We start from the raw sequence: 144,179 nt of genomic DNA, 5'->3' as shown, positions 1-144,179 counted from the left end.
ACAAAATAAAATAATTCAACTAAGTTGCTCAATTCTAGTAGCCCTGTATTGGATCATTCAACGTATTCTCACTCTGATTTTAAATACTTCTAATTATAATACAGCTCTCTTGAAGATTTTTGCTATAGGGAAAAAAGGCAGTTAATGCACCAGAAAACTACATATTCCAATGTGCTAACTATAAATAAATAAACAAACAGTAGTAAGTGAAGCTACACAGACTTCAATTCCTATCTTGGACCCTGCTATAGATGAGCTATATGAACATGGATGGTTTATTCAATATATTTTAACTTTGATTTCTTCATCAATAAAATGGGGATATTCATACACAGAAGAGATTATATAAATAGGAGAAATTTACTATATGGTTTAGAAAGGAAAAACTAAATATATTTTTCCATTATTTAGTTGATATTCTGACTTACATATGAGTGTATGAGATTGGTGAGGGTAAGTCTGTCAAAAATTACTTCTGAGGGGATTAAGGAGTGTGCTTCTGATGAGCAGCGGGTGTGGTATGGAAGTTTTAGATCACTCTATTGTACACCTGAAACTAATATTACACTGTATTAACTAACTGTAATTTAAATAAAAACTTTTAAAAATTACCTCCAAAATCAGGCAAATGATTGTTTGGGACTTAGGGGCTACACTTAAGCCCTTGTGCCCCAATGAATAAACTACCCCAAGATTCTCTGCTCAAGCAGCCATGAGCATCTCAAATGAGGGCTCCAGACTGAAAATTCTAGACATCACATCCACCACCTTTAACAAGTGCTTCATTGTTCTTGGGTCTGCACAAAGAGTGACATCAACAAGGTCCCTGCCTTCTAGCAGTTATCCTCTGAGATAGTCAACAAAGACATGCCCGTAAGAGGCATGGAGACAGCAACATACAACCAAGATGCAGGAGGTTCCAACGTGATTTACATTTCAATAGAATATTCTCCCTCCCCCATTGGAATCTAAAATAGCCTTTGTGACAAAATGCAGATTGAGAGTCCATTTTGTTACTGACTATGATCACAGAAAAACAAATTCTTTTAAAAAGCCCTGAATATGATCAACATGACTCAAGCATATGGGAGCTATTTTTAAGTGTGACAGAGCACAAAATATTTTTCCTTAAGCTAAAGAATTTACCAAACATTATTTCCAGGTTAAAACAACATACATTTTGATTGAGGCTGCAAAGAGCGTATTTTGTTTGCAACCTGGCTGGCGGGAGGTAGGTGCAAACTGCCCATCATTGGGAAGAAAAGGAGGATGAACTCTTCATTCAGACAGGACCGCTTCTCCAAACAGCTATCAAGTGGGAAATAGAACTATGAGTGCACTCTTTATTAGGGAAATAGAATTACTGGGTCCTAACTAAATCCCTAAGTAAAGTCCACTTAAAAAAAAAAAGGAAACAATAATTAAGAGGGATCAAAACTATTCATGCAAAGGAGAGCTTCATTCCAAAATGAAAGTGACGTTTTTAGCATGAATTCAATGTTTTACTAGTTAAAACACTTATGAGAGTAACATTTTTCTTCAAATGCTTTCTCTCCATAAGTGGAACAGTAACAGATGGCTTTACAAAGAGAGTAGAAAGATCCTTGTGCGATCTAAACCTTAAGAAATGGCATGCATTGTTGCACACAATAGTAGTTTATTATGCCTATAAAAGTACCCTTTGTAAATTATGACCAGGACTAAAGCATCATAATTTCACCACTGACTCTTCAATTTAAGCTATCAGGTCCATGAAACTACACCTGGGTCTGTGTCTATACATTTCCTCTTAAGAGTTAACATTCAGCAAATACCAATAGATCTATCAGCCTGTGTGGGAGTCACCTTCTTAATCTATGTATCTAAATATCTGAATCTAAATATCAACACAGGTCCATTCCCAGAATTAAAATGTCTTATAATTAAAAGGAAGCTGAACAAACTCTCAAATAAAATTGGGAGGTTTCAGGTAATTCTTCAACAACGGTTTTTTCTTTGTTTGTCTTTGCGTAAGACAAACAATCAGAAACCATTGCTGTCTATTTCTAAAAACAGCACTTCCTGTCTTTAGGCACAATTAACCAGAATGTGGAGGAGTTTGAATATAGCCCGAGCAAGACGCTCCTCTGATTTAGAAAATTGCCACTTGATTATGCATATTCATTTGTCCATCCTCACCTGATTCATTTAAATATTTGATCTATCTCCACCTACCTCCCTGAAGCAATGCAGGCTGACAAGGCGATTTTTAAATTCACATAAAAAAAGAGTGAGCTAGCCACACATTTCCTCTTGTTTTCATTTATGAGATGTGCTTGCTTCATAAAGTAGAAATGCTGGGAGGGATGACAAGTTCAAACTGCATGGCAATTCGGCCAAATCTGAACTTCGAGGGGAAGGTGTGAAAAGGTGGTGAATGAATAAACTGGATGGGCAATTTGGGGTGAGTGCTTTGGGGACACCACCTGCTAAACACAGAAGCCTATAGAAACATTGCTCGTGAGGAGAATGAAGAAGGGTAACTGTGGAGAAGAATTAAGAATTGTAGATGAGTCTACCGGATGGAGACAGTTAACAGAGGGAATACACTGAAGTTACCAAAGTGAGGACAACTGTCTTGTTAGCACTTAATTAGGATGATAGGTATATCCCTGGTACCCTATCAGGCCTCTTTCTTACTTTTAAATTGTAAGAGTTGGGTTATTAGGCATGGTCTCTTTAATTACCTTTATATTCACTTGTCCAATAAAACTGATAACAGTCATAGTGTCCTTCAGACTCAAAACATTAACTCTACCAGCAGTGCAAATGAGTAACAGGGAGAGGACCCTGTTCACCTCTAATGGGGCTTTTCAACCAGCCCTCTCATCAACTCTACAGCCTGCTTTTTGCTGTGAGCCCTGAATATCGGTAACAGTCACATGAATACTGGAAAGAAGACTTTACTTTTTACCTCTTGTGCCCATGTGAAAGACCAGTCTCACCCGACACAACATTTGTAACCTATTCAAGAGACTTCTAGAAAAATAATGCCTTCTAGAACTGGATTCAGTATCCAGCATCAGTCTGCTCCACTTAACATCCCTTAAATCAAAGTCATCCGTTCCTTTCGCAATCAGCGTGATGGGGCTATCTATACTAATTGCCACATAGTTCTGGAACCCTAGAACAAGAAGGGATCTTAAATAATCGAACTAAAACCTCATCCCACAAGTACTGTCCTCCTCAATTACATAAAATGGAAGATGATTTATGCTCAAAAAGAGAAAAATGAATTCCGTTTATTCATGTCAGCATTAATGTCTATAGTGTAACCTTGGCTTCATTATAAGTCAGTTATGAAAAATATAAGCATGGAGCTCCTTATGAGGTGCTGGGGGAATTAAAATGAAAACATAATTCCTGACCTCAAGAAATTTACTGTGGAACGATAGGGGCAGAGTAAACACAGAAAGTTGCACACACCAGTCGTAATGAGAATTTGCTATCCTCAGTACTGAACTCTTGATTCAGTAAGGTACCCCAGCGTTATCCTGCGGCCAGGTGTCTAGATGTCTTACCCCTGCCCAACCCCTATTGACTGATGTTTCAGTTGGATTATCTGTCCCGTCTGTCCCTCAGGATGAGCCCCATCAGCCCTACTTCACCCAGAAGATGTACTGGGACAGAGAAACAAGGTGCCTCAGATATGAGAAATTCCAGCCAAGGGATCAGAGAGGAGCTGAAACAACAGAGGTTTTTACCTCATGTTATTCCCGCAGTGGAAATGAATACACAGTTTCACACCACCAAGTATTTACTCATGACCCCTCAATCTGCTATTTTCATTCTACACTATCCCGATTCTTTTAAGGGCACCAGCAAGTTTTCCTACTTCCAGTCACTTTTATATATTACCATTAAACTCTTGTAAAGGAATTGATTCTTAATCATTTTCAGATGTTTACTGAATATTCGTTGAACTGAGCTAATCAGTACCTATAGCCTGTATGGTAATTAGGTACAAACCTTTTCACCCTCATTAAAAAACAACTTTTTAAAGTCTTCTATACAGCTCGAAATATATAACAACATATTTTTAATAGCAGAAAAGTGAAGGCTTAGCTCTCATATGCCATACTTATAATTCTTGACTGATTAATGCATTGAGTTATGTCTTGTTTGGGTAAAGTCCCAACCTAGGCATTCATTCAATTAGGCTCCTGTCTTTAATTCTATGGAGGAAACTTGTTATTAGATTAAATAAGATGAAAACTTGTTTACAATAACCATTATGGAAAAATATTGGGTAAGTCTATGCCTGGTTGCAAATCCAAGACTTCAGTTCAAACAAAGTGTTAGCACATCATTAAAAGTAAATCTGTAAATAATTTTTTCAAGTCCGGGTCATTATAAAATATGTCACTGAAAAGATCTTTCAGATTTGTAACCATCCTATCTGATGTTTGTAGAGTGATTATATTGTCAAATAATGTAATTAACTTTTATCTTGGACACAATGTCGTTCTTTTTTTTAATTTCAATTTTATTTTATTTTTTATTTTTTAAAATTTACATCCAAATTAGCATATAGTGCAATAATGATTTCAGGGGTAGATTCCTTGATTCCCCTTACCCATTTAGCCCATCCCACCTCCCATAACCCCTCCAGTAACCCTCAGTTTGTTCTCCATATTTATGAGACTCTTCTGTTTTGTCCCCCTCCCTGTTTTTATATTATTTTGGACACAATGTAATTCTTAAGGGTACTCTCACCTTGCTACAAGTAAGAAATAAAATAGTAAATCTGGGTACTATGCTATATGACCTATACCAAAATATCAAATTTTAGAACCCCTTGTGGCAGGAAGTGGTCTTTTGTTCAAATCCTGGACTCCTATGGGCTGTGAGATCTCATTTGGAGATAAAGGTGTACTGGGAGCGGTATCCATCTGTCCTTGGGACAACTGTACTGGCCAGGGTCCCAGCAAGAAACAGAAGTCACTGCTTTGATTTTTCAAATGAAGAGATTTAATAAGGGAAGTCATTACAGAGGTGAGGGCAGGGTTAAGGGAAGCAACAGGGGATACTGAGGCACTGAGGTTTTAGCAACAAAAGGAAGTCATTATTATCACTTTGGTTAAAGAAGCAAAGAGAGGAAATACTGTTATCAAACACAATAAAGGAAATACTGTTATCAAACACAAACGCAACAGAGGAGGATATGCCAGGCAAGAGCTGCATTTGAGCTCCTGCCAGAGACAGGCTACCAGAGAGTGGAGGGAGTGGAGATGAACTACCCCGATTATACCCCTTCAATCCTTTCATCTCCTGCCAGTGTTTTCCATTGGCGGCACCCGATCAGAATCCAGAAGGGAGCAGTCCTCAGGCCTTAGTCTTCTGGGGCACAAAGCAGGGCAGAGAAGAGAACAGGTTGTGGGAAGGGCATACAGATAAGATGGGCAAGAATCAACAAAACCCAAGAAAAGGAAACAAACAAACAAACAAACAAACCCTCTATAGAGTCTCCCAGGTCGTTTTCTCCAAATTCTTAGAAACTTCACAGTAAGTTCCTAAGAAAATTATAAATCCCTCCAGTTTTCAAATAGAAAATTCATCAAGCCATTCCCAATGGCCTTGGCCTGTACTGGCTGGGAAAAAAACAGCTGCAAGTTTTGGGCAGAGTACTTGGAGGTGTTAATCAGGACTCACAGAAACAGAAACAATCAACAAATCTAGTCTGTTCATGGCTGAACATGGAGTTCAGACTCTTATGGAATGATTACCAACCGAGGACCTGGAGAAAGATACACGTCAATGTACTCCAGGGACCAAGGGAAACACAGAACAACAATTTTATATCTTTCTCTGCTTCCAAACACCTCCATGGGGTGAACCATCAGCATTTCAAACTCAACACATACAAAAAACAAACTTAACAATTTTTTCCTCTATCTAAATGCTCCCATATCATGTGTCACCTAAGCCCACCACCAAATGTGCACACACATACTACAAACCAAACACCTGTTCTTCTTTCTAATAAAGAAGAACATTTCTCCTCCTTTCTAATAATGGACTTTATAATACTGTAGTCTGAGGAATGTATGGTCACATCGCCATGCTGGATTCCTCCCTATCCACCAAATCTAGAGCCCAACACTTCTGAGAGCCAACCTGACCCTACATGAGCACCCAGTAAGAGTCAGCACCATGCACTGTGCTTTGCTCACTCCCTTGTCCTGAAGAAGTTTGGTTCTTCCCACCTAAAAGTTTCCTTCATAATCCCTTCTAGATCCCATGACCAGGGCTGCATCCATTAATGTCTTACATTAACTAGTTAATTAATTAATTAAGGCCCCACTTCTCTGGCACTGACCTTGGCTCAGCTGAGGGCATCATGTATACATGCCATCTGACTATTCTTTGTTTCCAGTATCTTCATGGAAATACAACCCCTACCTGATTTTGCCTAATCCAGCAACTGACTCACTTGATTGGTTCTTCCACCAAATTTGCTCCAGGCTCAGATAAGCCCAACTAAACAAATGCCCTGAACACCCACTAACTTCTAAATTTCAGATTCTACAAGTTCTCCATCCAGTTTTTTCTATAGTCTCACTAATTACTCTCCTTCAAGTCTATGTTGCTATATTTCTAGAGAAAAGCGATAATCTATTCTCTACAACATTCTCTGCTTGCATACAATCATCTAACTTTATAATGCTGGTATATTAATCTCAGTGAGGCTCGGCTGTGAACACTGAATTCATCTCCTCAAATATCTCTAAAGTTTTCTCACCTCCTATAAACTACAGACGAAATTCCTTAACATGGTAGTCAAAGCCTGGCCTCTGCTTTCCTTTCCAACTTTATTCTTTATTGCTTTTCTTTCATCCACATAATATTCCAGCCTAACTCACTTACCATTTATTTCTGAAATACACTTGGACTTTCTGCTTTTAAGAGTTTCTTTACACTACCTTCTTCCCTATAATGAATATCCCACTATCTTTATATGTCCAAATAACTCTTTTTGCTTATTTGAAGCCGTCGTTAATGGCTTTGCTTGAAAGCCACTAAATTTTCAAAACATCCTCTATTATCCTAAGATTTTATGAAGTTGTAAGGTACCCGGCATACGGTAGACTATAAATGCTAAGTGTCCCCTATCCTCTACCACTTTCTTCTATCTGAACAAAGGACATTATATGTTCCTCTTGTGAAATTCATTACCTTCTAGCTTAACATTATAGTAACTATATATTTCATATTTCCCACGAGGCTATATTCATAAGAGCTAAAAAGTATATGCTGTTCGATTTTATACATTCCATGCCATCTAGAGGAGAAAAATGTTTAATAAGTGCACTTTATACTTTGCAAACATTATCTCATTTAGGCCCCACAGCAATAACAACTGATATTCATACCCACATTGTATATATCAGAAAACTGAATTTCAGAATGATTAATTAGCTTGCATAATTTGAAACCAGGACTACAATCAATATCAGACTGTGTGAAAGCTATTGTTCTTTTTTAAAAACTCTGCAGCGTTATGTGGATGGCTTCTTCATGGTACTGTGATGAGTTCTAATGAAATTTAAGACCCTCTGGTCTGAAGGGCATTTCAACTCACCAATTATCTTCAGATACAGTTCATCATCAAAGAATATAACACTTTTATCAATTCTAATAGAAGCAACATCAAGAGATATACTCAGAACTAACATTATAGACTTCAAAGGTTATTCTTTTTTTTTTTTTTTTACAAAACACGTTTATTCAAATATAACGTACGTTAAAAAGGGCACACATCGGGGCGCCTAGGTGGCTCAGTCGGTTAAGCGTCCGACTTCAGCTCAGGTCACGATCTCACGGTCCGTGAGTTCGAGCCCCGTGTCAGGCTCTGGGCTGATGGCTCAGAGCCTGGAGCCTGCTTCCGATTCTGTGTCTCCCTCTCTCTCTGCTCCTCCCCCGTTCATGCTCTGTCTCTCTCTGTCTCAAAAATAAAAAAAAAAAAAACGTTAAAAAAATTTTTAAAACAAAGGGCACACATTGTAAGCATCCGGTTTGATGATTTTTTACAAAGTGAACTCACCCATTTATCAGCCCCCAGATCAAGAAACAGAACATAATGAACACCCTTAAGTCGCCCTTGTGTCCACTCCCGGTTTCTACTGGCATCCTCAAGGATAACCATTACCATGACTTTTAGTACCATACATTAGCTTTAACGAATTCAAACTTTACACAAGTGGAAAAAGAGTATTCACTCCTTTGTGTCTGTTTTCTTTCCATGAATGCTATGTTTCTGAAATTCATGTATGTGTTACATATAGATGTACTATATTTATTCTCATTGCTGCATGCTATTATATTACATTAACATACTTTAACTTATTATTGATGAGCAACTGGGGAAATTTCCAGTTCAGAGCCAAGGCAAATAATTCCGCTAGGAACAATTTGTACATGTCATTTTGTGAACATATATTTGCATTTCTTTGGGAGAATATATGTAGGAGTAGGATTCCTGGGTCGTAGGATATGCATATTGATATGCCAAAATTTTTCCCAAAACATTCCTATTGACAGTGTAGTCAGCAGTGGACAAACAAACGTTCTGGTTGCTTTACATCCTCACTAGTGCCTTGTTTTTGGATTTTTGGGGTTTTGTTTTCCTTTTAGCCATTCCAATAAATGTATAGTTGTATCACATTATGGTTTTTATTTGCATTTTTCTAATGAATAATAAAACTAAGCACTGTTTGTTTCACAGGCAAACAGTTGGATATTTTCTTTTGTGACATATCCGTTCTAGTATTTTGTCCATTTTTTTATTGGCTTTTATACTTATTATTAATTTGTAAGGGTTCTTAATGTATGATTGCAAGTATTTTCTCCCATTCTGTGGGTTGCCTTTTCACTTCCTTAGTTGCATCTTATGATGAACAGAAGTTAATTTTAATATAATCTAGTCAGTTTCCCCTTTATGCTTGAGAGTTTTGTTTTTGTTCTTTTGGTTTCTGTCTCTGTTTAAGATATTTGCACCTGCTCCAAGGTCATAAAGATGTAGTCCTATGTTTTCTTCTAAAAGCTTTGTTATTTTTTCATATCATATTTAGACCTTGATGAAGACATTGATTTTTGTGTAGGTGTGAGGTAGGGTCAAGCTTCACTTTTTCCATGTGGATATCAGGTTCATCCTGAAACGTTTACTGAAAAGATCATTCTTTACCCATATATGGCAGGGTCACCTTTGTGACCAGGTGGCCATATGTAAGTATGTCTATTTCTGAACCCTATATCCAGTTCCATTAGTCCTTTGCTTTTCATCCTAATGCCATTAACACGTTCTGTTAATTACTTTGGGGAAGCACGAGTGTTTAAATCTGAAAAAAATGAAAATACTTTTTCTCTTAAACAGAACAAATAAGGCAAACATCTGTGTCTTTTTCCTCCATGACTGTGAAATCTACATTCACCCAGGAGTTGGTGAAATCTATGGTATTATTAACTTAAGGACTACTATTAGAAGTAGTTGTAGCTCAAAAGCTGGTCTTGTTTCTCCTTGTCAGAGTGATATTGATAGGCTAAGTCCGTTTTTTTCTCTCTCTTGCAATGACTATTGATATAGATCAAAGCACACAGACTGATAAATTGAGGAGGGGGTTTTACATAAACATTAGATTCATTTCCAAGATAAAACAATATCGTGATGATTCAAATTTTGATTATCTAAAATATCACCACAGTAAAATTTTCCAAGAGAAGACATAGAATTTCAAAATATTTTTTTAAATGGAAGAGAGAAAAATAAAATCATTAGTTCTGCAGAGAGGCAAAAACAGGGTAATATCCATTTGCTGGTCATAATTGTAGCTTCGATGTCTTAAAAAATGTCTGGTATGTAAGAGGTGCTGTATTAGTTTCCTAGGGCTGCTGTAACAAATTATCACAAACTGAGTGGCTCAACAAAACCAGGCATTTATTCTCTCACACTTTCATAGGTCAGAAACCCAAAAGCAAGTTGTCAGCAGTGCTGGCTTCTTCTAGATGCTCTGAGGGAGAATCCATTGCACACTCCTTTCTCCTAGCTTTCTGGCTACTGCCAGCAACCCCAGGTACTCCTTGACTTGTAGAGGCATCACTTCAGTCTCTGACTCTGCCTTCACATCACCTTGCCCTCTAAGGCTTCTCCCTCTCTCTTCTCTTATGAGAAACTTGCTATTGTAGTTGGGGCTCATTCAAATCCAAGATGACCTCATCTGGAGATCCTTAATTACCTCTGAAAATACATTCCCCCCACCCCCAAATGGCATCAAATCCACAGGTTCTGAGGGGACATTTTTTTTTTTTTGTAATCAGGGTGGGGGTGAGGCATCTTTCAACCTACTACAGGTGTCTACAAATATCTGTGAATCATCTGATAGACATCCTTTTATGTTTCATGATAATTTTAAAAGATAGAATCTAGCATTTTAAAAAGTTTGAATAAAAGCTGATTTTCCTGTTTTTATTCTGAATATAGGGGTATAAAAACTATATGGAGATGAGCCACACTAACACTAGGTGACAAGTTTTTGTTTTGTTTTTCCATGAGATTTTTTTTTTAAGAGTGAAGATGGGCATTTAAAAGTGGCATTTAAAAGTTTCAGAGAAAATTAATTTGATAAGGTTCAACATCCACTAATGGTAAAAAAACAAAAAAACAAACCTTTCATCAAACTAGGAGTAAAAAAATTCTTCAGGGTGCCTGGGTGGCTCAGTTGGTTAAGTATCTGACTTCAACTCAGGTCATGATCTCATGGCTTGTGAGTTCTAGCCCTTCATTGGGCTCTGTGCTGCAGCTCGGAGCCTGGAGTCTGCTTCAGATTCTGTGTCTTCCTCTCTTTCTGCCCATCTCCCATTCTCTCTCTCTCTCTCTCTCAAAAATATATAAACATTAAAAAAATGAAAAAATTCTTCAACATGATAAAGGTCATTTATAAAAACCTTATACTTAATGTCATTTTAAATAACCCTGAATTTTTTCCCCTGAAGATGAGGAACAAGGCAAAGATTCTGCTCTCTTTTTCTCCCATTCCACAAGTTGTAGCCAAAGAAATGAGACAAGAAAACAAATTCAATGAAAAGGAAGAAATAAAATTGTTTACTTTCCATAAACATGACTATTTTATGTAGTAAAAACTACAGATAGAATATACAACAACAACAAAAAGCTACAAGAACTAATAAGTTAGGAAAGATGCAGAATGAAGGTCAACATACAAAAATCGATGATGTGTCTACATATATAGACTATGACATTGGACGGCCACTTTAGAAAACAATAAACATTTGGAAGATAACTTTTTAAGAAATACCACTTATAATAGCTTTACAAAGCACAAACTGCTTAGGATAAATTTTTAAAATATGCATAAAATTTTCTCAGTGAATATTACAAAGCATAATTTGCTGAAACAAGTTAAGGAGGACCTAAATAAATGGAAAGGCTACCATGTACATGGATCGGTACATTCAATATTGTTAAATGTCAATCCTCCCCAAAATGAGCTATAGATTTGGTGCAATAAAAATCCCACTAGTTTATTTTTTAGGCACTGACAAGGTGATTCTAAAGTCCATTCTCACTAGTCAAACAATTATTAAAAAAAAGAACCAACTTAGATTGCGTACAGTGCCTGACTTCAAAATGCACTCTCAAGGTCCAGTAGTCATGACAACTATGGCATTAGCATAAGGATAGAAATTTGTATCAATCGAACAGAAAAGGAAGTTCACAAAGAGACCTATCCATATAAAGTCAACAACTTTTAAAAGAGATAGCAAAGTAACTCAATAGGGAAAGACAGACTCTTCTAACAAATGGTATTGAAATGACTGGATAGTCACATGAAAAAAGAAAACACTTTGGTCTTAAACTCAAAGCAATCAATAAACCTGTGTGTAAAGCCAAAATTATATAACTTCTAGAAGAAAACATAGGTGAAAATAATATTTTTAAATTTGAGGTAGGCAAGATTTCTAAGAAATGGCAAAAAATAAACCATGAACCATTAAAAATGATAAATTAGGCCTCATCAAAATTCAAAATATCTCTCTGAGAGAGTCCAAGAAAACAATGAAAAGACAAAACACCAACTGGGAGAAAATATTATGCATTACATATATGTGAAAATGAGTTTTAACATGATTTTTCATCTGAAACACAGAGGACAGAAATGTATTTGTGTGACTAGTTGCTCTATTCTCCCAAGATATTCTCCCCAGGATTGAGTATCACTTGCTCCACTGTAGAATCTTTGGAGAGTAGTTAATGTGTTACATACAATAGATGCCTTTGGGCATCAGTGTTTCATTCTTTCACAGAAATCCCACTGAGAAGGAATGCCAACTCAATAAGAAGAAGACAATTAACCTAATTTAAAAATAGTTAAGAGACTTTTCACCAAAGAAGATATGTGAGTTGTCAATATTAATATGAGAAGACGCTCAACATCATTAGTCATCAGAGAAAAGCAAGTTGAAATCACAATGAGATAGCACTGCATAGCCATTAGAATGGGTAAAATTAAAAACCTTGATTATACCAACTACTTGAAAGAATGTGAAGCCACTGGAACTCTCATACATTGCCGATGGGAATGCAACATTGCACGGCCACTTTGGCAACCAATTTCTTATACGGCTAAAGATATTTCCACTATATTAAATGCTATTCTATTCTTAGGTATTTACCCAAGAGAAATGAAACCGCATGTCTACAGGAAGACTTGTACACAAATGTTCTCTGCAGCTTTATTCATAAGAGCCAAAAAAACTGGAAACAGTCCAAATGTCCAATAACAGGTTCATCCTCAGCACATATATATCTATTTTGACAGGAACCTAGCAATTCATCTGCACAGAACTTTGGAATGCAACCCTTCTTTTTATTTTATTTTATTTTATTTTATTTTATTTTATTTTATTATTTTATTATTTTATTTTTATTTTTATTTTATTTTAATTTGTTTTACTTTTTAAATTATTACTATTTTTTAATATTTATTTTTGAGAGAGAGTAAGCAGGGGAGGGGTAGAGAGAGGGAGACAAGATCTGAAGCAGGCTCTTCTCTGACAGGCTAACAGCAGCAGGCCTGATGTGGAGCTTGAACTCACAAACTGAGATCATGACCTGAGCCAAAGTCAGTCGGATGCTCAACTGACTGAGCCATCCAGGTGCCTCGAAATGCAACCCTTCTAAAATTTCTAAGTTAAGGTAATTTTATGAATTCCTTTTCTCTCACATTAAAATGTGAAGGTTAGAGTTTATAAAAAAAATACCATTTAAATCAACCTGATGAGTTTGCTCTCACTCCTCTGTGAAGCAGGTATAGCAGGGGTACGAGATCTTCCTTGAGGTCAGTGACAACCTGGGCTGCACATCGGTATCACCTGCGGGGCATTAAAAAAAAATTACAGTACCCGTCTCCCAACCAGATTGTGATTCCATTGTGCCAAGAGTGGCGTGGGCAGAGATTTTTAAAGTTCCTTCCACCCCAGGCGATCCTAATGTGCAGCCAAGGTTGAGAACCATTGCTATAGCATCAGCAAGCACCTCTCTTCCACAGTGGGAAGGATAAACTAGCAGAATGAATGGAGTTACTGCAACAATCAAATAAGTTCACACACACACAAAACTGATTTGCACAAGGCCTAGCACGTGGTAGGTGCTCAACAAATGGGTTTTTTCCTAAGTTTCTACTTCCCTTCCTGTTTCCCCTCTAAAATTGCCAGTCTGGAGGCTCCTGGGTGGCTTAGCTGGTTAAGTGTCCGACTTCAGCTCAGGTCATGGTCTCACGGTCCGTGAGTTCAAGTCATGTCAGGCTCTGTGCTGACAGCTCAGAGCCTGCAGCCTGCTTCAGATTCTGTGTCTCTCTCTCTGTCTGCCCCTTCCCCATTCGCACTCTGTCTCTCTCTCTCTCTCTCAAAAATAAACATTAAAAACAATAAAAAATAAAATTGCCAGTCTGTCCTGGGCGGAGGCAGGGTGGGGCGGGAGAGGTCATGTTCTTTTTAGGTGACAGCTTAATTATCAAATAATACTCAGGCAAGAACCAACCACTAGAAGCAAATATCATTTAGGAATCAAAGGAAGAACAACAGCAACAATGAGAAGAGGGTCATTCAGAGGGACGATGGATAGATACCAAGAAAGGTTTGCCTAATTCAGACTCCTAACTCACTATCAGTCTCCTCAAGGAAGCCAACATTGTCGTGCATAGAGATCCTTCCTTGGGAGTCTTTTTGTTCCTCAAAGATTCTACCATCATGGACTGAACATTGGTCATTAATGGAAGCATTATTAAACTCTCATGAAGAAGCACCGGAAAACCCTTCTTTCTATAGCTTTCCCACCTGCCTGCTAAAGCCACCCTTCACCCAGAAGGGCCCAGTCAAATCTCATGTCTTCCAAGGAAATTTTATAGATTCTCTAGAGTGCAATTTACTTTTTCCCTCCACCTTCATTGATGGTGAAGGTGGTGAAGGTTCATTAACTCTTCATTGATGAGCACAATGCAACTTACCATGAAAGATATGTACGTGTGTAACAGTCTCTGACAGACCACATCATCCTAGAAGGCAGGGACCAGAATGACCGTCTTTGTATCCTTCACCACGTATGGCTCAGTGTCAGACATAGCAAGTGCTAGCTAACTACGGGGTTTGGAGTGCAATGACCTGCGTGTCACATAGGGTTCTTCTGTAATGTGATACATGCATTTCTAAAAGTCCCTGTGCTGTGTGGTATCTTGCAATCTAAACCACGGAGTGTATGGGAGAATAGGGGTTAGGTGTACAACATTCATCAGCGACACTGAAAAACAAGATAGGAACTTGGTAGAAACAATAGCACGTGTTAAACAGTTGTAAGTTTACACACACTGAATGAGTTTAGAATATGCAAATACTATAATGAATATGGCACTTTACTTCAAAAAGACCTGAAGTTTGCCTGCAGGAGTTCTGTCTGGCAGGATTGCAGCTTGTGAGTCATTGTGGAGTGGTAGAAGAGGGGTTTTCTAAAACCGGAGGGGAAGTTACAATGGCAGATGTAGATGGGAGCCTCACAGTGCACCCAGTGACCAGAGAACTGGTGGATGTCCGAGGTGTGTGGGGTGAGTTTTGTGTTCCTAGGCTGCCAGAGCCAGCTGAGCATAGTTTTCTGTGTTCACCTAACGCTCCTGAGGGCAGAGTTGCACCTACGCAAATGTGAAATCCATTCATGCATAGGGGCACTTGTACCCAATGTTTATAGCAACACTTTCAACACTAGCCAAATTATAGAAAGAGCCTAAATGCCCATCAACTGATGAATGGATGAAGAAATTGTGGTTTATATACAGAATGGAATGCTACGTGGCAATGAGAAAGAATGAAATCTGGCCTTTTGTAGCAACGTGGATGGAACTGGAGAGTGTTATGCTAAGTGAAAAAAGTCATACAGAGAAAGACAGATACCATATGTTTTCACTCTTATGTGGATCCTGAGAAACTTAACAGAAGACCATGGGGAAGGGGAAGGAAAAAAAAAAAAAGAGGTTAGAGACGGAGGGAGCCAAACCATAAGAGACTCTTAAACACTGAGAATAAACTGAGGGTTGATGGGGGGTGGGAGGGAAGGGAAAGTGGGTGATGGGCATTGAGGAGGGCACCTGTTGGGATGAGCACTGGGTGTTGTATGGAAAAAATTTGACAATAAATTTCACATTAAAAAAAAAAGAAAAGAAATCCATTCCTATTCTAATTGTTTTCTGACATATTAATCACGTTGGAAGCAAATTCACATTTGCAAAATAAGTGCTACAGCAGAATTGACCATATTATAGATACAGTGTGAAATATAATTAATTCATATTTGCAAATAGGCAGAAAGCTACACAAAGACACATGCCCTACTGTTTCCAAACAAAGCTAAAGTGAAATGAAAGTATGAGATTGTGAGCCAGAAATACAGTTTATCATCTCCTTGTGGGATGTAATGTAGGCAAGTCACTTAGGTTTACACTGCCCTTCTTTTCCATTCTCTAAGATGGGGATAATATTTTGTCTACTTACCAGACATGTACAGTGAGACGACTGCATAATATTCCACAGACCAGTCAAGATGAAAGTCATTCTGGCAAATTCTGAGTCATGAGCTTTTATAAACTTCAAAATAAAGTTATATTCTTTGCATATCAAAGACTGAGGTTTGTCCACAGATATGTTTTGTAATCTCTAGAATAAGCTTAGTAGTTGAGTGAAAGTCAACATTTCCATGTAAAGTGTACCAGTCCTGTGGTGCATTGTTGACAGACAAACAGCTGGTCATACGGGAGTCAGCCTTGCATCTGTCCATACTGACATTGAAGTGACCTGAAGCACATTGCTCCTCTGGCAGTAAAAACCTTACAGATTTGGACTATCATTCAATATTAAATTTGCCTTTTAAGACAAATGTCAAAAAGGCAGCTTCATTTTCTCTTACCATACTGAGGAAATGAACGGATACTCCTCAAAAATGACTCAAGGCAAAAGACATTAATGGTTTTTCTATTCTGAGATTAGAAGAAAGTAGAGAACCACATGAATCCCACATGAAATCAGCTGGTCATTTCCTGAGATGCTGGCTTGGATTCATAAATGATAAAATGGGAAATAACTGTATTTTTCATTTATTGGCTATGATAGGGATATTTGTATAATAAACTGTTTTGTCTAATTTGCCATCTATCCACCAGGAGGTTATTTCCTACTGAAAGATGTGAAGTTTATAATTATCCTGCAGTCTACTTTTAGAAAACTGAGTTTCCTTTTCTGTATATTCATTCCATATTTCTGAGACATTCTGTACTCCCTAAACAAAGTTGGAAATTTTATATTGGTTCTTAACATCTTAAACTGACATACCTTTCAGAAGTTATGAATTTTGACACTTTGAATTGCTGCTAGAGTCAGTATATTTATATTCTAATTTTCATATGACTCCTTACAGATTTTGCCAAAAGCTATAGCAATAATAATAAATGGTCTAGTGCTTACTAAGTATTATATTCTTCTTGTCATGTTATTATTTATCTATTTATGTATGTATTTATTTATAAAATGTTTTATTTGAGTATCGTTACATTAGTTTTAGGTGTGCAGTGTAGTGATGCAGATTTCCTACTTAATTTCTCAATAGCTCCATATGTTAGGTAATTAATCCTAGTATATAGACAAAGAAACTGAGGCACAAGGAAGTTAAGTAACTTGTTCAAAGTCCAAAAGTTGGAAGTTATGGAATGGTATTTGAAACTAGGCAATCTATCTCCAGAGTTCATGCATTTAACTTTTGTGCTATGCTGCCCTCATATACATCATAATATGGTATACCTTATTAACCTTATGAAAAGAAAGCAATTTATAAATTTCTCCGTTGTCATTTCAGGATCTCAATCATGTTCCAAATCAGCTTAACCTGCTCTTGCATCAAACTTACCTACCGTCACCCTTTCTTGCACACACTCATTTTATAGCTCTTGTTTCCTCCGCACTTTAGTTGATTTTGATGATTAAAGAGAACTGTTCATCTGCAACAAAAGCAGACATTTCTGCCGATAGCAATAAATGACAGCTGAAACAGCATTTAAAGTACATCTTGAATAAATGTTCAAAAGCATGGCCTTAGGGCAATTTCCTGTTTTACTGGAAAATCTACTTTGCTAGTGTCTGATAAAATTGTATGAACAGTGGAAGCTTAATTCTCCAAGGCATGTTCTATGAAGCATTTGACAGCTTATCTGATGAAATCCACTCTACCACCAGTTCAGAGAGACCATGTTCCCCTCACGGAGGAAGCCCAGTCTGAATGGCTCTTGTAGCCTTGGGGCTGATGTTATTAGTTCCTAAATGAACTGATTAGTGTTTCCTTGACTTATTTCCCAGCAACTGTACGAATGCCTGACACACCAAAGCTTTTCCATCTTGTACAATCAATCCACCGTTGAAAATGACTTGCTGGGGTGTGGAAATCTCATTAGAACTATTTAATATTTTGAGCCATCCAGGTGATTCAATCAATTTAGCCAAAATTAAATCACTACTTATATGAGATTAGATGAAGTGTCCATTCAGGCCCACAATTAAATGTTCCACTTCCCCTAAACTATGGCAGGAATAAACAACCATTCTTATGTGGAATGCCAAGCTGTTGGCCCCGATGCCCCAGATCTGCCAGGAGGTGGTAGAAAAGAGTATAACACAGAAATTTGCCGTAGCATATTCCCCATTGCACAAGTTAATAATGTATTAACATTAATAACTCTTCAAATTCAAATGCAATTCCCAAGATTTCCTAACCTAGATGCAATGATCTACACCAGGGCTATGCCTCTTCTGATTTCTTTAACTGTCAAAGTTTATGATTACTCACATAACCAGTATCAGAGTCAGAGTCTTTGCATTCCAGGTAGTTGCCAGTGTGTGTGTGTGCGTGTGTGTGTGTGTGTGTGTGTGTGTGTGTGTGTTTCTCACCCTCCTTCCATCAAATGCTGATCAGTACAAAACGGCCTGGTTAGAGAGAACAGTATTTATGACCTGATGTAAACCTGATATTTCCAAAATGGCCCCTACAATGTATCCTTTGTGTTAAGCCATCCAGGACAGAGCTGGACAACCAAATAGCATTATTTTGGGGTCCCTCTAGAATTTCTTTTAGGGTCCTCAAAGGATTATTTTTTTTTCTCATTTAGGCTTTGATGTGCTGTCACATTATAAGGGTAAAAGTGAAAATTTTGGCTATATTTACCATATAGATACTATTGAGAATATTGTTCCTTATATCACACAATGTCTTCATTATGAGAAAAGCCAAGGATATCTCTCTAGGGTCTCAAAATTCTTCTGCCTTTGAATCACTGGTTACTTTTTGTTTTATGAACACTGTGAAGACTGTAATCGTTCTTTCTCTTCCGGACAATGTAAAGCCAAAGGTGTGGCTTACTCTTACAACACGCACCAGTTTCTGATGAGCATTTTATGTACTGATCTCATTCGTGGCTTCATCCTACATTTTTAATCTCATCTACTCTTAGGATGCTTTTCCTCTTTCACTTATTTGACCATGGATAGTATCTAGCTTCAGGGCATATGTTCCTGACCCACCTGAAATTTTACTAGAGCATGCCAGGGCATAAATAAATGGATGAATAAACGACCTGGGGCTAAGCATATCGGTAATTCCCTCTCCAAGGTGATTCTTGCGATAATATGACAAGGGCAAAGAGGAGAAGGAAGATACAGTTATTGATGACCATGAAAATCTGACCAATTCAGTGATATAGAAAATTCTATTTGCTGACTCTGCATCATCAAGGAAATTACTTAGCTTCTCTGAGTCCCAGTTTCTTTATTTTTTAGTAAGATGATATCTCATACAACGGTTATGAATATTTGATGCGACCATTCATTTATTCCAGCAGCAGAGCCATGACGAGGCTATAGTCAGTGTATATACACAGTACCACGTGTACTGCACATGGCTCTGGATGTTGGAACAGAAGGGCAAACAAGAGACGCAAAGTTCCTTCTCTTTGGAAGTGTGTAGTCTCATGAGGGGAGACAGAAAAGAAACACGTAAGCTGATAAACGAACAAGATCATTTCGGGTAGGAGTGAACGCTGGGAATGCTGTGACAGGGAAGTTCATCATCCAAGTCTTCTTGAGAAAGTAACCTTGAGCTGAGGCCTGTGTGTGGTAGGTAGCATCAGTTGTACCAAAGAGAGGGAGGTGCATTTCAAAGTGATTCAGGTAAAGTCATCAATAAATTCAAAGGCTATGAGACGGAACCCCACTTGTTGCTATCAAAGAGCAAAAAGAAGGTCACAAGTCCGGGCATGGTGCCTAAAGACAGAAGGGTCAATAAGGAAAGAGGATATATACAGCACTTTTTCTGTGCTTGGCCTACAGTCAGACTTCTTAAGTGGCAGATGGTAATTACCATACTGTAATTTTTTTTGTATTTTTTTAATGTTTATTTATTTTGGGGACAGAAAGAGATAGAGTGTGAGTGGGGAAGGGGAAGAGAGAGACACACACACACACACACAGAATCTGAAGCAGTGTTCAGGCCCTGAGCCTGACGTGGGGCTCGAACCCACGGAGAGTGAGATCGTGACCTGAGCCAAAGTCGAATGCCCCACCGACTGAGCCACCCGGGCGCCCCTATACTGTAACATTTTTAAGCAAATGCTGGAAAACAGTGACTGCTTATGGTTATTTTTACCACGCTAGAAAGGAAAAAAAATACTGTTTATTCCCCTCATAAGCCAAGACCTAGAGCACAGAGCAAGAACGGTGACAGATACAGTGGAGCAAAGTTAGCTTCCTAAAGAGTCAGCCAGAATTTGTTCCCTGGGCACAAATGTAAAATCATGAGCTCCGGAGAAGGTGCCTAAAGGCCTCACCAATACACACCCAGGGTCCACACAAAGTCCTGGCTCTTGATGAGGAGACAAAACTAGCAGCAAGATCTGAGAAAGGTTTGTCCTTAGCCCTGTGCCTTCACTAGTAGCCAAATGCCCAGTATGGAGACAATCAAGCTCTGTCTCCCCTTCTGGAAAGGGTGATAAAAGAGAACCATAATATAGCCTCTGCTTTTCCAGGTAACTACTAAGATATTTTTTATGCACACACACACAAAAAAATGAGAAATTACTATAGCACAACAGGCACAGACAATACTCTGCAAAAGCTGAAGAATAATATGCAGGATATGCCATGTTTTACTAACACTAATTTGGGGGGATAGTCAAGAAAAATGTCTGGAAAATTCTATATAAAATAATCCTTTAGGAAAGCAATAGCTATTTATTACATCAATTAACACAATTGTAAGGGAGCTTTGGGAGAACATGAAGCCTTTTGATCATTTTAAACCATTTAAACTATAGCCAGCATTCTGAATAGCCTCAAACTCTCTGGAGGCTTTTCATTGTTAAATGAGAAAAGTCTAGTAGTAGCCAAACCTGTGTAGCTGAACTATCAGAGGCATCTAGAATTATGTTGGATTCTTTCTTTCTGCCATCAACAGGGTGGGCTTTCCCAATAATGAATATGCTCTGTGTTAGAACACTTCTGATCTCAACCCAGAAAATGAAGCAACAATTAAAATGTCACTCCACACATATGGTTCTACTTCGGGCTACAGAAGCTTGTATCTCCCGGAGAGCCCGAAGACGTTCATTCTAGAGAACACACTCCCAACACCACTCCCTCGACAGTGTCTCAGGGGCCAAAATAAGCATTTGTTGCTGATATTTAGTAGAATCTGATGCCCTGAAATGGAGTGCTTTTCATCAGCCTTCACATTTCAGTCTCAGGGGGGAAAAAAGGGCAAGACTCCCCTCAATTCCAAAGTAGATACAAATGTGGAAGGAAGGATCTTATTTATTTCCCACTCCAGAGAAAATTTCTAGTTAAGATAACAAGTGGTGGAGGCGGGACAAAGAACAAAAACCAACAGGCCTGTCTACTGATGTGACTTCTTGATATCTATGTGAGTTTTTATGAGATAAGAGCCATCTGGCAGTTGTTGGACAGTTGGGTTTGGGGTTTTGGTCTTACTCCTCTGTTGTTGCTATTGGAGTTTATTTTATGTAGAAAAATAGCAGCCAGAGCGGCTCTTAAAATCTTGCCCTTAACATTCTCCTTTAAATCTCTGGGACTTTCACGGGGAGGACATGAAGTTGATTTATCACGGGGTTCTGAAAACAGTCAAGTCTTGGTTGATTAGCATTCTGTAAAGAGTTGAGTGAAGCTGCTTTGGACCTTTAAAGCAATTGATATTGCCTTTAAAAGACCCAAACTAGGCTTAACATACTTCATTGGCCCAGTGTTCCACCTAGAACAGTAAATACACCTGTTTGTCTCTGTTAAAAAACGTTGAGAAGCTAACACCTTCAGGGACATGCTTGTCAAAGGACGGAACTTTCTGAAAATTTCAAATATTTCCTTTAGTTGTAATTTGTTGTGTGAATGAAAAACACAGTTATTATTTCCTCCAAAGATATAGCTCATTTTGTAACGATGAGGCTTTCTAACAGAAAACTTGACTGAAATCATCAAGTCCAATATTCGCCACTTGGATTTCCCCCACCATTCAATCTAATGTGAGCTCCGGGATCTGGTAGCACTGATGGGCTTCCGAGGTTAATGTTGCCCATACTTCTTTCTGAGGCACAGACGGAAAATGACATGAAGGTAGATGAGATTTTTCAGAGTTCTCCCAGCCCAGTCTGCTCTGTGGCCAAGAACTTCAACAGCAACTCAGTACATGTTTCTACAACTTCACATTTCCTTCATATAAAAACAACTCAGGGTATTTGCACATCAACTTACATCATGTGATTTTCAAGCAGCATTCTCATCATCAACTCACAGTCTCTCCCACAGACCGTACCAAAAGCTTGCTGCACAAACTTGGCCAAGATTCAAAATATAAATCACAGGTGCTTGTCAAGTTGATGTAAGCATTGGAAGGCCATCCTAGACACATGCCCGGAAAACCTGCTTGGCTCCGAGAGGCAGCCCAGAGCCAGTCGGAATATGGGTCCCATTTCCTCCTGCACCTCTGAATCAGTTCTAACCAAAGCCAGCCTCCTTCCTCTTCACAGAGCGGCAGCTGAGTGTGACAAAGACAACTTAGCCAAAAACAGGGGCTTACAAACTTGTTCAAGGGACATCTTGGAACATACTTGATCTCTCAGATTCGTTTACCTCCATGAAACAATAAACAAAAGAGGCGGGCCAAACCGCAACTCTTAGGAGAGTAATTGCTTCCCCAAGTGCTCCAGGACTCAGCTTCCTGAAATGTCCTCATTTGTCACCAGGCACAGAAGTCTTTCCGCTTCCTGAGCCACAACCGCGGAGTAGCAGGGCTGGGCAGCACGGTCAGCTGCTGGAAGTTTCAGGGAGCTGACTATGGAGAACTAACGCGGCTGACTGACACCCTGGTAAAACAGGCAAAGGGTGGAGGCTCCACAGCTCCGTAAGTAGCTGACGACCCCGATTGCCCAGCTAGACAGATACTGTGCAGAAAGGAAAAGGTGGCAGGGAAAAGGGAGGTGTTGAAAGTCATCAAGAAGATCCATAGAGGGGCGCCTGGGTGGCGCAGTCGGTTAAGCGTCCGACTTCAGCCAGGTCACGATCTCGCAGTCCGTGAGTTCGAGCCCCGTGTCAGGCTCTGGGCTGATGGCTCAGAGCCTGGAGCCTGTTTCCGATTCTGTGTCTCCCTCTCTCTCTGCCCCTCCCCCGTTCATGCTCTGTCTCTCTCTGTCCCAAAAATAATAAATAAACGTTGAAAAAAAAAAAAAAGATCCATAGAACTTTCCACAGCAGTCTTATATCATGCCTAGTCACTGTCTGCTAAACGAGAGCAGAAATGAGTTCCCCTTGCCCTCAACATCATGAAAGCAGGAGCAGCCAGAGGGGAGTCAAGAAGGCACCTGCTGGGGAATTCCTAGGGAAAAATTACCTGGCACTGCCCCACCAGTTAAAGGCATCTTTTAAAGAATTAAAGATATCTCCTTTCCCCCCAAATAAGTAAGTATTATTTGTAAAATCAGAAAATGAAAGGAAATAGAGTGCAGGACAAAGACAGAAGAAAATAGAAATATACAGAAGGATTAAGAGGACGATGAGAGAGAGCGTGTGCACAGAGAGAGGGGAAAACCAACACAATAGCTCCTTCCAGGAAAGAGTTCTGAGCCTGGCAATGATAAACTATAACCACACTGGGATTAAGCTGAAGCTGACATTTGTTATGATTGAACTATTTTCATTTCTCTAGGATACAGGAAACCCAAGAAAATAGAAGCCCTTTGGTGTGAGCTTCAGCATTCAATGACAGAATGTTCATGAGCCTTGTCAGTAAGTCCTTAGAGAAGGAAACTAGGTGACTGTGCTACTAATCCCTTAGCATATGTTGTTCCAGTTAATTCTAGCAGCAATTTCTTGATGTGGTTAATATTCCTACTTTGTAGAAAGAAACCAAAACTCAAGAGGTTGATTGAGGGAAGGTTGCACAGGAGAAGAGCTAGGATTTAAGTTCAGATCATGAGATTCTAAAAACCGTGCCCTATGTCTTTATCACACCCTGCCTGTGCACCTGAGCACCTGCATTTCAAGAACCCTCCTCCTGTGTTCATTTACTTAATGAACTCAAGCTTCACACAACCTAACAAAGACCCTGAACTATGGCAACCTCAGCTATTCTAATCTTTACATTAGAATATTGCTAACCATAAGAAAACTATTGGATTTTGGGGGGGATTTTGCATTCAGTGTATATCTTAGCCAGTTGCTGAATTGCTAAATGGTATCGACTGGCCCAGTTTAACCCTAACACTATCAGTCATTCTTGTCAAGGTGACCAGGGGTTCCATCTTGCTGACTCTGGTTGTCAGGACAGTCTTCACCTCACTTGGTATGGTTGACAGCATTTGACATTGTTGATTATTTCCTCCATTTTGCATGTCTTTATTCACTTGGTTTCCAGAGCATTACACGGTCCAGCTTTCCTTTTGCCTCAGCTGACGATCCTTTACAGTCTCTGGTGCAGGCAATTTTTCTTCTTCTGCCCCCTTCTCTACCCACATCAACTCCCTAATTTTATCCACTGCCTCAGCTTAAAGACCATCTAGATACCCCACTCAAAAACTCTCCTATAAGATCCAGATTTATGTTTTGAATTGCCAAGACATCTTCCAATGGACATCTAAATGACTCTGCCACCTCTTAAAATCATTCCCCTTCCAAGGGGCGCCTGGGTGGCGCAGTCGGTTAAGCGTCCGACTTCAGCCAGGTCACGATCTCGCGGTCCGCGAGTTCGAGCCCTGCGTCGGGCTCTGGGCTGATGGCTCAGAGCCCGGAGCCTGTTTCTGATTCTGTGTCTCCCTCTCTCTCTGCCCCTCCCCCGTTCATGCTCTGTCTCTCTCTGTCCCAAAAATAAATAAACGTTGAAAATCATTCCCCTTCCTCAGTCTTCCCAATTTTAGTAAGTGGAGCATTCCTTACATAGTGACTCTGGCTAAAGAAAAATTCAGGAGTCATCTTTAAGTTCTTTTTCCTATTACACACTGTATCAAATCCAACGGTAATATTTTTGGATCAACCTTTAAAACTATTTCCAGAATCCAAACAATTCTCCAGAATCTACTGTCATTTTTTGAATCCCAGATCCCAACAACCCTCACTATATAACTGCAACAATCCTCATGTGTCTCACTTCCCATCAGCTTCCTCTCTTACACTTTTAGAGTCTACTCCAACTCAAGCCTCCAAGTGCCTGATCTTGCCTTGCCTGTCTCTATGATCTCATCTCCCGTGTTCCCCTCCTTCATTGCCCTCCACTAATGTTCCTCTTCCTATTGTCCAGCAAACTCACACACTCATTTCTACCTCAGGACCTTTTCATTTGCTATTCCCTCTGCCCAGAATGCTCTTCCACCAAATCTCATGATTGTTTCATTGATGCCTTTTCTCCTTAAAGAGACCTCCCCTAACCACCCACACCAAAAATATCTTCTTCCATCTTTGCCCTGCAGTACATGTTGTATTTGGTTTCACTAGATGTATCCCTAATACATTACATATTGTTTTGTTTGTAATCTGTCCTCCACTGAGATACCAATTCCATATGGAAAGTCAGCTGCCCCCTTTTCTCAATTGTATTTACAATGTATATAACAGTGCCTGATACATATTAGGTCCTCCAAAACTAAATCAACAAGTTAGTGTAAAAGAATGTAGGAAAGGAAATCGGTTAGAGATAACATTGCAGAGGTAAGCTATTGGTCAAATGACTTTGGGTTTTGAAGGCCACAGGAAGTAGTTTACATCCTCTTCTAAATATAGTAGAAAACCTACACAAGATCTTAGAGACAAGAATCACCTAACTAATGTTTTAGGAGATGACTGCTCTGTGGAGAATGATATGCATGATTTCATGCAATCTCTTAAAAATCCATGTGCGAATCAGATGTTGGTAAATCAAATAATATTCTTAAGGCATTATAGTAATCCTCAATTGCATACAATAAAGAATCTGTGGGCAGCAGAACTGCTGCCTGTTTTACGGACACAGATTTTCCCCTTGAGGTGGGATAAGAGCAGAAACAATTCCAGCTATGAACTAAGTAGATTTAAAAGAAAAAGTGTTAATACAGAAGAGGTACCCCTCAATTTTATCCCCTGAAACTTAGAGATCTGGATTTTTTTTTTATCATTTGTTTGAATAAGGAGAAAAGCTTCACTTCGTTGTCAACTTTTGAAAGTTACTTTCACCTTCAGCACATAGAAAGAATATATGGATAGAGAAGCAAAGTCCTAATGTGAAGGGAGCAGGAGGGGAAATTATAAGGCAAAGGAGGCTATCTTCACAATGTGGATTCATTTAAGCTTATTTTATTTCATCAGAACAATATAACTTCCCCCAGAATAAGAATAAAGTCATGCCCCTGATTAATAAATTCAAAGCAAACATTGAACTACACAGAGTATGAAGCATTGCATATTCCTGCTATGTAACACGGCAATGGGGAACCATATTTTGTGGTATTGCACAATCTCAAAAACAGATTAAACACAGATGGAAACATTCCATGCCTAATTATGTAGTCTTTTCTTATCTCCAACGTCCATGAAATAAACAGAGCCATTACTCTAAAGGGAATTCCTAATTTGGGGAAATTGAGGCAAAGGCATGCCTAAGTAGCATGGGATACACAGCCAAATAAAAAGAGGCCTCACACTCAAAGTCCTTGCCTTCCCATGCACAATTCACATTTCCTTTCAAAATATTTACATGCAGAAGATATTTAATGAAGATAATGGAAGAAACCAACTAACCCCAAGAGACGTGCACACGGAAATCTGAAACAGATGAGAAGCTCATTTGTAGCCAGTTGTATTTCGGGAGAAAGGAAAAGAAACACTCTCCCCCGCCACCCCCCCCCACCCCATAAAAAGGATGGGTTTGAGGCAGACTTCCTAATTAAAGACAAAGAAACTCAAACCAAAGATGACACATCTCTCTGTGAACAATTAAAGGGGGATTGAACAAATGTGGGTGGCATGTGAGTTGTGAAAAATAAGTTTGGAAAGCTCATGTAGGAGGATGACAATGTTTTTGCACAGGGACAAAGTGGGACAGAGCATGGAGAGTGCAATTATAAATGAAAAGGAAAATGGAAAATGAAAATCTGGCCCTTTGCGAAATATTTTCTCCTCTTCTTAACTGAATAACAACCTCCAAGGGAAATGCTATTGTATTGACTAAGCTCCTTGAAGACAGGAACGATGCCTTCCCACTTGTTTTTAAATCTCAAATATCAGGGACTCAATGAATGTTAACTAATAATAACTGAAGAGAAGCAGAGAAGGAGGAAGAAACAAAAGAAATTGAAGGAAAAGAGTTAAGTGTATTATCAGAGGCCTTTCCCTATCTTGCAACAGGAAGTAAATACGCAAAAATGGGGATTCACAGAATTCGGGGGCTTTCTTCATTTAAGTGTTTTGCGTTAATTGCTAAGTCAAAACCACTGTCTTTACAGTGAAGGCAACTGTCTAAACCAAACCAGAGATTTTTTTTATTTTTTGTTTTGTTTTTGTTTTTTAATTGGAAATACCTTTATTTTACATCCATCTATAAAACATAATTTCAGTATATATTGAACCTTATTTGGTAGTTTTTTTTTCCCCTTAGCATTTTAAATATGTTTTTTCAATGTCTTTCTGCTTCCATTGTTCCTAATGAGAAGTCAGCCATTAACTATATCATTTTATTTATTTTTTATTATTTTATTTTTTTGACAAATCCTATTTTATTATTTTTTAATTTTTTAATTTTATTTTTTATTTTTTAAAATTTACATCCAAATTAGTTAGCATATAGTGTAACAATGATTTCAGGAATAGATTCCTTAGTGCCCTTTACCCATTTAGCCTATCCCCTCTACCACAACCCCTCCAGTAACCCTCTGTTAGTTCTCCATATTTATGTTTTGTCCTCCTCCCTGTTTTTATATTATTTTTGTTTCCCTTCCCTTACGTTCATCTGTTTTGTCTCTTAAAGTCATCCTATAAGTGAAGTCATATGATTTTTGTCTTTCTCTGACTGACTCATTTCACTTAGCATAATACCCTCCAGTTCCATCCACATAGTTGCAAATGGCAAGATTTCATTCTTTTTGATTGCCAAGTAATACTCCATTATATATATATACCCCATCTTCTTTATCCATTCATCCATCGATGGACATTTGGGCTCTTTCCATACTTTGGCCACTGTTGGTAGTGCTGCTATAAACATGGGGGTGCATGTGTCCTTTTGAAATAGCACACCTGTATCCCGTGGATAAATGCCTAGTAGTGCAATTCCAAAGCAGAGATTTTAAAGTACACATTCCAAGAACAGCTTTACATATCAGTACAGTATCTCAGGTCCTTTCAGATCTCAAAAGACTCAAGATTGGGTTTGGAGCCTTCAGACCAAAGTAAAGGTAGGGGATGCAAAGAGGCGCTTCATCCTGCTGGGCCCTGCAAGACTTCCCAGGTCCTTGCCAGAGGTCTGTCTGCATCTGCTCCTGGCCTTCCCTCTCCACCAAACCCCTGCAAGGTGATAGAAGGGAGCTATTGGCATCACTCCTGGATGCTTGTCACTCACTCCAAAGATGCTTTACGTACTAAAAAAACAATGACCAGAAGGAACTTTTGGTCCCTGTAAGACAAAGACAGACCTCTTTCACCGAACATGCAGATGCACAAGATTGCAAGCACTGTAGCTGTCCGTTTTGATGAAGCTGACCTTCCAGAAGGCAGAATTAGCCTGTCACCTGCTTTTTTTTTTTTTAATTTTTTTTTTCAATGTTTATTTATTTTTGGGACAGAGAGAGACAGAGCATGAACGGGGGAGGGGCAGAGAGAGAGGGAGACACAGAATCGGAAACAGGCTCCAGGCTCTGAGCCATCAGCCCAGAGCCTGACGCGGGGCTCGAACTCACGGACCGCGAGATCGTGACCTGGCTGAAGTCGGACGCTTAACCGACTGCGCCACCCAGGCGCCCCAACCTGTCACCTGCTTTTAAACACAGGTAAGCGTCATCTTCCATAGCACATCTGGATGCCTTATGCTGATGATCACGCTGAGGATTTGGTTGGGTGAGAATAATAATGCGATCCAAGGAAGCATTACTTGTGTCAGGAGACCTAGGACTGATGGAAAGATTCTGAAAGGAGGAATCTGGCTCAGCAGGTGAGCAGACACTGCAAGTCCAGGTGGGCATGGTTCAAGATCCACAGCCATTGGCATCTGAGGAAGAAAGGAAGGAGGGTAGAGCCACCTAAGACACCTGAAGTGAGTTCTGCGAAAACAAGGAATACCGTGATCTGGGCTGACATGCTCAAGCAGAGATTTCCAGCTGAAGGGACAGGATTAAACAAATACATTTATCTCTAGCACCCACTAAGCCCTAAAATTTAGAATGAAGGATAAAAAAAAAAAGATACCAGTTAATAAGAACAAAAAGACTTGCAGGTGAAACGGTAGGAAATAATATACATCAATAACATGTCAGAAGGTGGAAACCCCAAGGACGAGTTACAGCTGCCTCCACAGAGCCCAGATAACAGACTCCTCTCTGACCAAAGCCAAGCCCTACCTGACTGGCTGGGATGCGGGCTGATCAAACAGGGTCCATTCAAATCCTTGTAAGAAATGGTCAGACTTCCATTCCACTCCCTGACTCTTAGAGCTGGCTGACACAGTATAAACAGAATATAAAACAATCTAAAACAGAAGGTTTATTCTCTGGTAATGTTGTGCCAGAAAGGCTCTGTCAGGGGCAAAGGTGAAGCACCTCATGAAAACAAGGGAATTGTATTAATTTTGTATATTGAATGTTTTAATGTTCTTCTCTGTGACTGAACAAAAGTTCCCAGGTCTGAGCTTGCAATCCGGGGGGGGGGGGGGGGGGTGGGGGGAGAATAATTTATTGATACCAGTAGATATAAATTATCATATGGGCAGAGGGCTCTGTCTGCCTGAAGATCTTATGATGAAGCAATTATACCTCATTTTTTATAGACAATAATAAAACAAAATGAGGAAAAATGAAGTGTAACAACCAAAACTCTTTAGCATCCAATTGTTTAATAAACACTTTATTATGGAGAATTTCAAACACATATAAAAGTGGAGAAAATAATATAATAAACCCATTACCCACATTCAATAATTATGAATTTCAGCAATTATTAATTTTTATGGCCTATTGTTACGTGTTTACTCTCTTCCTTCCCTGGAGCTTCCTTCTTTCCCTTATTATTTTGAAGCAAATCCCACATATCATGTCATTTCATCTACAAAGAGTTCAGTGCATGTCTTTAAAAAATAAGATGTATTTTAAAATTTCCTAGATTTAGAACCAGCATGTTCTAAATAGGCACACTGATCAAAAATCATGTTTATTGGTTGCATTTTCTGTAGTCACATCTTTTAAATTAAAAACTAAGAAGAAGGTAAATCTTAGAGTCAGGACATCAAGGTATTGGAAAACCATTTAGAGATATGATCTCAGTGCCCTTATTTAGCCAATGCAATAGCTTAAGGTCAAGGTGTTTAAGTGACCTTCAAAAGGTAAGGTGCTGCTTGGAGGTGAAGTCTCAGCTAGAACCCAGCTTTATCTGGAATCAATGAGCTTCAAAGACATACATATTTTCAGTTGTATGGATTGTACAGGTAAGTAAAATCTACTGCCTACCGTGGTGACTTAGTATTTGCGTAACATTGACTAAGCCAGAACTGTTTCCCTGAATGGTTTGAGTTAGGACTGTCCAAAAGAGAAATTTATTCATGATTTAGAAGGTGGAAGAGAGGCAGTTGCCATGTTTACAGAAAAGACTGGTTGACAGTGAGGCGAGTTGCAGCTCTCCGCATGCACCTTGTCACAGATGTGCTGGGTCCCCTCATTGGCATGGAGCAACACCCAGGCCTTGCTTCTTCCAGCTCCTTCCATATTTTCAGCAGCTTCTTCATGGCAAAGCGTACCAGCTCTTTTGCAGTCACCCATGGCATCAAAGTAGGATGCTTGGAAGCAGTCAGAGATCACCACGAATTCCAGTTCATCCTCCTGGGTTTCACTCTGTCTGTGGCCATCCACATGCCATGCTCTTCTTCCCGTTTGAACTTCTCCCAGCTGACTTGGGCCCAGCACTCAGCCGCAAGGGCGGCATACTCAAGTAACTGCTTAACCAGCTCCCATAACTGCGTAAGGTCAAATCCCTACGATAAGCCTTCTTTATCACCCAGTAGCGTTCTCCTTCTCTGATCAAACCCTTATTGGCACACCTGCATGACTAATTACACTGAAATCAATCAGTAATGTATGGTTTTGACACATTTGAAAAATTGTCATTGACTACCATTTTGTACCTCCGTAGGCTTTTTTAAGGTAGCACAATTCTCGAAGTCAATAAAAGTTGTCTCTGAAACCCACAGGTAATCTTTTTTTTTAATTTACATCCAAATTAGTTAGCATATAGTGTAACAATAATTTCAGGAGTAGATTCCTTAATGCCCCTTACTCATTTAGTCCATCCCCCCTCCCACAACTCCTCCAGTAACCCTCTGTTAGTTCTCCATATTTATGAGTCTCTTATGTTTTGTCTCCCTCCCTGTTTTTATATTTTTGCTTCCCTTCCCTTATGTTCATCTGTTCTGTGTCTTAAAGTCCTCATATGAGTGAAGTCATGATATTTCTCTGACTGACGAATTTTGCTTAGCATAATACCCTCTAGTTCCATCCACATAGTTGCAAATGGCAAGATTTCATTCTTTATGATTGCCAAGTAATTCTCCATTGTATATATATACCACTTCTTCTTTATCCATTCATCCATCGATGGACATTTGGGCTCTTTCCATACTTTGGCTATTGTTGATAGTGCTACTATAAACATTGGGGTGCATGTGCCCCTTGGAAACAGCACACCTGTATCCCTTGGATAAATACCTACTAGTGCAATTGCTGGGTCATAGGGTAGTTCTATTTTTAATTTTTTGAGAAACCTCCATACTGTTTTCCAGAGTGGCTACACCAGTTTGCATTCCCACCAGCAGTGAAAAAGAGATCCTCTCTCTTTCTCCGCATCCTTACCAACATCTGTTGTTGCCTGAATTGTTAATGTTAGCCATTCTGACAGGTGTGAGGTGGTATCTCATTGTGGTTTTGATTTGTATTTCCCTGGTGATGAGTGATGTTGAGCATTTTTTCATGTGTCACTTGGCCATCTGGATATCTTCTTTGGATAAGCGTCTATTCATGTATTTTGCCCATTTCCTTACTGGATTATTTGTTTTTGGGGTGTTGAGTTTGATAAGTTCTTCATAGATTTTGGATACTAACCCTTTATCTGATATGTTGTTTGCAAATATCTTCTCCCATTCCATTGGCTGCCTTTTAGTTTTGTTGATTGTTTCCTTCGCTGTGCAGGAGCTTTTTATTTTGATGAGGTCCCAGTAGTTCATTTTTGCTTTTGTTTCCCTTGCCTCCAGAGATGTGTTGAGTAAGAAGTTGCTGCGGCCAAGATCAAAGAGGTTTTTGCCTGCTTTCTCCTCGAGGATTTGGATGGCTTCCTGTCTTACATTGAGGTCTTTCATCCTTTTTGAGTTTATTTTTGTGTATGGTATAAGAAAGTGGTCCAGGTTCATTCTTCTGCATGTCGCTGTCCAGTTTTCCCAGCACCACTTGTTGAAGAGACTGTCTTTATTCCACTGGATATTCTTTCCCGCTTTGTCAAAGATTAGTTGGCCATGTGTTTGTGGGTCCATTTCTGGGTTCTCTATTCTGCCCCATTGATCTGAGTGTCTGTTCTTGTGCCAGTACCATACTGTCTTAATGATTACAGCTTTGTAGTATAGCTTGAAGTCTGGGATTGTGATGCCTCCTGCTTTGGTTTTCTTTTTCAAGATTGCTTTGGCTATTCGGGGTCTTTTCTGGTTCCATACAAATTTTGGGATTATTTGTTCTAGCTCTGTGAAGAATGCTAGTGTTATTTTGATAGGGATTGCATTGAATATGTAGATTGCTTTGGGTAGTATCAACATTTTAGCAATATTTGTTCTTCCTATCCAGGAGCATGGAATCATTTTCCATTTTTTGGTGTCTTCTTCAAATTCTTTCATAAGCTTTCTATAGTTTGCAGTGTATACATTTTTCACCTCTTTGGTTAGATTTATTCCAAGGTGTTTTATGGGTTTTGGTGCAATTGTGAATGGGATCAATTCCTTGATTTCTCTTTCTGTTGCTTCATTGTTGCTGTATAGGAACGCAACCAATTTCTGTGCACTGATTTTATATCCTGCCACTTTGCTGAATTCATGAATCAGTTCTACCAGGTTTTTGCTGGCATCTTTTGGGTTTTCCATATAGAGTATCATGTCATCTGTGAAGAGTGACAGTTTGACCTCCTCCTTGCTGATGACTTTTATTTCTTTGTGTTATCTGATTGCAGAGGCTAAGACTTCCAATACTATGTTGAATAACAGTGGTGAGAGTGGACATCCCTGTCTTATTCCTGACCTTAGAGGGAAAGCTCTCAGTTTTTCCCCATTGAGGATGATATTAACGTTGGGTCTTTCGTATATGGCTTTTATGATCTTGAGGTATGATCCTTCTATCCCTACTTTCTTGAGGGTTTTCATCAAGAAAGGATGCTGTATTTTGTCAAATGCTTTCTCTGCATCTATTGAGAGGATCATATGGTTCTTGTCCTTTCTTTCATTGATGTGATGAATCACGTTAATTGTTTTGCAGATACTGAATCAGCCCTGCATCCCAGGTATAAATCCCAGTTAGTCGTGGTGAATAATTTTTTTAATGTCTTGTTGGACATTATCTTGGTTGGCTAATATCTTGTTGAGGATTTTTGCATCCATGTTCATCAGGGAAATTGGTCTATAGTTCTCCTTTTTAGTGGGGTCTCTGTCGGGTTTTGGAATCAAGGTAATGCTGGATTCATAGAGTGAGTTTGGAAGTTTCCCTTCCATTTCTATTTTTTGGAACAGCTTCAAGAGAATAGGTGTTAACTCTTCCTTAAACGTTTGGTAGAATTCCCCTGGGAAGCCATCTGGCCCTGGACTCTTGTTTTTTGGGAGATTTTTGATTACTGATTTGAGTTCCTTACTGGTTATGGGTCTGTTCATATTTTCTATTTCTTCCTGTTTCAGTTTTGGTAGTGTATATGTTTCTAGGAATCTGTCCATTTCTTCCAGATTGCCCATTTTGTTATTTTTTTATTTTTATTTTTTTACATTTATTCATTTTTGAGAGACAGAGCACAAGTGGGGGAGGGACAGAGAGCAAGGGAGACACAGAATGAGAAGCAGGCTCCAGGCTCTGAGCTGTCAGCACAGAGCCCGATGCGGGACTCGAACTCACGAGCCATGAGATCATGACCTGAGCCGAAGTCAGACGCCCAACCGACTGAGCCACCCAGGTGCCCCCAGATTGCCCATTTTATTGGCATATAATTGCTCATAATATTCTCTTATTATTGTTTTTACTTCTGTTGTGTTGGTTGTGATCTCTCCTTTCATTCTTGATTTTATGTATTTGGGTCCTTTCGTTTTTCTTTTTGATTAAACTGGCTAGTGGTTTATCAACTTTGTTAATTCTTTCAAAGAACCAGCTTCTGGTTTCATTGATCTGTTCTACTGGGTTTTGTTGTTGTTGTTGTTTGTTTATTTGTTTGTTCGTTTTTGTTTTGATAGCATTAATTTCTGCTCGAATCTTTATTATTTCCTGACTTATGCTGGTTTTGGGTTTTATTTGCTGTTCTTTTTCCCACTCTTTAAGGCATAAAGTTAGGTTGTGTATCTGAGATCTTTCTTCCTTCTTTAGGAAGGCCTGGAGTGCTACATACTTTCCTCTTATGACCGCCTTTGCCGCATCCCAGAGGTTTTGGGTTGTGGTGTTATCATTTTCATTGGCATCCATGAACTTTTTAATTGCCTCTTTAACTTCTTGGTTAGCTCATTCATTCTTTAGTAAGATGTTCTTTAGTCTCCCAGTATTTGTTACCTTTCCAAATTTTGTGGTTGATTTCGAGTTTCATAGCATTCTGGTCCCCACAGGTAATCTTAGTTTGCACAATATTTTAAACTTTTTGTGGGCTGCTCAGTTCCATTTAATTTGATAAATTTGTAAAAATATGTAAAGATTTAGCAGAGAAAGTTTTGGAGGCTTCTCATTAATAATTGTGGGCAAGTTTAATGGTATGGAAGTTTTTATTAGCACTTTAGAACAGTAGGGCTTGTGAGTTGAGTTTCCTATTTCTCTGCAGAGATGTGGCAGACATTCAAAGTCAATTTGGGGTTTTCTGGAAAGTATATGTGAAATCTGAGTCTTGGCTGCAAAGAGGTGCCTAAGAAGCTCATGAAGATGAATAAGTGATGGAAGTAACAGAGAAAACTAGTCATTGCCTCATTTATTCATTCAATATTTTACCCAGAAATACTTATTGAAAACATATCTCTGTTGTCTGAATATGAAGTAGTGAGCAAGACAAACAGGGAAATGGGGGAAGAGCCTGGGCAGCCCTCGGGGCTGTTTCAGCTAGGGTGGTCAGGGAAGACTTCTCTGAGGAGGTGTCATTTGTGCTAAGACATGGGTGATGAGATTCAGCCAGCCACACAAAGGTCTTGGAAAGAACATTCCAGGATCAGCAACTGCAAAGGTCCTGCCTGAGGTAGAAATGAACATGGAAGTCCAATGTGGCTAAAACATGGGGAGGGCTAAGAGTGTGGAGAAGCAGGCACCGGCCAGATGGTGCAGGGCCTTATGAGCCCTAATCATTGCCATGGGGAACCATGAGAGATTTTAAACAGGGAAGAAATATAATCTGATTTATATGTTGAAGAATCTGTCTGGCTAGAGGGACAAGAGTGGAAGAAGTGAGACCAAGTAGAAAATCAGGCATCTTCTGGAAGGCATTCTTCATGATGTGGTGAATCTTTACAAGAATTATGGAGAACTACATCCCAGAGAACAGTTTTCTCTCAAGGCTGTCCAAACCAAAAGCAAGCTAACAATCTGTGGGCATCCTTAACATCCCAGTAGTGGCTGCTGGGTCAGCCCCATCTCTGTATGACATCATATAACAAATGGGCATCAGTGCTGTTTCACCAAGCTGATTGGGCAGTGCAAGTGGGCATTCCCCCATGTGAGGATCTCCAAGAGCCTGCGAGGTCTGGAGTTGCAGTGCAAGCAGGAGTCACTGCTGTGAAGAATTATTAACCTCTGATCACTGCATAAGAGCATCCAGACCTCTTAGCAACTCCTCTGTCCTGTTAGGAAGTCACATGAGGAACTAGGATAACAGCAAGATGCTTAATTATTTGAGAATTATCTTAGCTGTGACTGATTTATCTCATAAGTGGTTTATTCTGTTACCCTGTTTATTTCAAAGCTATTTGAGGGGCGCCTGGGTGGCGCAGTCGGTTAAGCGTCCGACTTCAGCCAGGTCATGATCTCGCGGTCCGTGAGTTTGAGCCCCGCGTCGGGCTCTGGGCTGATGGCTCGGAGCCTGGAGCCTGTTTCCGATTCTGTGTCTCCCTCTCTCTCTGCCCCTCGCCCGTTCATGCTCTGTCTCTCTCTGTCCCAAAAATAAATAAACGTTGAAAAAAAAAATTAAAAAAAAAAAGCTATTTGAAGCTATTCAAAGTTATTTGAAGCTCCTATTTTACTGTTTAGGAAGACCACAGACAAAACCCTTATGTTCTTATCTGCCAGGCAAGCTAGGGACTCAAAATTGGGCTGTCAGAAAAAGGGAAGATAGCATGGATCTGAAAAGAATGTGCTAGAGGCTAACCTAGCCATGAGGCTAAGTCCTGCTGGAATGGTTCTAAGAGAGGAAGGGGTGTCACCACATAATTGGAACAGGATATTTGCACATATAAGGACAGTACCAGTTACAAAGTAGCCACACCCCCAGCTTAGTAGATGGTGGCTGAAGCTTTATCCCAAAGAAACAATAGAGAGCAAATCTGGACCCTAGACAGACCAAATCCTAGAATTACTCCAGAAACTACCTGCTGGTGGGGTTGAGGCCAAGTTGGTTATGACTGACTGAGGGCAATTCACAAAACCGAGCTTACAGCTGAATTTCTGAATTCCTGTAGCTCAGTAGATTGGAGAGGGTATGCAAGAGAGCCACATCTCAGACAGCTAGATTAAGACTGGCTTTGATAGAAAGTATCCTTTTTTGTTCACTATTGGTCAGTTCCCTTTAGTTTTTCTGTGCTAATTCTTGAGCCTCTTCATCACCACCTATTTTATAAAAATAGATTGATGAAATACAGGATTTTAGGTAATGACATATCAATCCCTAACTAAAAAGTTGATTCATGATCATTGAGATGAGACGGTGGGTTCTAACCACTTCTAGGCAGGACAGTAATCAAATACCAATTTATACTTAAGGTCAAAGCTTTTGCTTCAAAACGTCTATCATCTACTTCATGGTCTAAATCTGGGGTTGGCAAACATTTCTGAAAAGGCCACATGGGAAATATTTTAGGCTTTGTGAGCCAAATGGTCTGTGATGCAACAACTCGGCTCAGCTATAAACAATATGGAAGTAAATAAGCATGGCTATATTTCATTAAAAGTTCATCAATAAAATCATATGATAGGCTGGATTTGATCCACAGGCTATAATTCCCAACCCCCGATCAGTCTCAGCACTCTTCAAACTTTTTTGAGCACACATCTCATATATGCACACTCACACATTATATACCTACACATGCATTATATATGATATAAATAATGTATGTAATATACACATAGTATATATACTGCAATACATATACAAAGTAGTCATTTTAAAAAGCTGAGATAAAATACAAATGGAAGTTCTAATATTTTCTTCCCATACTCTCAACTGATCAGCCTATGTACCTCTCAGGGAACGTGCACCCCATTTTGGAAATCCCTTGTGTAAACACAATGAAAGCATGTAAGTGAATGTGTGTGTTGTTTGTGCACATGGATGCCCTCATTTGCCTTAGAATCCACTTTAAGGTCCAGATGTTGAATAGTAGAATAAACATAGCTTTGGGGTCAAGTACAAAACTAGATTTAAATTCTACCCACCTCCCATTCAGCAGACATGTGACCTTAGAAAACCAAGCTTGGTTTTCTCCTCTAAAAGTTAACATAGTCATATACAATCACATGTTTGACAAGTGGATTTAATTTTTTTTTTTTTCAACGTTTATTTATTTTTGGGACAGAGAGAGACAGAGCATGAACGGGGGAGGGGCAGAGAGAGAGGGAGACACAGAATCAGAAACAGGCTCCAGGCTCTGAGCCATCAGCCCAGAGCCCGACGCGGGGCTCGAACTCACGGACCGCGAGATCGTGACCTGGCTGAAGTCGGACGCTTAACCGACTGCGCCACCCAGGCGCCCCGACAAGTGGATTTAAAACTTATTTTTAAGTACTCAGAAAAGTGCCTAGAAATAATGAGAGCTCAAAAACTAAGTCACTTTCTCTTTCTTTTTGACGAATTATCAAAAGTCGAGTCTGACTGAATGTCACATCTGTAGGCATGGGCAGCAACAGTAGAGCTTTTCCACCTCCTTCTTTCCAATCACTGCCCACCAGGCCACCTGGCCCCATCCCTTAGATTAGAAACCTCATGCGATGCTTCCACAGTAAGGGCTCGGGAGTTCCACCCTTCATTTCTTCCTCCTTGGCCACCACTCTGTCCCCACAGAGGAAATTCCCTACATCAAAATTTGTTACCTGCCATCAAAAGGAGAGTGAGGAGTTTAATTTCTCTGCATTCTTTAGAATCATTTTTTATTAGGGAGCTGGGTCTAGAGTGGAACGCATGTTCACCTGACCACATCACCAGCCTAAAGAAGCTGTAAAATTTGCATTACGATATCCATGGTGTTTTCTTTATCCTTTGGCAAAACTCAAACCATTCATTAGGAATCAAAAGATAGTTATCAGAAAGGTGCCCGGCTGGCTCAGTCAGTAGAGCATCCAGGCTATGAATTCAAGTCCCATGGAGCTTACTTTAAAAAACAAAAATGGGGCACCATCGTGGCCCAGTCGGTTAAGAGTCTGACTTCGGCCCAGGTCATGATCTCGTGGTTGCTGAGCTTGAGCCCCACATCAGGCTCTGTGTTTTCAGTGCAGAGCCTGCTTTGGATCCTCTGTCCCCCGCTCTCTGCCCCCCTCCCATTTGCACATGTACACACGCACACAGGCGTGCTCTCTAAAATCAATCAATCCATCAATCAATCAATAAGTAAAAGTCATCAGAAATTAGGATGATGGAGCACCTGGGTGGCTCAGTCGGTTAGGCATCCAACTTCAGCTCAGGTCATGATCTCGCGGTCTGAGTTCTAGCCCCATGGCGGGCTCTGTGCTGACAGCTCCGAGCCTGGAGCCTGCTTCAGAGTCTGTGTCTCCCTCTCTCTCTTCCCCTCCCCCACTCACATTCTGTCTCTCTGTCTCTCAAAAATGAATAAATGTTAAAAAAATTGAAAAAAAAAGAAATTAGGATGATAATAGCAGAAATATCTCAGCAGAGATGGCAAATCAAAATCGCATGCTAGTGCTCTCTGGCTCTCCAATTTAGTAGCTAATCTGTGATATAAATAATTAACTCTAAGGAGACAGGGCTAAACTCTATCATGTCTTGTCTTGCCCAGAAAGAATGACTAATATAGTCCTGATAAGCACAGATTTCTAGTTTTCCTGAATCAGCTGGAGGCAGCTCTTACTACATCTTTCACACAGAGAGCCCTCAAAACCCCGGCTTACAGACAGCAACCATGAAAACCCTCAGCAATTTTATGGCAGGCACTGAGAGAAAATATGCTAAGGCTTCGTCACAGTCAGAAGTATCCAATGCAAGTTTCTTTCAATAAAATCCAACAGAGAAACACACTGTCATTGTTCTCGACGTTCATCAATCCAGTAATGAGATGAGCCAAACACAATCCAGACTAACCGATCTCGGCAGGACTTCCCATGTCATCTTTCTTAGAACAAAGCCCTTCTGGTCCCATATTGAACAGGACAAGACTGTTGTGATTAGGCAGAGTGGCACTGGTGGTATGATCTGAATCAGATTCCCAGGACCCCAGTGAAGCGCCAGGAGGGAATCCGTGTGAACCTGCTTTGAGCTGCTCAGAGGAACAACCTAAAGTTTTGTTATTGATATTTTTAGCAGCCTTTGTGTTCCTTGCACTTGGCTGGATATGCTGGATTGGTACAGGAAGATCAAAGGCTATCCTTCCCTTCAAAGAGTGCCTATTTGGGAAGAAATAAAAAACTTGTTGGTGGCCAAAGACTTGTACGTGTTTGCATTTCTGCTCTCTCTTGCAGTCTCTCCTTTCTCCCCATGATTCTTCCCCAAGAAGAAGAGGGACAGGATCAGTTAGGCACAGTTTAAAAAAATTTCTATCTGAAAGGGCTGAGTAATTATGTCCTGAGTCTCTTGGCGACAATTATTTATCTGAGACTGTTTTTAGATACTTACTTTCATATGTCACCTTCATTTGATTTTTATATTTCAAAACCACCCCCCCCAAAAAAAACTCTGTGTATCTATCAGAAAACTTTAATACATTTTAACATTTTTCCATGTTAGCTTCAGAATTTTATTTTTTCTTTTTTTAAAAAAAATTTTTTTTAAAAAACGTTTATTTATTTTTGAGACAGAGAGAGACAGAGCATGAACGGGGGAGGGTCAGAGAGAGAGGGAGACACAGAATCTGAAACAGGCTCCAGGCTCTGAGCTGTCAGCACATAGCCCGACGCAGGGCTCGAACTCACGGACTGCGAGATCATGACCTGAGCCGAAGTCAGAGGCTTAACCGACTGAGCCACCCAGGTGCCCCAAGAATTTTATTTTTTTCAAAATGACATTATAGTTTTGGCTACAATCCCAATCCCCTACCTCCTTCCCCTTCCACCCCCAGAAAATTAATATCCTGATTTGGGGATTTATCCTTCCTTGCAAGTATTTTCAAGTTGTGTGATAAATACATACAACTTATAATTTTTTAATATTACCATTTACATAAATATTCTCATTTTGCACATGTCCTTTGCCACTTGCTTTCTTCATTCAAAATCATGTTTTCCTTGTACCTCAATTGTATCTAAATAAACCTGAAATGAGATTATGCTTTCAAGACTTTTCCATGTTATCTCATATAATTTAGCTTATTCAGTTTAACCACGATATAGTCTTCCACTGTGTCCTATGGGTTTTTTTACCCAGAGTCCAACTGGGGCTTATCTAGATTATTTCCTATTCCTTACTATCACAAAAAATACTTCAGTGAGTGTTCTTGGATCTTTTCAAATATCATACATATTCCTTGCTTTTTAGATATTTATTTTATCATTCTCCTCCTTTTAGGTATAGTTATGGAAAACAAAATTTAAAAGAAATTTAAAGGAGAAATGTTCAACTCATCCTTTGTCCTAATGACATAGACATCCATAACAAACAATCCTCTGTACCCTCCCACTTACTCTGAACTAAGAAAAACTCAGTTGGGTTACATCAACTGATCACCTGTGACAGCAGGAAAACAACTCCATTTTTACTCAGTAACTTTGTGATGGTTGTTATTTTCTAAGGGTTTGCTATCCCATGACCAATGGGAGAACATCTGTATTCACAGAGGAGAAACTATCCAATTTTCAGAATATTATTAGTAATAAGAGGGTTTTTTCCAAGACATCTTAAACTGTGGTTCAAAATGGTTGATTCTGGGATTCTGTGTTTCCAAGGATTGTAATACAGTGGTTGATTCTAACTATGGAAATACATGCCATTCTATGTTCCCCACATAGCAGGTCCTGAACGGCTCTGCTCCAAACGTAGGCTATTCCCACTTCAAACACTGATGGGACAGTGTCCATGCAGGGGTTTCTCAGTTGCTCAGACGCTTAGGCTCAACAACCGTGCTTGTCAGGTCACTTCTGAGAAAGAAGGAAATATGGGCTCAGTCTGGCTGGGCTGCTCCTGGAAACCAACCCCTGTGTGGCTGGGTGGAATGAGAGTTTGGGGTTGCATTTTTAGGTTCTGGGACCTGGGAGAGTGTGTATGAAGGGACAGATGTAATGCTGAAGAGTTACAATAACTTTTTTTTGAAGGATTTGGAGTTTTATAATGATAGTTTAAAAGGAAGAGAAAGAAAAAAAAGGAGCATGCGTTTTGGAGCACAGCTGACACGAGGAGCACATAGCCCTAGCAAACTTGGAGTTTGGGGTTTTTTCCACCAGGCATCTCTTTCAGAATATGAGGCTCCTCCCCTCCAGATTCTACTCAGGGTTCAGGTCAAGAGCCCGTGGTGCAGAGCGTGAGTCCAGGGCTTATGTCACTACACTATAAATAATTCACTTAGAATTCCTGCTCAACTAGAAAACAACACATTTAAGTTAAGCCGAAAATATACCTAGAACACATGCTGCCCTCGTGTGGACTGTAGTGGTATTGCTAATCATCTCATAATTAGAAAACTTCTGAAGATTATATATTTGTTTACCCATCCACATCTATAATTAGTACACATTATTTTATTCATAAGTAATTATGTTTGCATAAATACATTTGAGTGTTTCTATAAATATATCTTTCAAGATTAAAATTAAAACTAATTAAAATTAAATGTGTCTATTAAGACTATGTTTTTCAAATCATGAATCATACAATTTTTGAAATTGAAAATTGTGAAATCCATTTTTTGAGTTATTATCAGATTTTTTTAAAGTTATAAAATAAAACAAAAATAAGTAAAAAATATTATAAAGGATTGCACAGATCCTCAGCAAGACCCACGCCCACTGAGAAATGGTCATTGTGAAGTGCAAGAGGTGTAAGGTTCAACTGACACAATAATGTGATAAATCTGTGTCTCCGCTAGGGAAGATCATTTGATCTTTTCCTCACTAGTTACTCACTTGATTTTCCAGCCTGTAATAGTCAATTTGAGCATCAGCATAAGGAACCCAGGTGGTAGGCAGAATTCTAAGGTGGCCCTCCAGAGCTCTACCGCCCCCTAAGGCACACACTTTATATGAACACGGAGTATCACTCCCACCGTTAGGTTACTAACCTGTTGACTTTTGGGCTAATCAATGAGAGATTACTCAGGTGGGCCAAATCTAAGCAAGTTAGCTTAGCCCTTAAAAGAACCGGGGCCTCTCCAGAAGGATCTGAGGCATAAAGAGGGAGCCACATGACCAGGGAGGGTCTTTAAGCTGACCCTAGGCTGACAGCCAGCAGAACAGGGGCTTAAGTCCTACCAATGTCAGGAAGTGAATTCAGCCAACAACATGAATGAAGGTACAAGAAGACGCTGAGCTTCAGAAAGGAAAGCAAACCATTAAAACACTTTGACTTCAGCCTTGAGAAACTCTGAGCAGAAAACCCACTCCCCGCCAGCCTGGACTTCTGACCTCCACAAACTGTAAGGTAATAAACTTGTGTTGTTCTAAGGCCTTTAAGTGTATGGCAATTTTTATGCAGCAGCGGAAAACTAACGCAGTTAATATCCCACAACTTAATTTTATATTTTATGAATAATTGTGAAGCAAAATGTAACACAACTTTATCCTGTCAGTGGACTTTTCACTGAGTTATTTCAGTATTACTATGGGGTGCTTATCACCTGTTCTAAGTTCTTGAGGTAACTTTGTCATTAAATAATCCAATTGCCCTTTAGATAATTTGTTGTTAGAAGGTAAAAAGAACAATGGCATGTAAAATACAGAGGTATGACCAAGTTCAAGCGTTAAGTGGTGGATCTGAAAATATAGTGTATTATGAGAAAATACCGACTAATCAGTAAATTTTGATTTCATGTGAGTCTCCTAAAAGGAAAACAAGTGGAATATTTTGTAATACTATCACATGTTTGTTTTTTTATTGAAATATGATTAACATACAATATTGGTTTCAGGTGTACAACATTGCAGTTCAGTAATTCTATACATTACTCTATGCTCTCCATAAGTTCAGTCACCGTCTGTCACCATTCAATGTTATTACAATATTATTGGGGCGCCTGGGTGGCTCAGTCGGTTAAGCATCCGACTTCAGCTCAGGTCACGATCTCGCCGTCCATGAGTTCGAGCCCCGCGTGGGGCTCTGTGCTGACGGCTCAGAGCCTGGAGCCTGCTTCCGATTCTGTGTCTCCCTCTCTCTCTCTGACCCTCCCCCATTCATGCTCTGTCTCTCTCTGTCTCAAAAATAAACGTTAAAAAAAAATTATTGACTGTATTCCTTATGCTGTGCTTTTCACCTCTGTGATTTATTTTCTAAGTGCAAGTTTGTGCCTCTTAATCCTCTCTATACCCCCGCCCCCATTCTCCTACCCATCTCCCCTCTGGCGATCGCCAGCTTGTTCTCTGTATTTAGGGGTCTGTTTCTTTCTTTGTTCATATCTCCTATTGCTTCATTGTGCATGAAAATAACAAATCAGGATTATAATCTTTAAAACAGTCTTACAGGTGCCTGGGTGGCTCAGTCAATTGAGTGTCTCACTCAATTTTGGCTCAGGTCATGATCTCACGGTTCGTGGGTTCAAGCCTCAGTTCAGGTTCTCTTCAGATGTCGGGTTCTGTGTGCTGACTGCATGGAACCTGCCGTGAGATTTTCTCTCTCTCTCTCTCTCTCTGCCCCTCCTGCACTCGAACTCTCTCTCAAAATAAAGAAACTTTAAAAATATAAAATAAAATAGTCTTAAAACTGAAAGCTTACCCACTTCAAAATTAATGAGACACCTGGAAACACAAAATGTGAATTTATTAAGTCTCTTGAATATTATTTAAGAAAACAAAAAATAACGAAGCTCCTGGGACTATTTCCTAGCCATTCTACAACTATTAGAAAGCCTCATATTTACCATGTAACAAAGGAAGAAATATCATCTGGCAAAATAAAATTATTTTGACACGTATGAATGTGTTTTCTCTGACTTTCCATGCTAAATAAGCTACTATGTGAAAATCCATCTCTCTTAAGTAGTAACAAAATACAATGGATTTGTCCTATTGCATAATAAACATTAAAACTTAATGTTTTAATTAACGTTACAGTCTGGTCTAGAATTTTGTGACCAACTTGATGCTTTCACTACTGTGCAAAACTCTGAGTTGATGTCAGATAAGTGTGGCAGGATTATTTTGTGAGAATTTGTTTTGTGGTTTAAACTATACACTTAGCTGAATTTTAATATATTTATTAAATATATTAAGAGTTTTATTTATATATTTTATTTTTTTATTTAATTTATTTTTTATTTAATAAATTAAATATATATTATATATTAAATAAATATATAATAATTTTTATTTAATTTATTAAATATATTAAGAGTTTTATTTATATATATTATTTATATGTTTAAATATATTTATTAATATATATATATATATTAAGAGTCTTACAAAAAATATAAGAGTTGGAAGAGAGTAGAGTTGGTCAGTTTAATTAAACAGAAATTTTAAAGGAATTACAACCGACAGTAGTAGATCCTTCTGTACTAATTTCTGATTGTGTTAAAAATTGCTCTAAGCCATTAATAAGAGTGCCATTGGGAATCACTGTCTTAGACACAGCATTCCTTCAGCATCTAAAGAAATTCTGCTTGTCATAGTATATTGAAAGCCAGTGAAATATACTAATTTTATTAAAAGAGTTCCACTGAATAGCCCTCCTCCCCTTTTTATTCAGAGATTGGAACTGACCATAATAACTTACTGGATCATGTCAGGTTTTGGTTGTCATAAGGGACAGTAGAATAAATGAACTTGATTTGTGATGCATATTTTTTATTGAAAAACAAAATATTTGGGTAACCAAATGGACATCTTTAACGTTTTCAACATTCTTAATGAATAAAATTTGAAATTACAAGAGAAAAATTTCTAATGTTTAGTGGTTCCAAAAGACTTCGTTGTTACGTCAACCAAGACTTAAAAAGTAATTGCCCGAGTTACTCAATTCCTCAACGTTGTTTGCAACATACTCATGAGAACATTATTAATGAAGAGAAGTTAAACAAAATGAGAAAGTGTCCTGCCTCACTGCTCAGCCTCAAACTTTTAATCATTACTTTTCAGAACAGAAATCTAAGAGTAATACTAATCCGTTTTACTTTTCAAAATCTAAAATCAATTCGTGATTTAAACTTAATTTCCCCAAGGAAGAAAATAAACCATTGCAGCTTATTTATTCATTTACATGGAATAACTAGGCTTTTCATTTATACTCAATAAATGTATTTTACTATAACAGTAAGTTTATCATAATTTTAGGTTAAAAGGAGAACATGGAGCATGATGCCTCCAGCTTTGTTCTTTCTCAAAACTGCATTGGCTATTTGGCGTCTTTTGTGGTTCCATAGTAACTTCAGAATTTTTGTTCTAGTTTCATGGAAAATACTGTTGGTATTTTAATAGGGATTGCAATGAATCTGTTGATTGCTTTGGGTAATATGGACATTTTAACAATACTAATTCTTCTAATTCATGAGCATGTAATATCTTCCATTTATTTGTGTCTTTTTCATTTTCTTTCTTTATTCTACTTTTTCAGCATACAGTTCTTTTACTTCCTTGGTTAAATTTATTCCTAGAAATTTTCATTTTCTTTTATGCTATTGTAAAGGAGATTGTTTTCTTAATCTCTCTTTCTGGTAGTTTGTTATTAGCATAGAGAAATGCAACAAGATTTTTATGTATTAACTTTGTATTCGGCAACTTAATTCATTTCTTCTGACAGTTTATTTTTTTTTTTTGTGGAATCTTTAGGGTTTTCTGTATATAATGTCATCTGCAAATAGTTTTATTTCTTTCCTTCCATTTGTCCCTATTTCTTTGTCTTGCCTAATTCTTCTGGTTAGAATATGCAATACTAGGTTGAAATAAAAGTTGTGAGAGTGGGCATCCTTCCTGGTTTCTAATCTTAGAGGAAAAGCTCTCAGCTTTTCACATTGAATAAGATCTTACCTATGGGCTTATCATATATGGCCTTTATTACATTGAGGTATGTTCCCACTATACCCACTTTGTTGAGAGTTCTTATTAAAAGGTGATGAATTTTATCCCCTGCTTTTTCTGCATCTATTGAAATGATCATATGATTTAACCATTTTATGAAGGTGGTGGATCACATTGATTTGTGAAGGGTGATCATTTTTGCATCCCTAGAATAAATCCCACTTGACAATATTGCATGATCCTTTTAAAGTATTGTTGAATTCAGTTTGCCAACATCTTATCGAGAATTTTTGCATCTATGTTCATCAGGGATATTGATCTGTAATATTCTTTTTTTCTGGTATCTTTTGTCTGTTTGGGGCATCAGTGTAATGCTGATATCAAAACATGAGTTTAGAAGTCTTTCCTCCACTCTATTTTTTTTTTTTTTTGAAAATTCCAGAAGGACTGATATTAATTCTTTAAATTTTTGGTAGAAAAGTTGATAGACCAGTGAAGCTATCTGGTGTTGGACTTTTTTTGTTGGGAGGTTTTCAATTGCTGATTCAATCTCCTTACTAGTATTTGATCTATTCCAATTTTCTTTTATATTTTAGTCTTGGTAGGTTTATATACCTAGGAATTTATCCATTTCTTCTAAGTGTAATTTGTTGATGATAATTATTCATGATAGTCTCTTCTGATCCTTCTCATTTTTGAGTAGCAATTGTAATGTGCCCTCTTTTATTTCTGATTTTATTTCAATCCTCTTTTTTTTCTTGGTGAACATAGCTAAGAGTTTCTTAATATTTTTTTTATTTTTTTCAGTGACCCACCTCTTAGTTGCAGTGATCTTTTTTTTTTGTCTTTTAAATCTCTATTTCATTTATTTCTGCTTTGACGTTTGTTATTTCCTTCCTTCTACTAACTTTGGGTTTCCTTTGTTCTTTTATTTTTTAATTCCTTGAGTTGTAAAGTTAGGTTGTTTGAATAACTTTCTTACTAGCTATATAGGTTGTTGATCCACTGCCTTTACCATACATTTACCATTACCACTGTGATTTTTTTCATAATTTTCTAATTTTTTGAAATGGCCTTTTCTTTTGCACACAAAGAAGTCCCTTTAACATTTCTCATAAGCTGGTTTTGTTGATTTCCTCTAGCTTTTGCTTGTCTCAGAAACTCCTTATCTCTCCTTCAATTCTGAGTGATACTTTAGCTCATAGAATATTCTTGTTTGGAAGTTGTTTCTTTCAACACAGTGAGTATACTGTGGCATTCTCTTCTGGCCTATAAAGTGTCTGCTGAAGATCAGCTAATGGTCTTATGGTTGTTCCCTTGTGCAAAGTCTTATTTTTCTCTGGCTGCTATGAGGATTCTTTCTTTAGCTGTTAACACTTCGGTGATAGTGAGTGTTGGTCTCTTTGCATTCCTCTTCTTTGGGATTCTCTGTACTTCCCGGATTTGGATATCTGTTTTCTTCACCAGGTTGGGGAAATTTTCAGCCATTATTTTTTCATATAAATGTTCTTGTTCTCTCCCTCTTCTCCTTCTGGGACACCTACAATGTGAATTATAGGAACACTTGATATTGTCCTTTAAACCATTTTCTTTTTTGTTTGTTTGTTTTTGCTTTGTTTTTTGTTTTTGTTTTGGGGTGGGTTTTTTTTTTTTTGTATTTTTGTTTTTTTGTTTGTTTGTTTCTGCTCTTCCGATTGGGTGATTTCCACTATGCTGTCTTCCTAACCACTGACTCATTATTCTGTATCCTCTAGTCTGCTGTTGATCCCTTTTTCTGTATTTTTCATTTCAGTTATTGTATTCTTCAGCTCCCATTGGTTCTCTTTTATATTTTTTGTCTGTTGGTTGCTGTTCTTGCTGTGTTCATCCATTCTTCTCCTGAGTGTGGTGAGCATAATTATGACTATTACTTTCAACTCTTTATCAAATAGATTGCTTATCTATATTTCACTTAGTTCTATTTCTGAGATTTTGTCTTATTCTTTTGTTTGGAACATATCTGTCTCCTCATTTTGCTTAACTCTTTGTTTCTATGTGTTAGGTAGGTCATTTACATCTCCCAGTCTCGAAGGAGTGACTTTATGCCCAAGATATTTTGTGAGGCCCAGTAGTGTAGACATCTTTCCTCGTCTGAGCTGAATAACCCCTGAGGGTGGGCTACATGCACCCTCCTGTTGTGGCTGTGTCATGATTAGTGTAGAGTGACTAGTGGGCCTTCATTCTGGCCATGATTGCTATGAGTGTTCTGGTGAACATGTGTGGCCCCGACCTGTCTGGCTGAGAGGTCCAGTCATGACTTTTGTAGCCATGCTAGTGTGTAGGATTGGTTCTTGGTTCAATTGCTGTGAGGCCCAGCTGTGACACCTGCATGCATGCTGGTAGGCGGGGAAGAACTGTGGTGTGGCTTCCCATGAGGGCCTCTTGTTACTACTGTAGGTATTCTAGGGTATATGGCTGGTGGCCCAGGGCACGAGAGCTTGGGAGGGGCTCCAGTGCCATCTGAGGCTCCCTGCCAGGTGCGGCGGAGAGGAGGACTGCTTGAGGTAGGCTCCAGTGCTGTTCAAGGGGACCCAGAAGCAGTGGCAGGGCAGAGGCCCACTTAGGTTGGTCTTTGGGCTGGGTGGACAATTCAGCAGGGTGAGTTTGCAGGGGAATGCCAAGTGGGGTGAGTGGTGCTCGCACGCTAGATGGAGAGTGTCAGACATGGCTTCCACCAACCTCAGCGCAGCTAGGTAGAAGGTAAGTGGGGAGGAAGAAGACAAAACAGGTGTTTACCAGTGCTTCCATCCCCAAAGAATATTCTAACAGATCGCTGCCCCTAAAATAAATAAAATAAATAAAATAAAATAAAATAAAATAAAATAAAATAAAATAAATAAATAAAATAGCACATGCCCTCAAATTAGTCAGTGGATCTTCATGTGTAACCCGGGGTCTTTTCAAGCCGTTGCCTCTGGTAGGAATCACAGTGAGTGAGATCACGTATGTACCCTCTAAGTGCGGGGTCTTGGTTTCCCACTGTCCTTCAACCTTCCTAACTATGAGCCCTGTTAGTTTCAGAGCCATATGTTATGGGAGCTCCTCTTCCTCGTGCAGGTCCCCTGGTCTGTGGAGCCCAATGTGGGGCGTGGACCCTTGTTCCTCGTGGAAGGTTCTGCTATCCCTTCCACTTGTGTTTTGTTGTGCTAGCAAAGGGATCTTCGCTAACCCACATCTCTATCCCTCACACCCATCTTGATGTGACTTTTTCTTTATATCCTTAGTTGTGTCTGATCTGTTAGGATAATTTCTGATTTGTTATCAGAGATAGTTGTGTTATATGTAGGGGTGTCCATGGCAGGAGAGGAGCTCAGGATCTTCCTGTCTTGATCCCGCCTCCTAAAGTAGTTCTTTAAAAGTATATACCTATTGTCATTTTTGTTCATTGTTTTCTGGCTATTTTATAGTTTCTCTGTTCCTTTATTCTCGCTCTTTTACCCTGTGATTTAGTTATTCTCTCTGGTGGCATGCTTAGATGCCATTGTTTTTAATTTTCTGTGTATCTACTATAGGTTTTTGCTTTCTGGTTACTATGAGGATTACATATAACAACTTATAACAGTGTATTTTAAATTGGTAACAATTTAGGATTAAATGCATTCTAGAGCTCTACATTTTTACTCTCCAATGTTTATAATTATTATAAATTTTAAAGTTATACTTTTTAATTTTTTTAATGTTTTTATTTATTTTTGAGGGACAGAGAGAGAACATGAGCTGGGGTGGGGCAGAGAGAGAGGGAGACACAGAATCTGAAGCAGGCTCCAGGCTCTGAGCTGTCAGCACACAGCTCCACGCAGGGCTCAAACTCATTACCTGTGAGATCGTGACCTGAGTCAAAGTCGGACACTTAACCAACTGAGCCACCCAGGTGCCCCCAAAGTTATAATTTTAAAAAAATTAGTTCTTTTATAATTATTACAGTTATTTTTTGTGTGTTTTAACCTTCTTATCAGCTTTATAAGTGATGAACCTACCTCCTTTACAACATTATATTATGCTAAATTTTACTACATATTTACCTTTACCAGTGAGATTTATATTTTCATATACTTTTCTGTTACTAAATGACACCCTTTATTTTCTGCCTAAAGAAGTGTCTTTAACATTTAATACATGTTTGTTGGTGATGAATTCTTTTACCTTATGTTTGTCAGAAAACGTTTTATCTCTCCTTCAATTTCTGAATGATAGTCTTGCTGGATAGAATATTCTCAGTTGTAAGGTGTTTTGTTTTGTTTAGTTTTTCCTTTGGTACTTTGAATATGTTGTGCAACTCTCTTTTTGCCTGAAAATTTTCTTCTGAAAAATCTGATGGAGATTCTCTTGTATGTAACAAGTTTTTTGTTTTTTGTTTTTTGTTTTTTCCCTTGTTGGTTTTAAGAGTCTCTCCTTGTCTTTCATTTTAGATTTTATTTATAAAGTGTTTTGGTATAGATATCTCTGGTTTTATCGTATTTGAAACGCTCATTCAACTCACACTGAAATGGCTTCCAGGACATGGATATCTATTTCCTTCCCACGTTTAGGGAATTTTTCACCAATTACTGTTTCAAATAAGACTTCTGCCCCTTTCTCTCTTCCATCTTTTTGTGACCCCATTATGTGAATGTTATCCTGTTTTATGTTGTTCTGGAAGTCTCTTAAGCTAACTTCACTTTTCTTTACTCCTTTTTTTTTCTTTTTGCTGCTTTGATTGGGTGAGTCCAACTGCACTGTTTTCAAGTTCACTGATATTTTCTTCTGCTTCATCTAGTCTGATGTTGAGCCACTATAGCATTTTTTTTCTGATTAGCTATTAAATTCTTCAACTCTGTGCCTTTTATTTGGTACCTTCTCGTGTTTTCCATCTTTTTGTTGAAGTTCTCACCGTATTTGTCCATTATTCTGAGTTTGACCATCTTTATGACCATTTTTTTGAAGTCTTTATCAGGTAAATAGCTAATCTCCATTTCACTAAGGACTTTTTATGTTGTTAATTTAAAACATATTCTTTTTCTTCATTTTTCTTGATTGCCTATGTTGGATTTTATACATTAAATAAAACAGCCACCTCTCCCAGTCTTGAAAAAGTGGCCTTCTGTAGGAGATGAAACTTCTTGTTCACCTCTGCCCTAGCTCTTGTCTTTCAATCTTTGTGACTGTCCTTTGTGACTTTTTTTTAAGTGGCTCCCAATATCTGAAGGTATGCCAAGACCTGTAAGTGTCCCAAAAGAGAGGATCTGTCAGCACCTAGATTCAGGCTGATTGAAAGCCAAACCCTCAAGAAGTAGTTTTTAAAGTATGCCAATATATACAGTCTGTGGGATGACAAGCATAAATCCCATTGGCCACCAGAACCAGGTATATGCCAGTGTCCCCTAGATGAGAGCCAGCAAATCAGGATGACAGAAAAGTGTAAATATTCCTTTGGGGAGATACCAGTGACCTGTAATAAAGCAGAGGGAGAGCACAAAGTGGCACCCATCAGCCACTGTCCCCAGAGAACACCTCGGTAGGTTTCTAGATGTGTGCCAAAAGAGATGCCTATCTCTCCTGCCAAACTTCCAGGACAGGCAAATAGGCCTCTCTTCTAGAAAGACTGGAGTGAGTTTCGGTCAGGTCTGTGCATTGCCTTGGGGGTAGTAGCCTGCCAAGAACTGTCTTTCCATTTGTTACCGTTCCATTGGATCTAGGAATGCATGGCCCCTGGCAGCAGTCAGGGTGTCTCCTGGGCAGCAGCCATAAAATCTGTGGTGCCAGACATAAAAACCAGAGCACCAGATGTGTTAAAGCTCCCCCCCTGGGAAATACTGACACTCTGGAGCATGGCAAAGAGAGAATGCAAAGATGACACTTGCCAGACTCCATCCCCAGAGAGAACCCCAGCATGTTCCTACATGTGTGTTAACTGAGATGTCTTGCCCTCCACTCAGTGTTTTAAGATAAGAAAATAAGGCTGGGTGTCTTTTAATCAGCTGCTTCTATACTGATCCCTGGGGTGAGTGAGGTCAAGAGTACAAGTCCTGTAACAGCCATTTCTCAGTGTAGGTCCCGTGGATACAAGCACTGTTGGTTTTCAAAAATAAGATGTTTTGGCAGCATGGGGCACCTGGGTGGCTCAGTCGGTTAGCCTTTGGACTTCAGCTCAGGTCATGATCTCACAGTTCATGAGTTCAAGCCCTGCGTCAGGCTCTGTGCTGACAGCTCACAGCCTGGAGCCTGCTTTGGATTTTGTGTCTCCGTCTCTCTCTCTGTCCTTCCCCAGCTGACTCTCTGTCTCTTTCTCTCTCTCAAAAATTAAAAAATTTAAAAAAAATTCTTAAAAAGATGTTTTGGTGGTTTGTCTCCTCAGTGCAGTCTTATAAGTTGGGGTACCCAATGTGCTTAATCCCTTTTCTCCTCAGTGAGAAGCTCCCTAGCCACTAGCAACTGCTGTTGATTTGACTAATCTAGCTAGGCACTTCCTATAAGTAGAATCCTACAGTATTTGTCATTTTGTGACTGGCTTATTTCACTTAGTATAATGTCCTCAAGTTATATCCATGTTGTAGCATGTGTCAGAATTTTCTTTCTTTCTAAGGCTTAATAGTGTTCCATTACATGTATATTCCACATTGAATTTACCCTTTCGTCTGCAGATGAACACTTGGGTTACTTCCACTTTTGTCTACTATGAATAAAGATGCCATAAACATAGGTGTACAAATATCTGGTTGAGTCCCTGCTTTCAGGTCTTTGGGGTATGTACCCAGAGATGGAATTGCTGGATCATGTGGTAATTCTGTGGTTTTGGGAGAAACCATCATAATATTGTCCATACTGGCTGCTTATTACTACCAGCAGTTCACAAGGTTTCCAGGTTTTCTACATTCCTGCCCAAACTTGTTTTGTTTTGTGTTATCCTGTACTATTTATGAAAACTATTCTAATGGGTGTCAATTTCTATCACATTGTGGCTTTGATTTGCATTTCTCTAATGATTAGTGACATTGAACATCTTTTCATGTGCTTAGTGGCCATTTGTTCTTTAGAAAAATTGTCTATTCAAGTCCTTTGACCACTTTTTAATCTGGTTGCCTTTTAGTTGTTGTAGTTATTGCTATACCTGTTTTTACATATCAAAATTATATTTGCTATAAACTGTTTTTCCTTTATACCAATTGTTTCCGTATGTTAACTCTGTTTCATTTAAGTATATACGTGAAGAGGTTTACTGAGTGCTGATAAGAACTATATTCCAGGTCAAAAAAATTTTAGAATTCAGAGCTCGAAGGAATCTTTGATATAAATATAAGCTGTTATTAGAAGAATTATAACATTTTATGAGAAGAAATTATTAAACATTAACCAAGTAAGGCTTTATTTTTCAGACAAATAAAGACATTTCGTAGCACTTCTCTTTTTAAGAATTGCCCCAAATCAGCAGAAAGAACAGAAAAATCTACTCCTGAAATTATCGTTGCCTTATATGCTAACTTGGATGTAAATTTAGAAAAATAAATTAAATTAAAATTTTAAAAAAAGAACAGAAACAAACAAAAAACTAACTCCATTTTTAATGAAATTAGGAGACATAATACAAATCAGAAGATTTGAAACAGAAAACTGGCAGACAAATGTCAAAAGATTTAGCTGGTTAAAAAAAAGTTTAGATATCCTGCATGATGAGGTTTTGGGGGTGATAGTGGAGGTCGTGGGGTCGGGAGCCGATGGCCAAGAAAGAATTCTTGAAGACATCTTTGGTGCAAAAAGGTGATTTTTATTAAAGCATGGGGACAGGACCTGTGGGCAGGATGAGCTCCCCTGGGACCAGAAGGAGAGACTGGTTATATTCTATGGAGTTGGGGGAGCTAAATTCCAGGAGAAGTTTCCAGTGAGATTTTCATAAGCTAAAGAAGACTCACAAGATACTAGAGGCCTAGCTATTGTCAAGCTAAGGTTGTCTTTCTCTCTAGAAAATCATTAGCATTAAGACAATAGGGAGTTCCTGGAGAAAGTTACTCTGCTGGCCTCAAGAATTTGTCAGTGTGCTGCAGGTTATAAGGAAATTTAATTTTATCTGCCATTTCCTTCTGCCTTTGTTCCTCACATCACGGCAGACACTAACTGTACTAAAATTTAAAAAGTATTGATGTCGGCAGGCCAGGTCTGAGGAGGGGGTCCCACAGTACCAGCCAAAGGAGTCCTTGGCTTTGCGCAGTACGGAAATCAAATGCAAGCCTGCAGGAAATGAGAATAGAGTTTATTGAAGATATAAAGAGAGCAAATACGAACAGAGTGTCTGGGAGACTCTGAAAGGAAAGGAGCATGAGCTTTGTCTTTGCTCGGAGTCTGGGTTTTTTTCATTGACGACTGTGGTCTGTTGTACATGTCCTCTCAAGCACCCAGGAACAGATTACAACAAAGACGAGGACCCAGGTGTTACTCTTGGAGCCAGGTCATCTTGGCGTTGAGATGTCTAGGCTGGTGGCCTGGAATATGCACGTCAAAGCTTTGTCTGGCCATTCTCACCTGGTCCTTCCTTAGATGTGATTTATCTACTCTAAAGAAAACATCAACTCCTTGTCCCTTACAAGGACATACACTATTTGCATTATGAGGCATGTGTAACATGGGGGTGGGGTGGGGGGGGTGGGTAGGGGTCCTAGAAAGATAGAAGCAGGAAAAGGAGCAAAAAGCAGATTTTTATGGAGTCCTTCAGTTTCCCTGATTTAGGATTCAATTGGCTTAGCAGTTAAGCAGTGAGAGATTAGGAAAATGGCATCTGAGCTAGAAAAATAGAGACCCTTATTTTGCTGTGGAAAAAAAAAATGGTACAGCTGTAGCCTTCAATGATTTTTCTTGCTGGGAGGCTGGGGGAGATCACACCACAGCCCTCACCTCCAGTTAGTCACTGGATGTGATGTTCACTAAATGAATCTTTTGAGCATAAGCTGATAAATTGCCTTAGCTCTGTTTAATCCAAAGTCTATCTATCTATCTATCTATCTATCTATCTATCTATCTATCTATGTTTCTCTAATTTTTTCCTTCCAGTCTATCTACTGTCCACCAGGTGAATACAATCCTCTCCATGGTGAATGTGGGGCTCCTTTGAGTATGTCTTCCTACAGTGCAGAGAAAGCTAAAAACTTCACTCCTTGCTGCAAGGATTCCAAAAGCAGTGGTAGGTCCACCTCTTAGATATACTTGTAGTGAAAGGTGACCATTCAGGGAAACCTAGTGTTTTTAATAAGCACAGCCAGAGAGGCATTGGCTTTATTCCGTGGCAGCATTACAGAGATCCCCCTATGTGGTCACTGTTTTCACGGGTGGGACACATGAGACCTGTGGCCAATCTATTTTTTGTTAGTGCAGATCTGGAAGGCACCATGACAGCCTGGATACAGCCTGATCCGTGGACCGGAGCTAAAGAGTGTATTAGTGAAACGGGTGGTTCCAGTTCCCCACATCCCAGTCTCTTACAACCTCCCAGTCTCTTGGTCTGCAGTGCTATAAAAGCCATTCTCAGAGGTCCAGCCTGACCCAGCCAAACTGTCCTTCCAATAATTTCGTAGGTACTGATTTCTACCATCCAATACTTTCTGCTTGAAAACAGAATAGTCTGTGCTACCTGGACTAAACCCTGGCTAACAGAGAATTAGAAGGTATTCTTGCTTTCAAGCCTTTCCTTGGAAAGATCTGGCTCTCCATTTATACATTGGTTAGGATAAAAGGACATCCAAAAGCTATATCCTGCCCATTTCTAAGCTTATTTTTTTTATTTTTTATTTTTGAGAGTGTGTGAGCAGGGGAGGGGCAGAGAGAGAACGGGACAGAGTATCTGAAGTGGGCTCTGTGGTGACAGCAGTGAGCCCAATATGGGACTCAAACTCACAAACTGCGAGCTTATGACCTGAGCCAAAGTCAGATGCTCAACTGACTGAGCCACCCAGGTGCCCCATAAGCTTCTTTCTTATAAACACTCCCTTGCACTGCAGTGTAGCTAAATGAGACAATCTTGGATTCACCAAGCATTGCAACTTCTATACTTTGCACATCTGTTTCTATGTACAGCTCCCTTTACGAGATATGCACATATCACCTGGGCTTGCTTCCAGTCCTGCACTCTTTAATCCGTTGCCAATATAAAGTGAGTCTTTACATTGATTTATTAACATAAAGTATTATATTGGTTTCAAGTGTACACGTAAAGATATAAAAATTCTAAACGCTACTAACTGCTGATCATGATAAGTATAGTCACCAGCTGTTACCAAACGGTGTTATTACAAGATTATGGACTCTATTCCCTATGCAATAATTTTCACATACCTGATATTTATCTTATCACTGAAAGTTTGTAACCCTTAATACCATTTATCCATTTAACCTCAAAACTGTGCCCATCATCCCACTAGTGACCAGCACTTTGTTTTCTGTATTTAGTAGTCTGCTTTTGTTTGTTTGTTTCTCAGATTCTACTTGCTACGTTGGTTGGGTTTGTTTTTGAAATTTCAAATGTAAGGAAGATTCTGTCGTACTTGTCATATCCTATTTCACAAATTTCACTTAGTATAAGGCTTTCTAGGGCTGTTAATGTGGCATCAAATGAAAGATCTTTTTTTCAAGGCCAAGTAATATTCCATTCTATGTGTATACCACTTGTTCTTGATCCATTCACCTGTCGATATATACTTGGGTCTCCTCAATATCTAGACTATAATGAGTAATGCTGCAACCAAAATCAAAGTGATTATATATTTTCAAATTAGTGTTTTTATTTATGTATGTATGTGCATATGTACATATTTTTGAGTGAGTACACAGCTTTGGAAGTAATGGATCCCATGTTATTTCTCTTTGTAATTTTGGAGGAATATTCAGACTGTTTTCCCCATAGGGTATACCAAATTACACCCCCTGCCCCAATAGTGCATGAGGGTTCGTTTTCTTCATACCGTTGGCAACTCTTGGTATTTCTAACCTTTGGGTTCTACCCATCAGTTGTCAGCTGATATCACATGGTGGATTTGATTTTCCTTTACTAGATGACTAGTGATGTTGAGCATCTTCCCATGTGTCTGTTGGCCATCTGTATGTCTTCTCTGGAGAAATGTGTATTCAAGGCCCCTGTCTACGATTTCATCTAATGATTTGATGGTTTTGTGTTGACTTGTATAAATTCTTTCAATACTTTGAATATTCACCCCTTATCAGATACAGCATTTACAAATGTCTCTTGCATTCTGTAGGTTACCTTTTCATTTGATTGATGGTCTCCTTTGCCGTTTAAGAGCATCATCACATTTTGATGCGGTCCCAATCAGTTGATTTCTGTTCTTGGTTCCCTTGCCTGAGGAGACCTACCTAGAAAAGTGTTGCAAAGACTAATGTCTGAGTAGTTACTGCCAGTGTCATCATCTTGCAGTTTTATGGTCTCAGGTCTCACATGTGGATCTGTAATGCATTTCAAGTGTGTTTGTAAGGGGTCAAAAAGTGGTCCAGTTTTATTATTTTGCATGGACTGTCCAGTTTTCCCAGCGCTGTGTATTGAAGAGACTCTATTTTCTCCTTAGCCTATCCTTGCCACCTTTGTTGTAGATTCATTGACCATGTAAGTGTTCTGTTCCATAGCTATTTCCTTCCATTGATCTATGTGTTTATTTTTGGTGCCAGTTGTGGTGCCAATTGTGTGTGTGTGTGTGTATGTTTGTGTAATTGATAATAGGATTTTTTCAAATATTCTGTTTCTGTTATTAGTGTATAAAATTACATGTTTCTCAGGGCACCTGTGTGGCTCAGTGGGTTGAACATCCGACTCTTGATATCAGCTCAGGTCATGATCTCACGGTCCGTGGGATTGAGCCCTGCATCAGGCTCCCCACTGACAGCACAGAGCCTGCTTGGGACTCTCTCTCTCTCTGCCCCTACCCCACTTGCACTCTCTCTCTCTGTCTCAAAATAAATAAATAAACATTTAAAAAAAATTTAATTACATGCTTCTCTGTATTAATTCCATAACTTCTGGCTTTACTGAATTTATTAATCTGTTCTAATGGTTTTTGGAGCAGTTTAAATTTTGTTTATACTGTACTATGTCATCCGCTTACTGACAGTTTTACTTTTTTTTTTTTTTTTTTTGCCAATTTGGATGACTTTGATTTCTTTTTCTCATCTGACTGGTGCATTTAGGACTTCCAGTACTACACTGAATTAAAGTGGTGACAGTGGATCTTGTCTTGTTCTTGACTTTGAGGAAAAGCTCTCAGTTTTTCACCATTAAATATGATTTAGCTTTCTGTTCATCAAATATGATGTTTATTATGTTGAGGTACGTTTCCTCTAAACCTACTTCATGGGAGTTTTTATCATGAATGCATGTATTATTGTGTCAAGTGCTTTTTCTGCATCCATTCAGGTGTTTTTTATCCTTTGTCTTATTAGTGTGATGTATATGTATCACATTGATTGATTTGCAAATAGGGAACCACACTTGCGTCCTGTAATAAATCCTACTTGATTTTGGTAAATGAATTTTTAATGTTTTTTAATTGTTTTTGGTAACATGTTGTTGATAGTTTTTGCATCTATGTTCATCCAATTTGCTATTACTGAACCATTCATGCATTGCTGGAATAGATCCTACTTGATCATGGTAAGTGATTTTTTTTTTAATGTATTTTTGAATTGTTTGCTAAGATTTTGTTAAGAATTTTTTTCATGTAGGGGCACCTGGGTGGCTCAATCATTTCAGCATCCAACTTTGGCTCAAGTCATGATCTCGTGATTTGTGAGTTCAAGTCCTTCATCAGGTGTGCTGACAGCTTGGAGCCTGGAGCCTGCTTCAGATTCTGTGTCTCCCTCTCTCTTTAGCTCTCCCCTGCTCATGCTCTGTCTCTCTCTGTCTCTCTCTTTTCTCTCTCCCTCACAAATAAACTTAAAAAATTTTTTAAATATTTTTCATCTATGTTCATCAGAGATAATAGCCTGTAGTTTTCTTTTTTCTTTTTCTTTCTTTCTTTTTTGTTTTTTGTAATATCTCTATCTCTAATATCTTGATATCAGGGTAATGCTGGCCTTAATAATATATAGGAAATTTTCCTTATTATTGTACTTTTTTGGAATAGTTTTAGAAATATAGGTATTAACTCTTCTTTACATGTTTGGTAGAATTCACCTGTGACACTGTCTGTCCTATACTTTTATTTGTTAAGAGATTTTGTTGTTGGTGTTTATTATTTAATTTTATTATTTGTAATCAGTCTTCAAATTTTGTATTTTTTTATTCTGTTTTAGAAGATTGTGTGTTTCTGAGAATTTCTCTCTCCTAGGTTATCCGATTTGTTGGCATATAATTTTTCATAATATTCTGTTATAATCCATTTTATTTACATTGTGGTTATTTCTCCTCCTTTATTTGTGATTTTTAAGACTTTTTTGGATGAATCTAAAACTTTATTTTATCTTTTCAAAGAACTAGTTCCTTGTTTCATTGGTCTGTTCTTTGCTTTTATAGTCTATTTCATTTTTAATCCCTGCTCCCATCTTTATTATTTTTTCCTTCTGCTAGCTTTGGGCTTTGTTCTTTTTCTAGCCCTTTTAGGTGTAAGGTTATGTTGTTTATTTGAGAATTTATTTTTTTGGTTTCTTGAGGTAGGCCTATATTGCTATTAACTTACCTCTTAGGTCTGCTTTTGCTGTGTTTCAAAGATTTTTCACCATTGTGTTTTCATTTTCATTTGTCGCCATATACATTTTTTATTTCCTCTTTAACTTCTGGGTTGACACATTGATTGTTTAGTAACATGTTGTTTAAACTCCATGTGTTTGTGTTGTGTTCTTTCTAGATTTCTCCTTATAATTGATTTCTACTTTCACATGTTGTAGCCTGAAAAGATGCATGATACGATTTCAGTCTTCTTAAGTTTGTTGAGACTTATTTTCTGGCCTAACATGTGATCTATCCTAGAGAATGTTCAATGTGCACTTGGAAAGAATTTGTATTTTGTTGGTTTGGATGGAATGTTCTATATATATCTGTTAGGGTTTTCTTGTCTAATGTGTCCTTCAAAGCCACTGTTTTCTTGATTATTTTCTTTCTGGATGATCTTTCCATTGTTGTAAGTCGGGTGTTAAAGTGCCCTACTATTATTGTATTACTGCCAATTTCTTTCTTTAGGTCTGTTAATATCTGCCTTATACATTGGGTGCATCAATATTTACAATTGTTATCTCTTCTTCTTGTTTTATTTCCTTTATCATTATGTACTGTCCTTCTTTGTTGTTGTAGTATTTGTTTTAAGGTAAATTTTTTTCTGATATAAGTATTGCTGCCCCAGTTTGTTGTTGCTGCTGCTTTCATTTGTATGGTATATGTTTTTCCAGTCCTTCATTTTCAGTCTGTATGTGTCTTTAGATCTAAAATGGGTCTCTTGTGGGCAGTGTATAGATGGGTCTTGTGTTCTTTGTTTCTGTTTTTGCTTTTTTTTTTTTTTTTTAGTCCATTCAGTCATGCTATGTCTTTTGATTTGAGCATTTAGTCCATTTATACTTAAGGTAATTATTAATAGGTACGTATTTATTGAAATTTTGTTAATTGTTTTCTGGTTGTTTATGTAGTTCTTCTCTGTTCCTTTCTTTTGCTTTCTTTTCTTGTGGTTTGATTGCTTTCTTTAGTGTTCTGCCTGGATCTATTACAGGTTTTTGGTTTGTGGTTAGTGTTAAGTTCATGTATAGCATCTTATATGCATAGCAGTCTATACTAAGTTGATGGTTATTTAAGTTTGAACACATTCTAAAAGCACTGAATTTTTACTCCCTTCTCCATATTTTATGTATATGATGTCATATTTTGTATCTTTCTGTGTATCCCTTTACTGATTTTTGTAGATGTAATTGATTTTACCACTTCTGTGTTTTAACCTCCATAGTGGCTTTATGAGTGATTAGCCTACTACCTTTATTAATGTTTGCTTTTACCTGTGAAATTTTTTCCTTTCATAATTTTCTTACTCCAGTATGTTCTTTCCTTTCCACTCAACTTTCTTTAATATTTCTTGTAAGGCTGATTCAGTGGTGATGAACTCCATATTACTTTTGTTTGCCTGGGAAACTCTTTTTCTCTCCATCTATTCTGAATGATATCCTTGCTGGTTAGAGTATTCTTGGCTGCAGGTTTTTTTTTTTCATCATATTAAATATATCTTGCCACTCCCTTCTGGTCTGCAGAGTTTCTGCTGAAAAATCAGGTGATAGCCTTATGGAGTGAGTTTCCCTTATATGTAACTCTTTTTCTTTTCTCTTGCTGCTTTTAAATCCTCTTTTTTTATCACTATTTTTTGCCATTTTGATTATTATGTGTCTTGGTGTAGACCATCTTGGGTTAATCTTTTAGAGGCTCTCTGTGTGCTTCTGAGACTGTATGTGTATTTTCTTCTCTCCAAACTAGGGAAGTTTTCAGTCATTATTCCTTCAAAAAAGTCTTCTGCCCCCTCCTGTCTCTTCTCCTTTTAATAACCCTAAATTGCAAATGTCATTATGTTTGATAATGTCACTGAGTCCCCTTACCCTATTCTCATTTCTTATTCTTTTTGCTGTTCATCTTGGTTGCTTTCTATTACTTTTTCAGATTACTGATTCTTTCTTCTGCATCCTCTGATCTGAAGGTGATGCCCTGTAATGTATTTTTAATTTAGTTATTGAATTCTTCATCTGTTTTTTTTTTAATGTTTTCTGTCTCTTGGTGAAGTTCTCATTGAGCTTATCCACTCTCTTTTTTTCAAGTTCAATGACTCTCTTTAAGTCCATTACTTTGAATTCTTTATCAGACACATTGCTTATCTCTGTTTCATGTAGTTCTTCTGCTATGATTTTATCTTGTTCTTTCATTTAGAACATTTTCCTTTGTCTCTTTATTTTATCTAACTCCAAGTTTCTTTTTTTTTTTAATGTTTGTTTATTTTTGAGAGAGACAGAGACAGAGTGTGAGCAGGGAAGGAACAGAGAGAGAGAGAGAAAGACAGACAGACAGACAGAATCTGAAGCAGGCTCCAAGCTCTGAGCTGTCATCACAGAGCCCAACATGGGGCTTGAACCCACGAACAGAGAGATCATGACCTGAGCTGAAGTCAGATGCTTAACTGACTGAGACACCCAGGCACCCATCTGAGTTTGTTTCTACATATGAGGGATCGCAGTTGCATCTCCAGGTCTTGATTGTAGTGGTCTTGTGTAGAAGAGGTCCTGTGACCTGTAGTACAATTTCCCCTCATACAAGAACCAGGAGCCTTAGGAGTGTCACCTATTTGGGTTGCATGTGTCCTACTCTTGTGGCTGTAGCACATTCACTTTTAGCCCACTTGGCTGCAATGACCTGCTTTGCCTGCTATTGGCACACTAGTGAGGGTTTGGTCCCTTTCTATTGAAGGGCCTGTATGAGGTTGCTGTGGGCTTGTAAGTGGGCAGTGTCAGCAGTTAAGCTAGCCGTCTGCAGTTAGCCTCTCTGCCACAACTATGAGCACATTAAATGCCTAGGCTTTCTCCCTGTGCAGCCAGCTAATAAAGCCTTGGCTGCTTGAACCATGGGCATGCTGGTGTGTGGGGCTATCTCCCCCTCTCTCCAGGGCAGGAGTTATTTTGGAGAGGAGCCAGTTCCTGACAGGCCTGCTTGCAGGGTATGGCAGGGCAAAAGTGGCTTCGTCGGGATGCCTGCCAAGATGGGTGGGTTGGATGGGGTGGGTCTGCAGGGGAACAGTGGGTTGGGCACATGGCACTAGCAAGATGGAGACTGCTAGTGCTGGTTCCTGCAAATGTCTAGCTATCTAGGTCGGGGAGGGGAAGAAAATGGTATCCACTAGCATGTTTGTTCTTGGAGAAGTCTCCTGAAGATCCCTGCTCCTTTAGCACAGGTTCTGAGATTAGCAAATAAGTCTTCATGCATCCCCCAAGTGCTTTTCAAACTACTAGTTCTGTGCTGTGTCTTGGGCAGAGTTATTATGCCAGCTTTTTAAGAGTGAGGCCTCTGTTTCCTATTGCTCTCCAGGCTCTCTTGAAGTTAAGGTCTGTTAATTTTTCAAGAAGTGCACTTATGATGAGCACAGGGTGATGTATGAAAGTGTTGAATTAGTATATTGTATGCATGAAACTAATATAACACTATATGCTAACTAACTGGAATTAAACGTTTAAAAAACAAAGAATAAAACTAAAAACATAAAGTACCCAGAGTTAAGCCCCACTAGTTTTATTTTTTCCTTTTCTTTATTTTTTTTTAGATGCAAGTTAGTTAACATATAGTGTAGTATTGTTTCAGGAGTAGAATTTAGTGATTCATCACTTACATATAATATGCAGTACTCATCCCAACACGTGCCCTCTTTTTTTTAAATTTATTTTTTTAATTTACATCCAAGTTAGTTAGCATATAGTGTAACAATGATTTCAGGAGTAGATTTCTAATGCCCCTTACCCCCTTTAGCCCATTCCCCCTCCCACAACCCCTCCAGTGACCCTCTGTTTGTTCTTCATATTTAAGTCTCTTATGTTTTGTTCCCCTCCCCGTTTTTATGATTTTTGCTTCCCTTCCCTTATGTTCATCTGTTCTGTGTCTTAAAGTCCTCATATGAGTGAAGTCATATGATATTTGTCTTTTTCTAATTTCGCTTAGCATAATACCCTCCAGTTCCATCCATGTAGTTGCAAATGGCAAGATTTCATTCTTTTTGATTGCCAAGTAATACTCCATTGTATATATATACCACTTCTTCTTTATCCATTCATCCATCGATGGACATTTGGGCTCTTTCCATACTTTGGCTATTGTTGATAGTGCTGCTATAAACATTGGGGTGCATGTGCCCCTTTGAAACAGCACACCTTTATCCCTTGGATAAATACCTACTAGTGCAATTGCTGGGTCATAGGGTAGTTCTATTTTTAGGTTTTTGAGGAACCTCAATACTGTTTTCCAGAGTGGCTGCACCAGTTTGCATTCCCACCAGCAGTGAAAAAGAGATCCTTTCTCTTTCTCCGCATACATCTGTTGTTGCCTGAGTTGTTAATGTTAGCCATTCTGACAGGTGTGAGGTGGTATCTCATTGTGGTTTTGATTTGTATTTCCCTGATGATGACTGATGTTGAACATTTTTTCATGTGTCACTTGGCCATCTGGATGTCTTCTTTGGAGAAGCGTCTATTCGTGTCTTTTGCCCATTTCTTCACTGGATTATTTGTTTTTGGGGTGTTGAGTTTGATAAGTTCTTCATAGATTTTGGATACTAACCCTTTATCTGATATGCTGTTTGCAAATATCTTCTCCCATTCTGTTGGATGCCTTTTAGTTTTGCTGATTGTCTCCTTCGCTGTGCAGAAGCTTTTTATTTTGATGAGGTCCCAGTAGTTCATTTTGCTTTTGTTTCCCTTGCCTCCAGAGATGTGTTGAGTAAGAAGTTGCTGCAGCCAAGATCAAAGAGGTTTTTGCCTGCTTTCTCCTTGAGGATTTGGATGGCTTCCTGTCTTACATTGAAGTCTTTCATCCATTTTGACTTTATTTTTGTGTATGGTGTAAGAAAGTGGTCCAGGTTCATTCTTCTGCATGTCGCTGTCCAGTTTTCCCAGCACCACTTGCTGAATAGACTGTCTTTATTCCATTGGATATTCTTTCCCGCTTTGTCAAAGATTAGTTGGCCATACGTTTGTGGGTCCATTTCTGGGTTCTCTATTCTGTTCCATTGATGTGAGTGTCTGTTCTTGTGCCATACCATACTGTCTTGATGATTACAGCTTTGTAATACAGCTTGAAGTCTGTCAACACATGTCCTCTTTAATGCCCATCATCCATTTAGCCTATTGTACAACCCAGCACTCTGCCAGCAACCCAAACAAACCCTGTTTGTTCTCTACAGTTAAGAGCCTTTTATGGTTTGCCTTCCTCTCTGTTTTTGTCTTATTTTTCCTTTCCTTTACCTATGTTCATCATTTTGTTTCTTAAATTCCACATATAAGTGAAATCATATGATATTTGTTTTCCCGTGACTGACTTATTTCACTTAGTATAATACATCTACGTTGTTCCATCTACGTTGTTGCAAATCATAAGATTTCCTTCGTTTTGATCACTGAGTTATAGTCCTTTGTGATTATATATACACCATTTTCTTTATACATTTATCAGTCAATGGACATTTGGGCTCTTTCCATAATTTGGCTATTGTTGATAGTGCTGCTATAAACATTGAGGTGCATGTGCCCCTTCGAATCAGCATTTTTGTATCCTTTGGGTAAATATATAGCAGTACAATTGCTGGGTCATAGGGTAGTTCTATTTTTAATTCTTTGAGGAGCCATCATAATGTTTTCCAGAGTGGCTGCACCAGTTTGCAGTCCCACCAACAATGCAAAAGGGTTCCCCTTTCTCTGCATCCTTGCCAACATCTGTTGTTTCCTAAGTTGTTAATTTTAGACATTCTGTCAGGTGTGAGGTGGTATCTTGTGGTTTTGATTTGTATTTCTCTGATGAGTGATATTGAGCATTTTTTCATGTGTCTGTTAGCCATCTGGATGTCTTCTTTGGAAAAGTGTCCATTCATGTCCTCTGCCCATTTCTTCACTGGATTATTTGTTTTCTGAGTGTTGAGTTTGATAAGTTCTTTATAGATTTTGGATGCTAACCTTTTATCCGATACGTCATCTGCAAATATTTTCTCCCATTCTGTCGGTTGCCTTTTAGTTTTGTTGATTGTTTCCTTCACGTGCAGAAGCTTTTTATCTTAATGAGGTCCCGATAGTTCATGTTTGCTTTTGTTTCTGTTGCCTCTGGAGACATGTCTAGTAAGCAGTTGCTGTCACTGACGTCAAAGAGGTTGCTGCCTGTGTTTTACCGCAGGATTTTGATGGTTTCCTATCTCACATTTTGGTCTTTCATCCATTTTGAACTTATTTTTTGTGTATGGTGCAAGAAAGTGGCCCAGTTTCATTCTTCTGCATGTCGTTGTCCAGTTTTCCCAACACCATTTTCCATTGGATATTTTTTCCTGCTTTGTTGAAGATTAGTTAGCCATACATTTGTGGGCTCATTTCTGGGTTCTCTATTCTATTCCATTGATCTATGTGTCTGTTTTTGTGCCAGTACCATCTGCCTTGATGATTACAGCTTTGTAATACAGCTTCAAGCCTGGAATTGTGATTCCTCCAGCTTTGGTTTTCCTTTGGCTATTCAGAGTCTTCTCTGGTTCTACACACATTTTAGAATTGTTTGCTCTGGCTCTGTGAAGAATGTTGGTGTTATTTTGATAGGGATGGCATTGAACATGTAGATTGCTTTGGGTAGTATAGACATTTTAACAATATTTGTTCTTCCAATCCATGAGCATGGAATGTTCTTCCATTTCTTTGTGTCTTCCTCAATTTCTTTCATAAGAATTCTATAATTTTCAGCATACCTAGGTTTTACCTCTTTAATTGGGTCTATTCCTAGGTATCTTATGAGTTTTGGTTCAGTTGTAAATGGGGTCAATTCCTTGATTTCTCTTTCTGCTGTTTCATTATTAGTATACACAAATGCAACTGATTTCTGTACATTGATTTTATGTCCTGTGACTGCTGAATTCATGTATCAGTTCTAGCAAATTTTTGATGGAGTCTTTTGGGTTTTCCATGTAGGGTATCATGTCATCTGCAAAGAGTGAAAGTTTGACTTCTTCCTTGACAATTTGTATACCTTTTATTTATTTTTGTTATCTGATTGCTGAGGCTAGGGTTTCCAGTATTATGTTGAATGACATTGCTGAGAGTAGACATCCCTGCTGTGTTCTTGACCTTAGGGGAAAAGCTCTTAGCTTTTCCCCATTGAGGATGATATTAGCCGTGAGTCTTTTGTATATGGCCTTTATGATGTTGAAGTATATTTCTTCTATCCCTACTTTTTTGAGGGTATTCATCAAGAAAGGATGCTATATTTTGTCAAATGCTTTTTCTGCATCTTTTGAGAGGATCATGTGGTTCTTATCCTTTCTTTTATTAATGTGGTATATCACATTGATTTTGTGGATATTGAACCACCCCTGAAGCCCAGGAATAATTCCCACTTGACTGTGGTGAATAAGGCTTTTGATGTATTGTTATATTTGGTTTGCTAGTATCTTGTTGAGAATTTTTGCATCAAGTTTCATCAGGGACATTAACCTGTAATTCTTTTTAGTAGGTTTGTCTGGTTTTGGAATCAAGGTAATGCTGGCCTCGTAGAATGAGTTTGGAAGCTTTCCTTCCATTTCTATTTTTTGGAACAGTTTCAAAAGAATATGTATTCTTTTGAATTCTTCTAAAGAAATCTTCTTTAAATGTTTGGTAGAATTCCCCTGGGAGCCATCCAGCTGTGGACTCTTATTTGGGGGATTTTTGATTACTGATTCAATTTCTTTACTAGTTAGAATTCTGTCCAAAATTTCTATTTCTTCCTGTTTCTATTTTTGGTAGTTTATATGGTTCTAGGAATTCATCCATTTCTTCCAGATTGTCCAATTTGTTGGCATATAATTTCTCATAATACTCTTATATTGTTTGTATTTCTGCAGTGTTGGTTGTGATTTCTCTTTCATTCATGATTTTATTTATGTGAGTCCTTTCCTTGTTCTTTTTGATACATCTAGTGAGGGGTTTATCAATTTTTTAATTCTTTCAAAGAACCAGACCCTTGTTTTCATTGATCTGTTCTGTTTTTTATTTTGATGTCATTGATTTTTTTAAATTTTTTAATATTTATTTACTTTTGAGAGACAGAGAAAGAGAGAGAGATAGAGAGAGAAGGAGACACAGAATTGGAAGCAGGTTCCAGGCTCTGAACTGTCAGTGCAGAGCCTGATGTGGGGCTTGAACTCACAAACTGTGAGGTCATGACCTGAGCCAAAGTCGGATGCTTAACCGACTGAGCTACCCAGGTGCCCCTGATGTCATTGATTTCTGTTCTAATCTTTATTATTTCCCTTCTTCTGTTGGGTTTGGGCTTTATTTGCCATTCTTTTTCCAGCTTCTTTAGTGTAAGTTTAGGTTGTATATTTGACACATTTCTTCCTTCTTTAGGAAGACCTAGATTGCTATATACTTCCATTTTATGACTGCCTTTGCTGTATCCCAAAGGTTTTGGACTGCTATGTTTTCATTTTCATTGGTTTCCATGTACTTTTTTTTATTTCCTCTTTAAATTCTTGGTTAGCCAACTCATTCTTTAGGATGTTCTTTAACTTCCAAGTATTTGTGGTTTTTCCAAATTTTTTCTTGTGGTTCAAGTTTCATAGCTTTGTTGTCTGAAAATATGCATGGTATGATTTCAATCTTTTTGTACTTGTTGAGGGATGATTTGTGACCCAGTATCTGATCTATTCTGAAGAATGTTCCATGTGCACTTGAGAAGAATGTGTATTCTGCTGATTTAGGATGAAATGTTTTGAGTATATCTGTTAAGCCTAGCCAGTCCAGTGTGTCATTCAAAGCCATTGCTTCCTTGTTGATTTTCTGGTTAGATGATGTATCCATTGTTGTAAGTGGGGTATTAAATAATACAATAATAGTATGGGACTTTAACAGTGAGTTTTTTTATATTTGTTAGTAATTGACTTATATATTAGGATTCTTTCAAGTTGGGGCCATAAATATTCACAACTCCTAGATCTTCTTGGTGGATAGACCCCTTAATTATGATACAATTTTCTTCTTCATGTCTTGTTATAGTCTTTATTTTAAAATCTAGTTTGGCTGAGAGAAGTATGGCTACACTGGCTTTCTTTTGACGTCCATTAGCATGACAAATGGTTCTCCATCCCCTCACTTTCAAACTGCAGGTTTCTTTAGGTCCATAATGAGTCTCTTGTAGGCAGGGTATAGATAGATGGGTTTTTTTTTTTTAACATTTATTTATTTTTGAGAGACAGAGACAGAGTGTGAGTGGGAGAGGGGCAGAGAGAGAAGCAGACACAGAATCCAAAGCAGGCTGCAGGTTCCAGACTCTGAGCTGTCAGCACAGAGCCGGATGCGGGGCTCGAACTCATGAACCGTGAGATCATGAACTGAGCTCCAATCGGACGCTTAACTGACTGAGCCACCCAGGCGCCTCAGTCTTGTTTTTTGTTTTTGTTTTTGTTTTTGTTTTTTAATCCATTCTGATACCCCCATGTCTTTTGATTGGAGAATTTAGTCCATTTAGATTCAGAGTGATTATTGAAAGATATGAATTTAGTGCCATTTGTTGCCTGTAGAGTTGGTGTTTCTAGTGATTTTCTCTGGTCATTTCTAGTCTCTGTTGCTTTTGGTCTTTTTTTGTTTGTTTATTTTTCTTCTACTCTAAGAGTCTCCCTTAAAATTTCTTGCAAGGCTGAGTTAGTGGTCACAAACTCTTTTAGTTTTTGTTTAACTGGGAGACTTTTTATCTCTCCTTCTATTCTGAATGACAGGCTTGCTGGATAAAGAATTCTTGGCTGCATATTTTTCCCATTCAGCACGTTAAACATATCCTGCCACTCCTTTCTGGCTTGCCATGTTTCTGTGGACAGATCTGCTGCAAGCCTGATCTGTCTTCCTTTTAATTAAAAAAAAAAATTTTCCCCTTGCTGCTTTCATGATTCTTTTCATGTCTGTGTATTTTGTGAATTTGACTATGATATGCCTTGGTGATGGTTGGATATTGTTAAATTTAATGGGAGTTCTCTGTGCATCTTGGACTTTAATGTCTATGTCCTTCCCCAAATTAGTGAAGTTTTCAGCGATAATTTGCTCACATAAACATTCTGTCCCTTTTTTCTCTTTTCATCCTCTAAGACTCCAATGATATGAATGTTATTCCTCTTTAATAAGTTTCTGAGTTCTCTAAGTTTCATATCATGATCATCTGCCTTTGTTTCCTCTTCTTTTCAGCTTCATTATTTTCCATAATTTTATCTTCTATATCACTAATTTTCTGCTCTGCTTTATCCATCCTCGCCTCCATGGCATCTATTCAAGATTGCATCTCAGTGATGGCTTTTTTAATTTTGGCCTGGCTAGATTTTAGCTCTTTTATCTCTGCAGAAAGGGATTCTCTGATGTCTTCTATGCTTTTCTCAATGCCAGCTAGTATTCTCATAATCATAGTTTTAAATTCTAGTTTTAGATATCTTAGTTATATCTGTGTTGATTAAATTCCTGGCTGTTTCTTCCTGTTCTTTCTTTTGGGGTGAATTCTTCCATCTTGTCATTTTGGAGGAAGAAAAAAATTAATAAAATAAAAAATTGAAAATAAAACAAAATCAAATAAAGGAAGCTAGTCCTAGGTGTGTTTTGGTTGCTTATTAAGAGAAGCTTGATAGAAAAGAGAAAGAAAAGAAAAGAAAGAGAGAAAAGAGAGAAGAAGAGAAATTAAATTTTTACTTTAAACGATGAAAGAAATAGAAATAAAATTTCCTTCTGTATCCAAGAAAGAAAAATGGAAAGAAAGAAAATTAAAAAAGAAACAAAAACAGAAGCAAAGAAAATGAACAATTTAACAAACAAAACAAAACCCAAAACCTAAGCTAGATCCAGTTTCCCCTAGAGCTGAAACATTGCAGCATACTATAATCTGTAGAGCAAGTGGGTAGAAAGGATTTGTGCTGGTCTTCTGAAGGAGGGGCCTGCTGTGCTGATTCTCAGGTAGACATGTTTTAGTGGCAATGAGCCTCCAGGGTGCAGGTGGGTGGGACTTGGTGTAAGTGGTTCCAGCCTCCAACAGATAGCGCTGTGTTTCTCTCTAAAGTCTGACCATGCTGTTGAGGGGGGGGAGGGGGGCGGACAATGGCATCACCCCACTAAGGGCAACTTGTGGCTGCCTCTGTTCAAGAGGCCCTCAAAGAAAAGTGTCCCAGGCTTTTGTCAGGTTCCTATTCTTAACCTGTCTGTGCCCAGAAGTTGGCACACCCAGCACTACAGTTCTGCTCTCTCTCTAGCCCGTGGCTGGGATTCAAAGCTCCAAATCTTAAAGGGCATGGTAAATCACAGACCCACTCCCCTCCTCCAACATGCCCAGTGGCTGGAGTCTGCTGTCGCACACAGTAAAAAGCTGCAACAAGGATATCTGCCATCTACATGTGTTTCTGTTTCTTGATGTTGAAAGGCCACTCAATAGCTCCCAGCAGGCCCTTAGTCCTCGGAGAGGCAAAAAAAACCTTCTTCCAAATATACACCTGGAATGTCTCCCAGTGCCACCCAGGGGATCCCCACACCACAGAGTGTTGCCCAAACCTTACACGTAGCTCACACCCTACCACTCTCCCTTTTCCTGACCACTCTCTGGGGAAAGGGTTCCCTTCCCTCTACAGCACCACAGCTTTCCTCTCCCCAGTTCACAGCTCTGAACCTCACACCTGCCATGTTCTCTTCCTCCAGTTGTGTAGATTGTTTTCTTAATCCTCAGCTCAGGGGATGTGTTTGAGGGATGAGGTCGACTCAGGGTCCCCCTACTACTCTGCCATCTTAATTAACTTCCCTCCCAAGCCCCACTGGTTTTCAAAGCCAGATATTATGGGGACTCATTTTCCCAGTGTGGGCCCACAGTGCCTGGAGTTTCTGGCATAGGGTCTGATCCTCTCTCTTCTCTGTGTTTGTGGTGTCCCCCACGTTGTGGTTAGTCTTGCCAGGGTTTTGGTTCCCAACCATACATCCTCCTCTCTGGCATTAACTGTGGAAGATCTGTTCTGCCAGCATTCACATCATTTTCAGAGTTAGTTTCCAAGTACAGCTGTTACCTTGGGGTGTCTAGCGGGGGGGTGGTGGTGGGAGGGGAGACAAGGTGAGCTCAGGATCCTCCCACTCCACCATCTTCCTTTTGCCTCCATATAAAATGAGTTTGAAATTCACATTCGTCCTAATTACTGCTTTCTGCCAGGCTCTGGCACTTAATAGTTCTATGATCACAGGCAAGTTTTCTAACCAATCTGTACCTGAGTTTCCCCATCTTTAAAATGGGAATAGTAGACAAATCTGCATGTGTCACCACTTATATGTAGAATCTTTAAGAAAAAAAAAAACAACTCAGAGATAAAAAGAACAGAAAGGTAGTGGCAGAGGGTGGGAAGTGGCCAAAATTGGTGAAAGGGGTGAAAAAGGCCAAATTTCCAGTTACAAAATAAGTCATAGGATGTAACAAAAAGATAAAATGGAGATCATCAGTAGGCGTTCGAAGATTTGTTGCATCTATTTGACATCCATTCATCACAGGGCCAAACTATCAAGGTGCTGACCTCTCTCCTGTAAGCTTACCTGTGCAGACCTGCTGATCTGATGCTGCCCACCCACTTTCTTCGGCAATTCTCATACACCAAACCAAACTTCTCCTGCCCTGAATCATCCCAGGGCCAACTACTGGGCAACCAGAAACCACCTCTCCAGCCCTGAACCCACTGGCATTAGTCAAACGAGCCCATCCTAAAATGTTTACTCTGCTTTCCCCACAGGAGCCCCAATAAAGTCTCCAGCCTATACTTTCCCCTCGCTCTTGCTTCTGCCCCCTGAACAAAGCCTGATACTTCTCACACGGCCCTGCGTGGCATGACCGTCCCTTCCTCTCGGGAAGTGTCACTAATGAAATCTTGCAAACGTGGTGATTTCTTCATGTCCTCCATCACCTCCATAAATCCCACAGATTTTAGAACAGTAAGGTTGTGTGAGGATTAAATTAGGAAAAACTAAAGAATGTAGCAGCAGAGGGTCTAGCCAGGAAGAGCATGATGTCAGTGTTACACAGTTTCCCATTGAACTTCAAATACAATTCACAGCCCATCCGTACTTGTTCTACAGGATCATGCCCATCTCTTCTCCCAACTCAGCTCTCCCCACTCTCCCTCCAGCCAGGGCTGGCTCCAGGTCCTGCGGCCTGCATAGGGGCATGTAGCCCTGTGCTCCAAGGGGCCCTTTGATTGGCTTAGTGTTCTGCTGTTGCCATCCTAAAATTCTGAATGTCTTCGATATTCATTTTACATTTTAATTTTAATTTTTTAACGTTTATTTTTACTTTTGAGAGAGAGACAGAGCATGAGCGGAGGAGTGGCAGAGAGAGAGGGGGAGACACAGGATCTGAAGCAGGCTCCAGGCTCCAAGCTGTCAGCACAGAACCTGACAGGGGGATCGAACCCATGAACCGCCAGATCATGACCCGAGCTGAAGTCAGATGCTCAACCAACTGAGCCACCCAAGCACCCCTACATTTTCATTTTGTATTGGACCCCAAATTCATGTGGCCAGTCCTGTTGCTAGCACCCTAAGGTCCAGCCCCACCAGCCTCCTTTTGCTTTTTTTTACACTCCAAATTCTCCCCCATCTCTAAAATAATCTTTCTCCTTCTCCTCATTTGATTAATCCTATAAATTCTCAGCTTAAATACCCTCTTCTCAGGCTTTTCTGAAGCACCCCCTTTAGGTAAATCATCCTTGTCCTCCTCTTCTAACCCCTTATTCTATATAGGTAGGACATAGTATTTTGATTTTACCCTCAAATGAATCAACAGTGTAACTTCCACGAAGGCAGGGACCAGACCTGGTTTATTGACTGTGATACCCTCGGCATGTGGCACAAAGCTGACAAATACTAGTCAATAACTATCTGTTGGGCAAGTAAACTCGGGGCCTGGTTTAAGATGAAATACAAACACTGCCGGGGAAACTTGCAACTTCACCTGCTGATCATTCCCTTGGTCCCATCACTTTCTCTAAATATTTTTTAATCATACAGTGTTGCACTGTTTACATGGCTGACTCTTTTCTCTGAATTTCGGAGAGCCCCTAAATCTATATATGATCTCCCTTCCCCAATCCCTGGCTGAGACTTAAATTGTGTGTACAGAGATTAGGTGTCGGGAGGCTAATGTCTAGTATGACACTAGATTAGATGTAAGGATGTCCTTGTTTTGCCTAGGAGGATGGGAAATGTTAAGATGAATATTCTTTGATAGGTTACAATGAAAATTGTAATTCCTTGGGGAACCACTACAGACGGCAAAAGAGCATTAGGGTATACTTTTCAAACTAATAGGAGAGAAAAGCAACACGTAACAAATGGCTCATGAGAAGGTGGTACGTTTATATTCAAATATGTCAGGAATTTTCTATACTAATGGCTTAAATACTCAGGCAGAAGGGCAAAGATTTTCATACTAGGTTAAAAACTGAACTATATGCTGTTCTCACATAAAAAGAAGTTTGACGGTAAAGGTTTAAAAATCTGTATCCTACAAACACTAAAAGAAAGCTGATATAGCTACTTAATATCAGAAAAATAGATTTTGAGACCTTAAAAAAATAAGAATAGTTCCAATAACAGAGTGAACCTGTTTAATGTTCTAATAATACCTAAATATATATTCACCAAATCCTATGCCCTCAAAAGACATGAAGCAAAATTAGAACTATGAGGGGTATATAGATGTCCACCACTGAGGTGGGTTTTCTCATAATGCTTGGGGAAGTACAATAAGTAGACACAATGCCAGGTTTCTAAAACAGACCTGGGTTCCAGGCCACAATGGCTTCACCACTGAGACATATCACCTGTTTTAAAAGTAAGAGAAATAAGGGGTGCCTGGATGGCTCAGTTAAGCATCTGATGTTGACTCAGGCCATGATCTCATGACTCGTGCTGCTTTGGATTCTGTGTCTCCCTCTCTCTCAAAAATAAAAATTAAAAATGTTTAAAAAAATAAAAGAGAAATAATGCCAGTATTACACAAGCTCATCCAGACAGAATATAAAGTACTTCCCAATTCATTTTATGAGTCTAACACTATCGTAATTCCAAAACCTAATACAGATCAATTGTATTCAAAATACTGAGCAAAACCCCTAACCGTTAGTAAATCAAATCCACCTTTTAAAAGAATAAAATGTCCCAAATTGGATTCATGTCAATAATTCAAAGTTGATTCAATATTAAAAAATCCGTCATAAAGTTGGCATATTAAGACTAAGATATTTTAATAGACATAAAGGTTGTTCAAATTCACTTTTACAATTAAAAATTCTCTTAGCAAATTTGAAAGTTAATGGTAAATAGAAAGGCTTTCTTTTTGATATTAGCAAAGAGAAAAATATTCTCCTTTATATTTAATACAGCATTGAAGATCATAGTCAAGAAAAAGAAAGAAGTTAGGACAGGAAAGTAAGAAATAAAACATTCACACATTTAACTGTGAAGTAAAGCCACCAAACATAAATTAATATAACTGATATAAATGTAAAGTTGAATAAAACATGCAAAACCTCGGAAATGAAATTTTAAAAAATATCCCTTACAATTGCATAAAAATACCAACTATCCAGAAACTCAACTGACAAAAAGTATACAAGTGTTCCATGGGGAAACTGCACATTTTAATTGAGAGATTAAGGAATACCTCGATCAATAAAAGACGCAGACTATGTCCATGGATTGTAAGACTCAATATTGTAAAGAATCAATTTCTCCCAAACTGAGTAAGTTCAATGCAATTCCAATCAAAATTCCAACAGGATTTTTTTTTTTTTCTGGAATGTCACTGACTGAATGTCTATATATATTTTTGAACAAAGCTTAAAGGGACAAGAATAACCAAGACATTCTTAAGGGAAAATAAGACACAAGATTGCTTTGCTATTCAGCGAAACTTATTGTAAGGCTACAGCGTTTAAAACAATATGTTCTGGTGCAAGAATAGATAGTTAAAATAGATACAAAGGCATCTGCTTTTTGACAAAGAAAAACTAAGGTAAGGATGAAGTTTTCAGTGTTATTTAGAACTAGACAACCACATGGACAGTAAAAAATTATAGGTGGAAAGCAAAATAAAGCTTTGAGAATACAGAATATAATCATGATTCCAGGGTAGGAAAATACTCTTTAAGACTAATGTTAAAGGAATACGTGGTACTATTCTTAGTAAGTCTATAAAAATACACCAAGAGAATTTAAAAGTAAGCTACACAATGTGAAGATGTAACACATATAACTGACAAAAGGCTTAGACCAGGCTTTATAAAGAACTACAAACCAGTCAGAAAACCCCAACAGAAAAATGGGCAAGAGACCTGAAAAGGAATCCATGAAAGATATGCCAATGTTCAACATAACAAATGAAAAAGTATTCGATCTCAACTAGCAACAAAGGAAATGCAAATTGAAATCATGAGACACTACTACATGCCCATAGGTTAGAAAGTTAAAGACATTATAACACTAAGAGTGTATAGTAACAGGAATTCTCATACTGATGGCAAATAGGTACAGTGTGACAATCATTTTGTAAATGAGATTGGCATCATCTAGTAAAGTTGATGGCAGTATTTTGCAGACAGCTTGTAATATCCTTGTCTCCAGGTATTAACATTCTTGTGATATTTCCTCACCTTGAATGAGGGCTGGACTTAGTGACTTCTTCCAATGAATAGACTATGGCAAAGGGAAGGGATATCGCTTCAAGTTATAAGGCTAATTTCCATATTTCTGGTGCACTTTCTCGCACCTCTCACTTGTTCAGAGGAAGCAAGCACTGTGTTATAAGCTGCCCAAGGAGAATTCCATGTGGAAGAAACTGAGGACAGCTTCTGGTCAATGGCACACAAAGAAATGAACCCTGCCAACAACCCCGTCAGCAAGCATGGAAGCTCTTTCCTAGGCGAGTCTCCCCATGACTGCAGCCCTAGCTGACACACTGCAGCCATGGTAGAGACCCTAAGCCAGAAGACTGAGCTAGGCTGTGGCTAGATTCCAGACCCACAGAAACTGTGAGATACTCTCTTAGGTCACTAAGTTTTGTGGTAACTCGTTAGACTGTGATAGCTATTATAAATAGAAGTCATGCTAGATTCTGTGTGAAACCAACACCATAGCTCCCTTCCATGTTTGAAAACTAAGCTGTCAGGATGTATTTACCCAGTACAAGGAACTCCCATATGCTAGAAGCACATGTGGCCAGCTGTCTGTCCTTACTCCTCTTATCTATCTAAACTCACTCTGGTGATCTCAGCCGGAACCATGGCTTTCATGCGTACTTCCCCATGGCCTTCCCCATTTCTACCAGAGAGACTCCATCCTTCTGATTGCCGGCCCTAAATGCTTGTTTTCATTTCTCAACAGAGTATGTCCAATCCATAAAGAATCACGATGGCTGTACTTTTAGAACATATTCCAAAGCTGACCATTTTTACCACCTCCACTGTCATCCTCCTGGTTCAATTCCTTCTCTCTTGCTTGGATTACTGAAGTAGGTTCGTCTATTCCCACCAAATGCCAGGGTAGCATATTTAAACATAAGGCAGATCATGAACTCTGTAGCTCACAACTACGCACAGCTCCCAAAGTAAAATGAAACTCCTCATTGCAGGCCACAAAGCCCTACACGATCTTGCCCTGATCTCTACTACTTTCCTCCTTGTCCTGTCTGCTTGCAGGCACATTGGCCTTGTTCTTCCTAAACCTTTGCACAGGCGGTTCCCTCCTTCCCAGCAAGTCTTTCTCGGAGGAGGTTCTGCAAATCACCTTGAGGGCTGTCCCAACAGGTCTGGGGAGGGGCTTGAGAATCTGCATTTCTCATAAGTTCCCAAGAGCTGATGTGGGGACCACACTGAGAACCACGACCCTAGGGCATCCATTGAGATGGATACCGCTCTGTGTTCTGTGGAAGTCCAGGGGAAAGGCTGTGAAGGAACTTTAGGACCAATTCTCCTTCTTCCTCTTAACGAGATTTGTCCAGATGACATTTAATGGCGTGATCTCTTCCTATCTCTGTTTTCTCTTGCTTTGACCGCACCTCCTTACCTTGAGCACCTCTTTTCCCTCCCAGACCAGTATGGACCAATCATGTGATTCACTTACTGTTTACTGTTTCTCCCACCAGCTAGAATGTGAGATCCAAGATGTGGAGATCTTTTTTATCCCAAGGGCTAAACAGACTTTTTTGAATAGATATATTTGTCCTAAAAATGAATTTAATCCTTTAATTTCCTCAGAATATGAACCCAGTTTTTAAAGATGTATTAACGATATCTGCTCATAGAAAGAGCACAGCGGTAAAACAGATTCTTGAGATCAGCTAAACCCGGATTTGTAAGTCAGCTTCACTAGGAGCTAGATGTTTATATGAGGTTAATGTGCTATCTGGGGCTCGGATCTTTATCTTGTAAGAACAGTAGGTGATCTGGGATAGACAAACGATCGTGAAGTCTCTAGAACAGTTTTCCTCACCAAAGGAGTGCTCAAGAAACATAACTCCCCCCCCCCCGCCTTTGGTATCTCCCCTCCACTAGCTCACGTTTCATTTACCTTGCAGGTTGATTAAATACCATTCTAGACGGGATTATATAGAAGTTTCTATTTTAAAACTTACCATTAAAACCTTCGCCTAAACTTTCCCTAGTACCTTGAGGTGAAAAGTTTTCCAACGTCTACCAGATATAGTGTATAATAAGATTTTGCTGATACTGAGACAGTATTTCAAATTCAACCCCTGTAAAATATTAATCTCTGTGGACAGCGTTCATCCATATATGTATTTCTGGGCCAGAGGCTACTTGAATTTTGATGGCCTGAGACCCAAAACCTCCCATTTCTTATCAGGAGCATTCTAGAGGACTAATTTTCACAAGTGTAAGTATTCTGCCTACCTGCCTCAGATCTAAATGCTGTGTGCGAGATACACAGCGACAATGACTGCTTTCACAACTATCGTGAAACACAGAAATGCTATTTATACTGCTTATGCTGCACATTCATGCGTGACCTGGTATTGCTGAAATAGTCTTTATTTCGGAACATTCCAAAAGAGCAATGTACACAGTAACAAATATTAAGTCATATACCATAAGAAAGCATTCATTAGTGCAAATGGGTTTTGTAAAAGGTCTATCAAAAAGATTTATTTGCTTTAAAATGCATTCATTTCCAGAAGCATTGTTAATAAAACATTACAGTTTCTCATCCTCTGTAATAAAGTATTGAAAATCAATTGTGGTACAGTAGCAAACATTGCAGGTATTAAGTGCAATGAGCCTGTGATGCCTTTATAAATCTGAAACCCACGTAGGACAATAAATTAACAATGAAAAAGACAAGACCATCTAACTGCTGTCTGGCTATCTCCTTGCAATGCTTCAGCTTATGTTGTGCTCATTCAACATAAAATTAGGTCTTTCAAATTGTATGGTGGATTTTTGCTGATATATCCCTAGAGCTAAAAAAATAGTACCTTACCACAAAAATATTTTTATGGCACAAAATTTAAGTTGTTCCATAGTGGTTCACATAGGTGTAAAAAGAAATAGGCACAAAAAATAAAATTCCTGTAAACTATAAAAAAGTAAATTTCAAAGCATAAATTATAGAACCTAGTTGTAAATATGCAATGTATTAAAATACAGAACATGTAACGGGAAGATGTTTAGAACACGTAAGTAAATAGAACAAGTTACTTTAAAAAACTCATGGCAAAGAAAGCATTATTGATACATCTCAATTCTCTCAAAAAGTATTCAGGTACATAGCAGTTCTACAAAAACTTCCTAGATCTAAGTGTCACAATACTGCAACCGTGGATTTGAGAACGTTGCAGTATTATCTCAGGCAAATATTAAGTGCAATAATTAGTCTCTGGTGCTTGGTCCATTGGAAAACAATGCAGTAAATATGTTAAAATGCAAAAGGGAAAGAATATCCCGACGTTCACGGTTACCTAGCCAGCTAGGTAACTCAACCCTCATTTCCACGTCTTTCCCATTCTTCAAGGGTACGCGAGACAGCGTCAGTAGCAACCGTCTCTCCAGTTTCCATCCCTCAGCGTGCTGAGTGAAGACAGAGGCTTTGGAGGCTGAAGGAAACTGAAGGGACGAGACAAGGAAACAGACCGTTAATGCTGCCAGGAGTCCCAGCGCTCGCTCTCATCTGTTCTCCACCCCACCAGGGACAACTCACTAGCACCTTCCCAAGCGCGCCCTGGGTTTCACGCACCCGACCTTCGCACCGTGTTCCCCGGCTTGGAAACCCCGTTCGCGGCACACTGCCATGTGTGCTGTGGGTGCAGGAGTTGCAACAGAAGTGAAAAACGACCAATGTCCACTGAGGATAAAGAATAGCTTAAAATCAGAGAGAAAAAGATAAACTCTGTCTAAAAATAAAGTTGCTTCCTTGAATGCAGATAGCAAATTACCAAGAAGAAATTTTCCACCTTCCAGATCAGGATCTGCCTATCACACTGGCAAAGAATCTAAAATGAATCCTACCCAGTTTCTGCCTAACTCTGGGGAAACCTCTCCTATAGTCTGGCAGTGACAACCTTCACAGAGGCTTAGTTTGGAGGTGGCACAATAGCCTGTATACATCAAATGTGACGGTAAACACAGATCTGCACTTACCGGGGCAGAATAAGCCAGAATTTATGAAGTTTGCAACGAAACGCTTCCTAGCTGGGTAGTAGGATTCTGGCATTCACTTTTGTTTACTTTCACGTGTTTTTTTTTTTGATAGGGGCTCAGATCAAAAAGTCAGAAACTAACACTTCTAATTGAAAAATAAAGACTATTTACACATCCTGACAACAAAGAAGGAAAAACTGCTTACTGGAGCATCCCTTTTCATCCTGTCACTATGGTCCGGCCCTCTCCTCAACAGCCTAACTTCTTGCGGAAGCTGTCTGTGGTTACTGCCTCCATAGTCTCATCTTCCAAATTATCCTCAACCCACCTCCGTGGAATCCTGTTGACCCATGGAATCCTGCTGATGACTCCAAGATCTCCAGTTCAAGAAGGGTACATCGTGACCATGAGCTTGTCTAATATGTGCCTTGCAACTAATCTGGAATTTTAAAGAATAAAAAAAATCCTACCTGGACCATACTACACTTACCAACATAAGCTAACCCCGGCTTAGTATCACTAAGGTGCTTTTGAAAGCATGAGTGTGGGCAAGGGTGTGCATGTGCCTGAGATTTGCTTATTTGGATAAATTATTGCTTCAGAAGTATTTGCAGTTCTATCCTGTGCTAGACATAGTTCTTGGCATTGGGGATTTAGAGTAGTGAACACTCCTTTCCCCCCCACCCCACGCAATTTATGTTCTAGAGGGGACAGACCACAAACTAATGAAGAGGTAGAATCTACAGTCCCTCAGCTGTGGATACAGGCTCTGGGGGGAAAATGAAGAAGGAGGGTAAGAAAGAGGAGTTACAACGGTCAGTGGAGTTGCACTTGTGGACAGCGTTCATGTGGGTGAAGTCCTATGGTCGGGCGGGGGTGGGGACAGGCTGTACAAATAAGCTGAAGAAAGGAAAATACACAAAAGCCCTGGAGATGGAGCTTACCTGGTAAATTAAAACAAAAGCCAATAATGCGTCAGGAGTGAAGTGATGAGGGAGGAAGGGAAGACCTGACCACACAAGGGACCACCCCTCCCAACCCCATCACTTTCCAGAGGAAGGAGGCCACACATCAGGCCATAAAGGGCAGCACGTCAGAGACAGGAAGAGTGAGGACGGTTCCCCAGCAGTCTCCAATTTCAAACTGCGAAAGAGGTGATGGAGACAAATGAACAAAGGTTCCTACCTTCTAACAGGCTGTGCAATTTTGCTTCGAGGCAGGTTACTCCCATTTATTGCCAGTGAAGGTCTCGGAAGAGCACTGCGGCCCATTATCCCGGAAGCCGCAGCTTTGTTTGGCGCGGGGATCCCCGTGCTGGAATATAACTGCAGGCCGTTGGATACAGGCATGCTGCTGCTGCCTTGAACGGTGGGGCTCACGTAGGCTGTGGCTTTCAGAGGCTGTCGGACGGACACTGGGAAATGGCCCACGCTGTGGATTCTGTGCTGAAGCTGTCCCGGGGATGGAACTAGAAGAGGAGCGACAGAGATGTGAGGGAAAACCTGTACTGCTGTCCAACTGAGGAAATGCACCTTACATCCACAACAAATAGGGTCGGAAAGGGAATATAAAGAGAGAAATAAATGAAATACGGGTTCCAGACAGCATTTAGCACTAGAAAATTCTCGCTCTTGACAACAGTCTCCTATCCGGTCAATCAGCAACATTTCTGGGCACCTAACTATATTCAAAAGCCAGATCTAACACCGACTTCCTTTCCTTTAACAAATGGAATCATCCCTGAGTTCTCACGGGACAGTTTCTTTGCTTGGAAGATATGAGGATTTTCTTGATGGGTGCTCTGGGGATGGTTTCACGAAAACAAAACAAGGGGACAATTAACAGCTGTGACACAAAGGCAGGTGTACCTATTGGCCTCAGGAGGTCCAAACAGCTTATTACAGATTGAATAATATCATAATGACATTTACCTATCTTATCTCCTAGAGTTGGTGGGAAGAGTAAATGAGTTAATCCACATACAGCCTTACAATGGCACCTGACACTTAGTAACCACTCACCAAGTGATATTATCTTGATAACAGCAAAATCTGTAAAATGAAGGGAACTCTCTGGGTAAGAACTCTTAAAATTTTCATCAATATACTTACACGCCCAACGGTGCGTACCATTTCACGTGAAACAATGAACTGTTTGGCAGAAAGTTTAAACTGTAGAGTCCTTTTCTCCAAGGGGAAAAAACTGAATCACAGATTTAATGAAAACTTACACATACAACTCTGCCTGTTTTTACAAACTATCCTAGCCTTTGCTGCCTAATATTTGCAATTCAGTTAAACATGGATGCACCATTTTCTAAAACAGTTTAACTGATTTTGAACTTAACCATAAAATATACAGTATCTTTTCTTATACAGTATCTTTTTGAAATAAAAACAGAAAGGGAGAAAAACAAAAAAAATCCATGGTTTTATTTAATGCCTATTGAATGATTTCCTTAAAAAATCAGTTTCATGTTAAGTGCATCTGAGGTGAAATCTATACATAGGAATGCTGATGACACATATTCATCACGCTCAATTCAAAGTACCTGCATGGCTCAGTCAATTAAGTGTCCAACTCAATTTCAGATCAAGTCATGATCTCAGTTTGTGAGTTTGAGCCCCACATCAGGCTTTGCACCATCAGTGCAAACACCAGTGCTTGGGATTCTCGCTCTGCCTGTTCTCGTGTGTGCTTTCTCTCTCTCTCAATAAATAAACTCAAATTAAAAAAAAAAAAAAGGTTCTATGCAAGATTCTGCTATAGTTTTGATCCAACCAAGTTTCTGTGACACAGTAAAATTTCTGTTGGTTGACAATCTCTAAGTTCCTTTCCCACCAATTCTACCATTCCTTAGTTAGGTAAGCTTTTGACAATGAATATGTCAATATATTGGCTCATCAGGTATAATGAATGTACCATACTAATGCGAGATGTTAGCAGAAAACCAGGAAAGGAGGGGATGTGCAGGGATGTATGGGAGCTCTGTACTTCTAATTTCGGTGTAAGCCTAAAACAGCTCGGAAAAAAAAAAAGCCTAAATTTAAAAATTCAGTATGTGAATTTGCCTCAATTTCTTTTGAAAAACATACATAAAGTGCATAAATCTTAAGTCTAGTACTCAATTTTCAAAGTGAACACACTTGTGTCACCACCAGTCACTCCAGGCCATGGAAGTGATCTGCACCCCAGAAGGCTCACATGCCTCTTCCCACAACAGTAACAGTTATTCTCACTTTATCACCACAGATGGGTTATTCCTACCCTGAACTTCAAATAAATGGAATTATACAGTATGTCCTCTGGCTTCTTTCACTCAACATCATGTTTTTGACATTCAGCCATGTTTGCACCGCTATGCAGTACTCAATTGTATGAATGTCACAATCTGCCTAGTGATGAAAGGCTGGGTTATTCCAGTTTGGGATTTGTGAACCTTCTAGAATATGTGTGTCAGTGTTCATATGTGCTCAATATATAAGATATATTCTGAATTCTACCATCATCACGATAAATGAAGTTAAACAAAGTCATTGAATACAACATCAAATGCAAAAATCAACTATTTCTAAACACCAGCAAAGTAGAAACTAAAGTTTGAAAAAACACTTAAGAATAAATTTCACTATGATGCATTAAAACTTCCTTTCAGAAAGCCATGAACACTTAGCCTGAGAGACGTGAGGAAGATCTAAATGAAGAGATGTTCCATACTAATGAAACAGAAGAATATTATGAAGATACCAATTCTCCTAAAATTTATCCACAGACTCAATGACATCCCAATCAATATCATTTGAAATGAAATTACACAAGTTACTCAGGAAAATCATCCTATGAACTCTCCTAATACACAAACAAAACAGACAACCCCTTGAGTATTTTAAAAGAAGAAAAAATGATGAGAGTTAAACAGACATAATCCTAATTTTACAAATAAGAATCAGAATGGACATATAACTTATCCAAGAGCATATGATTAAGACCCAAACTCAGATTGTTTTACTGCAAATCCTGTGTTCTTCCTTCTGTATCATGCTGCCTTTCCAACATTATCTTACCTCTGTGTTTTCCAAAGTAAAATGGTCCAGAACTAGGAATCGTCAGGGTATAAACTTAAAATGTATAAAGAATAATCACTTAGAATGCTTACAAATGAAAGTAAATGACGGGGCGCCTGGGTGGCTCAGTCGGTTAAGCGGCCGACTTCAGCTCAGGTCATGATCTCGTGGTCCGTGAGTTCGAGCCCCGCGTCGGGTTCTGTGCTGACAGCTCAGAGCCTGGAGCCTGTTTCAGATTCTGTGTCTCCCTCTCTCTCTCTCTGACCCTCCCCCGTTCATGCTCTGTCTCTCTCTGTCTCAAAAGTAAATAAACGTTAAAAAAAAAATTAAAAAAAAAAGTAAATGAGAACAGAATCCTAAGATTTTATTTATTTTTTTTTTAAATTTTTTTTTTTCAACGTTTATTTATTTTTGGGACAGAGAGAGACAGAGCATGAACGGGAGAGGGGCAGAGAGAGAGGGAGACACAGAATCGGAAACAGGCTCCAGGCTCTGAGCCATCAGCCCCAGAGCCTGACGCGGGGCTCGAACTCCCAGACCGCGAGATCGTGACCTGGTTGAAGTCGGACGCTTAACCGACTGCGCCACCCAGGCGCCCCCAGAATCCTAAGATTTGAAAGAAGCATATGACTGACATATTGCACATCAGTGCTCTAAAGGATTTTTCTTCTCTCATTATTATGTTTGACTTTCAAACACCGATTTTTCTACCTTATTTTTTTACATTGATGAATTGGAATTCTCCTGTAAAGAATTTTCCCTTCTCAATTTATGTATTTAGTCCATTACATATGGACCTGTGGTTATTCTGTTGGTTATAATCCTTCACAATTATTTTTTTTCTGTGGCTTCAACTGTCACTGACTTGGTCGCTGGGAACTTCTTCAAGTTGTTTTCTATGTTCTATATTCCCATAATTTTTTGAGCACTTTGACCATAACTGGCCATTATTTGTTGTGTGCATTCCATTTTGGGCTACATATGTTCTTCCGGCAGTCGAATCACACTATTAAGCCACACAGAGTCAGAGTTAACAAAAATTCCTAATCATTACTACATTTGCTACTATAAAAACTATAATATAGTGACTGAGTGGCTTAGTCAGTTGAGCATCAACTTCACCTCAGGCCATGATCTCATGGTTCAGGAGTTTGAGCCCTACCATCGGGCTCGGTACCATCTGTCAACACAGAGCCTGCTTCAGATCCTCTGTCCCCGCTTTCTCTGCCCCTGCCCCTGCCCCACTCATGTGTTCTCTCAAAAATAAACATTAAAAAAAAACAACAACCCTGTATTTTCCTAGTCTACACTAATACGATCAACTCTTGTACTCAAGTATAGAACTGTGTACTAATCTCAGTTAAATTTCATCATGATCTCACCTGGCCTATTGTCCTAGCTGCCTGACATGAAATTAGTAGCTCTGTTTCCCACCATTAACAAATTTCACAGGTCGTCTTCTGTGTCTTTACACAAGTCATTAATTCCAATATTAACAGATTAAGCCCTAATCTGATACAGCCCTATGGCATTCGTCTACTCATTCATTCAAACGTTTACTGCGAACTCATTATATACCAGGCAACGTGCCAGGTGCTAGGCACAGAAAATCAGCTAAGCTGATAATCTAGTATGGAAGATAAAGACCATAAAATATGACACACTGAAATAGGTAAGCACCAAAAATCTAATCCATTCTAGATATGTTTTGGGGGTTTATGGGGAAGTCTGTTAGGGTCATCAACAGAGACTTTTCAAAGGGTATGTGTCTGGGCTGTAGGACAAAGGTAAACAGCAACAAGCTGCATAAAGAAGGGAAAGATCAGCGTAAACTCTGGGGTGATCAGAACAAGCTTCTGCCTCTATTCCTTCACCTGCATGGCCTTGTGCAAACTGTTCCTTTATCTGTTTTCTCAAAATGCAAACTGGGAACGAGGACAGAAACGACCTCATAGGGTTGTTAGCAGAACCAAGTAAGACAATAGCTGTAAACCGGTTAGCACAGTTCCTTGTGCACGGTAAATGTTGTCAATTTGTCTTTAGCAACTAAGACAATAAGAAATCAAAAACCGTCTCATGTGGGGCAAATGCCACGTGAACCCCCAAAATGGATCTGAGGTAGAAGGGCTTCAGACCACCCTGGTTGATGACTTGGCCAGCACACTCTGAACATGCGTCAGGCCTCCTACATTTGGGTACCAACACTGGGACTGTGACCGTAAGTCTGCCTCCCAGGGATCGGTGTCGGACTTAACCCCAACTACTCACGTAAACAGCACGAGCGGGAATGGGAGGGGGGCCCTGGAACCACCACATCCCCACACAAAATAAAAATGTATGAACACAGGATCTCACACTCATTGCATGGCTCACTGCTGGGTAAAACATCCAGAGAATGAATGACAGACTGTGTGGTAAGCTGAAAGGGAGCAGGTAAGTACTACTTTGCACGCTAAAATATAACTTCATTTTGAGAGAAACAAAGCTAAGATAACACTAAGGTGAAAAACAACACAAAGGTAAGAGCAAGACTGAACAAATATGCTTTCTTCAGAGAAAAGGGATCAAGCAGAGATAGCTAGAAAGCAGCAGATCTGCAAGGAAAGAGGTTATTTTTGTTCATATGACAAGCAAACAAATTAATCATCGTGTAGTGCCTCTACTGCTATCCTTGGGTTTAGAGGATTAAACATAATTTACTAATTATTAATTGATAACATATGCACTGATGAAAATACCACTCAATTGTAATGGTGAAGTTAAAAAAAAAAAGTCACAAAGAGAAAAGTTTCCTGCCATGTTCACAAAAGAAAAAAAAAATGAAATAGTAAGATAGTTTTCTAACTGTATTACAACTAAAAATTACTAACGAATTACAAATTGTCACACTTACTGCAAGACTGTATTCTTGAAATCCCGTTCCCAGCTCCATGCAAACTTGAGTCAAAACTCTGACTGTTTCTCACGGCGACTGGAGAACTTGCATTGCTACTTACAGCAGTTGTACTTGGCATCCGAGCTAGATTAGGCATACTTCTTCGGAGCTTGTCTAGAAAAGAATTTCAGTCGAAAATCATAAGTTTATGTCAGTTAAAATAGGAGCTTTCAAAAATAAATATAAATATTATACTCAATAACATAAAAATTATGTGTGTTATGAACTATAACAAGCTACCATAGAATTAACCTTCTGTATAGAAAGCACACTCAGTATCTCCAAGAAAGGCTCTACCAAGCAACTGTTTAAAAAAATGTGTTCTGGGGCGCCTGGGTGGCTCCGTCAGTTAAGCGTCTGACTCTGGCTCAGGTCATGATCTCGCAGTCCGTGAGTTCGAGCCCCGCGTCGGGCTCTGGGCTGATGGCTCAGAGCCTGGAGCCTGTTTCGGATTCTGTGTCTCCCTCTCTCTGACCCTCCCCCGTTCATGCTCTGTCTCTCTCTGTCTCAAAAATAAATAAACGTTAAAAAAAAATTAAAAAAATAAAAATAAAAAAATGTGTTCTATAAAAATAAGTAGGAATTAGCTAATCAATTAGCTATTTGTATACAAATGGATAAATTTGTATCAAAGTGACGTTAGAGAATAATCTTAACAGCCACTTAGTTTTAAAAGACACTAGAAATTATTGCATAGTAATTAAAAAAAAAGAACCAAACTAACACCTACTGTATCTCTTGCTAGCATAGAAAAATGGGGGGAAAAATTATTAAAATCCTAACTTGACATGTTCTGAGATACCCACTCATCACACCAACATGACTACATTAACTTCTGGAAAGTTTTAACTATGAGTAAGCCACTAAACCTCTTGAGACCTGAAAAGAGAACGCTTCCATTTCATTGTCCTGGCTGAGCACACATGCTGCCACAAGAGGGCAGCAGAGAGTCGCCCACAGATTCCCCGTACTGCTGAGCTGTGAATTCAGCACAGGACCACAACCCTGCAAGACACACCGTCCCTAAACTGAAGTTCCCCGAACAGGTCGCTCAAGCTCAGAAAACAAAAGATATATTTGAATGCTAAGCCAAAACCATTCAAGTACAAAACCGGATTCACTTCTTCCTCCCCTTCACACACGGCGCCTTCCACACTTACTCAGACCCGCTGGCTGCACCTTCCCTGCCCAGCAAGTCCTCTAATCCGGAAATTGGGGCCATCTCCTCAGACGCACCTCCCTTCTATACCCCCGGCCCCCGCGTCCTGTCAGTTCTGCCTAATAGTTAATGTATCATCCACTACATCTGGTTCGGACCTCATTATTCATCACTCACATTTTGACAAAATCCTTTTAATTGGTCTCCACGCCCCCTACCCGGTTCCTCGGCCTCCTCTCCCACACAGCCTGCTCTAGTCTCCCAAGAGCACAAGCACATACCCAGTCACCCTCTTAAAGCCTTCCAATCACGCTGCCACCTTCATCCGAAAGCCCAAGCCACTGGGCATGGCCTGCATGAGACCCTCTGAGGTTTTGGCCCCGCATCCTTCTCCAGCCTTACCTCCTGCTACTCCCACCCCTCTGCCTAGTCTCCCATGCAGTGGATGAAGGAAGTTGCCCAATGCTCCACACTCTTGCATCTGTGACGTACTCCAGTCACAGACTGGACTGTCCCTCCACTGGGCCACCCTTCCCCACTTTGTGGAGTGACCGAATGAAAAAGGGCACAGGAATTTGCCACGTATATACTAAATGCCAGGCACCCCAGAAGATGCCGGGGGGACCACACTGTACCACAGGTCCAGTCCCTGACTCTGAGTTTATAGTCTAAACCAGGTCTTCTCAATCTTGTTTCCATTATCCATCCTAAAGAGAAAATCTAAAATTTAACGTTAAATCTTATTTTTCCCAAATGGAACAAATTATATAGAAAAATAACATTTGAAACATTTGGAACTCTGCGGGACTACAAACCACGGTACTATCTCATGCTGTTCATGCACCCCCTACTCTCCAAGATATTTTTATTTTTATTGGTATATGCCCTAAAACACCAACAGACACATACCAGGGCACTCAAGTTTGTGGTCACTTTCTTTCAAGCTAAATTGGAAAACAAATGATATACTTGAACACTAATCCAAAATGTGTCCAAGGACAAAACCAAACTTATCTTCTCCCCCCCTTCTTTGCACTGCTTGTTTCACATTACTTCTACCCAGTCACTGGAGCCCTGCCCAGCAATTTTTGCCTCTTTGCGGGAGTCTAGGGAAAAGACAGAAAAGTAAACAAGTATAATAAGTATACTTACATAATAAGCATAAGAAAGTAAAATAAGAAAGTGTAAAGAGCGCTATGAGGAGACCAAAAAGAAGATTATGTCGACCTCGCTTTTTCTGTATATCTCCTAGTGGAGGTATTTCCACTCCCACAACACATTCTTATTCCCGGTATGTATTTCTAGAGTTAATAATGCTCAAATACTGCCACTGACTGTTAGTTTTCTTGACCATTTTCCTCAATATCTCCTTGAGGCCTATTTTGCACAACCATAGGTTTCATATTCCTAAATTCTTGTTAAAGTTCCTAACCCCAGGCAGCAGGCATTTAATACATTCAGCACACGTTATTTATGTGTATGTTGGCAGACGGTGTGTGGTAGGAGAAATAAGGGAGAAGGGACTGGTGTTAGAGTCTACATCCAGATCTTTTGAACATCACACTAACTGGATGAAAATCGAGCTTCTATTAATGCAAGACTAAATTACTTTGACTATATATATTTAAGCTGCAGGGAGCACAAGGAAAGAATTATATGCTACCATTTAGAATATGAATTGAGTTTCTACATTTCTAAGTTTCCAAACTATTTACTATAAAAGTGTTCATAGCGGCATCTGGGTGGCTCAGATGGTTAAGCGTCCGACTCTTGGTTTCCGCTCAGGTCATGATCTCACGGTTTGTGAGTTCGAGCCCCGCATTGGGCTCTGCGCTGACAGTGTGGAGTCTGCTTGGGATTCTATCTCTCTCGTTCTGCCCCTCTCCAACTCACTTGCTCTGTGTCTCTCAAAAATAAATAAATCTTAAAAAGTTGAAAAAGTTTTCATATATACAGAAGTGTTGAAAAGCAGTGTCGTATCTGCATGTTTTCCACCTAGATATGCTAGTTGTTTTCATTTTGCCATAATTAATTCATCTCCACATATATACATAATTGTTTGCTGTGAAGCCACATAAAAGCTGCAGACCTCTGGACACTTGAACACTAATGCCTTCTCCCTCAGTTTTAATATGATGTCATGACTTCCATTAAGCACATGGAATACATTTTCTTCCTGGTATTTTGAGCTTCAATAATAAATTAGTCACTATGACCTTCCCACTGCCACAATTTCTTTTAAATTTTAAACCTAAAGGTACCCAGGCACTTTGAAATCTTAGGGCCAAAGAATAAGAAAATTCTGTACAATCACAATACTTTCACTCCATGTAAACAAATTAACAATAGGTTTTAATAATCCACATACAAAATTTTCCCATCAAGAATGTCCTTCATAAGCATTTCCCCCTAAACCACGATCAGTCAAGGTTCACACATTAGATGTGGTTGTTGTGTTTCTAATCTCTATTAATCTAGATGTATCTGTTTTTAAAAACCAATCTTTATTCCTGTAAGCAGCAAGTCAGTCTCACAAAGCTTTAAATCTGAAATACGCTTTTTTTTTTTTTTTTTAATTTTTTTTTTCAATGTGAAATACGCTCTTAAAAGTAAAGGCTTCCAAGTGTCAATATCTAGAACACTTCTCCTCTGGGTGAAGCTCCCATCTACAAGCGATGTCAGGGACCATCTGGAAATGAGGTACACTCTTCCTGTCAAACAATGTGGATCACATTAATGACCATATATGCTTTAGTGTTCAAGGAATCAAAAATAACATTCTATTTCTATCTTCACAAGAAATCAGCAATTTGCACTCAAGGACTGAGGTGCAGCAGGGAAAGCTGGAGGAACAGACAGAGGAAAGAATTCAAAGGAGTCTTCTCATGTTATTATTTCTCAAGCAGCAGCAAGAGTTACCACTCTAAGAAACAAAGACTAAAGAGTATTCAGAAATAAAGGGACATGTGGTTACCCACCAATCAGATCTAGCCTTCCAATCAGTACAGGGTACAAGGGAGGGCCCGGGGCTAACAGTGCTAACCTAATGCCACAGACAACCCCTGCCATACCCTAAAAAGATCCTACAAGAGTTAGTCATTGTTCACATCTGGAAAACTATTCCAAATACGCTTTTAATTTTATAACCCCTATAAATAGTCCCATAATGGTTTTAAAAATTTTTTTTTAATGTTTTATTTATTCTTGAGAGAGAGAAGGGCAGAGTATGAGCGAGGGAGGGGCAGAGAGAGAGGGAGACACAGAATCTGAAGCAGGCTCCAGTCTCTGAGCTGTCAGCACACAGCCTGACGCGGGACTCGAACTCACAATTGCAAGATCATGACCTCAGCCGAAGTCTCATGACGCTCAACTGACTGAGCCACCCAGGCACCCCGATCCCATAAATTTTAAGAGCCCTCTTTTCTGAACCTAGGCAGCACTGGAGCTACGAAACCAATAAACATAAATATGCACTGGTGGCTTCTTGTTAGTTATTTTTATTTAGTTTTTAAAGTTGATTTGAGAGAGACAGAGATAGCATGAGTGGGGGAGGAGCAGAGAGAGAGCGAGAGAGGGAGGGAGAGAGAATCCCAAGCTGCCCCTCGCTGCCAACACAGAGCCAGATGCGGGGCTTGAAAGCACTGAGCCAAGAGGTCATGACCTGAGCCGAAGCCAAGAGTTGGACACTTAACCGGCTTAGCCACCCAGGTGCCCCTTTAGTCATTTTAAATGGATCGCTAATTTATTCTCTCCTATCCATATTATTTTAAAAATTTAGAAAAAAAATGATGGCCTAGTTTCAAAGTTGCCACTCTTATTTCACAATTTTGTTCAACTAATATTCCATGGTAACAAATGAAGGGTCAGTTATCTGAGTCACATTTTTTTAAAATGAGGGTGGGAGGGGAGACAGTCAGTCGTTATTTACTTTCCCAGCACTTTTCATCCAGGCAGTGCAAGGGTCATTATTTCATTTGTTCCTTAGGTTGGAAGAGTGTGTACCAGATGATTTGATGTGAAATTATACCTAAGTTTTCCGAGAAAGAGGTATTATTTGCCCACATTTTAATAGCCAAAGAAACCAACGTGTATGGAGACCCGAGGGACCCGTGAAAGACCGAAGTGGTGGGACAAGACTGGACTCCAGAACCTGCACTCTCAACCCCCAAGTTAATCGGCCACAAGTCCAGTCCAGAAAACCGTGGTCATATTCGATTTTCCTTTGCGCGTGGAGCCCAGGCCTTTTAGGAAAAATGAAACTGCCACAGTTGGACGCTAAGCTGTGGGGTGCCTCTGCTTTCCTTATGGGAGTCATCACAGCGCAGGTCCAGGGAAACTGATCCTTTTCATCGTGGTGCTCGGTGTAAGGTGAAACCCCTCTTCTAAGGGAAGACAACAATCCGCTGGCAACACGGAGCAAGCAGCGGGGCCAGCGTCTGCTGGGCAACTAGGATACGATGTTTTAAGACACCTGACAACCATCAGAGCAACAACTCAAGGCGTCCTTTTCCTCGATTTCAAAGCGAGGCAGACTTTCAAGACGCACATGGAATACACTGCTTTTCTGGCATTATGAGCATTAATAAATTAGTTACTACGACATGCCTTAGCTGCCACTTTTTTCCTTTTAAATTTGATATCTAGAAATACTAGAAGAGAAATTATGACTGAAATGTTCAATAGTTTCAAAGGATCTCTCAATTAGCACGAATAATACAAGTACAGAAGAAGAGAAGGTAAAAACAAAAAACATGGTAACAGGTGATCATGAATACAATTTGTATTTGGCCCTGCAGTCCTTTTAAATAGGCTGCTTCACCACTCCTGGGCCCAGCTTTGAGAAATGGTGCTATGTAATAATTAAGAGCTGTAATTATAAATACGGTTTATTTCTCCATATTATACAGGATTTGCATGTGAAATCTGACCGGTCATTGGTACAAAATCATAGCAGGCTTAGAATATTACATGATTGTTCTCCCTAGTCTGTTGGAGGTCAAGGACCGTACCTCCTGGATTGGGGAAGTAAGACTAACTGAATATGGAGAAAGGAAAAAACACACAAGAGAATGACACATACTCTGACCCACCACGTTGACAGTGACGCTGGGGCAGATCAACTTCCTGTTACCACGCCAAGTATCAGCCTCCGTATCCCTCCTGGTACACAGATCTTACTTCTAGATGTCAGAGGGAAAGACACATCCAAACTTGTCCTAAATCGGGATGTGCACAAGCATCACCATCCATGCTTCCCATCCATTACCGCATGACAGGAGCAGGCAGTGCAGGACTGAGGTGGCGGGAGAGGAAAGGAGACACCGCTCAGTGCGATGGGCTCCACGGAGCTCCACTGTGAACTCAGCCAGCACCACCTGCCCGTCCTGCCTCTGAACTAGCAACCACATAAAGATGCCCCATATGCATGACTCATCCTGTGCTGGCCACATCGTGGTGGTTTTCTTGAAGCTGTAAGTCTGTCAGTCTGGGACACGTGATCAGAAACTGGTCAATTTTAGATTTCAACTCAGACCATACTGGTAAGTTCTTGAAGATATACTTAATAAATCTGGGAAACATTTAGCAATTATTTATACTGACATTAAAACCATTTCTTGGCCCTATATGAAAGATCAAAGCACACTAAATACCAAAGGACACATATAACCTACCTCCATTGGTCCTATTTGGTTGCTGATCTGGAGTTTGGGCTTGAGGTGAATAATACTGTTGTTGCTGGTAATTATTTGAAGGAAAATACTGGGAACTGGGGCTCCTCCTACAATCCCGAATGCTGGAGAAAGTCTGTGAATGGGGAATTCCTCTTTGGAAAGGCGAACACCTTGGAAGACGAGGCTGAGGTGGTGGCAAATGGTCAAATTCTTCCTCGTCCTCCAGACTGAATCGATCATATTCTTGATCACTACATGTCCCTTTTTTTCCTGAATTCAGTGACACACTGGAACTATGTCTGGACACAGATGCTGAAGTGGACGCATAATCTTGCCTGAGACCTATGACAGAACAAGAAATAGTATCACCTCACGAGACATCTCAATCCAGCAAAAATTAAGTTTCAGTTAAGCATCAGAAGAAAATTTCTGTCAAATAATTCAAATGAAGGCCACTATCTTGTTCATAGTTTGTTACGTCCCAAGAAAACAGATACATTTACCTACCAAACAGATGTCTAAGATTAGACTATCCTGTTATGCAAAAAAATTGCCCCAATTCCAGTGAAGAAGAAATACACTGCTACAGTTCATCAATCAGTGTCTGTCAATTTCCCCAAATGATCCCTTAAGAAACCTGGAGAGATACTCAGGAAAAGCTATTCATCATCATTACAAACAGTATGTTATTAAGTTAGACAATTCAAATAATCCAATTTCTGTCCAGGGGGTATTCCTCCTGCTCCCCACCCCAGCTTCAAAGTCAAAGCAAAGTTCAAAACCTGGGGTACAAATATTGTCTAACGAGGTCACCTCTCTGTTCTATTTGTTACTAATATTATCTTTTTCAAAGCACACAGACACTTCAATTCTTCAATAGTTTTGGGTTATCCTAAATGAAAACCAACTAAAAATAGTCAAACTGGAAGTTTCTAGTTATTCCTTTCATCTCACGGTCAATACCACAATTTTTTTAAAGTAGTCCCTCCCTGACTAACTTCTGAAACTCACATTAATTGTCTAGTCATATATTTTCAGAAAGCGTTACTGTTATTTTACTATTCCTAAATAACAACATAAAACAATCACTTTCTCCCTCTGAATGGATCTTATCAAACTCTCCATAAGCATTACCATGTTTCTCATAGTAGCCTTGACTAATTTTGAAAACAGGAAGTCGTTGTGCTTGAATGAAATGATACTTGGCTGTTTCTACTTATGTTGACCTGGAAAGATAAAACTCCAAACCAAGCCAAGCCCAGTTCTGTGATCTACATCTTATTGTGCCTTTAATACCTTGCAGTAGTTCACTCCTAGATTTGTTAACTTTCCTGCAGAGCCACTGATACATTGTCCCACCGCTAATGATCTCTTCTATGTTTATATTTATCCTGAGAAGCTTGTCGATGGATTTTAATTGAGTTTATATTAAGATAACTATAGACTCACACGCAGTTCTAAGAAAGAACACCGAGAGATCCCTTGTGCACTTTGCCCAGTGTCCCCCAATGGTAGCATTTTGCAAAATTATAAAACAATATGACAACCAGGATATTGTGATACAAACCCAACTTGTTTAGATATTTTCAGTTTTACTCATATATATGGAAGTATTAAGTTCCGTACAATGTTATCACCTGTATGATCAAATATTCACCACCAGTGTCAAAATACTAAACAGTTCCAAAAATCCACAAAACACGAAAATCCCTTGTGCTGCCCTTTTATAACCACGTCCCCCTCCTTCCTGAGATCCCACACCCTGTCTCTAACCCTCATCAATTGTAAAATTTTCTCACTCCAAAATGTTATATAAATGGAATTACACAGAATGAAATCTCTTGAGATCTTTTTTCACTCAGCAGAATTCCTGGGAGATTCATCCAAGATGCTGCCTGCATCAACAGTCCACTCCCTCTTACTGCTGAGTAGTACTCCTTGGTATGGGAGCACTGAAGCCTGATTAACCATTCACCTCTTGAAGGACATCTGAGTTCATTCCAGTTTGGGGCTGTTACAAATAAAGCTGCTACAAACATTCATGTATAAGTTTTTATGTGAACAAAAATTTCCACTGTTCTAGGACAGGTGCCCAAGACTGCAACTTGCTGGGGTCTATGGGAATTGCATGTTTGTTTGTTTTTTAAGAAGCCAACAAACGGTTTCCGTAGTAACTGTACCAGTGATGTCTTTATATTCATGTACTTGACCAGAGTATGTCCTAACAACTAATGATGCCCATGAAAGCCTGAGGGGCATTAACTGGCCCATCTACACGGTAGGGTAGGCATGAGAAAAAGAATCTAATGCTTACCCATTACCTTGGGAGAAATGCCTAAGCCTCCCTATCCCCTCACATTTCAAGTAGAAGACTCTAAGAAGTTTCCTACTTTAAAGAGAACATACTTTCTTCTTGGAGACGAGCCATGATCTGGACATCAGTGAGATCCTGTAACTTATATCCCATGGAGATAGAATCATCTTCCAATTCTGAAGTACTCAGCTCACTGTCTATAGAGGACTGGGGACTGAGAGGGGAGCCCCTGGATGTGTAACCTGAAAAACAAAGGAAACAGGTTTATCATTTGGTCTGAAGAACTGATATTTACATAATGCTTTACAATTCCTGTATCAAGTCAGCAATTTTCTTCCTATTTTCATAATGCCACTGAAGGGTGACCAACACGTAACCATTCAATGGCAAGACAATATGCACAGTCCTTCACATGTTCATGATTCACATATATTTTTTCAGGTTCAATTTTCACAATTAAAAAAAATCACTCTGCACTATACACCAAAAAAACTGTTAAGAGGGCAGATTGAATTATGGTTTTACCACATCAAAATGTATACATATCACTAGTGCTGAAATCTGCATCCCATTAGGTAAGTATATATCTGAAGACATTATAGAAGAATACTTAGTTCCATGTTCACTTTTGATTAATAATCACATATGCTTCTCTCTAGTAGTAACGGATTATAAGTTTTAAGATTAAACTATAATCTGGTCCGTTTTTCAAACAGGTACAAATAGAGCTATGAATGAATAAGAACATCACATGTAAAAGGCTCACATATATACACAGAAGCATATATAAAATCTCAATGACAGAGGGTACAGTACTCCCAGGAGATGGGAAGTCACCCACAAAAGTAAAAAAGCAATGGCTTGGGTAAAAGAACAAAGGAAGAAAGGCCCCAAAGGGAGAAAAACTGTAGGAATGGAATCACACCAATGCTGAGACAAATAAGGAAATGGCGAGAATTTCATCTCATAAGAAGCTACTGTGGGTATTTTTTTTTCCTGTGGAGCCCTGGCTTAATAAAAAGCTACCAGAAAAAATAAAATTTTAAAAATTAAGACATACAAGGTTTACATTCCTGAGTCATAATAAAAACACTTGAGTTGTGTTTGACATTTAATTTTAAAGGCACACTAGGCATTTGGAAATCTAGCCATATACGTATAGTTTTGCTAACCAGGAAAACTGCCTGTTGCACACACTTGGGAGCACACCAATGGTGCTCAAGCACAAAGGAAGGCTAGCCTTCTCGGTGCCCAAAGTAAGTGTGCAGCACACAATCTGTGTCACAAGATCACCCTCAACTTTTCAGTAAGAGAGGACAGGTGAGCTGTTTTTGGTGACTGAATGATAAAGCAAGCAGCTGGTCAAGAAGTTGAAATATTACCTGTTCTTTCAGGTGTTAGTATTGCTTTATTTGAGGTTTTAGAGAAGCTGGGAGTATTAATGCCATTGCTATAAGGGCTGAGTCTTGCAACAGGACTATAAGGAAAAGCCAGGGAGACATTTGAAGAGAAGAGACTCCGCCATCGGCTAGCTGTCACAGAAGCAGAAAATAAACAGCAGCAGTTAGCTATCCGGAAGCAGGTGCTTATTTGTCAGAAGGAGAAAGGGGAGAGGTTAAAAAAAAAATGAAAAGACAAAGCAACTTTTCATAAGGATAACTTAAATGACTTCCACATATCGAAGGTGAAAATACTTAAAAACAGGCAATTTGTGAATTAGAGTCCTACTGATACCTTCATTTAAGACCTAGGAATCAGCTTGATTAAAGCCAATATACCTGTGTAATAATGAAAACCTGTTTTGAATTTCTACATTAGAAATGCTTTCTATTTCCTATTTCTGCACAAGGATTTAAGTGTTTTGTAATAATATAAACGTTCAGTGTCCAAAAAAGCTCAAGCTTAAAAACTGTGGGGAATGTTACTGTTACCTATACACAGTCCCATATTTTTTCCTAAGGTTCATTTTCAACCCATTTAATATGGAAAATGTTGATCAAGCAATATTTAAGGAAACCTGTTCTTGGCTTACAGGACACAAACTTAAAGGAACTGCTGCATTTCTTAACAGCCCTGCATCCAAACCAAGGATTGTGGAAAAACAATACAAAATCGCAGAAGGATACAAAATTTAATGACAGCTATTTTTGATGGAAGGTGTAGAGATGAACTGGCAACTTGTTGCATTTTTTTTAATAAAAAACATTTTCCAGATTTTTTTGTATTGAACATGTATTACTTATGTAACATTTAAAGGTAGGATTATATATACTATTAATTTAGTACTTTAAGGAACAACAAGGAATTTTACCTACAACGGGCAAATGATCTAATTCTTCGTACACTGCTTCACCTGACAGAATTAACGTATCTCCCTCGGCCCAAAATGCCAACCCCTGCTATTTCCGAGTTCTTGGGATCATGCAAAAGACCTCAAAACCGTAAAAACTTGAGTAAGTCACACCAAGCATCACATAGTCTTCCTTCAAGGCATACGGATTACTTTGCTAAGCCAAATCCATTCTTCTAAAAAGCAATCACTTAGACGTGGACTAATAATAATAAGCAGGGCAGGAGGGAACAGATAAGAAATACAGAGGAGGTTAAATTTCACATAAAGCAGTTAGTTGGACTGTATTTGCTGGAAATCTCACCAAACCTGAAGCAGCAAGTATGAAAAGGACTGCCTGACTCGCATCCCCAGATCACTTTTTTTTAATATTTTTGAGAGAGAGAGAGAGTGAGAGAGAGAGAGAGAGAGAGAGAGAGCGAGCAGGGAAGGGGCAGAGAGAGAGGGAGACAATCCGAAGCAGGCTCCAGGCTCTGCGCTGTCAGCACAGAGCCCGACATGGGGCTCCAACTCAGGAACCGTGAGATCATGAAGTCTGACGCTCAATGACTGATCTACCCAGGCGCCCCACATCCCCAGACCACTCTTAATGAGCGCCACTAATGAGCCAGCGGATGGCTGAGGAGCACTTCAAACTGGGCAGTGCAGTTGAAGGGACAGAAACGATGGGGTGTGGGAGTCAAGAAAATAATCTGCTCCAAAATGGGGATACTTAAGAGCCTTGCAAAATATCACCAAGGTTATTTCAAAGAGCAAAGTGTTTCCTCTTATTTCAGCAAGAGTCGTCGAGGTAAGTACCGCCCCATTCCAACAATTACATGCAAAACAGCTCTTCCTCCTGCAAGTGAAAGAGGAAAGCAGCCACCTGCACAAGGATCACACTTTTCAGAATTCACCAGTGTCCAGAAGGGGACCCTGCAGCACAGCGTCACTCCTGACTGACAGCAGTCACCTCACTTACCCAACCTGTAATTAAGGGTGAGCTCTTCTCAAGCTCAGCCAGAGCAGACCCACGAGGCTGCCATTCCCCGTCCTGTAACTTCTAGACACACAAACCTGATTCCCAAATACACTGCAAAGTAGGGCTTGGTATGCAACACACCCAAGGTAGCCACTCCTGCACCTTTAATCTCTAGGACTCAAAGTTTCTCATTAAAATTCTATGTTAAAAAAAAAAAAAAGATAAATAGCTCTTTGTGACTGCTAACTTGCTTAACAGATGATGTCTGATCACTTGCCAGGCAAATTACAGTAACTGCGTGTTCTCACCCACAGATGCAGGCGACAATGCATCCCAAGTAAACAGCATTCACTACTCTGCACAATAACTACTGTGACCCAGCCTCCCAGCACAATGGTACAGTGATTGTGGCAATGACAGCAAGATCCTGACTAAGAACACAATTAGCATCTATTGCAAGAAAGAATGCTCTACATTGTCCTTTGGCATGGAGGCTTTTAAGAAGAGGGAGGAGAATTATCGTGGGGCAAGCTAACAAAACAACAACATTAGACTAGTACCCGAGGCTGTGGCGGAGGAGGAGAGGGGAAAGGACAGGAAGCCATCACATCCTACTTATTCTTCACTATGTAGCTGAAGAATTGTAGGAATTGTAACAGGAAGCATTTTTATTTTTTTGCTAATACTTGGTGAGTAAAATTCTACTCCCCAACGTAGGGCTTGAACTCACAACTCCAAGATCAAGAGTCACATGCTCTACCAACTGAGCCAGCCAGGTGCCCCAGAAAGCATTTCTATAGCGAATAAAACAAAACAACCTTCTAAAGGGCAATTTTATCTTTTTCAGTCAATTAATTTAATGGACTTTTCATATGAGGATGTTTTTTGAGAGGCTCAGGGATGATTGAAATGACCCTAAAAAAGGAGTAAGATGGCATTGCTAAAGAAGAAAATGGGAAACAAAGTTCTGAACAACAGTTATGTTTCCTTACACTCTACTGCAAAGTACTACCAGTAAGTAGAGGGCTTCTCAAACTTGGGATGAGGCTTGGGACTATGTATCTGCTTGTTCTATTCCAAGCCCTAGATATAACGGAGCTGGGCCCAAACATCAGGACATGCTGAAGGTTTTCCTTCCTAAATACCTTAATTTGGACAGCCTCCCAGGACACTCCTTCCCACATGCTCTCTGTAGTCCTACTGCAATTCCCTTGACCAGGATGCTCACCACCTCGCACCAGATGAATGTCATCTACTCCTCAAACAACCTCTAGCCGCCATCACCGTCCCTGGCAAGCCCACCCTGAATGTCATGACCAAAGCTGTGTTAGTAGGATACTAGTACTGCGGTGGCTTTTCATGGCACACAGGATCTAGAAGGCACTCCGGATCATCTCACAGGATCCTTCCCCACTGCCATGCCTTCCTACACACCTCTAGTGTTTCTGAACTTCCTTGCTAACACACCTGTACTGCAAAACCTTCTATGTTGCCTCCCTGATCTAACAAGCATCTTCTATGGAAATAAATGTGATTAGGTACTAAGGTATGGACTGAACCCTCATCTTTCTACAAAAAACAAAAATGGTCAATTATTTTCGGTACATCTTCAAAGTTGCCAGACTGAAAAAGTAAATTACAGATCTGTGAAGCTATTTTTGTTTTGTGTTTTTGTTTTTAAGAGAAAGGCAGAACTCACATGAGCAGGGGAGAGGGGCAAAGGGAGAGAGAATCTTAAGCAGGCTGCACACTCAACACAGAGCCCAATGCAGGGCTTGATCCCACAACCCTGAGATTATGACATGAGCTGAAATCGACATCCAAACATTCAACCAACTGAGACACCCAGGCGCCTCTGAAGCCATTTTTTGGAAATCATTAAGTATAACAACCCCCCCACCCCAGAAAAAACCTAATTCGATAAATGTTCCAGTGATGACAATAACAAGAAAAATCACAAAGGACAGATGATGGGATAGGTTTAAGAATCTAAATTTCTGGGGCGCCTGGGTGGCACAGTCGGTTAAGCGTCCGACTTCAGCCAGGTCACGATCTTGCGGTCCGTGAGTTCGAGCCCCACGTCGGGCTCTGGGCTGATGGCTCAGAGCCTGGAGCCTGTTTCCGATTCTGTGTCTCCCTCTCTCTCTGCCCCTCCCCCGTTCATGCTCTGTCTCTCTCTGTCCCAAAAATAAATAAACGTTGAAAAAAAAAATAAAAAAAAAAAAAAGAATCTAAATTTCTTTAATTCTCCAAACTGAGAATTATTAACAAATACCTTTCCAGCCCCAATGACATTCCTTCTATGCCTTGCCTAGATTCATAGCAAATATAGCAAATATTCAAATGTTTGTTGAACATGTAGGTCTCTGCATATAATCAAAATCAAACTTAAGAAAGCAGTAATTCACACGAAAGGAAAAAGAGTAACTGATCTAATGAGAAGCTCAGTGATCATCCTCAAAAGATCGGTAACTCCATGAAGCTAAACGAGTTCAAAAATAAAGCAGTGCTAGGACATCTTCTAGAAACAATTATTTTCACATTTTCTTCTCACCACAGGGATAGCCAGTTCAGTACTGAAGACAATGTCTGGCACACAGTATAAAATCAAAGTGCAATGCGGTCAAAATCTTGGTGAGTTTACTAACATTTCCTTATTTCAAACCATTTTATCATTCCTACCTTAACATCTAAATGGTTTTGCCCAATTTCTTAAACTTTATTAACTATAACTTAATATACACAGTATCTTTGAAGACAAAAGTTAGTTTAGACATTTCAGCCCAGCTGGATAAAGGCTCAATGAAGAAATATACCTGTAGGAGTACAACTCATTAATACTTCCTAATAGCCACTAAGTTGTTGAACTTTGTGTGTGTGAATCTTCCGGTTTCCACCTAAATGACTTTATATTACTAATGGCTAGGGCCTATGATCAGGTGATTGACACATCAAGATTTAACAGGAGTCCCTGCCTAGGGTGAGCTAGGTCCTGCCATGCTAGGTTGCAATGTTAAAGTGAAGGGTCGTGCCAAGGACACTAGTTGGCAGGAAGCCTTACAAGAAGGTGACAAAGCTTACTCAAATTCTTGAAATGCTACCATCTCTTACAATCAAAGGAACTGCTGGGGCGCCTGGGTGGCTCAGTCGGTTGAGCATCTGGCTTCGGCTCAGGTCATGATCTCACAGTTCATGAGTTCGAGCCCCGCGTCGGGCTCTGTGCTGACAGCTCAGAACCTGGAGCCCACTTCGGATTCTGTCTCTCCCTCTCTCCCTGCCCCTAACCCACTCGCATTCTGTCTCTCTCTCAAAAATAAATAAACATTTAAAAAAATTAAAAAAAAAAAAAGGAAACTGTTCATAAAACAGCTAAAAGAGGGTTTAGTAGAATTTCTATAAATGCTACCTCCAATAGTGCAGCATCTGAGTTGGCTGAGGAAGTCCTGGAGGGCAGTGCTCTTACTCTTTCTAGTAGCTTCTAACAGTACAGCCACATTTCTAATCCAGGTACCATGGTCTGAATGTTTGTGTCCCCCAAAATACATGCTGAAGTGCTAACCCCCAAATATGAAGGCATTATAGGTGGGGCTTAAGTCATGAGAACAGAACCCTCATGAACTGGAGCAGTGCCTTATAAAAGAGGCTCCAAAAAGTTCCTGAGCCCCTTCCACAACGTGAGAGCACAAGAAATCTGCAACCTGGCAGAGGGCCCCCCATGCCTGCGCATGCTGGCACCTGGTCTCAGACATCCAGCCTCCAGAGCTGTGAGCAGTAAAGTGCTGCCCACCTCCTCTGTGGGATTTTGTTTCATAGTAGCGTGAACAGACTAAGATATAGGGGGAAGTTATTCTGGAAAATAAGCCCTGATCTTCCCTACTTCCATCTTCTTTCTCCTTTCTCATTGACGAATAAGACTGTCAAAGGCAAAACTGCAGCCTGCAGAGGCTGGCTCGGTCTAATTTGCCACGTTCTCTTATCTATCTCTCACACAAAGCAGGTGATCCAGGACCATTGCTTTGAAAGACAGAATGATCACATGTTAAGAAATCAGTCTAAAGCAGCCCCTGTGAGTGTTTTACTTCTTCAGCTTTTAATAAGTCTGATGAAAACTCGTTAAAAGCAAATTTTAGATCTGTTGTATTAAAATTCACAGAACTGATTTCTAAATAACTTATAATTTTGTATCTCCTCGCTTGTGGCTCTTCTCAGCTACCCAAATTTATATTCTCCATCATTTCCTAACCCAGGATCTTCCCTGAGAAACTGGTCAACTATCATTTAAATCTTCACAGGCAAGACCCTGTGTACCCTGTGAGCCAAAAATAAAGTGGCATGCTCTAGCATTATGCAGACACCCTACATTTATAGAGCACAGCCAGAATCGTTCCTTCATTCAAAATTTACCAAGAGATAAAAACAAAACAAAACAAAAAACATTAAAGGTCAGTCTCGAGCAGTGACGCAAATATCTTTCAAAGACACACACAGCACATAGTTATTTCCCTGCTCCACAGTCGTTCTCAGAAATCTGGCCCTGATGCTCCCACCTGCTTTTTAAAATTCATTTCTCTATTCATTTGAGCAGGCACCCACCATGGGACTATAAAGTACCAGATGCTGCAGATACAGAGATGAATAAAATATGATTATTGCCCTCCTTTCCTTCCCACTCCAATTTCTGAAGACCAGCTAGTGTAGAAGGCAGGCAAGTAAGATATGCATATGATGCGATACAGTAAGTGGAAAAAAGGCACCGTGAAGTACACTCACAAAGTGAAGACCATGATTAACTTTCCAAGGGAGTCCAAAGACTTCACCAGGAGAGATTATGTTTAACATGGCCCTTGAAGGTTGAGGAGGTTATCCTACAGGGTCCGAGGCCATTCCCATTCCAGACAGAAATAACTTATGTGAAGCCACGGAAGAAGAAGCAGTGCGCGGTCAAGGAAGGGTGCGTGTTGTTAGGACTGAAGCACGGGGACACAGGAGAAGAGCTAGGGCTGGAGGATGGGTGGCGGCAGCTTCCGCACTGTCATTAGGAGGACGCGCTTTAATATTCAATTTGTGTTTTGACTGAGGAGGAGAAAGGCCTGGTCAGATATGTATGTTATGAAGACGGCACAAATGGCCATACAGATGGTGGACAATTCGGGCAGGGAGCAATGACTGGAAGACCAGTTAGGAGGTTTCACAGCAGAGTTGGTGAGTCATCACAAGGGATCAAACTAAAGTATCAGCAGAACATTTGATGAAAATATTTTAAATAAGCCACATCTGAGCTAAAGAGGAGATGTCTGGTGACCCAATGAATACAGGGAGTGGAGAAAAGGAGGCGGCCAAAGCTAATGCCATGGTTTCTAAAACACTGATGCCATCTACTAAGACAGGGAACATAAGATAAGCATGCTTAAATGAAAGGAAAAAAGCAGCTGAATTTGAGATGGTTATAGGACATACCTACGTGCTGGTGCCCACTAAGGGGTGGAGAGTTCAGGAAAGCAGCTAGAGAAAAAAAGATTCGGGGCACATCAACAAGTAGGTGTTACATGAAGCCACAGGCATGAATAAAATCACCCAAGAAGAAGGTACACAAGGAAAAGAGAAGTGACTTCAGGAACATTTACAAGTGCATAAAGGGAGACTCAGTAACAAAGACTGGGAAAGGCTGCAGAGTTCAGGGATGAGCAGAGCCCAAAAACACTAAAGATAATGAAGGGTTGCAACATGGACGCAGAAGTTACTATGGGATGATGACTAAGAAACGGCAACTGGCTGGAAAACTGGACCACTGAAGAGAGCAGATTCAACAGAGGAGCTAGAACGGAAACCTGTTTTAATAGGTCAAGCAGATGTAAGATGAGGAAGAAGAAATAACTCTTCCTAGAGAGATCAGGCTATAAAAATAAGAGAAATAGGGTTGTAGGTTTGCAGAGCATGAAACTCAAGGCAGGATAGTTCTTTAGGATAAGGGAGACCTACATACTGATAGAATGAGAACAGAACCAGTAGAGAAAACAAGAGTCTACAGAAAAGGGGAATGCACTGAACTGAGGTCCTGGAGATCAGAAGGAATGTGACAGAGAGGTAAGGTAGAGGGAACAGCCTTAGAAAAGGGAGAGTTATTTCTTCCTATGCAACTAGAAGGCAAAGCTAGTGAGGATACAGAGAATGCAATATTGGCCTCCGTTATCTGTAAATTAGAAGGCAATAAATATGCTCAGAAGGCAGAGGCTGGAGTAAAAGACCAGTGTAGTAGTAATGGTGTGGCCCCCATGGGGAGAAGTCAAAGTAATTGCCTAGGTGACGCTGTAACAATAAGGGAGCCTAAAAAACTATTTGAAGATATTAGCAAATGTTTTATGTTTCTGTAAAGGCATTTATGTCCTAGAGGTTTAGGTTTAGAGAGTTGACCACCTTAGTGACTGCAGGCTATGAGTCATTGGGGAATTTTAGAGATCTTTGGTAAGACCTTGGTAAAGGGAATAAAATGAAGGGCTAGATGGCTGTATTCAATACCAGTGAAACTCAGGGATCATGGCAACAGTCTCACACAGGCGTTGGCCAATGTTTTCTACAAAGGGCCAACTAGTAAATATTTTAGGTTTTGCTGGCCATATAGTTTCCATTGCAACTTCTTAATTCCACCATCATAGCATTATATAGCAGCCACAGGCAACACGTAAATGAATGAATGGGACTATGCACTGATATAACTTTATTTATATATACAGAGAGTTGAATTTCACAAAAATTATAGGTCATGAACTTTTATTTTTTCCAACCATTTAAAAATGTGAGCCGCTTTTTATCTCCTGGGCCATACAAAAACAGGTTGAAGGCCAGACAGGGCCACAATTTGCCAACCCCCAGGGTAACAGACATACCAGTTTAACAATACTCACTCTGGAGAACGCACAGGATTAGAACTGCATCATAAGGGTATGTCATGTGATGTGATATAACAATGATGGCCAACAGTGTACCTCCTTACTGTAATTTTTCATAACATATTATAATAAAGATCAGCAAAAGACTAAAAGGACCCTGGACTAAGAATCTAGATAGTAGAATTCCAGTCTCCATCCTGCCACATGCTAGTTCTCAAATGGAGCAAATCATGTAGCATCTTGCTTTTGCAGGGTTCCCACGTTTAGGTGTGTTTGTGGGACGATAACAAACAGGGCAAGCACCGGACAAAAGCTTGTGGCATGCATTCACACACTGAAGCAATTTTTTTTTTTTTTTTTAGAAGAGTGATGAAAAGTTAAAGCAAGTTGTAGCAAAATCATTCTCTAAACCCAGAGGGGAAATGTTCTAGAAGCTAGAAAGGAAGTGCAGAAATCTGCCCTTTTACTCTTCCCAATTCTCGGGCATTTTAACATGTCTTGTCAAAATGATGAGCATGCTTTCTGCATTACGTCTTCTTATCTAGACAACTTTACAGACTCAGTCTTTCAACTCAGAGGCAAAGTACTAAACCTTGAACATTCAACGATTTGATCAGGGTAGGTCAACGGCACTCACTTCTGTATCCAAAGACTATCTCAGAGGAAGCATATGTCCCAAATGCCACATTCTAACAAGTATCGTTTCTTCAAAACCACGGGCTGCTAAGGTCATGTCTCTGACTCTTAAATAATGGTGTTTTTTAACCACAGAGTCCTGCAAAGTAAGGGAAAGGGAGGAAAGGGGAGATAAACTTTCAATCCTCTGTTTTTATTCCTTCTTCATACAACAGGTGGACAGGCCTCAATACTAAGCCAAACAATCAGAGGAATCCCATGCATGGCCCTTCACAAACACCAGTGACAGAGTGGTCTAAGATCAGTGAATGGATAGGAGACACCTCCTCTTCTAAAGCTTGCTATTCTCCCTTATGGTGGCAGGAAATTTTATCCAGACCGCAGCATTTTGACCTAAACCCAAACACCACCACTCTATTTTCATGAACCATCGCCTCAGCTATAAATTTCCCAGGTGATCAGATTATATTTGTCCATACCTACAGGCGAGAGCCTATAGAACGCTTACATGTAGATGCACTCCCATGTCTGCACTAAACTTAAAGGGACTCAGGAACCTGGGTAAAGATAGTATTTTACTGGTTCTCTCATCAACTCTGACCAGACTGAAATACAAGGTTTCCGAAGGGCCTTAAGTTCACATTAAGCAGGCACTGCTGACTCGGCCCCAACCTGAGCAAGCCCCCTGGGGTAGGTACATATGGCTTGCAGCTTATCTGATCCTCTAGGTTTATTGGGTAAACTTGAAAAGCATTAATTTCTCCACAGCTCTCCATGGCCTGATGAATGAGCACACGGGACCGGGAAGTCCTGCTGCTTCTTTGAAACAGGTGTTCTTAAGTTCTTTCCCAGACACACGCAAAGTAAAGAGGATTCAAGCAGTATGCATTTGCCAGTGTATTCCTACAAGGAGAAGGGCTGCAGAAGTAGTAGACATCCCTCCCTGATTGGTATTCCTGGTGATTGTTTATTCAGGGCAAGTTAGTTGTAGTCCCCAAGACCCTCATTCTTCAAATTATAGGTAGAAAAACCTACCAGGTTAATTTGAATCTTTCCCACAGTGCTAGTTCATTCAACCTATGATGACAAACGAAACATTTTCAAATCAGTAACCATGGTATATGTACCCATACACATAGTATACATATATTTACTTGCTATATGTCAATATAACATGTTTGTTACATGTTAACACATATTCATGTTTATAAACATGTGTTTGTGTGATAGGCTAATATATATATACATATTTATTACATACGCTTAACATATATAATATATATGCATATTTGTTATACAGGTTTAATATACATGTTTGTTATATTTATATAAACATACAGCCCCAGAGCATTGTGATACTCAGTATTTAAACTTCCATTTGTATTCAAAATGTAATAACTTACAAAAACATGATATACATACCATCTTTCAGAAACGTCTAGCTAAAGAGGTCATTTACTCATATAAATAATACCTAGAGCTAATCAAGAAAGTCACTTTCAACATTAGGATTAAGTTTAAACAGGGCACCAGGGTGGCTCAGTCAGTTAAGTGTCCAACTCTTGGTTTCGGCTCAGGTCATGATCTCCCAGTCATGAGATCGAGCCTGGCTTTGGGCTCCACAGTGGGCGTGAAGCCTAAGATTCTCTCTCTCCCCATCCCTTTGCCCTTCTCCCATGAACGTGCATGTGTGCGTGCACTCTCTCTCCCACCCCCCCCCCAAAAAAAAGTTTTATATTAGGTTTAAAAGTAACTAGGGTGTTGTATACCTGCAAGGATTGGAAGATAAATGTTTAATTTTTGAATGAGAGTTATAAAACTTCACCATAGAGTATTATTTAACAACATTTATTCCATTGGGCTCTGTCTTTTATAATTATTCTTCATCTTGAATTTAATACATCAAATGTTTCCTAGGTCTTAATAGCAAAGTGAGACTTGCTGGTTAAAGTGTCTAGTCATCATCATTAAAGCATTAGGCTTTTCTACTTCTCAGTCTTTAACCAGTCTCAAGACCACAGGCTGAATGCTCTTCTCTCATTGCCACTACTGGATCTTCCTGTGAGTCTTCTCTAACCAGGACATGACCTAAAAACTGAAAAATGTGGGTTGGAAAGGAGAAATTCTCTGGACTGTCAACTTGTTTCCACTTCATCACTGGTCAGAACTGAAGCTGCCAACTCGAACCACACATGGATCTAAGACCGGAATGAGCCCTGCAACTCCACAGATCATCAGACTTCCCATCCCCAATTAGCAAGGGAGATTAGAAAACAAGTTTGACTTCAACAGTAATTATACTTCAAAGGCATGCTTAAAAATTCCCTTTTATAGAAGCTGTTTTTCTCTTAGACCTAACTGCTGTGGCTTTAATCAAATGTAAGGACAGGGAAAATGGCCACAGAATGTGAGGAGTCAGCCTTTGTCAGAGTCAGAAAGTCCTAATTTAACCTGAAAAGAACAAGGGAAAAGAATGACCTAATAATCTGCTCATGATGTGATAGTCATGCAGATTCTAAACAGCTGCTTCAAGTTGGACTACAGCCACCCCTGCAAGCCAGGACAGCCAGCTAGAGGAATTTCCAAGTTCTACATGGCAATAATGTGGTAAATTAAGGGGTGACTGGGTGGCTCAGTTGGTTATGCATCCAACTCTTGATCTTGGCTCAGGTCATGATCTCACGGTTTGTGAGTTTGAGCCCCACATCAGGCTCTGTGCTGACAATGCGGATTCTCTGTCCCTCCCACACCCGCGCTGCCTTGCTCTCTCTCAAAAGAAATAAACCCTAAAAAAAAATGAGGTAGGTTAAGGAAGATGCTACAGAGTCCAATTTCTAGAAGAAACAGTCTAGATTATCTCATGTCTGAAAGTGTTTCCTCTTCAGAAAGGATAGACTGGATAACCAATAAGAACCTTCCTGCCTTTGACCATTTGGTATGTTAGGAAACACAGGCCCAGCAGGCTACTAGAAAACCCTGTACATTCCTGAACGGAAAAGTGTTGGAAACAGAATTTGGATAATCCTTCCTCTTCAGCATCTCCTGGGCTAAAATACTTTCTTCCAGTAAGGGACACAATGCATGTGCTTACAGTCCATGGCAGAAAAGGCCTCTGACCCACTAAACTTGAGAGGTGGTAGAAAGTAAATACACACAATTAAGAATTTTGACAAGGAAAAAAACTTATTTTTTTGGCCCTAGAAGTAGCTGCTGCATGATTTTACTAAAATGCCTGCACATGGAAGAACATTAAAATATATATAAAGGTATAAACAGGTATCTCTTTCCCTTTCCCATCCAGATCCCCTTTCCAGGAGTTTTGTTTGAGAAGCTGGGGACAATAATACAACTACTATGAAAGTGTAACCTCTTTTGTTTATTTTGAGAGAGTGTGTGTACCCACAAGCAGGGGAGGGGCAGAGAGAATCCCAACAGATCAATGCAGGCTCCGTCTCACAAACCATGAGATCATTAACTGAGCCAAAATAAGAGTCCGACACTGAACGGACTGAGCTACCCAGGCGTCCCTGTAAGTGTAACTAGAAGCAGACAAACCAACCTCACCTTGTTGCCATCTGACTCCCCATAGTGAAAAAGGTTAGATATTTAGCCCATGTACTCTCTCTCTTCCCTTCCACTACCATCACAGTCCTATTTTTACATTGTCAAGGTTTACTGTATCTCCATTCTGTTCAATAGCTGTGATCAGGACAACTTTAAGGTCATCATCAAATGTTAAACCACATACAAGTGGCATTTCAGTGTTCGATAGACGCATCTTTACTGGAGAGCTGGGTATGGTCAGAAGACCCCAGGAAAAGGAAAGGAATTGTCTGGCACTAGGCCCCAAACCACTGGGTGAGAAATGTCACTAGCCTTGAGAGTCAACCCATTTTCTCCTTTCCTTGTTCCTGGCCTCTCCTGGGTCATCTCCACAGCCACTCTTCTTTAGGCCTCATGGATCTTCTTCCTTGTACTTTTCCCACCATTAAAACAGGGTGTGTAAAGTAAATTTTCTAAATCTTTGCAGAACTAAAGCCCTCTTTCGTTAGTCTCCACAAATCTATGATTTGCCTGGGTACAACATTATAGCTTAAAAGTACCTTTCCTTGAAACTGAAAGGACAAGATTCGTTATTCAGCTAGCATCTAGTATTCCTGATGAAATGTCTGAGGCCTATGACACTGCAAATAACCTGTTTCTTCCTTTGAACATTTTTAGAATTTTGACCCTGGAAATTCAACCAGGATGTCTAGGGTTTAGGTCTTTTTTCATCTATCTTAGTTCATGCTGGGGAGTTGTCTTTCTTCAGCTCAAAGAAATTTTCTTGTATTCTTTCTTGCTCTCAACTGTCTGTTCCAATTTCTAGAACTGTTAAAGACTGGAGGTTTGGGACATGCCCTCCATGTGCCCTAGCTGCTCTCATACTTCCTCTTTTGGGGGGGAGATTTCCTTATGGATAAGCAGCTTGGTTCTTAGCCCTGTCCATCCCTATTCCAGTATTTCCAAGAAATTAAAAATGACTAAAAATAATGATTTGACTGCTGCTTTGCCCAGTAATGTTGTTTAAAGGTGTAGTATTCTCTTAAATCCAAACAAATGGAGTTGTCTATTCCGTTAGTTTTGTTTCCTACAAAGTCAGCTGATCTATTCATTTTGTTCATGCTATTAGTTTTCCCAAAAAGCAAATGAGACTTGGTTCCTGGTCTAAATTTATGGATATGGACTATGTTAATCTGAATAAGTAACTGGCATGACTTTCTTCTGTACCAGTACAGCTATTACCCCAACAGGCCTCCAACTGAAAACATGGACAATAGGTACTATGTCAATGCCTAGATTATTCCAGAAGCAAGCTTCCCGTGAGGTGCCTAGACATGCAGTGGCAGAGTGGCTGAGGACTCCAGCGGTGCAAAGGAGGGAGGTCTTGGTCCTTGGAACGCTGTACAAGTTCATCTAACAGCGCCCCCGCCCCCAACCTTCTCAGTCTAAAGTGGGCATCACAACTCAAGTCGCCTCACGCCTTGCTTCTCAGTTAGGGGTAGGAAGCCCATGCTGAGACTTCTCTCCCTTCTTTAAGAACAGGTATCTGGTTTTACCCTGAAGACTCTTGGAAGTTTGTACCTGGTTTCTTCCAGACTTTGTTCCATGTGCCTTTTCCCTTTGTTGATTTTGATTTGTATCCCTTTGTTTTAACAGATCCTAGCTTTGAGTACAAATATACACCGAGTCTTGTGAGTGCTCTTAGTGAATTACTAAACTGGGGGCAGGGGGGTCGTGGGGATGCCCAACATACTAAGCGAAATCTGAACACCATAAACTCCAAAAAATCCATGCCAAGACACATCATACGAAACTACTGAAAACTAAAGATAAAGAAAAATCTTGAAAGCAGTCAGCAGTGACACGTTACCCAGAAACGTTACTGAGGAACACCCATTTGAGCAACAGTGGATTTCTCATCAGAAACCACAGAAGCCAGAGAAGCGGCAGAGCCTCTTTCAAGGAAAGGCCCACCAGCTGCGCGTTCTGGGTCTGGCTGACCAACTCACCAGGAATGAAAGAGAAACAGCCTCAGACAAAGGAAAACTCAAAGAATTTGTTGCTAGCAGAGCCACCCTCAAATACTGGTTAAAGAAGGTTCTTCAAATCGAAAGGAAATGGTAAGAGAAGGGGTCTGGGGCACCAAGAAGACAAAACAAGACGAAAACAGAACTCTGGGTACAAAGAAGAGACCATCTTTTTCCTCATGGCTTGCTAAATTATATTTGATGATTGAAACAAAAATTATAATACCATCTGATAATGATATTTAAAGTGGGGGAAGTTACACTGAGTGTTGTATGGAAACCAATTTGACAACAAATTATATTTAATATAAAAAGATAAAAATAAAAGTGGGGGAAGATAAGATACCTAAATGAAAGTGAGGTTTCCATATTTCACTCAGAGTGGTAAAATGTTGGGGCGCCTGGGTGGTTCAGTTGGTTGAGTGTCCAACTTTGGCTCAGGTTATGATCTCACGGTTTGTGAGTTTGAGCCCCACATCGGGCTCCACACTGACAGTACAGAGCCTGCCTGGGATTCTCTCCTTCTTCCTCTCTCTCTGCCCCTCTCCCACTTGCATGCACATGAGCTCTCCCTCTCTCAAAATAAACTAAAAACAAACAAAAAACAAGACAATTCAGTTAACCCTCTGACACTTTCCTCTTCATAGTCATGTCACTCCTTTGTTGAAAACTATCCAAAGGATTCCCAACCATCTTAAGACAAAGTCCAGAATCCTTAAGTGCCCTGAAAACCCTGCATGCCTCTCATTTCATGCAGAATCACCAAACACCAGGCTCACGTTTTCCCCCCCCGCTCCATTTCTCTCCACCACACTCCCACCGCAACAGTCTGCTGCTCCCTCTCACGTCTGGAGTCTCACCCCATCTCAAGATCTCTCCACATGCTGTTCCTGTGGTCTGGCCACTCCCCGCCCCCCGCCAGAATTACCTGCTCAAATCTTGCTGACTTACAACAAACATGTCACATCCTTGGGAAAGCATACCCCTTCCACTTGGGCCCACTAGCACCATCAGGCCTGTTTTAAGAGAAAGGAAGAAAAAAAGAACCAGAGCTGCTATCCGTGCAGTTATACCAGACTGCGTGTTCCCAGCACAAGGTACTGAGTTCGTCTGGCCACCGTACCCCTCATATGTAGCACTGTGCTTGCAGGTAGCAAGTGCTCAATTCATTTATTTCATGGTTAAGCATTTGAATCGTCTCTCTAACCAAGGCCCCATGATTCCAAAAAGGAGAATCTACTAATTCTTGCCTAAACTGGCTATTCTGTAGAGGTCCCAAGAAATAGACATGAACATCTACCAAAATAAAGTTTCACTGCCATAGAAGCAAATTCCATCATCAGAGTACTATAAAAGCAGTAAACAACTACTGTGGGAGAATGTCTATTGTTTTACTTTTTCCTCTTTGGGGTAAGAAAATAACATGTCAGTTATATATTCATTACAACAAACATGAACTGTCATAAGCTGCTTATTTCACTACTGCTTATTTTAATAACTTTCTTGTGGTAGAAATGCAAAATAAAAACAAAAAACCACAGAGAAACACATGTAACTGATAAAGGAAAGAGAAGAAAAGGAAACATCCATGTTGCTGGATATAATGGGATAGAAACAGCAAATTCCATAGGATCACAATCCCTATTTATTTGCTACTTACTGTACATCATTCCCAACACTGAAGGAAACGCAGTGGGACTTTTCCGAACATCTGAGCAAAGCAAAGATGTGATGAAAGCCCACAGCCATGACAATGTGTCTTCAATTTCTAGCACACAGGAATAATAAATAGCAAATGTCAAGACACCCTGTCTCTGCAAATTTCAGTAGGATTCCAGATTATTTTCCCAATGAGAAAGCAACTCCTTTACAAAGCTTACCTAAAATGAACTACACAGACTAAGTTTTAATTTTGTGTTCCCAATTTGACAGAGCACCTCAAGACTGGAAACATGAGCTGATGAAGATACTATCTCGGGCCAGGCAAGGAGAAGCTGGACAGATTCCAGAAGACAGACACTTGATAAGTCTCCTAATGTCTCAGTTCAATCTGTGCAGCTTTCAACAAATGAAAAGGCCACCTTCAGAGCACTGGATTCGTCGACAACTTTCTTTTCCATTGGCTAAATTTAGAGAGGGATACTACCTCATAACAACTGAGACAAGAATAGGAACTGGTATCATAGTAAGATGAAAGAAAAACTCAATAAAGAAGCAATATCTGTTTACATTTGCTTAGCATATAATCCCAGAGGAAATGAGAGATTGCTCATAAGGAAACACAACCCAAGATAGTAACTGTGTAGGGCTACACTATTTGTGAAAACTATACCCACACTCCTCAAATGTGACCTGTCCTGATTCAATAGTTATGGATATTCAAGTATCTCCAGGCAAGATAAGCTTTTATTAACCGGCCCCAAATTAAGTGAGCCACATATTGGGCATCTCAAATTACTCAGATAAGCTCTTTTATCATTATTTGGTTATTCAACGTCCCAGCCTCATGACACAGACTCACCACCGACTCTAGATAAGCCTTATTTCAATTTAGGATATCGCAGGAGCCCATGCTACCCATGAAAGTTCTAGAGATGTTTGTTACGTACAGTCTAAAAGGGTAAGGGAAGTGGGGAAAAAGAAGAGCAGAAATGGAACATATATAGACTTAAGAAGAAGCATAAAACAAAAAAGCTAATGAAGTTGCCTTAACTTTCTACTATTCTTAAATTACACTCAAAACTTACCAATTTGAGATCCTAACTCTAATAAAATATGTTTATTTATAGGTAGAGAAAACAAACCTACCCCCTCCCAAAGAAAAAAAATGCTATTGGTTTTCTATAAAGTGTAAACAGCCAAACGAAGAGGGTTCCCTGTATGTTTTGGCTCACATTCTGAATAAGAAACTGCATAGCAGGAATGTGTCCACGTATGTACACAGCATTTCACATTTACCAAAATAATTTCACATTTAACATTTCCTGAAACCTTTCTAATAGGCCTGTGAAATCTGTGAAATGTCCCCACTTACAAGGCAAGACATGGAAACAAGTGAAATGCTTTCTGTCTTTTCTTATTTAAACTATACCAATGAGCAATCACCTCACACCTGTCAGATTGGCTAGTATCAAAGAAAAAAAAAGTAATCACAAGTGTTGGTGAGGATGTGGAGAAAAGAGAACCCTTGTGACTACTGGTGGGAATAAATATTGGTGCGCCCACTCTGGAAAATATCATGGAGTTTCCTCAAAGAATTAAAAATAGAAGTACCATACAGTCCAGCAATTCCACTTGCAGGTTACCCAAAGAAAACAAAAACACTAATTCAAAAATATATATGCACCCCTACGTCCACTGCAGTATTATCTGCAACAGCCAAGATACAGAAGCAACCTAAGTGTCCACTGATAGACAGATGGACACAGAAGGCGTGTACACACAAGATATTACTCACCAATAAAAAAGAAGGAAATCTTGCCATTTGAGACAACAGGATGGACCCAGAGAGTATTATGCTAAGTGAAATAGGACACAGAAAGCCAAATCCTGTATGACTTCACTTATACGTGGAATCTAAAAAGCAAAACAACTGAAAACACAGAAACAGACTCAAATACAGAGAACTGGTGGTTGCCCTCGGGAAGGAGTGTGGGGGGATGGGCAAAATAGGGGAAGGGAATTTTAAGAGGTATGAACTTCCAATTACAAAATAAGTCATGGGACAAGTGACGGTGACATGCTCTTAATCAGAATTAAGTAACACTGAGGCACTAGTGGACACTATGTCTAGCTACTAAATCAAAAACCCTTCTACCATCTTCATTCACTCAACAATTAGCATTCAATACCTACAACATGACAGGAACTATTCTAAGCACTGGGAGGGTTATAGCAGCAAACAAAACAGACTCAAATATCTACCCCCAACACCATCGTTTTAATGATACCATCATGTAATTGTTTTGGATTGGCTAGTTGGATGCCATCGATAACACCAATGTTCAATTAGTTTCTTTGCTCATGTAAGACATTTAAATGTATTCCAGTTAATAAATCATAAAAAAACATTCAGAACATAAAACATGTTTGACAATTTATTAAGCACTGGCAATTCGAAAGGAAACTGAGGTGCAGCCCTCTATTATCAGACACACACACACACACACACACACTTATATCCCTTACTTGAAAGAAGGCATATATGCATTAAAAATTAAGTAAAAAGATGCTCAAAAACAAGGCACTTCCAAATGGAAAATAACAAACACTGTTAGGACCGTTTTCAACAGAGAAAAACCAACCAAGATACAGTGTTTTGTCTAAGAATGTATATTCAAATCAGGGTCCGATGTTTTTTTTTGGCGGGGGGGGGGGGGAGAAAATATTATTCTAGGCTTTCTTAATTTTATACGAATAGATTGTAGATTAAGAAGTACCAAAAGATTTAACTTTTTGCAATTACTTTCTTTTAAATGTCTATGTATTTATTTTAAGCTGGAGAGGGGCAAAAAGAGGGAGAAAAAGAATCCCAAGCAGGTTCTGAGCTGTCAGTGCAGAGCTCAACACAGGGCTCCATCCCACAAGAACCATGAGATCATGACCTGAGCTGAAATCAAGAGCTGGACACTCAACTGACTGAGCCCCCTAACTCTAATAAAATCACTTTTATTAGAGTTTTTTCACTTTTAACATTACTTTCTGTACATTATGCAAAAAAGCCATTTACATTATTCAAATGTATTAGGAAAGAAACCTAATATGTAAGCTTTTATTATGTCTGCTTCACAAACATCTTTACTTATTGTCTTACAACAACTCTACAAATTAAAGGTATTTGTAGAGGATGCTGGGAAAGCTTAAGTACCCGGCCTGTGTGGACTACTTGATATAGAAGGCCTTATAAATTATGAAATTTGAGCATGAAAAGATCAGTTTGGAAAAGGGGAAAATAAGTTTGGGGATCTACAATCAAAGTTTCAATTTAATTAATTTTCAATTAAAATATTAAGTGACTTGCTCAATTAATGTTCCCTTTGAGAATTTAGGAGCATTGGATACATATGAGTCATCTGTAGGGGTGTGTGTATACATATATGTATATACACATATATATGTATATATACACACACGGATATATACACATATACATATACATATATGTATACACACACACTCACACCCTTACACCAAAAATAATTGTCCTATTGTATCTTAAACACACACATTTAACCAAATTGCAAAACTGTAGCCGTGAAGACAAAGCATTTCTTTTAGTAGTATCTTGAAAAAGGTCTCAATGCAGGTGCTATCTCCCAATAAAACTTACACAAAACGTCCCTTTCTGTTCCTCATTTTCTTCAGAAAAACAAACTTTCTTCAGAAGGGTAGGATTTTAATAAGCCTGTTCTCATAACCTCAAGACAAAATGTGAACACTTCCCATACATTCTCCCACAATTTACCAGGTTTTGTTACCTAGTTCCAGGGTCATGAGGTTGTCAGATACAGCATGAAGGACTAGGATGACCCCCCGACAGAAAGCAGGCAGCAGGAAGAGAGCCAGGGGTCCTTCACAAAGTGACAATCAAAATAAACTTATTGGCAACTACACAGAGAACCTTGGGAGAAACGCTACCCGAAGCAGCCACAGAAACTGAGCTTGACCAGCTCCTACGCAGATGTGCTCCCAGAGAAGTTTACTTCTTAAGCAGGGAAGACTGCTAACTTCAACCAAGAAAACAGTACATGCTACATTCCTAGGGTCCAAGAAGGAATAAGGAAGGGATGTAGGACCAGGGGACTGAGGGGTAGAAGGTCCACCACAGAAACACCGGCTCCTCATAACTACGGACCCCCATCCACACGTTCTACAGAGAGTTGGTCTCTAATTTTTGAGTAATTTTCTTCCCAGAAGCATCAGGGTCAAGAAATAGAAACCAAATATCAACATATTTGCTAATTATGAAAGCAACATCTAATCTAAAGCCCCAGGCTAACAGAAAAGAACATTTACTTACCCCTTGGTTAACAAGTGAGAGAGATGGGAAAAGAGAGGCAGAAAGGGGAAAACACTTCCCTTTCAAAAAATCTAATCTGTCATCCCTCCTTGTCATGGCAGCAGATGGTCTTAGTGAACAGTCTTTAAATTCGGGGAGGGGGTGGGGAGCAGGTACAACCACTCATTTCCAACAAAAGGCAGTAAGTAAAACCTATTTTAATATAAACATGCTTGTGAATGGTAAAACAAGGCTGCAAACTAATACTTCAAAGGACACTGAAAAGAAAAGAATGATATGGTTGGTAAGGAAAGTGGTGCAAAGACTCCATTCCATCTGAAAATGTGCAAAACCAAAACTGAAATTCTAACAGCAGTAACTGTGACATTAGGCTCAAGAAGAATTAAACAGGGTGGCCTGGGTGGCTCAGTCAGTTGAGCATCTGACTCTCAATTTCAGCCCAGGTCATGATCCCAGGGTCGTGGGATTGAGCCCCATGGTGGGCTCGGTGTGGAGCGTGCAACCTGCTTAAGATTCTCTCTCCCTCTGTTCCTCTCCCCTGCTCACTCTCTCTACAAAATAAACAAAAATTCATTTATTTTAGCAACAGTAATCACTGTTCCCTTTTAGCTGGTGTGACCAATAAAACAAGGTCACTGTCCTTGGGCAATTTCTATTCAAATTAAAGGAAACAAACTTGCTCTCAAAGAAAATGCTCAATAATATTTGTTACTTGAAAATGTTGATTGCTCAAGACAGAAATGAAGTCTGAACAAAATGCTTTGTTAGAATTACTTGTAAGTTCTAAAATATGGAATGTTTACATAATCCTAATATTCATGTGACAATATGAATAGTTAAAACCATAATTTCTGTTACCTGTTAATCAGCTATCATTGACAAAGGATCCCCTTCATTGGAAGCCAGTAGGAATTCTTCGATATTGAAGACTATCAATTCTTCTCTATTCTCTTAGAAAACCACACTAGATATTCTAAGGAACCTCCATACTGTTTCCCATGGTGGTGGCACCAGTTTGCATTCCCATCATCAGTGCACCAGGGTTCCTTTTTCTCCACATTCTCATCAACACTTGTTTCTTGTTTTTTGATTTTTAGTCATTCTGACAGGTGTCAGGTGATATTTCATTGTGGTTTTAATTTGCATTTCCCTAAGGAGTGATGTTGAACACCTTTCATGTGTCTGTTGGCCAGATATCTGTAGGTCTTTAGCAAAATGTTTAATGGGGTCATTCCTCTGCCCATTTCAGTTGGGTTTTTGGTGTTGAGATGCAGAAGTTCTTTATATATTTTGGATAGTCACCTCTTTTTGGATATCATTTGCAAGTACCTTCTCATTCAGTAGGCTGCGTTTTTGTTTTGCTGTGCAAAAGCTTTTCATTTTGGTGTAGTCCCAATAGTTTAATTTGGTTTTTCTTTCTCTTGCCTCAGGAGGCAAATCTAGAAAAAGGTTTCTATGGCTGATGTCAAAGAAATTACTGCCTGTGTCTTCTTCTAGGAATTTTATGGTTTCAGGTCTCACAATTTAGTTCTTCAATCCATTTTGAGTTTATTTTTATGTATGGTGTAAGAAAGTAGCCCAGTGTGATTTTTTTGCATCTAGCTGTCCAGTTTTCCCGACACTGTTAATTGAAGAGGTGGTCTTTTCCCCATTGTATATTCTTGCCTCTTCTGTCATAGATTAATTAACCATAAAGCATGGATTTATTTCTGGACTCTCTATTCTGTTCCATTGATCTATGTGTCTATTTTTGTGCCAGTACCATACTGTTTCAATTACTATAGCTTTGTAGTATAGCTTGAATCTGGTATTGTGATACCTCTAGCTTTGTTCTTTTTGAAGATTGCTTTGGCTATTCGGGGTCTTTTGTGGTTCCATACAAAGTACAGGATTATCTGTTCAACTTCTGAGAAAAATTTTGTTAGTATCTTGATGGGGATATTACAGTACATCTGTAGACTGCTTTGGGTAGTATGGACACTTTTAACAATATTGGTTCTTCCAATCCCTTTTATTTGTGTCATTTTCAGTTTCTTTCATCAATGTTCTGTAGTTTTTGGAGTGCGTATGGCTTTCAGGTCCTTGGTTAAGTTTATTCCTAGGTATTTTATTATTTTTGGTGCCAACTGTAAATGGGATGGTTTTCTTAATTTCTCTTTCTGTTGCTTCATTATTAGTGTATAAAAACACAACAGATTTCTGTACATTAATTTTGTATCCTGTGACTTTACTGAATCCATTAATCAGTTCGAGTAATTTTCTGGTGGAGTCTTCACAGTTTTCTATATATACTATCATATTATCTGCAAATAGTGAAAGTTTTACTTCTTCCTTACCAATTTGGATGCCTTTTATTTCTTTTTATTGTCTGACTGCTGTGGCTAGGACTTTAAAAATAGAATTACCCTATTATCCAGTAATTCCAGTAAAAAATAGGTATTTACCCAAAGAACACAAAAACACTAATTTGAAAACATATGTACTATTATGTTTAATGTAGCATTATTTACAAAAGCCAACATATGGAAGCAACCCAAGTGTCCACTGATAGATGAATGAAGATATGGTATATATAGAATGGAATATTACTCAGCCATAAAAAATGAAATTTTAACCATTTGTAACAACATGGATGTTGAGAATAGAGTATAATGGTAAGTGAAATAAGTCAGAAAAACAAATACTGTATGATTTCACTCATATGTGGAATTTAACAAACAAACAATAAAAAAAAAAAAAGACAAAGAAACAGACTCTTAAATACAAAGAACTGGTAATTACCAGAAGAGAGGTAGGAGGAATGGGTGAAACAGATAAAGGGGATTAAGAGTACACTTTTTTTTTTTAATGTTTATTTTTGACAGAGAGCACGAGCAGGGGAGGGATGGAGAGAGTGGGAGACAGAGAATCCCAAGCAGTCTCCTCACTGTCAGCACAGAGCCTGACATAGGGCTCAAACTCATGAATCGTGAGATCATGACCTTAGCCAAAATCAAGATTTGGACACTTAACCAGTTGAGCCACCCAGGCGCCCCAAGAGTACACCTACTTTGATGAGCCCTGAGAAATATATAGAATTGTTGAATCATTATACTGTGCACCTCAAACTGGTAATTATACTTGAACAAACAATAAAATTCAGTTAAAAAAAACACACTAGAATGACAGCTAAACTCAAAAGTCTTCTAAACCTACAAGTAAGACCAAACAAGAAAAGAGACACTATCAGTCTAAGAAGGTCATTTCACTGATAAACGGAAAATAGATAAACATTAGGTAATGGGCTTGGGTTTTGACATTCTCTGCTCCAAGGGCCCACAGTGGGGGATAAGCCAACAAGAAACTGGAATGTTCTAGAATTGAATGTGCAGGATACCACACACCCTTCCCTCCCTGAAGGCAGGGAGCTTCAGAGTAAAGCAAAAACAAGATGACTGTTGGGAAGTCTTTAGGAAAACACTCCCTCTCAACTCCCCAAGGAGCTACCCCTCTCCTGCTGTTATCAAAGACAGGTTCCATTGCTTAAATAAACTGAAGTAAAAAGCTACTGGAGTTAAGATACCTTACACAAATAACAGTACCTTACAAAACCAGGAGGACTTAGTGAAGGTGTGCGTGCTAGAAGGTAAATTCAGCGACGGCATGGACTTAACACCTGTTTGGTCCCTGCTGCACCCCCATTCCCTCATTCCCTACAATGGTGCCCAGCACATGGAATGAACTTAGTATGCAGCAAAGAGGTTTCGAAGAGGAATTTTTACAATCTCCAAGAAAGCAGAATACCAATATCATGGCAGAAAACAGAAGAGAAGAATATAAAATCTGAACATCAAAGCAGGCAATTCAACATTTGACTTAAAAGGAGTATCTAGAATGAAAGAATAGAGAAAACTGGAGGAGAGGATGGATTTACAGAGAAATAACACAAGACATTTTGTAGAGCTAAAGTTTCCTTGTTGAAAGTGCCAACTATATAGCACAAAAAATGAAAATTTCAAAGTACTAGGAATGAAGAGATTCTAAAATTCTATCTAAAAGGTATTTTAGAAATTTTTTTTTTCGTTTTTTTTTTTTTAATTTATTTTTGGGACAGAGAGAGACAGAGCATGAACGGGGGGAGGGGCAGAGAGAGAGGGAGACACAGAATCGGAAGCAGGCTCCAGGCTCCGAGCCGTCAGCCCAGAGCCCGACGCGGGGCTCGAACTCACGGACCGCGAGATCGTGACCTGGCTGAAGTCGGACGCTTAACCGACTGCGCCACCCAGGCGCCCCGTGAGCTTTCTCTTTAGAGCCTGCTTCCGATTCTGTGTCTCCCTCTCTCTCTGCCCCTCCCCCCGTTCATGCTCTGTCTCTCTCTGTCCCAAAAATGAATAAACGTTGAAAAAAAAATTAAAAAAAAAAAAAAAAAGAGAAAGCTCACAGGAATCAGAAATTAGAATAGTACAAGGACTTCAACAGCAATCCCGAAGCTAAAATATAATGGAGCCACGTCTCCTAGACTCTGCTGGAACTGGTTTCTAACCTAGAGTTCTACACCTAGCTCAAAGAATAATCAAGATCAAAGATATAATTCAGACACTTTCAGACATAAGAGGCTCTCAAAGTTTCTGTCTCCCATATCCTCATTTCTCTTCTACTCCCCCAAAAAGGCAAGAGGAGAATGAATTCTCCCCAAAGAGGGAATATAAGGAAAAGGAAGTTTGCATCCAGGAAACAGGCATTGTGACACTGGAAAGGGGACAGGATCCGCAGAACGAGGGTAAGAGGAAGTCCCACGAGAGCCCCATGAGCCTGCAGAGAGCCAGTTCAGAGCACATCATGGGTCAGCCGAGGGCACTACCAGGAGGAACGTTGGAAAAACAAAGGGAAATAAAACCCTTGGTGGATTTGTATGTCTAACTGTACTGAGGATGGTTCATTTGGAGTGTGTGGGGTTAAATTAAAGACAAAAACCAAAACCAGCAAGTAAGGGTCCTTTTACTTTTAACTCCAGAACAAAAACAAAAGATTAGATGAAAAAAACAACAAAATGTTGCATGACCTAGATAAGATTATTTCTATTGTAATCAATATTAAACAATCTATTTAAAGATTGGCAAAAAGCTACATGGGAAGATGTGCAGAGAAAAGGTGTAAAGGGAAGAAGGTAGTAAAAAGAATTAAACCTTCATAACTCAAAGTAAGAAGTTGACAACTTATAGGTATGGGAATTTAATGAGAGATAAATAGCAAAACCAAAACAAATAGCTTTTGTTAAGTAACTGAATCTGGGTAATCAAATGGGCATGAGAGGTGGGGTAGGAATATGCTATTTTCCCTGTAATACTCATAAGAGTAAATCTAAATGATTGCTTTATAAAATATAAGTTAAATTTCAAAAACAAATTTCATCCAATGAACAACCTACTATAATCAGTGACTTCTTATCTCCTAAGGGGATTATGGATCTTTGGAACAAAACCATTTAGTCTCACAGCAAAAGAGGATTTAGATTTATACACAAATTTCACAAAACACTAATGTAGGTTTTGGAAAGCTAGTTCTCTGTTTAAACTCTTAACATGAAATTTAAATTCATTACATTATGAATAAAACTACAGCACATTAAATCTTGTCCTCATGACCTCACCGTTCTGCTTTAGCCGCTTGTCAGTGAAAGGAAAATTAGATAATCAGGCACTTAGTCTCAATTCTCAAAAGCAGCCACCAATAAGGATTATTTACATTAAACTTAAAGCCTCTATTTTTCTTAAATGTTTATTTGAGAGACAGAGAGAACACATGAGGGGGGAGAGGCAGAGAGAGAGAATCCCAAGCAGGCCCTCGCTGTCAACAGACAGCCAGATGTGGGGCTCAATCCCACAAACCTTTTGACCCTGAGCTGAGCTGAAATCAAGGTGCCACCCAGGTGCCCTCAAAGCCTTTATTTTTTTAAGTCAATCTTGTATGTAAATCTACCTTGTGTGCAAATGAACTAAAGCAGGGGTCACAAACTAAGGCCTGGGTAGCCCAAGTCCAACTCATCCCCAGTTTCATATCTCAGTGTCCACTCCAGTTCCTACTCCAGTCTCTGATCTCAGTGCCCACAGATAAAGGTTTACTGGAACAGAGCCTTGCTCATTAACGTTTGCATTTATGGCTGCTTTCTACTGAGGGTAGAGACCATGCGGCCTGCAGAGCCTAAAATATTTACTATCAGGTCCCTTTCAGAAAAAATTTGTTGATCCCTCAACTAAAGGATTCTAGTTCTGAATTTCATTTGAACTTTACTTCAAATGAAACTGAGCCAAATTCATATATAAGAGTGTCCATATAAAGAGTAGTTGAATCAAGAGATGTTTGAATAAAGAACCTTAGAGACAGTCAACATAACCCTTTAAAAAGCCCAGAGGGACTTAATGGTTTGCTGAGGGTCAGCTGGGTAGATGAACAAAGTCTCCTAACTCAGATGGTTGCTATCTTAGATAAGCATCTGTCACCAAAGTTTTAACCCTAATACTTCTCCTTTGTTCCTACCCCACTCTTCAATTACTAAACAAGTTATTTCATTTTAGTTACAATGTTAATAAAATGTGCCTTTTGATGTTTCCCAAATATTTAAAACAGATTTCTGTTGATATTCAGTCATGGCTGTGCCAAAAAAGCAGAAGACTGATTAAGGACAGTCGTTAGGGTCAAGGAGACCCAGGTTTTGGCTCTGCCCCTGGGTGTCACTCTGGCCCCAGTAACCCTCTTAACTGCCCTCCACTCCACCTGTCCCTTCTCTAGGAGTGGGTATAGTGCCCACTACAGATGAGTGTGGTTAGGCTGAATAAATGAAGGATGTCAAGAACCTAGTGCACTGACCGTCACAGAATTAAGAGCTCAAGAAATGTCACCTTTTATACTTTGTCTCCTGTCCAAAATTTGATAACCATCGTTATCCCCGAAAGGCAGCATAGGTGATGTTCTCAAACTACAGTGTGCGTAAGAATCACACTGGTGAACTTGTCGGTGCAGATTCTCATGACCCTACTACCAGTTACTCTGATTATTTAATCTGGAAGAGGCAGGAATCTGTAATTCCAAGCTCAAGTGTGTTACGGATAATGGAAACACTGCTGCTAGATAATGAAAGAGATACCAAGAGTTAAGAGATGAGCAAAAACCTAAATAATCACAGCCTTAATTAAATATAAATGGCAAGGAGCTAAGTCCTGCTTACTAATTCCTTTTACTGCTCTTCCTTCCACAGCAGTCCATTTTTGTTTGTTTTGTTTTACTTAAACTTATGTTGGGCTCCATAAGTTAACTAATGTTATATACAGTGTGAAGATTATTTCCCAGTTTATAAAGGTTAGGACTTCCAGTTATACAACCCAATTAAACATTCATGGAACTCAAAAAGGTCAGAACTCAGGTCCCAATGAAACTTCAGTTTTCCATCCTGGAATTCAGCCACACAACCACCTTCTTGCTGTCCCCAGAGAATTAAAGGCTGACCCATTTTATTTATTGGTATATTTGCAAACAGAAAGAAAAAAAAAACACAGAAAAATAAAGTTTATTCCTATCTTTCAATACAAACACAAGCTAAAAATGTGGCTAAAAACAAGCATGAAACTAAATACCTTTTACACTGGGAAATCCTGATGTGTAATAAATGTGAAGCAAATTGCATGTAACAGCTATACCTTTGGGCAAGTTTTTTCCATTTAAGTGTCAATTCCAAAACCAGAAACAAAAACAGAGTTGACGGTGGCAAGAGTTCGAGAATGTAAATGCGCAGGTTCGAAATTACCTTGCTCCAGTCTAAAGCACAGGGAACGCCTTGCTGCTTCCATCTCTGGAGTCGGATTATCTAGGACGTGTCTACACCACTGCAAAGGGCTCAGGGATTTCTCTGATGATGTGAATGTCTTTGAAGAGCCAACGTATAACCTTAAAAAGAGAAATCTACATTATAGGTATTATATAGGTATATAGAGATGACCCCTCTTCTAGGGAAAACAACATGTATTTAACAAGTTTCTAGTGAAACAAAGCTCATGTTTGATTACTTCAAATACCAAAATTATTTTTTAACAGGGAAATGCCCCCAAATAAAATAGTATGCTCTCTGTAGCTTGGTGGGAAGGAGGACTTCAAAAAACTATAAACCAACATCTCATAGTCAGAAAGGAGGCTTTTGTTATTGAACTGACCTTGAACAGGCACCGCGATGATCTGACTACCTCACTTGGATTTGTAGAAATGGACACTTTCATCTCTTTGGTGACAGAATCTTACATGAACTGAGCTCATGTATGTATTTTTTAAAATTTTTTTTTTCAACGTTTATTTATTTTTGGGACAGACAGAGACAGAGCATGAACGGGGGAGGGGCAGAGAGAGAGGGAGACACAGAATCGGAAACAGGCTCCAGGCTCTGAGCCATCAGCCCAGAGCCCGACGCGGGGCTCGAACTCACGGACCGCGAGATCGTGACCTGGCTGAAGTCGGACGCTTAACCGACTGCGCCACCCAGGCGCCCCTGAGCTCATGTATGTAAACATGACACGGCAAACGAGGCAAATCTTATGTGCTTTTTAAAAATATAAGCCTAAAACTAGTGAAAGTCTGTTGATCCTCTCAAACCTTAAAGAATCAGTTATTCCCCTTCTCAAATCTGTACTAAATCTGGTATGTGCTTCTTTCTCAAGAAAGCCAAACAGCTTTCAAAGATATGTTGTAGGGAAAAGTTTGGTTTCAGCATCTATACCATTAAACAGAATAGGCAGAACTCAAAATAACCGCAATATTATTTCTGATATATGGTGCTAAGGTAACTTAGAGAGTATTTTCAGTCACAGGGTTATACAAAAGAAGTTCATCGTCTTAGCTGACAAAAAAAGAAAGAAAATTATAACCACTGGTTCTAGTAATTAACATTTATAAAGCTGCATTCTAATTATAAATATCGTGAAAGTAATACTTCTTTAAACAAAGTTACCACAATTCTAATTGAGCGCATTTTCTTGGAACACCTTACTTCATTATTCATTCTCATACTGTTATAGTCAGGACTCCCATCTGTCAAAATAATTTCTCAGTTATCCAAGATGGTTGGGGAGTGATACTATTCTTCAGCAAATTCTTCTTGTAGATCAGAGGTTGACAAACATTTTCTATAAAGGGGCAGCTAGGAAATATTTAGGCTCTGTGGGCCACACAGTCTCTGTCACGACCACTCAACTCCACTGTGGCAGCTCCAAAGCATCACAGGCCATATATAAATAGGACTGTGCTTCTCCAAAATATTTATAGACACAGGAACTTGAATTTCCCATAATTTTCAATGTCATGAAAGAGTATTCTTCTGGGTTTTTTACCCAGTCTTTTAATAATGTAAATATCTAGCTGACTAGCCATTCAAACCACGCAGCCGGACTGATTTGCCCCAGGACACAGTTTGCTAACTCCTGCTGCAGATGCAGATTTAAAATATCTTTTAATCAATTTAGTAGTAATCCTAATAGAACATTCTTCCCTTAGAGAGTGAACCGCGGTCCTCCCTTCATCGGGAATATAGCGATTAGTCAAAACTTATTCCTGGGCCCCGCCTTGGTCTACCGTGACAAGATTAATACCTACCTATGTAAATCCATCCTTTTCACCCTCCCTTGCTGAAAGACCTCTGAACTGTCCAGTACTGGGTGGCTTGCTCTAGACTCCCAAGTAAAGGCTAGCCTAAGTCAGTTGTTCTCAATCTCTGGTGCATTGGGATCTCTTAGCAGGCTTTTTAAAACACAAATTGCTAAACACTTGGTCGCAGGCAGGTCTAACCTACCCGATTCAGTATGTTTGGAATGAGGTCAAAGAATCTGAATGTCTAGTAAGTTCCCAGGTGATGCTGATATTACTGTCTGGAGAGCTCACCTAGAGATGGGTGCACTGGGCTAAGCCAATCTGAGTATTTCCATTATTCCTAGTTGCCTGATTACTGGTTTAGGCACAAGCTCTGGAAACAATTCTAGCCAATAAAAACTAAGGGGTATCTTCTGATGGGCACGTGAGCACATTTCTCCTCATTTTTAAAGTGATCAGAAAAGACCCAATTATATGCTGTCTACAATATATGCACTCTAAATATAACCACACAGGTAAAAGTTAAAGGATATAAATGTAAAAGACTACCCACAACAAAAAGCCCAGGTCCAGAAGGCTTCACTCCTAAATTCTACCAAATATTATAAAGAAAGGAATTGAAGACCAATATCCCTCATGAATACAGAAGCACAAATCTGAATATTTTAGCAAATTGAGTCCAACCATATGTAAAAGGGATGCTTTATCAGTACCACGTGGGGTTTATCCCAGGAATGAAAATTGGCTTAACATTCAAATATCAGTGTAGCTTATCACAGAAAAGGCATGTAATAATCTCAACAAAGAAAAAAGCATATGACATCCATCCATTAAACACTCTCAGCAAATTAAAAAGGAAACACCCTTAATCTGATTAAAGGCATTAACAAAAACAGTGTCTTTACAGTGAAAGACTAAATGCTTTTCCCCTAACATCAAGAACGATATAAAGACTAGAGGTTCTAGCTAGTACAATCATGCAATAAATAAAAACATTTAGACTGGAAGTCGTAAATCTATCTTTATTCACAGATGACATGATCATCTACCTACACAAAAGATACCAAAACTAAGAAGGGAGTTTAGTAACACGATTGTAGCATACCAGATCAACATACAAAAGTTAACTGCATTTCTATACTAGCAACAATCAGCATTTTTGAAATTTCACTTTCCATTTACAATAGTATAAAAAAAAAAATAAGATACCTAAGGATAAATCTGACAAAGTATGTCAAGCCCTCTACACTGAAAAGTACAAAGCATTCTGAAAAAAATTAAAGAAGATATAAATAAAAATACAGACCAAGTTCATGGATTAGAAGGCAGAATATTGTTAAGATGTAAATTATCCCTAAATTTATCTATTTAACAAAATTCCCAAATTTCAGTAAGCTTCTTAAAGAAATGTAAAAGCTGATTCTAAAATTCATATGGAAATGCAAAGATCCTAGAAGAGTCAAAACAATGAAGTTCAAGAGCTTTAAAAAACAATGAAGTTCTAGAGCTACCACTGACTGAGACACATTACAAAGCTACAACAGTGAAGACAGTTTAGTATGATGTAAAGATATACAGATCAATGGGGAAACAAAATGTCCAAAACTATACACATACGGAAAACTGATTCTTGACAAAGTATAAAGACAATTCAATGAAGAAAAGATGGTCTTCTGAATAAATCATGCTGAAACAAATGGATATCTATCTGCAAAAAGCAAATTTTTTTATTCTTTTTAGAGACAGAACACCCAAACGGGGGAGAAGAGCAGAGGCAGAGAGGGACAGAGGGAAAGAATCTTAAGTGGTCTCCATGCTCAGGGCAGAGTCCAATGGTGGGCTTGAGCCCCCAACCTTGGGATCATGACCTGAGCCTAAATGAAGAGCTGGACACTCAACTGACCGAGCCGCCCAGGCACCCCGCAGAAAGTACTTTGACCCAGCCTTCACACAAGAGCCAAAGTTAACTCAAGACATGTTCACAAAAATGGAAAACCTGGAACTATAAAACTTTTAAAGAGAAACCATGGGCAAAGTTTTTGTAAACCTGAGTTGGTAAATATTTCTTAGATACAATTTCTTATATGGAAAGTATGATCCATAAAAGAAAAAAAAATTTATCAATTAGGCTTCACTAAAATTAAAATTAAACCTTTGCTCTCTGAAAGAGAAGGAATAAAAGATAACCCACAGATTGGGTAAAAATATTTGCATATCACATATCTGGTTTAAAAACTTGTATGTAGAATATACATAAAAACTCTGCAAACTTAATAATGAGCAACTCAATTTTTAAAAATGGACAAAAGATTTGAACATTTTACCAAACAAAATCTATGAATGGCAAACAGCATTATAGGAAATATGCTCATCATTTGTCATTAGGGAAATGCAAAGCAGAACCACTACGAGGTACTACTGCCCATCTATTAGAACAGTTAAAACTAAAACGACTGGCCATGGCAAGTATCGGTGATAATAAGGTGCAATTGCAACTCTCATACAGTGCTGGTGGAAATGTGAAACAGCATAAGCACTATGGGAAAGACTGGCAGCTTCGTAAAAAGTTAACATATACCTACTCTGTTCCAGCCTCTCAACAGCAAGTACTTAGTCAAAAGATATGAATGCATGTGTCCACACAAAGACTTATTTGGAATAGCCAAAACTTGAAAAGAGCCCAAGTGTTCATTTAAAGCTGAATGGATAAACAAACCATTGTTACATCCATACAGTCTAACAGCTCTCACAATAAAAAGGAATAAACTATTGATTCATGTAACAACACAGAAGAATTTCAAAATAATTATCTTGATTGTAAAAAGCCAGACCAAAAACCAACAAAAAACAGTACATACTATATAATTTCGTATATATGCAAGTATAGAAAATGCAACTAATCTAAACTGACCAAAAGCAGACCAGTGGTTGCCTTGATGGGAGGTAGGCAGGAGGAGAGAGGGCATACAAAGGACCACAAAGAAACTTGGAGCATTAAGATATGTCCACTCTTCTTAATTGTGATGGTTTTATTGGTGTGTACATATGTCAAAATCTATCAAATAATATATTTTAATATAGGCAGCTTATACTTCACTACTGTCTCAATAAAGCTAAAAAATTCACAAGACAGGAACCTACTGTTTTCTGTCCCTCAGTGTCCTTGAGACTTGAGTAGCCATCTCAAGGTGAATCAGATGAATTCAGGTGAAACAAGTAGGTGCCACAGCCCTGACAGAAATGAACCACTAATTTAGTCAACTGTGGAAATTATCTTTAGACTTTAGTAAGTTATCCTCACTGTTTAACGCACAAATTCAGGTCACCACTTGAGTCTCTGCTTTTTCTCAAATCCTCTCAGCTGCCACAGGAAGCTACTGTCTGAAGCACTGCTCTGCCCATTACCTCTAGCATCATAAGAACTGCTCTTATCTTCTATAAGAAAGCTTACCAACCAGGTTGCCTCAGTTGGACATTTGAGGTCATTTTTTGTGGATTTTCTTACTTATACGGGAACTCTTTAAGAAGATTTCCTTAATCCCTTAGGCCTATGCAATATAGTTCTTTAATTTGACCACACAGCCTTGTAGCATATTCAAAAGCATTGCTCACTCCCAACAGGCTCAGTCCCACCACCTCTTTGCCATCACAACTTAAGACCAGAGCCAACTTAAGATCTGGACAGGCTGACCCAGAAGTTCTGACTTCAGGCACATCAATTTAGCAGAACGAAGGATGAAGTACTTTACTGAGCCAGAGACGTGAAATGAAAGTCTACATGCTGACTGGTTAAAACCCTAGCCCCATTCTCCCTTTACATTCCTAGAATTGACTGAATTACTTCTATCTCTCAGCAGCATAGAAGCATTGTGTCTGGAGAAACAGATGAACCCAAGAGAAGACCTAGAAATGCTGAATGAAATGTGAACTGACTACCCATCCAATCACTTATGAAGAGCTCTACCCATGCCGAACTTCAGATCAATTTCAGTAACTGTCTCCTTTGGGTATAAACAGATAATCAATGACACCAGATACCTAGACTATTCCTTGTAAATAGAAGGCTGAGACTAAAAGTAGAGAAAAAAAGAACTGAGAAATCAATGCATGGAACTGATGAAAAATCTAAAACAACTAAAATTGGTATCATCTGAAAGAAAACATTGCTTTCACACAAAAAAAAAAAAAAGAAAGGAAGGAAGGAAGGGTTTCTTCATTCTTGGAAAATGAAACTATTTTAGCAGAAACAGAAAATTCAATAAGTGAGTTTGAAAGATCAAGAAGTCTTCCAGATGCAAAACAAAGACAGATTTACTTTCAATGAAAGAAGACAGATTAAAAAATTAAATGATTGTACAGGTGGGCCTGCACCTTATTTTACAGGTTCTAAAACACACACACACACACACACACACACACACACACACACGGGAAAAAGTTATTTTTTTTTAAAAAGGCAGAAAAATTCTGAGAATTGAAGGCAGGCCACTGGGCTCTAAAGTGAAAACACCTACAAAGTTCAGTACGACAAACAGAGAGGCCTCTTTCAAGGCACAATGTGACGTTTTAGAAAACTAGGGATAAAGAAAGCTAAAGAAATCAAGAAGGATTAGGTATCCAAATCACAGTACACTTCAATATATAAAACACAATAAAAATTAGAAAACAGAACAATGCCTTCAAACATAAGGAAAAGTAACTGACTTAGACTTTTATATCCAGCCCAACTATGAATCTTTATGAGAAAAAAGACATTTTTATTTTTTTATTCATTTTGAGAGAGTCAGAGACAATGAGAGTTGGGTAGGAGCAGAGAGGGAGAGAGAGAGAATCCCAAGCAGGTTCCATACTGCCAGCACAGAGCCCAATGTGGAGCTTGAACCCATCAACTATGAGATCATGACCTGAGCCAAATTCAAAAGCCAGACGCTTAACTGAGCCACCCAGGCACCCTGATAAAGACATTTTGAAATATACAAGATTTCACAGTGTACTTCTCATAAATGTGCCCTTTCTCATAAAGCTATTAGAAGCTGTGTCCCACCTACCAGAATAAATGAACTATGAAGACAAAGAATTTTAAAAATGGGGGATCCTACAAAGGCAAGAAACCTAAAGAATTCCCATAGAAACAGCACTGTGCCTGCAGCCTAAGAAGCAAACAGTAAAGACTAGAGCAATAGGCTTAAAAGTTCCAGAAGGAATGGCATAAATTTTTTAAAACAGATATGAGACTCAAATGGGGGTGCCTGGGTGGCTCAGTTGGTTGGGCATCCCACTCTTGGTTTCAGTTCAAGTCATGATCCTAGGATCATGGGATCAAGCCCACTGAGTGTGGAGCCTACTTAAGATTCTTTCTCTCCCTCTGCTCCTCTCCCCCACTTGCACACACACTTCCTCAAAAAGGGGGGGAAAAAAAGAGAGAAACTGTCAGATATATATGACCTAATCAAGGAATATATGGCTTTTATAGAGTATTTGAAAAAATTAGTAATAGGGATTAAAGAAATTGAAGGGGAAAAAGAGAATCCATTACTAACTCTTGGAGCAACAGAGGGATTAGAGGAAAATAAATGTAACACACAATTCACAGGGCTCAGCTAAGAACAGTTATAATACAGGCGTTACATAGGATTTAATCCAAAGATCCCATTAGGAGTAGGGAAAGCAGATATGACGGTTTGGGGTTGAAGAGAAGAGAGCTTAGTCTTCATCTTCCAAAACAAGTCTACAAATGTCTAAGACAGTATGGAGGACTGTTTAGAAATAAAAAGTGAAACACAGAGCCAGACGAGTATCAAGTGATGCCTCTGTGGAAGACTCAGAGGTAGGAACGATAGAGGGCTGCTGCTTTCTATAAAAAGCCTTGCCGTATTTGTTGCATTACCTTAATAAAACTTTAGAAGCCTTGTGCAAATGGATGATATGAAGACAGGTGATCATTTTCAGGAGCACCTGGGTGGCTGAGTCGGTTAAGCTTCTGGCTTGATTTCAGCTCAGGTCATGATCTCGCGGTTCATGAGTTCAACCTCTGCATAGCATTGGGCTCTGCACTGACAGTGCGAAGCCTGCTTGGGATTCTCTGTCTTTCCCCCTCTCTGCCCCTCCCCCACTCACACTGTCTCTCTCCCCCCCTCCTTCCTCCCTCCCTCCCTCTCTCTCTCACAAACTTAACAAAAACAAAAACCAAGTGATCATTTTCAGTCAGTCTCCAAACAACCTACCCAGGATAGCTCTGAGCCTACTATTTCTATGGCTAGGCGTAGAGCTGGATGTAAATAAAGAAAAAAGGCAGATGGAGATCACATAACTCCAGACTCCTTGAGTACAACATAACTCCAAAATTAGATAAGCAAGGTAAAACTTGTATTTCTCCTACATGGTTCCAATCTTCCTAAAAGTCATAAAAATCACCTTATTTGTCATCACAGTATCCTAATTTGCCATCATTAATACAGCATACCTCCTGCCTTCCAAACTGCTCTTTCAAATTCTATAGCTTTATGGATGAAACTATATTACAATCTGGCAAGAATATAAGAAAAACCTTCATCTAAAACTTGAGAATTCTTCAAATATTAGAAAAGCTATCTTTAAAATGTCACACTCTTAAGTTTCTTTAACCTTGCTTCAATAACTTCCAAAAGCACATGACTAGAAACGGTTAGTTTTCTCACAGAATCTCTTCTTTTCCACACATTTCATTCTTGATGGCCTCACTTAATACAAGTGCTAACATGGGGAGGGACAGGAATAACCAAAATAATAATCCAAAGGTTTCAAAGGAAGTATTACAACGACCCAGAAATCTCAGTTACTCTCAAGTAGACATTTGGTTCTAAAGTCATCCTTCTGATAACACAAAAACAAATGACACAGCAAAATATATACATAGATTTTAGGAACCTGTCACTGAGAAGTAATATGTGGCAGTTTTCAGACATGTAATTTAAGAGCCTTCAATCATCGCAAGTTCTATTTTAAGAAAAGCTAAAACATTAGCACTGATAAGCACAATCGATCAATCTTTAGTCGAATTCAAGTGTTTGATTCACCAGCACCTGCTAGGGTCAAAATGGTCAGCCACTGCAAAGCAAACTTCCCACCACTAAGCTCTTAAAAGGACACATGAAATCCAAATTTCAGTTATGGAATTGTCCTATAAGACTCTCCCCCCAACCCTCCACAGTTCAATTTAAATTTTTATTTCTATGTCTCACTGCAGTGTTTCAAAGACCTCAGCACATGCTTCAGTCAACTCCATTTGCTTCTAGAAAACACTCAGGTTTTCAATTAGCATTGTCAGAAAGTGAAGCACCCTCTGGTCTTTTCGCTGAAAATCAATTATGGAAAAAACAGTTTAGGTGGTCTAATTTAGCTGTGCCATATGCATAGCACAAGGTGTTCAGCAGCTCTGATAAAGAATTGGCAATGATTTAGCCAGCTGTCCAGGGTCTTGGGTGTTACACGTGAAAGATGAATATCTCATTCATTAAATTTTCCTTGGTTTGTACATATCACCATTTCCCCCTTGTATAATTATGAACGTTTCTCCTGTCCTTTCCAATTGGGCAAGTTCAAAATCTCTGCCACATCCTTTTTACGTAAGTCTCAATATTCTTCTAATTGCCACTTCACTAAAATAAAGGCCCTGTAGGACTGTATTTTATGTTAGCTGGCATATTTTTATTTGGCATTTTCTGAATATAGACCTGTCTTCCTGATTGAGGTGTGCAAGACCTGACTTTCCCCAGTGCTGCCCTATCTTCAGAGAGCTGTGCTTCTCCACCTACTTTCCCCAAGACTGTCTTGCTTTCAAATGGTGTAAAATTGAATTTTCCTGACTGTGATCATATCGCACAAATACAATTACCACTTCAAGCCAGGGCACACACATGTAAAACTGAAGTTTAATCAAGACAAATTTGTGTTATAAGACACGATGCATTCTGATTTTATATTCTGCTTTTCATTTTTTAAAAAAGGAATGCTGGTCAATCCACTAAACTGACTTTATAACACACTAATGGGTCATAACCAAGCTAGGGGAAAATATCAGTGGTGTAAACGCTTCAGAATCTGTGTAAACAATCTGAAATGTGGTCTTAACCTTTCAGTAACTGGTGGAGCCTTTGGAAATCATTCCACCTTGGAGCTTCAGTCCCTCAATCACGATACAGGGGAGCTGAAATGGGTCATGGAAAGGTCTAGTACACAGTTAACTTACTGCTCCCCTTACCACTTCATACCAATCTGATTTCTCCTCCTTATACCCTGGTGCCTCTCAGCCTGGCGACACTGAGACAGTGATCCTGAAACCATCCTTCTTACAGGCTGGCATATCATGCAGTCACACGGTCCAGGTATGTATCAACACTTCAATCCTTGGACCTTCGTATTTGCTCCTGACACAGATTCCCCCTTTACTTTCTCACCTACGGTCTTCTGGAAAGTGAAGGCTGTCAGATTAGCAGGAAGATCACTGAAGATTCCGTAGAGCAGGATGAGAAGTTTACTATGGGATCAAAACAACTGGACAGATTAAAGAATTAAGGTTCTGGAACCAAAATCTAGTTTTCTGAGACACTTATTTCTAACAGCCCTGTGCTAAGATTAAAGCAAAATCAAACAGTTCAAATTCAACTGGGATGAATATTTGAAGACATGAGACCATTATTTTCTTTCAAAGCTTTTCATCAAAATGAAAAGCAGAACACACCATCCTTCTTACAAAGTTTTGTTTTTTGTTTTTTGTAAACAGAAGATGCTTATAGATTAAATAATTGTTTGGGGAAAAGATCTAAGAGACCTGACTGATCGTTCATTAACTAATCAACCATCATCAAGCAAGTACTGATTCTATGAGTCACTGATTTCCTTCTACACATAGCTCTTGAGCCAAGAGTTGTCCAGGTTAATAAAATGTTAACAGTTATAGTCCAAAGTTTTATTAGAATAAAATGGACCTATAGGAAAGAACTTCTTAAAATATTCAAGAATTAATCTAAGTTTGTGAATTTCTTTCCTGAAGATAAGACATCTTAGTGGGAAATACTATTCTAAATAATCAAATATCAATTTTGTTTAGCCCCCAAGGATGAAATCATGATAAAAATGCATGAAAAATTATAAGCAATATGTTAACAGTAAGCCGATCCTTACTACTGTTACTTTAACAATGATGCGATTGTCACAGGGAGACAAAGATGTCCAAGATATGTTCAGTGAAAGGTAAGTAAAAAAATTGATGTGTATATATTTGCATATTGATTGGTATAATCATGTTTTGATCTTGAAGGATCTACAGAATGTTAACAGGGGTAAACTCAATCATGGCAGTGAACTGAACAAGAGGGGAGACTCCTGTGACTTGACACTCACTTCTGTGTTGGGTTGTGTTGTTTTGTGTGTTTTTTTTTTTTACAGTGAAAATGTAAAACTATTTTTAGATATTTTAAAAATATTCAGTTACTTCTTATCCACTACAGTTGTTTCTTAACAGGGGAAATAAAAATACGTTGCTTCCCTGCAAACATCTAGGGAATCCAATGAAAAGCACCCTATCTGTGACACTACAGGACAGGTACTTAAACAGTTTGCAGTGATGAAGGAAAATCAGAGCTTTGCAAGCATTTACAAGCGGGTTAAACTTTGAAAATCAGACCCTGTTTATTTGTTTATCAACAGGCCAAAATACTGCAATACAAAAATACCTTAGTGTACAAAACGCCGTGAAAGGTTTCTGTAAATCAGGCGACCTTAAAATTGTTTAAGTTACATCCCACCTGAGAGTAATGATCCCTCTGTTTTTCCACATGAGATTCTAATCCTAGGTTTGTTTTGAAAAAGATACTCCATAAAACAGTATGCCACTTGTCTGGAGAAACATTTGTAAAGTGTCAAGGCACTGATTTATGTAGTCACCTAACTACTCGATGAGTGAAATCAGTAGAACCTGCTATAATTTACATTCACTGGGAACCATCTGAAGGGCTAACAGTAATCCTACTAAGGAGGTCATTGTTTTTCAGTCATTTCAATACTATTTTGAAGAACAGAAAACTACAAAAGGAAAGCCTACATACCAAAATTCTAGCAATAGTTAGACAACAGTAAGTATATCATAACACATTTTAAAATGCTAATATTTTTAACGCATAGGATCAAAAACACAAACAAGTTCTCCTTTACTATTTAAGTACGTTATCTCTAGGAAAGGCCAAGTGGGGACTAAATCAACATAAAATAATCTGAAAGTGGCCTAAGGGCTTATAGTTATCATAGAACCTAAGAACAACCAGCATGAGAGCATCTTCTAGTACCATATTCAGGTTGAAACTCCATTTACAATACAGCCTGGGCTTCACAAAAATAAAGGTGTAACTTCTAAAGAATGGCTTAACTCTCCCCAAAGTGGTAAGCGGTTTTGATTTTTACAACTTGAGCTACCAGCACAGCTGCGGACAAGTACGAAGGAGGAGGAGGGGAGGAGGAGTTTGCTTTGGACGAGTACTGAGGAGGAGGGGGAGGGGGAGTTTGCTTTGCTGTAGCTCCGTACATTTTGATTCTCCCAATCAAATCAATTGGTTACTAAACTTTTGCAGTCTGAGTTCTAAGAGTCTAAAGGAGCACTACAGTTCTCAATAGGAAACCAGGAAGGTTCTCCATTTCTCATTCCCGCTGTGTGTTCATGCAACAGGAACACAGAGAGTGAGGAAAATCCAGCTGACCCAAAACAGGAAGGGTCCTAAGTAAAACGACCCTAGATAAAAGGACTACAACCATTCCATGCCACATAGCTCTGCAGAGGTGAATGCTGTTGGTTTTCCCTGCAGGGACCAAGTTCTACCTCATCTGGGGCTTCTGCTCATCTTACCATATCTCACTACCTCTAGTGACGGAGGAAAGCATATGAGCCAACTAAAAGAAATCAGTCATGAAAGGACTTACTCCACGAGTAAGCAGCATGAAAAGGGAACTAGACCTCCCCAAAGTGAGTCACGGTTGGAACACAGAAAGGGCGAACCAGATTTCAAATGAAAAGATGCTACCAGCCACAAGTTTTCTGATAACCAACTTACGGCTTCTAAAAAAAATTTTAAAAAGTTTTTCTAATCTCACTTTTATTCAATCAACAGTTTGATTTAAAAAAAAAATTAAAGAGAGATCCTTGGTTTCTAAGTAACAGTGTTTTCAAGCTGCTCACTCCATTCCCCGAAAAGCCCTCATTTTTTGACATCATTACTGATAGGAAAGCCGGTGGTGGCAGCACATTTCAAAAACCAAGTCAGTCTTTGAAATGAGAAGCTATCAATGAAAATGCAGCAAAAGAGGACATGCGACTGCACAAGTCAAACTGCAAGAACGAATCTCTAAGGAGAGATCCATCACCAGGCGGCTCGGGATGCCACGGAAAGGGACGATACGCAAAGCCTGTCCAGCGTTCGCTGGGGAGAAAAGACAGGGAACGGTCGCAAACTGAGGCCAAACCCTGCCCATCCCCCGTTACTCCCAAAAATGACTGGGAGAAAAACGCAGGACTGGGTAGCAAAAAGACGGCATAGATTTTTCAGTTAATGCGAAAAAGGAGCTTGGGACCGAATACTCAGCACAAAGCAGAATACACCGAGATGAAGGGGACCAATCCATCCCCAGCTGGGTCAGCCTGAGCTATGAGAAACAGGTTTCCGCCCTCATGAAAAGCCTCAGCTCGTCGCCGAGTTGGGCACCTGCCAGGCCACCACGTCCGGGGGCAATGGCGAGGTCCCCCTCTTCCTCCGAGCCCACGCCCTCCCCGCCGTCCCGGGGCCTCGGAGGCCAGGGTTCCGGGGGAGGGACCGGAGCTCTGCAATACCAGGTGTAGTCGTCCTCGTCCCGCCAAGCGGCCACGCTCTCCAGGTCCAGCGGCTCCACCTCGTCCAGCAGCGTCGGGGGCGGCGAGGGAGGCGAGGGAGGCGAGGGCGGCGCGGTGGCTCCCCCCGGCGGCGTCCCCGCGCCCCCCGGCTCCGGCCCGCCACCGCCCGCGCCGAAGAAGCCCGCCGCCGGCTTGAAGTAGACGAAGGGTGCCTCCGGGGGCTGCGCCAGGCTGCAGAGCAGGGAGGGCGCCGGGCTGGGCAGGCAGTAGGTCCCCGGGAACGCGGGGCTGGAGCCGCCGCTGCCGCCGCCGCCGCCCCCGGCGCCCAACGCCAGCCCCAGCCCCAGGCCCCCCGAGGCGGCGACGGCCGGGGGGCTCCGCGGTCCCAACGGGCTGCAGGCCCCGGCGGGGGGCGGCGCGGCGGGCGGCGGTGGCGGCAGCAGCAGCAGGTGCGGGGCGGCGGCCGCGCTGGCCGCCCGGCTCCGCAGCTGCTCGTTCTGCTTCTCCAGCTTACGCACTAGCTCCTGCAGCTTCTTCACCTCCAGCTCCGCGTTCACCACCGGCCCGGAGCCCGCTCCGGAGCCGCCCCCTGCCGAGGCGCATTTCACCTGCTCCGCCATCATCGTGGGCCCCGAGGGCGCCGCGGCCGCCGGGGGTTGCGCGCCGCCGCGCCTGCTCCTCGGGCCGCGGGGAGGCTACGGCTCCTTCCCAGCCGCCCGGGCCCGGGGCGCCGACCACGCTGGGGTAGAGGCCGAGTCGGGTGTTAGCATCAGCACCGAGCCCCAGCCTCCGGCCGAGGGAGCCGCCGCCAAGCAGCTCTGCACATGCTCAGAGCGTCCCTCCGGTCCCCTGGGCGCAGCGGCGGCTCCGGGTTTTAGCCGCGGCCCGGGGGCGGGGCGGGGCGCGAACGCCGGGTGGGCGGGGCCGGTGGGGTGGAAGAGGAGCTCCCTCGGGCCCCGCTAGCAGCCTGGGCTGGGGTCCTGGGGTCCTGAGGCCCCGCTTCCGCCACCTAACCCCACGGTGCTTGATTGGACCTGGCCTGAACTTTCCCGTCACAGGCACTTCCTCTCGCAGCTGCGGAGAGTGCGAACTGCGCGGATCTCTGAACCAGGGGCGGGGTTCCAAAAAAGTCTCTGCAGGTGCCTGCCCTAGAGGGGTGCACCTTGTGCCAGGTGGTTTGCTACCGTCCAAGAGCTCTTGTGCCGAAGGAACTTAGCCACTAGCCACTGGTTTATGAAACCTATAGAGAACCAGAGGGCCAGGGAACTATAAGGGCCGAAAAGTGAAAACGTGGAACATAAAGACTTTGAGACGATGCTATTAATCCATTAATTGGTCTCGTCCGATCTCGTCTAATCCATTAATTGGTAATACAGAAACAAAATGGTGGGAGAGAGGCGGAGAAGAAAGAAGAAATCCTTCGAAGACAGTGGCCAGCTGCTAAAGAGCCAAGTGTTTAGTTTATTCTAAAGTAGTCAAATTTAAATTATTCTGTTACCGCCAGTGTTTGTTATAATGAAACAAGAACGTTTTCCATACTATGTATGTTCTTACATTTATCAAACCAAAGATCCTTGACCACTTAACTGTGCCAGACACGAGTTGGCCGTCAAGCAGTGAGCAAAAAAAGCAAGACTCATTATGGGCGAAACATGAGTAAAATTGTACAGTGCTCCATCTCTTTAATAATTTACAAGCTATTAGGTCAGACTTACGGAGCGGGAGAGGACAGAGAAAAACAAAACCTTAGACCTCTATCCTAATATCCCTAATCTTGCCTGCCAGCCTGCTCTCCTTACATCTTCTGGAAACCATTGGCAAATCTGCTTGGGGAGGGGGGCGGTGGAAGGGGGACGCTTTTAAGCAGAAGAGTTGAATCACTAGTTTCATTCAATTAATATTGACTTAGCATTGCAAGTGTTTAGCACAGAGAAAAGTCTAAGATTTTATTATGCGAAAAGTGCACAGAACTGGTTCTCATCCTCAGATGATACGCTATCTAGTGAAAGTTCCTTCTCAGGGACTTTACATACCAATCTTTGTAACAATGTACCGCATCCTTCTGGAGCTGCTAGCACATCCTATCGTTCATTGGTTTTAGATATGGCTCTGTTCAGAAACACTTGGGTCTTCTCAGATATCAATCTGTATCTCTAGCTTCTGCCTGTAGGGTGGGTGTTCTGCATTTAACTTGCTTGGCGAGAGCCTCCAGAAATTAGATTAACGTGTGTGGCAGCTACCCTGACCCTTCCTATCTGGAGTTCCAGCTTGCTAGACCACCACTTAACCACCTGTATCACCTTTCCAAGTTTCAGTCTATCTTCTGGATATTCTGGCGACTACTAAAACCTGGAGAAGTGGAGTAATACTACTGAAAGTCCTAAGTAAAGAATCTATTGAAGGATTTTTCCCGCATGCTCAGTGGCAGATGCGGGTAGCAGTATGCCTGCAACACAAAGAAAGGGAGACAACAGACACAATGAGAACAAAGAGCTGCTGGGTTCCACATTAGCAAAAGAAATTGAGAATAGGCACATAATAGTAAAGACAACAAGAATTAGGATGTAAAGAAAAGCAGTCCTTTCACTACAAAATTTATATACCCTAGCGGAGTGAAATAAACAGCCTGCTCCTCCCCCCTTTACTCAATATGGTCTACAGAATACATCCAAACAACCAG

General features: G+C 39.7%; 1 protein-coding gene across 3 annotated transcripts; it reads right to left on the bottom strand.

Annotated features, from left to right (window-relative positions):
- Positions 1-79,954: 79,954 nt before the first annotated feature.
- SLAIN1 (SLAIN motif family member 1) lies at positions 79,955-142,345 on the bottom strand. Of its 3 annotated transcripts, XM_047080898.1 has the most exons (8): positions 141,500-142,345; positions 127,820-127,959; positions 98,999-99,148; positions 97,709-97,858; positions 95,303-95,644; positions 88,430-88,585; positions 82,658-82,940; positions 79,955-80,938 (listed from the first exon to the last, which is right to left on the bottom strand). In XM_047080898.1, exons 1-8 carry the CDS (start codon positions 142,120-142,122, stop codon positions 80,863-80,865), a joined length of 1,920 nt encoding a protein of 639 aa, XP_046936854.1. In that variant the 5' UTR covers positions 142,123-142,345; the 3' UTR covers positions 79,955-80,862. The 3 variants fall into 3 exon arrangements, with proteins under 3 accessions (XP_046936854.1, XP_046936840.1, XP_046936846.1); XM_047080884.1 differs by lacking the exon at positions 98,999-99,148; XM_047080890.1 differs by lacking the exons at positions 98,999-99,148; positions 141,500-142,345 and adding an exon at positions 138,081-138,384.
- Between the last annotated feature and the right edge of the window lie 1,834 nt (positions 142,346-144,179).

The sequence above is a fragment of the Lynx rufus genome, unplaced genomic scaffold (assembly GCF_022079265.1).
Source record: "Lynx rufus isolate CCGP_SWC_20201006 ecotype Redwood Valley unplaced genomic scaffold, mLynRuf1.p SCAF_1, whole genome shotgun sequence".
In the NCBI taxonomy this organism is placed as follows: Eukaryota; Metazoa; Chordata; class Mammalia; order Carnivora; family Felidae; genus Lynx; species Lynx rufus.
The sequence above is the reverse complement of the archived record's forward strand: the minus strand, read 5'-3'. Positions and strand labels throughout refer to the sequence as shown.

Bases quoted from the DNA above. Each gene is read 5' to 3' on its own strand.
- SLAIN1 (XM_047080898.1), bottom strand. From the start codon at position 142,122: ATGATGGCGGAGCAGGTGAAATGCGCCTCGGCAGGGGGCGGCTCCGGA. The intron at 127,960-141,499 runs GTATTGCAGAGC...TCTCTTTTTAAG, and splicing joins GACGAGGACGACTACACCTG to GTTATACGTTGGCTCTTCAA. The intron at 80,939-82,657 runs GTAGGAACCTTT...TCGTCCCTTCAG, and splicing joins ATTGCACAGCCTGTTAGAAG to TTTCCTTCAGCCTCCAAAGC.